At 35.9% G+C, this 143061-nt stretch overlaps 11 protein-coding genes and 1 long non-coding RNA gene across 19 annotated transcripts; 2 read left to right on the top strand and 10 right to left on the bottom strand.

Annotated features, from left to right (window-relative positions):
* Positions 1–631: 631 nt before the first annotated feature.
* Positions 632–5805, bottom strand: LOC146148150 (methylcrotonoyl-CoA carboxylase subunit alpha, mitochondrial-like). The gene is made up of 7 exons (XM_083386535.1): positions 5584–5805; positions 4760–4895; positions 4398–4590; positions 3891–4129; positions 3402–3647; positions 3209–3301; positions 632–2542 (listed from the first exon to the last, which is right to left on the bottom strand). Exons 1-7 carry the CDS (start codon positions 5769–5771, stop codon positions 1469–1471), a joined length of 2169 nt encoding a protein of 722 aa, XP_083242661.1. The 5' UTR covers positions 5772–5805; the 3' UTR covers positions 632–1468.
* A 6240-nt stretch (positions 5806–12045) lies between these two features.
* LOC146148149 (putative monocarboxylate transporter 5) lies at positions 12046–22598 on the bottom strand. Its single transcript, XM_083387629.1, has 10 exons — positions 21461–22598; positions 21022–21164; positions 18181–18355; positions 17583–17704; positions 16722–16967; positions 15700–15899; positions 15080–15305; positions 14202–14318; positions 13778–14023; positions 12046–13244 (listed from the first exon to the last, which is right to left on the bottom strand). Exons 1-10 carry the CDS (start codon positions 21877–21879, stop codon positions 13039–13041), a joined length of 2100 nt encoding a protein of 699 aa, XP_083243755.1. The 5' UTR covers positions 21880–22598; the 3' UTR covers positions 12046–13038.
* A 5599-nt stretch (positions 22599–28197) lies between these two features.
* Positions 28198–39889, bottom strand: LOC146148148 (G-protein coupled receptor 84-like). Of its 3 annotated transcripts, none has more exons than XM_083387654.1 (10): positions 39379–39889; positions 35478–35581; positions 33509–33722; positions 32869–33001; positions 32378–32546; positions 31830–31942; positions 31326–31461; positions 30751–30799; positions 28819–29030; positions 28198–28595 (listed from the first exon to the last, which is right to left on the bottom strand). In XM_083387654.1, exons 1-10 carry the CDS (start codon positions 39709–39711, stop codon positions 28457–28459), a joined length of 1602 nt encoding a protein of 533 aa, XP_083243780.1. In that variant the 5' UTR covers positions 39712–39889; the 3' UTR covers positions 28198–28456. The 3 variants fall into 3 exon arrangements, with proteins under 3 accessions (XP_083243780.1, XP_083243782.1, XP_083243781.1); XM_083387656.1 differs by having other exon boundaries at positions 31326–31383; XM_083387655.1 differs by having other exon boundaries at positions 33512–33722.
* A 3633-nt stretch (positions 39890–43522) lies between these two features.
* LOC146148147 (lysine-specific demethylase 8-like) lies at positions 43523–46456 on the bottom strand. Its single transcript, XM_083387429.1, has 8 exons — positions 46158–46456; positions 45382–45513; positions 45069–45147; positions 44809–44948; positions 44568–44653; positions 44336–44501; positions 43981–44147; positions 43523–43748 (listed from the first exon to the last, which is right to left on the bottom strand). The coding sequence occupies exons 1-8, from the start codon at positions 46383–46385 to the stop codon at positions 43697–43699; spliced, it is 1050 nt and encodes a 349-aa protein (XP_083243555.1). The 5' UTR covers positions 46386–46456; the 3' UTR covers positions 43523–43696.
* A 5906-nt stretch (positions 46457–52362) lies between these two features.
* LOC146148146 (uncharacterized) lies at positions 52363–65794 on the bottom strand. 5 transcript variants are annotated; one of them, XM_083386942.1, is made up of 12 exons: positions 65392–65794; positions 63272–63403; positions 62092–62265; positions 61823–61954; positions 61084–61299; positions 58786–58923; positions 57976–58276; positions 57641–57921; positions 56017–56184; positions 55430–55531; positions 53454–53562; positions 52363–52685 (listed from the first exon to the last, which is right to left on the bottom strand). In XM_083386942.1, coding segments are annotated over exons 1-12 (2133 nt in total). In that variant the 5' UTR covers positions 65771–65794; the 3' UTR covers positions 52363–52684. The 5 variants fall into 5 exon arrangements, with proteins under 5 accessions (XP_083243068.1, XP_083243070.1, XP_083243066.1 ...); XM_083386944.1 differs by having other exon boundaries at positions 58171–58276; XM_083386940.1 differs by having other exon boundaries at positions 57641–58276.
* A 2015-nt stretch (positions 65795–67809) lies between these two features.
* On the bottom strand, positions 67810–71566 carry LOC146148145 (uncharacterized). Its single transcript, XM_083388544.1, has 7 exons — positions 71440–71566; positions 70876–71010; positions 70005–70139; positions 69538–69672; positions 68684–68800; positions 68182–68310; positions 67810–67933 (listed from the first exon to the last, which is right to left on the bottom strand). Exons 2-6 carry the CDS (start codon positions 70897–70899, stop codon positions 68194–68196), a joined length of 528 nt encoding a protein of 175 aa, XP_083244670.1. The 5' UTR covers positions 70900–71010; positions 71440–71566; the 3' UTR covers positions 67810–67933; positions 68182–68193.
* Positions 71567–71929: 363 nt separating this feature from the next.
* Positions 71930–74939, bottom strand: LOC146148144 (uncharacterized). Its single transcript, XM_083388014.1, has 6 exons — positions 74936–74939; positions 73356–73478; positions 73070–73210; positions 72643–72774; positions 72384–72536; positions 71930–72079 (listed from the first exon to the last, which is right to left on the bottom strand). The coding sequence occupies exons 2-6, from the start codon at positions 73413–73415 to the stop codon at positions 71930–71932; spliced, it is 636 nt and encodes a 211-aa protein (XP_083244140.1). The 5' UTR covers positions 73416–73478; positions 74936–74939.
* Positions 74940–85390: 10451 nt separating this feature from the next.
* LOC146148143 (poly(A) RNA polymerase GLD2-A-like) lies at positions 85391–91695 on the top strand. Its single transcript, XM_083386730.1, has 12 exons — positions 85391–85502; positions 85603–86095; positions 86166–86208; positions 87351–87439; positions 87507–87587; positions 87679–87819; positions 87890–87979; positions 88047–88165; positions 88236–88353; positions 90503–90721; positions 90827–90966; positions 91033–91695. Exons 1-12 carry the CDS (start codon positions 85396–85398, stop codon positions 91094–91096), a joined length of 1704 nt encoding a protein of 567 aa, XP_083242856.1. The 5' UTR covers positions 85391–85395; the 3' UTR covers positions 91097–91695.
* An 8535-nt stretch (positions 91696–100230) lies between these two features.
* Positions 100231–101073, bottom strand: LOC146148142 (NADH dehydrogenase [ubiquinone] 1 beta subcomplex subunit 8, mitochondrial-like). Its single transcript, XM_083387716.1, has one exon. The coding sequence runs from the start codon at positions 101028–101030 to the stop codon at positions 100341–100343; it is 690 nt and encodes a 229-aa protein (XP_083243842.1). The 5' UTR covers positions 101031–101073; the 3' UTR covers positions 100231–100340.
* Positions 101074–107650: 6577 nt separating this feature from the next.
* On the top strand, positions 107651–110115 carry LOC146148141 (uncharacterized). The gene is made up of 4 exons (XR_014494797.1): positions 107651–108665; positions 108899–109019; positions 109153–109312; positions 109699–110115. It is a non-coding gene; the product is annotated as an uncharacterized LOC146148141 (long non-coding RNA).
* A 1825-nt stretch (positions 110116–111940) lies between these two features.
* Positions 111941–127065, bottom strand: LOC146148140 (collagen alpha-1(XII) chain-like). The gene is made up of 27 exons (XM_083386904.1): positions 126920–127065; positions 126390–126541; positions 125875–125977; positions 125124–125293; positions 124784–124946; positions 124362–124484; positions 124069–124188; positions 123756–123878; positions 123489–123608; positions 122973–123137; positions 122757–122870; positions 122458–122615; positions 122096–122234; positions 121432–121565; positions 121111–121255; positions 120646–120782; positions 120294–120438; positions 119965–120122; positions 119524–119603; positions 119376–119451; positions 117898–118028; positions 116662–116788; positions 116437–116591; positions 115006–115272; positions 112914–113004; positions 112581–112702; positions 111941–112178 (listed from the first exon to the last, which is right to left on the bottom strand). The coding sequence occupies exons 1-27, from the start codon at positions 127002–127004 to the stop codon at positions 112067–112069; spliced, it is 3615 nt and encodes a 1204-aa protein (XP_083243030.1). The 5' UTR covers positions 127005–127065; the 3' UTR covers positions 111941–112066.
* A 2361-nt stretch (positions 127066–129426) lies between these two features.
* On the bottom strand, positions 129427–135103 carry LOC146148139 (uncharacterized). 2 transcript variants are annotated; one of them, XM_083386908.1, is made up of 14 exons: positions 135029–135101; positions 134749–134951; positions 134475–134568; positions 134272–134393; positions 133734–133856; positions 133512–133661; positions 133192–133289; positions 132388–132515; positions 131847–131942; positions 131708–131742; positions 131363–131430; positions 131088–131200; positions 130855–130923; positions 129430–130002 (listed from the first exon to the last, which is right to left on the bottom strand). In XM_083386908.1, exons 2-14 carry the CDS (start codon positions 134763–134765, stop codon positions 129892–129894), a joined length of 1224 nt encoding a protein of 407 aa, XP_083243034.1. In that variant the 5' UTR covers positions 134766–134951; positions 135029–135101; the 3' UTR covers positions 129430–129891. The 2 variants fall into 2 exon arrangements, with proteins under 2 accessions (XP_083243035.1, XP_083243034.1); XM_083386909.1 differs by lacking the exon at positions 130855–130923 and having other exon boundaries at positions 129427–130002; positions 135029–135103.
* Positions 135104–143061: the final 7958 nt, after the last annotated feature.

The raw sequence follows: 143061 nt of genomic DNA, 5'->3' as shown, positions 1-143061 counted from the left end.
CATAAGAGCAATAGTGGACAGTTTCAGGGCTGGATTAGGGGAAGACCTAAGGCTGTTCACTATAGGCCTAAGTCTGTTTACTAGAGAAGGGCCTAATTTTGCAAACGAAGCTACATCATTAACTACTCCAATAATTTTAACCCCTACCCTTTTTCTAACCCCACCAATAACTCCAACCAGGGCCAAAAAGCCAATGAAAAAACAGCGGCGCCCTAACGGCGCCGGTCAAACTAGGGCTTCCAAACGGCGACACCAAAACGGCTGATGCCAAACCTAAAGCCCCCGATCGACTCAGACCCTCTCCTTAAAGTATCAGGCGTTTTTTGGCCATTTAGGACGCATTTCGACAGATTTAGGTCTCATTCAGATTACGATCTTATTATGTACTTGACAGTAATCTGCATACCGGTACCGTATTTGACTTCACTATCTCGTTGGTCTTAATTCTATGGGTTTATAGATTTTTCTGCTTTAGGTATTGTTGAAGATTTTATTGTGTGTTCCCCTTAAAAGTGATAGCACAGAACGTAGATAGTTCTTAACGAGTTTGCAACATAAATAAAACGATTTATTTATCTACTCACCCACAAGGCACATATTGACTCGACCCAGTTATTCGTTTTTAGCGGAATTCAAAAACTTTTCTGTACTGGATCTGTATCACCATCAGCCTTAACCCTGAGGGCCGAATTTTTCCAGTGCATGTATGGCAACTTGTGAAAATATCTCTAAAAAAAGTTATGCGCCCGCCCCTTAAACAAAATCCTTGATCCGGCATTTCCACGCAACAAGGCAATTAATGATCTTTTATAAGTGGGGTTCGTTTGGTCCCGCTTTCCCCTAATGATGGGTAAATGGGTTACTCACTTTGGTAGCAGTAGAGCAAGAAAGACAAATGAATCGTACCATAAATTAAGTAGCCTACTAGTTCTAGTAGTACTAAAATTAACGCTACACATTTTCTAATTAGAACCTTTTATCTTCAGTAATCCATTTTCGGGTTTTTATCCAAACGATTTTTAGTATTATTTGCGTTATACTTCTGGAGACGTAACTTGTACCACGTGGCTGTATTAGAGACTATATGGTATTACAATTGCTCGCTCCTTGTGGTATATCACGAATTACAATTTAGTCAGCTGATTTTACGTTAAACAGTTTTACTGAATTTGCTAGTTTTGGTACACATTAAGGATAGATGGCAATGTCTAAAGCTAAAATATCTCGTGTCACATGAAGTCCGCTAAAAACTTATTTCCGTGTTTATAGTTCATCTTGCCTTCACCAGCTGTTTGAAGATTCGTAAGCATATAGAGGATCGGCTACAGTACTTTATGAAAGCGACTTAATGTCACCACGATTCGAGGAGCGCGCGAAAATATAAATATAAAAACTTTATCAACAAAGATGAACCGCAAGGGACAGTAAATGCGCGAAAAGGTAAACCAAAAACTGGAACTTTGCCTCATCAATTTGCCTCTGCGGGTCTGAGCTTAACCAACAGTGCCTTCATGTTCACGGTCGAGCCTTCCTCGCACATCACCGACTCAACGACGCCACCGCGCGGCGAGCGAATTGTGTGCTCCATTTTCATGGCGATCATCACCACTAAGGGCTGGCCTTCGCTTACCGAGTCGCCAGGCGCGACTAGGACCTTTTGAATGGTGCCGGTGAGAGGCGCAATGGGCTGGCCAATGGCCGCGCCGGAATCGGCGTCAGTTAAGTAAGAAGGAAGTGGGATTTCCACTTTGATCGCATCGCGTCCGTCAGTGGGAAAAATGTGTAACAAGTCCGAGTCGTCGACAGAGTCACTTGGGACGTAAACGACCTTCAGGCGGCTCGTTGTCCCCCCAACGGTGGCGCTGACGTAGGTTAGGCCGTCCGAAGAGGTTTCAATCGTACCGGTGACGTCACAAATATCTCCGCCATTCAGCGACATCTTGAATGATTTACGGTCGCCGGTGTCGGAAACGTTTTCGACAGAGACGCTAACGTCCTTGCCTGAAATTTTCATACTAACAGTGTTAGCGCGGGGCAAGTTCATTTGAAAACCACTTGTGAAGGGGTCGCCTTTTGATACGCCCCTTGACGAGTCACACTGAATGAGTAGCAGCGCTAATGTAGCTTGATAGGCGTCAATAGGACTACAATCGTCGACGTTAGCCGGAAAAAGGTCGTTGTAGTGCTGGGGAATGAAACCGGTGTGAACGTCGCCGTCGACAAAGGAAGGGTTTGCCGCTAAACGACGCAGAAACGAGATATTGGAATCGGGTCCAACCACCGCGTACTCCCCAAGGCTGTTGTGGAGCTTTCGAAGAGCCCGAGCGCGGTCCGGGCCCCATACCACAAGTTTAGCGATCATGGGATCGTAGTAGGGTGATACCTCGTCGCCCTGGCGAACCCCCGTCTCCACGCGTACGTTTGGGTCTGGGGAGGGGGCGGACAAGTGACGCAGATGTCCAGCGCCAGGCATGAACTCGTTGTCGGGATCTTCAGCGTAGATTCTAGCCTCAAACGCATGGCCGTTTAGTTGGATTTCTTCCTGAACAATATAAGAAGTATTCGTCGCAGCGGCGTTTTTAAAACATGAGGCTGTATATTATCAAAGCATAACATTTTTTAGATCAATCGTCAGTTTATAATAAACAGCTAAAAACTATTGTTTAACTATCTATCTTCAAAACACATGATGTCCAATACGTATTTTAATCCAACACCGATACGTTTGAGCAACTAAATAATATAAGACTTAAATCCGTGATGTTAGAGTTAGTAGTTATTTTACCAGTGGTTCTTCCATAGCCGTGGACCCTTGGGGCTCTTATGGAAGGACCAAGAAGTCTGCGCAACTTTTTTATAATTTCATTGGCTGGTAAATTGCTAAGCAATTTTTTAATGATTATTTTGACATCTTTATGTAGTTTGAATGAGTACTACTTTTATTGTTAAAGAACTTGTGTTGACGTATATTTCTAATTTTAAAAACAAATTGTGCCGTCTAAGTGAAAAAGTTTAAAAAACACGGACTTGTGCATAAACTTTTCAGCAATTTATTAAGTTTGCAATTGTAATGGTAGTCTTGCTTGTATCTTTATAATATTGAAGGAATGGCCGTCGTATACCAGCATTACAGTTTTTTTTTAAATGGCCGAATGAAAATATAATGGAAGACAACAAATAGCCCTGGCTAATTAAAAAAAACACCAACCTGCTTGCTTGGTAGTTCTTCGCCCTGGGCAACCAACAACTGCCATTCCACGAGATCAGTGTTTGTAACCATCTCTGTAACAGGATGCTCAACCTATTAAATATAAATTAATTTTGTCCAAAACCAATCAACGTTATCAGTCAAATAAATAGGAGGGGAAAACCCAAGCGCCGAAAAGGATATATTCCGTTACCTGAAGTCTGGTGTTCATTTCCATGAAGAAGAAATTCTGTTGTGGGTCCATCACAAATTCAACTGTGCCGGCTCCAACGTATTTGACAGCCTTGGCTGCCCGAACTGCTGCCTCACCCAAACGCGACCTGGTTTCGCTGGTTATGTCAGGTGCAGGCGACTCCTCAATGATTTTCTGGTGACGTCTTTGTACGCTGCAATCGCGCTCGAATAGATGTACCGCATTTCCGTGTTGGTCACCAAATACCTGTGGCGTAAAAATATATAGAACATATATTTTGGGGGGCTATATATAATCCGGGTCCCATACATGCTACATTTTGCTGACAAATTAAATTGTAGCACTTGGCTGGCATATCTATATGGTTATGCATCTATATGGTAAAAAAAATTATATCAGTTATATACCTGTTATTCCAATTTGGACGAGAATCTAAGGACCCGATATTCTACTTTGAACATCACAAGAAACAATACAGAAGAGTTCTACCTGTACTTCTACATGTCGAGGCCTGTCTACATATTTTTCGATCAGCATGACATCATCATTGAATGATGCAGTTGCCTCTCTTCTTGCAGCATTCAGTTGGTCAATAAAATCTTTCTCTTTGTGAGCAATTCTCATCCCCTTTCCACCACCACCCCTAACAGCCTTTATCATGATCGGAAAACCAATATTTTTGGCTTCTCTTAACAGGCACTCATCTGACTGGTCTTCACCATGGTATCCTGAAGTGGCAATGCAAAATATAAATTTAAAATAGGAATAAGTCATAACTAATTGGCAATATTATGATTGCTGTAGTATTTTAATATTTTTCAATTTATTTGACTTCATTTTCAACAGTATTAAAGTAATATTTTCTTAAGTTGGTTTAACTTTTTAATAAATTTGTACTTTCAATTTTTGAATTACCAAAAAAAAAATAATATACTCGTAAGTTATCACCTCATGATTAAAGTCTATAAGTATACATGAAAAAATTTAAAATACTACCTTCAATTATTGGCACATTTGCAGCAGCCATTATTTTTTTAGAGGTGCTTTTGATGCCCATATCTCTAATAGCAGAAGATGGAGGACCAACAAAAATAACTTCTTTTTTAAAACATAGCTCTGCAAACTCAGTGTTTTCAGAAAGAAAGCCATAACCTGGATGAATAGCTTGTGAACCAGATTTGATGGCTACCTAACAAAATAAATAATGCAATAAAATAGCTAAAAGTATGTGCAGTGAAAATTAATAAAAATACTAAATAAACAATGTTTGTTAGTAACGACAATATCTATGCTAATAGCAATACAGCAAACTTCATGCATATGTCATTTAATGGAATGCATTTTGGTGGAACACTCACATCCATAATTTTGTCCATCTTAAGGTAGCTTAGTTGTGAGGCAGCTGGGCCAATGCAATATGCTTCATCTGCCATGTTGACATGTAATTGATCCTTGTCAACTTCACTGTAAACCGCCACAGTTTGTATTCCCATTCTGCCAAAACAAAGTAAAATGTATAATATCATGGATGCATATTGGTAAATATGGATTAAGCTTAAAATAATAGATTTATGATATATAACATTGCAAGTTAGCATATTACAAAATTAATTGGAATACAAACTAAATTTGAATAACCACCATTAAATCAGGTATATATTAACTGGTCGCCTAGACAAGTTTGGACTGGCCAACAATTCTTTGCTGAATTAATCACACTCCACCACTTATCGAAAACTACTCTTTTGACTGCTTAAAACAGAAAAGCAAAAATGACAAAATAAAATTTTCATATTAGTAACGCGCTTAAAGTTTTATAAAGATATTTTTACCTGTTTGTTATAAAGTTTTTAAAAGCATACATGCATACACAGAAACTTGTAAAAGCTGAACGTTGCAGATTTTCTTTTCAATAATATTAAAGCACAATGCGTGACCATTTAGGCGCTGGTCTAGAATCTTACCACAATTATAAAATCATCGCACAAAAATTGAGCTAGGGTGCGAGTTAGCGTTTGGGTGTGTCAAGTATTATTATATTCTTTATTTAATAATAATACTTGACCCACCCTAACCCAAAGGCTAACCCGCACCTTAAACCAAATAATGTTTCGTTGTGGTAGGATTCTAGACCAGCGCCGTCATTTATTATACAACTGTATAAGTATGATTTTATGCTTACTTTCTGGCAGTTTTCATTATACGGCAAGCGATTTCACCTCGATTGGCAATAAGAAGTTTATTGATTTGGCGATAGCCAATGTGTTTTTTCTGGGCAGAAGCATTGCTGTAGCATCTTGAAAAACAAACTGAGCGTAGCCCATTACACGCTTTGGAGAGTGGCATGGTCTTTTGCATCAAGTAAAACATTGCTATAGTTTTTAAGTTCTAACATTAAATACAAGGTTCTCTGTTTTTACAAAAAAAAACTAGTTAAACATTAAATACATCACGAATTATTAAGCCAGTAAGGCGCCTTCTGAACTATGTCAGCCACAACGCTAAATACATAGTTGCCATTTTTTTCTCACAGTAATCATCTAGATTTACCAAAAAAATAATCTAAAAACATCTAGATTTTTATGGAGAAATCTAAAAATGATTTTTGAAAATATTCAATACTTTTGGACCAAAAAATCAACATTAAAAGCTTGATGTCCTATAAAGTTGCATAAAGGGACTTGCTTGATGCTTTAGATTTAAGATTTTCTGCTTTATAAAACATTTTACTGAACATGACGAGTTACTGAAATTTCGATTTTATATCTCATCATTTTTTTTTTCAATTTGCCAAAAAAAAATTTGCCTTGAAATTACTGAAAATATTTATCGTTAATAGCGAATCTGTCACTAATTTAGATTATACAATATTTTTTTATAATAATCTAAAGAAAGATCTAACATCTAGATTGTATAATCCTACATCTAGATTCAAACCAAAACATCTAAATCTATATTAAAATAATCTAGAATGGCAACTATGGCTAAATAAGCGGCGCTCTTTCACTATCGTACGTAAAAATTAATAAAAAAGAAATTTTCTTCAAATGCCGCTTACCACAACACATATTGTTTGGGTTAGGGTGCGGGTTAGCGTTTTGTTGAGGGTGGGTCAAGTTTTTATTAATAATAAACATAATATTACTTGACCCACCCTCACCCAAACGCTAACCCGCACCCTAACCCAAACAATATGCGTTGTGGTAAGCGGCATTATTTTTTTTTTCGCATAACTTTTCACGTACAATAGTGAAAGAGCGCCAAATAAGCTAATTCTGATTTGCAGAATGTTGACAGGTTGCAATTTGGTTAAGATGCAGATCAGTCATTCGTAACAATTGTTTATTCATCTGTAAATCAGATTTCTATTTTTATTTAAGTAAACGAACTACGCAAGAGGGAATATCGAACAAATGATACTAAAGTACAGTGGTCGCGGCCAAAATGTGAGTTTTTAGCCAATTTTCGTATGCCGCGAGCTATTTTTTAATAATATAGTTTTATAACGGTAAGGCTTATGTAGTTGTTGGCCGCCTGATATCCATACAAAAGGCTTCCTCGAAACCGTATTGTACAAATAAAAATAGCCGTTTTGTGGCGTAATATCGTCCTATTTTGGCGTAAAATTTCGGCCAAAAAATGAGTGATCTTTAGCGGTCACAAATTATGGAATGCAGTGAGGCCTCTGCAGTTCAATTTCTACACTATCGGCGATTTGCCTGAATTTTAGCTGCAAATTTGTCCGCGAGTTCGCTCGAGAACAACGGATGTTTTTAAAATTCGTTTTGTATTTTTGGTAACGTCATTTAAAAATTGTAAATGCTCCAAACCAAACCCATACAAAAAACCTGGATCTTCCCCTGTTTTCGTAGTTGCTTATATAGCCTACGTGGTTAGATCTGAAAAGAATATTTTGTGCCGTGCCAAAAAAAGCTTGCCAACCACTGCTATACCGTAGTAGGCTGTCATTGATCGAACCGCTAACTTGCGGCAAAGGTTATAAAGTTGCTGTTCACTTTCGGTTCGATTCCCTGATTTAAAGCGAGTGAATGTGCAAGTAAAAAAGCACTTTTTTGATTGTTTGCGACGAATAAATAAGTTTAATTGTTTGCGGGTGAAAATTCGCTTTTTTGACACATTGTTTATACGAAAATGGTTCGCAGACAGCTCAATTATTTCAGCTAAACTTTCACTGCAAAATCGAATAATACTTCCTATAGTGGAAAGATTTACAATTACTAATTTCTAACTATTTTAAATTCATATGGAGGTGAGCACCGTAGTAATTGTCCCCCCAAAAAATAATATTTATTTTATTTTATAGGAATCAAAGCACGTGCTGTAGGCTACTTGTAAGTTTACATATTCAACCCATTATACTTTTTGGTAGATAACATGCTATAGCCTACTTTTTTCTTCATTCATTTTTATTTCCCCAAAACATTACAGCAGGAAATCCTTATACAGTACTATTACCGAATTAGCTAATCTAATGCGCTAACTATCAACGAACCACCGGACCATTTGTACGCTGCGACGTACTAACAGTTACTACATTCACATTTAACGCAAGGAAATGAAAACGCACATCAAAACAAAGGCAAAACCAATCGCAAAAATTAATCCATGTAGCCTTGTGTTAAAGGAAAAAGTAGTGGCTGACTAAGAAATACACGGGACAAAGCTTTTAAATAGTACTTGTCCCGGCTAAAATGGGATTTATGGCAAGTCTTGGTATAACTTTCAAACGAGTGGAAAAAACATTCTAAAGTAATGATACCTACTTCTGTATGGGCTTTGATATTCTTATTACATTCAAGTGAAACATTTTATATAGGTTCGAGGATGGTTAAGGTTAAGGTTTGTAAAAAATAGTAGGCTACGTTCTGCCTCAACTCCTCATAAAGACAAAAACTATTCGGGGAAAAATGAGCTAAGAAGCCTCACTTTTTTCCAATGATTTTAGTTTTGAATTAAACCCTGTTTTATCATTTAGCTTTCTTTTCTCAACCAAACAAGCAATGTTTTTAGAGTTATTAACAATGTTTTATCAAAAATGTACCGCTATCTTGAAATATCAACCTTTGAAAAAAGTTCCTGTATATAATGCCATTTTAATTTGCGAAGAGACGTGAGTGACGTCACGTGACGCAATGATCACAGAAAAAAATAATCCATTCTCCGCATTATAAAGGCTTTTATCAAACAGAATTGGCAAACAAGTTGTTAGCTATTTGACCAACCAGCAGTATAGCTTTACAGAAGTCAAAAGTTTATGTGAAGCTCATTAAAGCATTAAGCGTTTATTTGTAAAACTTTAAATCATCCATTTCGCAAACAGAATTTTTATCAAAATATTCTGCAGAAGTTGTAAAAAATACTGACATAATTTGTATAATACTGACATAATTTGTATACCTTTTTTAATTGTATACCATAGCTTTCAACCGGTATACACTTTAGTTTGACCTACCAGGCGGATCAAGGGAGCACGTGCCCAGCACCCACCCCCCATAAACTGAATATTTTTCCCATTTTAACTAAGTAAATAAAAAAAATAGGTTTCTAGTGTTGTTAGGCAATTTTTAACTTTGCGCGAATCTATAACATCTTTGTAATGTACGGTAGCCTAGCTTTTGTATTGAAAGTATGCGTCTCCAACCTAAAACCTAAAAAAACAAACGAATGTATTCTTAAGGTTCCTTTTTTAGGACGCCACCCTTTAATTTAGCTTTGTGATGTCATTTTCTGACGTAACTTTGGGACGTCGTATCTGAATTTGTTCATAGCTTCCAAACAAAAATCCTGGACTCGCGGCTACTTGGGTACGGTAGGCAGACCGAGTATTTTGTTTGGGGTCTGTAAAACTTGAAACTGATCTCATAAAATCACGGAAATTTTAGCGTTTATCTTTGGGAACAAATAGTTTGAATATTGCTGTTGTACTTTACATGTTATATCTTCTACTTAAAAAACTTTTACACTTTCTGGTTTTTTTACCCCCATAATGGAAATGAATTAACAATTCTGTTGATTGAGCTCTATGTTTTGTTGTCAATGGACTAAGCCAGTGATTCTTAACATTTAATAGCTTACGGCAACCCTCAAAAATAATAAAAACTTTTCGGCACCCTAACTTGAATTTTCGTTGAGTGTTTTACTCAAATGTCACTATAAATGGAACTGGAACAAAACAATCAAATTAAAACATGTAGGAAAATGTCATCTGATATAATTGTCTCTAATCGTACACAAATATTGTATCAAGAAGCTTACCAATTGAGTCATAATCACATTCTTAAAATTCTTAAATCGGCACCCTTGAGCATTATAATGGGACACCAGGGCGCCGCGGCATCCCGGTTAAGAACCACTGGACTAAGCCATTCCCTTAAACTTGACAGTATTTTGTTCGTAAAGCCACAGTATTGGCAGCGATGCCAATCTACGAAAGTTTCTTCAGAAATCTCGGATCGTTGGCAATAGCCTACCACCTTAGTGTAGATATGTATTTTTCCAAAAACACACACGTTCTTCTAAAAACAAAGACAAACAGAAACGTTGTAACATCCAACTAAATCATAAAATAAAACTATACAGGGCGGAACTCAACCTGCTAAGTGCATACAAACAAAGTGGTTGTGTATCCAATGGAAGGCGTACTTTAAGATATTTTGGAAATACCGCATAATTCGGCAACAAAAATTATTCAATCTGTTATAACCCAAAGCAAGAAAACTAATAAGCTTAAACTTTCTAATATTTTTCTAATAGGATGAAGTGACGTAACGCAACTTTGTAAAAGCTTTCACCTAACAGAAACAGCTGAGGGCAGGGCACAGAGACAGTACGTAAAGTTGCGGATACAAGAAAAGCATACACAGCAGCTGATAGTTGATAGCGTAATACAATAAAAGGTTGATCGCGAAACCGAATTTAACTTACTTTTAATTTAGTAAAACAGAGACACGGTTAAACAAAGTCGGCAAGACAAACTGAACCATGTGGATGTATTTAGATCAATTCAACAGTTTTATTTTAACAAGAACAACGTCACAATGCTGTTACTGTAGAATATTTTGGTGCATAAATAAATGGTTTATCGTTTTAAAAAGAAAAGAAGCTTCATCAGAAAACCGGTACTCCAGCTTTTCGGTGTAAGTGAAAAGTATAAAGTAAGCTGCGAAAATATTTGTGGTTTATAAAGCGTTTGGATGCATCAGAAAAGCGAAACTACTGATGGATATCGTGTCCCTACCTTTGAGTCACATACAATTAGACGTGAGTGACGTCACGTGACGCAATGATCACAGAAAAAAATAATCCATTCTCCGCATTATAAAGGCTTTTATCAAACAGTATTGGCAAACAAGTTGTTAGCTATTTGACCAACCAGCAGTATAGCTTTACAGAAGTCAAAAGTTTATGTGAAGCTCATTAAAGCATTAAGCGTTTATTTGTAAAACTTTAAATCATCCATTTCGCAAACAGAATTTTTATCAAAATATTCTGCAGAAGTTGTAAAAAATACTGACATAATTTGTATAATACTGACATAATTTGTATACCTTTTTTAATTGTATACCATAGCTTTCAACCGGTATACACTTTAGTTTGACCTACCAGGCGGATCAAGGGAGCACGTGCCCAGCACCCACCCCCCATAAACTGAATATTTTTCCCATTTTAACTAAGTAAATAAAAAAAATAGGTTTCTAGTGTTGTTAGGCAATTTTTAACTTTGCGCGAATCTATAACATCTTTGTAATGTACGGTAGCCTAGCTTTTGTATTGAAAGTATGCGTCTCCAACCTAAAACCTAAAAAAACAAACGAATGTATTCTTAAGGTTCCTTTTTTAGGACGCCACCCTTTAATTTAGCTTTGTGATGTCATTTTCTGACGTAACTTTGGGACGTCGTATCTGAATTTGTTCATAGCTTCCAAACAAAAATCCTGGACTCGCGGCTACTTGGGTACGGTAGGCAGACCGAGTATTTTGTTTGGGGTCTGTAAAACTTGAAACTGATCTCATAAAATCACGGAAATTTTAGCGTTTATCTTTGGGAACAAATAGTTTGAATATTGCTGTTGTACTTTACATGTTATATCTTCTACTTAAAAAACTTTTACACTTTCTGGTTTTATTACCCCCATAATGGAAATGAATTAACAATTCTGTTGATTGAGCTCTATGTTTTGTTGTCAATGGACTAAGCCAGTGATTCTTAACATTTAATAGCTTACGGCAACCCTCAAAAATAATAAAAACTTTTCGGCACCCTAACTTGAATTTTCGTTGAGTGTTTTACTCAAATGTCACTATAAATGGAACTGGAACAAAACAATCAAATTAAAACATGTAGGAAAATGTCATCTGATATAATTGTCTCTAATCGTACACAAATATTGTATCAAGAAGCTTACCAATTGAGTCATAATCACATTCTTAAAATTCTTAAATCGGCACCCTTGAGCATTATAATGGGACACCAGGGCGCCGCGGCATCCCGGTTAAGAACCACTGGACTAAGCCATTCCCTTAAACTTGACAGTATTTTGTTCGTAAAGCCACAGTATTGGCAGCGATGCCAATCTACGAAAGTTTCTTCAGAAATCTCGGATCGTTGGCAATAGCCTACCACCTTAGTGTAGATATGTATTTTTCCAAAAACACACACGTTCTTCTAAAAACAAAGACAAACAGAAACGTTGTAACATCCAACTAAATCATAAAATAAAACTATACAGGGCGGAACTCAACCTGCTAAGTGCATACAAACAAAGTGGTTGTGTATCCAATGGAAGGCGTACTTTAAGATATTTTGGAAATACCGCATAATTCGGCAACAAAAATTATTCAATCTGTTATAACCCAAAGCAAGAAAACTAATAAGCTTAAACTTTCTAATATTTTTCTAATAGGATGAAGTGACGTAACGCAACTTTGTAAAAGCTTTCACCTAACAGAAACAGCTGAGGGCAGGGCACAGAGACAGTACGTAAAGTTGCGGATACAAGAAAAGCATACACAGCAGCTGATAGTTGATAGCGCAATACGATAAAAGGTTGATCGCGAAACCGAATTTAACTTACTTTTAATTTAGTAAAACAGAGACACGGTTAAAAAAGTCGGCAAGACAAACTGAACCATGTGGATGTATTTAGATCAATTCAACAGTTTTATTTTAACAAGAACAACGTCACAATGCTGTTACTGTAGAATATTTTGGTGCATAAATAAATGGTTTATCGTTTTAAAAAGAAAAGAAGCTTCATCAGAAAACCGGTACTCCAGCTTTTCGGTGTAAGTGAAAAGTATAAAGTAAGCTGCGAAAATATTTGTGGTTTATAAAGCGTTTGGATGCATCAGAAAAGCGAAACTACTGATGGATATCGTGTCCCTACCTTTGAGTCACATACAATTTTAAATAAACCTATGCTGTTTCAGTGTTTATTCCGCGAGACGCACCATTTAATAAAGTTGATTGAAATAAGAGAGTAATATTTTTCGATGAATATATGGCATGCGCCATTGTGTTTGGCGCACCTGGAGTCCGTCGTGCTACCGCACCAACAATTTGAGAATAATTTTCCCAAAACGTTTTTTATCAGTAATGAAAACGTGCGTCAGATGCTTATAGCTTTTCGGTACTAGGAGTACGGCCGTTGGCGGCAGGCTCGCAGTGCTCTGCGTTGTTCGCGAGATTTTCGTTGGAAACTTGATTATCGATTTCCTGAAGCGCTTGCAGGTGAACTTCGACGTCGCCGCCCCATTTAGATGTCTTCATTGCATTCTGGTGCTGGGCTAGGCGACGCAATGAACCGGGCTTCACGATGGAGCCTATAAAACAGCGAAATACGGTGAACTATCAGACGTAAGCAAAACGCGAAAGTTAAGGTCTTACGAACCTGGACAAAAGGATAACGGTAACCAATAAACGATTAAAAAAGAAACCGTTTTTATGATAGTCCCGAGCAGGGGTTAAAATCTCATATCTTACCGGGGGTATCATAAAAATATTTTGAGTACGTGAGCAGGAAACTCGTGATTAAAGAAATACAAACTGCTTTATAATAAGTTATATTTATTGTATCTGCTTTATTTACGGTGTAGATATGCGTACAGACATTTTAGCAGCATTTATAAATAAAAACCTATAAAATGGCATCGGCGCCAGCATATAAATTTTAATGTTTTTAAGGGGCGAAAGTGACAAGATTAAAGAAAAGTCGCAAATTGAACGACTTTCATTTCTCCGAAGGCGCCTAACTTACTTGTTCACAACACTAAATAATATCACATGCAGCAAGACTAAGTGGATGTTGTTAGCCAGGGGGAAAAGATAAAGTGCATAATGCACAAAGCTGTCTTACCGCTTTTTTTCGGTCCCATCGACCTGTTTTGGGTGGAAGAAGACCCGCTGGGGGTTACCGCCTTCTTGCTCACACGGACTGCTCCTGTATCATGATCAGGCTGTGGAAAGTGATTCTTCGCGACGGGGATAAGTAGCATCATGATGGCACACACGATAAACAGTGAACCTCCCATGTAAAATGCGCTCACGTAGGATTGCGTGGCGTCATAGATGCCGCCGGCCGCAACCGGGCCGATCACCATACCTGTCAAAACATGCCGCCTTTAGTTATACGCTCTTAGTGCAAACCGCCCCGACACGAAAACAAGTGTTGGACGTCGCGCAAGAACAACGTCTAAACCACGTTCTGGACGTTCAAACCATTCACATTAATCGTAACTATACTAAAACTAATGCTGACCACGGTCACATTATATTCTTACCCAGGGCCAGCATGACGTTTATGTATCCCCACACATGTTTTCCGCTTTCATTGCCAAACAATTGCATTGTTGTGACAAACATTAACGAGTTGAGAATTCCCGCGTTGATTCCAGCCACTGTAAGTAAAATTGTAGGTTGTCATGATGATATACATACAGAACTATAGTGTGCACCCTAAATGCTTAGTTTACCTCAATTACCTATAGCGTGGATTGTCTACATAAAAATTGTGCAAGTTTAACCACCAAGAAATCAACCGACCGAGTAGACATTTCTTACATGGGCGCTTGTCATACCTAAACCAATATGAGATAGAGGCACAATCAAGACAATATGATAAACGTTCCCTCAAGATATATCAACAATTAACAAAGGTAATGTAGATAACATTGTATTGTGTCTCACTACATTTTTCGAACGATCCGTTTTTACGCCGTCTAATCAAGACATACAAAGGTTTCAGACTATACACATTTCTGTTACATTTTTGATATATTTAGTACTGTGCGTCCACGACCTTAAAGCAAGTCGACAGCAGAACAGAACATGCCACAGTTAAAGGAGTTTTACAGCATGAGTAAAGAGGCGTATGAAACGCCTGTTAGTCGTTGCGTTTGTATTAAACTTTTTTGTCCGGGCTGTACTACAAGCTTGTTGCTATCACGATAAAATGTTAGGCACATTACTATTGTGGCACCGAAAACTGTTTGAACCAAGGTAGATGATCTAACACTCACAGTCGAGCCTTGCCAACGCTTTTTTAGCCGAACTACGTAACACAAAGAATTATTTTGCCCATTACAGGTAAAATTGTTTTGAAAGCAAAACCAAAAGTATGTACCTTAAATAAATATTATAACTAAATAGCGTGGCTTACCGATAGCATAGGCGAACATGATTCCGAGTGACTTGAATTGCGGAGCGACGATGGTCGCCAGGCCGACTAACGCGGCACTACCGGCATACTCGTACGCCAAGCTAAAGCGTATCTTGCCGGTAACCACTGCGCACAACAGGCGTCCCGCAAACTCAGCGATTCCGTAGGCGGTCATCACCCAACTGGTGGAACTGCGCTCTATTCCGATGTCTTGCATGTAGTCAATCTGCACACATCGAATTTGGCTCGTAAAGCTTTCATAACACGATTTTGATAATTAAGCATTCACGATCGACACGAGAATAAAAGTTAAGGAAACACATATAAATCTATTATAACGATTACCGATTAATTCGTAGTATGTTTTATCCGAGCAGTATACAATGCCATTACAAATCGGATAGGTATGAATTAAATATTATTGATGAAAGTAATGCGTTAAAATGTTTCACCGTGGCGGCGATAAGGAAGGGATCACATTGAATAGAACTAGTTTTTTCATCTGACACGCGTATTCAAATAATCGCAACGTCGAAGTCAATAAGAAACATTTTAAAAATAAGGTCGCATTTCGCACAGTCGGGCACTGTTACCTACGACTCAACAGAAAAATAACTCACCAGAAAAATGAAGGGAAAGAGAAACGAAACGCTCCAGAAGAGTGTTCCCAGCATCCATAGAATAAAGACTGGGTTTGCGCATACGGAGCAGTCCCACACTCCCTTATTGAGGACGTTTTTCTTGATCTCCTGTGCAGCGAGGCTTATCCTACTTTCGGTGTGCATGTGTTGCAAGGATTCTGTGACTGCTTCCAGGTCCGCTATGCACGAAATAAAAAATTATTTATGGACGAAAAATACGTTTATTGTAAAAAGAAAAAGAAAGACAATATACAATTAAATTTTAAGCGTTGATTACGGACCACAAAACACTTATTCTATTTTAATGAAATCATGTCTGGTGTTTTTAATAGCCCTTATCAAAAAGCATGTGCTATCTGTCCTTGTTAGAACAGATTATTGATTCTATTGTAATCTCACAAATATTGTAATTATGTCTCCGCAATTAAAATTGATTTTTTTTAAACAAAAAGAAACAAAGTATTCTTTTGGGCAAGGTGGGGTGCTCTGCTCCGCCACTAATCACTAATCTATGATCAACCTTTGTCATGCTGCATGTGATCGCATCATTTCCTATTGAATTTCCTGTTTTAATCCCACAAAGAGTCCAACAGGGCATTTTGCAATAAATTTAAAGAGTCAAACGCTACCTGACTTATAATGAGTTTAACACAACATCATGACATCAAAAACACCAACAGGTTTTACATTAAAAAAAATAACTTGGACAGAACTAGATTTAACAGGGTGCTAATCAAATACTGTTGAGTATATAAAGAGGGCCAGAGTAGATCAGGTATACAGTTTCCAAATGCTCCAAACGGTTTGTACACATACAACAACAACCACCCACGTGATTTTATGTCGCTAATACCATTTAACCCGAAAACTCTAAGTGACAAACAAAACGCCGAAATAGTTTTTCGACTTAATTATTTAACGTAGTGTAACGCACTTTTTATGCATCTTTTGAAACTACAGTTAATAATGATACGTAACACCACAAGTTGGTAAAATGATACCTTTTGGCATGGATGTGGTGGTTTTGTCGATGAGCGACTCAGATGGCTCGACTCCGTCAGTGTTGGTATTTTCCATTTTCTTGCGCAGTTTGCTCTTTACCATTTGCTCCTCCGTCTTAACAGGCTTGAACGCAGCAACGCACGCGAGTCCTATAACCAGCACCAAAGCCGACATCACTCTTAGAGTGTTGCGCCAACCGATCACTCCAACCATATAATTGGACAAGGGGTTCACCAGCAAAGTACCTTCAATTAAGAAATAAATATATATTAATACCGCTATAAACACACTATGTAATGAGAAACCCTTCAAAAAAAATTCCGTTATATTACTTAGATGGCTGATATATTTCCCATTAATTAAACTGGCGAAATAAATCTGGCATTTCAAAAGGTGTCCACCATTCGAAAAAAATTACATATATTTTTTATCGAACTAACTATGTTATTAGCTTTTTTGGATATTACTTTACTGTTTTTGGTGCACATACGTTCAGCGAAACATAGAAATACAAATTGCTAAGCAATAAGGTATGAATAATTTATCAGGCGAAGTCTAAACCTTGGTTAACCGACTAACATTTATTTGTTGAAGATATGTTCTGCTACGCTCGGCTATCTTAGCGAGTTGGTGTTAAATTTGTAAATATCACTATTCTGAAGTGTAGAAAGTTGCCAAAGTAACTCAAACTGCTAACATTCATACCGTATATGATTTTAATTTCACTTCATAGAGAAAAACCATTAATGACCCCCATATACCGATAGTAAGTCTGGCATGGTAAACAGATCTAATGTGGGTAAAATGGTCTACAAGGAAGCACTAATTTTCAAACTACTCCCGAGGGTTCAAAAGCTCACCGAACGATATGCCAGCCGATGCAAGACAGGTGGCTACAGCCTGGTGCTTGTTGGGAAAATATTGTCCCGTGAGATTCATAGCGGTGTTGTAGACGAAGTTGGCGAACACTCCCAGCATAGCACTGAAATCGAAAACAACGTTCGTGGGATCTTGCTGTTATTGCAACTTGCAAGGCTTCGTGCAAAACGTGGGAGCGAAATATGTTAGAAGTACTTATTTGATTTGGACTTCGCGTAATATAATATAGAAACAACGTTAGTTCACAAGGTATTTGAACAAAAAAAAAATTTCAATACATTTTGATATACTTGTATTCTTTGGGTAACGAATAAAATAATTTTATGTCAAACAAACGTATTTTTGGGCAAAGAACCGATGATCTGGTTTAAAAAATATGGTCAACAAGCGCGAACTTTATGACAAGGAAATCGTGGTTACGGTAAGTGAAAAACATGCAGTAATTCTAGGTCAACACAAGACTTAAAAAAAACGCCAACCATACGCAAATAGTTTATGTTTTGTCTGGCTGAAATTATTAGCATTATTCACACACACTAGATGTCCGATTGTCCGCAATGTTTTTAACTGAACTCTAACCTGTAAGTCAGAAACATTAGGTAAAGCCAAGGGGTGAATGAGGTCACAACGAGACTAATTGTTGCTCCAAGAACGCCGACCAAGCTGACTTTTCGGGCGCCATAAACGGTAAACAGTGGTGTGCTGAATGGGCATGTGCCCACTGTAAAGCCGAACGCCAGAGATCCGATCCAACCTGAAACAAACAATACGCCATACGTCAGCACTTTCAAAAGCCTTTCTCAATACTTAACCCGTGACGTTTGCCACTTCACAGACGAAGGGCTAAGTTGTTAGGGGAAAACGCTATGACTTGCTTTGATTACGTTGCGCAATGTCACTGGCATTGTTAATCAACTAAAAGGTTTACGATTAGCCTGAACATTGTGCGGCGCAGCAGATTACTAACACATAAAACTTACGTGTTTGTTTTGAAGTTGTAAAAAAAATTGTAAAAAATGTTGTAAAAAATTCAATTACGCACAGCAAAAATTGTGTTAAGAAATATATAACTGGCTAAAACTTGAAAATGTAAAAAGCTTTCTTCCGAAGCTGTATAATCATGGACAACTGGAGCAAACTTTGCTTACGTTAAATTTTTGCAGGCATATATTTTGACTTTGAACGATAGTAAAACCATTCAACAGGAATTATATAAAAATGTTGTTGTGACACTTGACAAATTTTCGAAGAAATCAGCGGGAAGAAGATAATGTCCAAAAACGCTTCGGGGCATTTGTTGCGTAAGGTCTCTCGCGAGACCTACCGTTTCAAGAAGGCTGTCCTCTAATTTGTTTTCAGCTTAACTTTAATCCAAGCCTGCAAAAGACGTTTGCCGAAGGATATATCGATTGCCGCACTAGAAATGTTGCTTGCCGCTAAAGTTGTTGTTGGCCGTTTGCGTGGGTTCAGATCACGTGATACACCACGCAGTCAAGTGGTGCGTGAAGCGTGAGGAAAATGAGGAACACGCGTGAAGCCGACAACAACATAGGACGCTCGCTTAACGACCCGGGAAGTCGGGATGCTGAGAGAAGCACTTTCATGTCAACACCAGAACTCAGAGGCCGTTAAAACGAAAACACCTCATTTTATGATGGCAGTTAAACCAAATCTATTGCTACTTAACCACGATTTGTACAGGCAATATAGGTCCAGCAGATAATGACACAAAACTGACAGCTTTTAAACAGAGTTGCTTTTTGTCCAACTAATGCGAAATCGAAAACCATCAAACTGCGTTGAACGAGTCAAACCGCAGATACAACCTTCAGTGGATAAGTTTTACGATATTTAAAAATAAAAAATGGGTTAACATATTATTTTAATAAATAAGGCTTCTGTATACAAAACATCTATTAAGCATTAAATAAAAGAAACTGTGGCTTGGAACAAAAATAATAGATTAATATTGTCATATTTCATGGCTTTTTTAAAGAACTTATTGTGAATTTTATTTAAAAAAAAATAAGTTCTGTGGTAATGCTTAACCACAACTCGAATACCTTTGGTAACGTGTTCGAAATAATAAGTGCTTCTACGTATATTTCGACAGACATAAGAGGTAAACGTAAACTCTTAAAGGACTGAGAGCATTGGCCCTTTTACATTTTGTGATCTAGAAGTAAATCGGTGTATGATTGACGACCTTTGACCTAGCGCACCTTACTTGTAATCAAAGCATTTCTATTATCCGCCCCTTCGAAGATGCTCAAAACGCCTGAGGATGACATTGTCCACTTAGAAATCGTTGTAACAATATAATCGGCAGGCGATAAGTTGAGGTCGCACAAATAAATTCCTAATTGTTAGAGATGTGTGCTATTTGCTGTTAATACAGGGTTGTTAATTGTCATTTACGCCAACACACTGGTTACCGCCTATTATATACTGCGAATGCAAAGCATACAGCTCATAAAATATTCAAACAGATTTAAGACGATTTGCATTTTTGTCATCATCGTTTAACTGATGTTGATTTATATTTTATTAAACGCTTTTGTTCTGTGTTTTAACGAAATCTTGAAAATATAAAATTACTTAAAACCTTGTACATTTGGCATAGATCTACTTGGCTGAGGTTAGCAGGCGTTAAAGGTAAAATAAACCTGCCGTGCTTTTGGAGATCCACAAGAGTAGGTAACCGGTGAATTGAAATAAAAACACTCCTACATATGTAGCATGGAAATCGTGTGACCAATCCATGTTTACCGATAACTAAATTGGACGTAACAACCACCAACCACACACGTCTGAAAGTTATACAATATTTACATACGTCTAAGGGTAAGTGGAATCTACTGAATGACAAGTTTTTTTGACTTAATTTATACTAAAAAGGTTTATCTAAATTCTAAAACATAAAAAATGTACGATTAGTTTGAATATAGCATTTAACCAATGTGTTCAAATTTTGACGTTGTAACAGACGGTCAGAGTGCATTGGGCGTTGTTGTTGGGGATGAAAGATTTCCGGCAACTTCGAGTTTTGCGACTCGCACGGGATAATGGTATTATTCAACGTTGCATCACGCAAAGGCACAGTCATCAACAAGTGCACAGAGACAAAGCGCATCCCAGCCCGCCATACCACCGCAAACAGCGAGGTGACAGGCTGCTGCAGAGGAAGCACGTGGTGCGCCGAAGCGCAGCTACGCAGTTACGGAAAACAAGCGTTTCTGCACTGGGTTTGCTGCAAAGCTGTTTGTTGCGGTTGTGTGCGATGCATACACCACGATAAAGTGCCGCTACATGACATTGGAACAAAAGCTTTTTAGGTTAAGCGAGAAAAAAACTAGCAAGTTCACAGTGCTGGTAAAACCAGTGCCGTATTATTTAAACACAACAAGAGAACCCACGTACCCGCTTCCAGTTTGGTGGCGTTGAATTCTTCAGTTAGGGAGGACACCAGAGTTCCAAAGCTCGACAAGACCCCCGCAACAGGAATCATAACAATCCACGAGGCAACAACCACCACCCAACCCCACTTGGGCGGATTTGGATCTCTAATGAAGTTTTATACGTTTTATTTTTCTGTGTTAGACATTAAAAACCCACAAATAAACGCCGCAGATGTCTTTAAATAACGTGTAGACAATAACAGCCTATTTTACACCGTTTGTTTAAATAAATACCACAATACCTAGTTCAGTTGTCAATAGTTATTATACACGCTGTCATTCTAATGTGAGTCAAACTATGCTTTCATCATGATTTGTATGCTTTCATCATGATTTTTTCGAGCATTATTTGAGGTAAATGCATTAAGCTGGGTCGCACTCTCGTAATGACACGCACTTACACGCCATCAGTCTCGCAAATCGACACCCTTGACTTGTCGGTGTCCATTATGATGTCCAACGAGCCGAAGACCAGTGCCGGTCTGGAGGAGGTCGGGGAAGCCAGAAGGTCATGGTGACTCATGGTTGCTGGTTCGTATTCGTGCTGCACGTCGTGCTCTTGGAATCGTACGTAGCTGGCGGCAAGGTCAGTCCCGTTACTTCCCTTTTCCAGGTCAACGACAAAGTCACAAGGCGGTGGTGATATGGATGTGGGCTTCAGACCATTGGGCGAGTCGATGTGTGCTGGGTTTGTTGATTTCAAATTGGTTTCCGCTTCCATAGGCGAAGGATTGGTTTCCCCATTAGACCCTTCCTGTTTGTCCGCCCTAATTGGACTTTCACAGTTGTCGTCCACCAGGGGATCCTTTTCGTTAGTCATACCCGTGTATATGTTTCACGTCTCTCGGTTAAGGCAATAAACAGTTATCCAATTTTGCTTATAATTCACTGTTACGTGACAAACGTTTAAAATACGGCATTAGATTATTTTTTGCTTTAAATTAGATTTATACAGCTCAGCATTCATCGGGCAATAAAAAACACGGTACCAAATGTCAACCTGAACGCGTGTCGCTGTCCAATACATTGGTATATCGATTAACACTGCAAAACGACATGCGGCGTGGGCCACTGGGATTACGGACGCTGTAGAAATCTCTAATCACAACACCAGTAATTGAACATATGCCGGCGAAACGAAATAAACAGCAAGTGCCTACAATTTAACTCAGTATTGCCGTATTGAAGAGTAGATGTTCGGTGATGCTACTCTTTCATAACAAACGCTGTTAGTGTTTATACTGTTGTAAGCGACGGTGTCTAACATAAACAAAACGCACAGTTAGCTCAAAGGTAAGTTTTGCCTGTATCTCTTCTCGACTACTTGAGTCGATCGATCAGTTAGTACACATATGAAGAAATTTCAATCTGTAATTAATCTCCTGAAAAGCGTTGCGACCGTGCTACACGTTAGTGGTGATATTGACAACCTAAAAACGTCCATCAACAAACCAAAACGGTAAGGCTGAAACGTAGTTCTAAAAACCTGATACCAACTGCTGTATAAATTCTGAGTTAAACGACAGTCTGCCTGTCCCTTCTTTGTGGTACAAATCGAGATGTTTACGACTTTTCCATAACATATGCCTTTGTTATAACCACGCTTTTCCAGCACGAGAAGCCCTCAATGACCAACAACATTGCGTCACCTCTTCTTCGCTTCGCTTTGCGGCGCTCGATCAGCTGACGGAAAAGAAAAAATAACTGCTAGAGCGTGAAATAAAGAAACAAAGAGTCGCTCCTTCGCCACGCCGACAGTTTCGCAATTTCGTCTACTCAATTATTCAACAGACCCGCGTCTGTTTCGAAATCGCAAATTTAGGAGAAACCAATACTCAGATTTCGCAATAGCTAGTTGTTGTGGATTGGTTTTGTTGAACGCTATATTGCGTAAAACTTGTGCTCAACGTTTACTAAATTTTGTTTATAACAATATTACATATCTCACAGGTTCGTTTTCTTTGGCTTCGATAGGAGAGCCATGTTTGATTCGCCACACGCTGTAGTAGTAGGTATAAGCCACGCTTATAGTTTGACATACTAATTTCGTCTTTCATAGTCGATCTGATTTGTCTGCAGAACATTACAAGTATGTTTATGTTAGTAACGATAACTTCTTTTGCATATTAATGTTTTTCGTATATAGTAACCTAAATTACGGAGAATGAAAGAAGCCCAAATCGTGTATCAACAAACACTAAACCCTAATGAAAGGAATTTATTTGTTGTCTTAAATGCTACAACTCTGAAAAGTTTGACTAGATATTTTATAGTTGAAATGTCATTTTAAAAAAAAATAACTTACCATCCTGTAAATCCTTATTTTATTGGTTTGCACGTATGTCGCATATAGATAATCTGACTTTGTCATTTGTAGATTAAATAATTCTCCTGCAGTGTTTACAAATTATACAGTATTAGTTTATTTCTATGTAAACAATCCCCTAAACATATTTTAAAAGGAACAAGAATCGATAAAATGAATACTGTTGTCTATAACAAGTAATCCAAATCTCTGAGTTCATAGTTAAACGCCACAATTAGCTAAAAAGTAAACAAATTCAAAACTGCTTTTTATGTTATAACCTACTAAAACTAAATCAGTTTTCAGTGCCTTCTCGGATCCCCTGGAACCTTCTAACGGACCCCATGAAGGCAATGATTCCCAACTGGGGTGCAACGCTCAAGTGTGCCAACAGATATTTTAAATTATTTTCGATTGCATTTTTCCTACTGGAACCAGTCAAAAAGCTTTTTTCTACCTTGTGTTACAGGCCTAGCGTACAGTTGATGTGTAGCCTACTGCTTCAAGTTAGTTTATTGTGACACCACAATAAACGACTTACCGAAAACTATTGTAAGGGTGCCGCGAACCATTTCTATTTTCCGTTGATGCCGTAACTCTGAAAATATTGGAAACAACTGCCTTAAGGTTTGGCTGTGTTGCTATTTTATTACCTGTCACCGCATACCATCTGTTCCCAAAAGTCCTACGGAGACGAGGATGCAAGATTTTTGCCCAATGTGCACGCGGAAATGTTTTCCCCATTTTAAAGTGCCTTCAGAAATCCTTTAGAGAATGTGCGCGTAGTTTGAGATAGGTAACGTGGGCATAATTTAAGAATCTTCTTAACTCTCTTCTAACTCTTTCTCAACTCTCTTCTACCTCTATCTCTTCTTAACTTTAGCTATTCTAACGCGAACTCTTCTAACTCTTATATTATTGCTATGTTCACGTCAGTGAAAATGTGCAGATTTTACCATGTGCGCCTTGTTGGCCCTATACACTGATTTGAGAAAATAGTAGTTCATTATTTTGGAAAGAAAAAGTATAACATACAAGAGCCGCAATAATATTACACTCATTTGTGGTACACTTACCTCGTTTTAGGTACACTTACCACATATTGAGAATACATACTGAGAGGTAGTTTCAACAAGATCCCGTACTTGTGTTATTCTAGCAACAATCCTATCAATATCTGGTAAAAAAAGTACATTCCCGGGGGTATGAACCTTTGCAAGCCTTTATCATTACAACAAGCCCAAGACGTTTTTTATTTCGCATAGTTCAAGCAATTAAAAGCCTCGAATTAAGCAATGCAATAGTAAATGTTGGACAAAAAATGATTAAACCAGAATCGGCAACCTACGACCCACAAGCTCTTTTATAAGTTGAAGTAAGCTAATTGTTTTCTTCTCGGTCATACTTCTAGTATGTTTTTGTTTTGAGGAAATCTTTTTAGCCTAAACGTTCCTTCAATACCCTGGCCTAGAACTATTTATAGCTCGCGGTTCGTATTAACAATAGGTTTTCACCTTCTTAGTATAACCTGAATGCATGTTATTGTGCTTCGCAGGAATTCATTGAGTCATATAAATATAAACATAACATCGGAAGTTTACGGCCTTATTCAGATTGCACCATAAACTAAATTAGCGATTCATTATTGCATCACGTTAAAAGTATATTTATTACACCTCTAAATGTGATTATAGATGACGCTATGCGGACCCGAATTTTAAACTAAGCAAACGTAATGTTTTTGAGTTTCGCACCAACACTGAACCGCCTTCTTCTTAAATGTATCAAATGTAATTAGATCCCATTGTCCTTTGAAAAAGCAAGGTCAACCTCCTCGTTAACAGTTGTGTTAATATTATGCTTCAAAATATACGCTTTCGCAACATGGATACCAGTTGAAATTGTTTTACTCTGCACAGTTAGTTTGTTCGTAAGAAGGTAGTCAAACAAACACGTGCGTCACCAACTCTTGTAATACAACAGAGAATAGACCGAGGGCGAGCAGAAAGTTTTCTGTGTATTGTTCCTTTTGTGGCAGTTTGAGCCCAGAGGCAATGTCGTCGCAGGCACCCTGTTCTTTGCCGTAAGCTACGTTCCAAAGGTCAAACTACGTTCCAAAGGTAAGTCGTTATTTCGCTCGTGTGTGGCGCCATACATTTTTTAAAACTATTATCTCGCAATTAGTAAAAATGTAAAGCTGCTCGACGTTATAAAGAAAAAGAAAGTGAAGAATGCGATGGATAGTTTTTTTTATCTGCTGGTTGAAACTTTAGTTCTAAAAAGTTGCGTTCCTAAAACTAGATTTACAAATGACAGTCCTAATGTTGACAAAGCATTTTTGCACCCAAAATACACTGTGGGATTAGTTAAAAAAAACCTGCCTTTGTTTCTTATTCTTGTGTTAACTGCTGCATAATAACCTTGACTTAAATCTAAAAGAGACAAATCTAAATTGTAAAAAAGGTTTTGTTGGAAAAGTTGCTATCAACATGTTCTTAAAAACATAACCAGTGAGTGTCTATAGAGTGCAGCTTCCAATTGTATTTTGCCTGCGAAAATATGCAAGCCATTTAAAAAAATTTTGTAAACAACAAATTTCATCAGGTTGCTGATGTCACGTAAATTGACAAAATCAACAAAACGAAATTATATTTCTTTCTAAGCAAAACTTGCGCGACGCGTCGGAGGGTCAACGACTTTTATAAAAAATATGAAAAGATTTAATGCGCCAACTAACAACGTTTGAAGATATTATTTACTACTGCCAAATATGCTGGTTTTGGCTTAACAATGTTTAGAGAGATTTTGTAAGTTTAAATCTCCTGTGAAAACACCGATATCTGAGATACTCTTTGTTTTGCTTCAATGTTTTTTCAAGGAAAGTAAGAATAGTTTATTATTCAAATAGTAAGGCTTGTCATTATAAGTAATGTCAAGATCCGCATTGATATTAAAATTATAAACAAAGTTCGAATTTTAATGTTTTATTTAATAGACTAATAACGCTATGTTTCTAAATATGCGAAAATTTGCCAACCATTGAACGACTGAGCCGCAGTTTTACTTTTTTACCCGCATATAGCCCACGTTTTACATATTATGCAGAAATGAGCATCGCTCCGTTTCCTAAATTTAAATTATTGTAAATGTTGCAAAAATACTATTGAGTAGGTTTTTAAAACGCGAACTAATATTCAGACTTGAGGATTTGTTAAAGGAACCCGCGATAGCGAATATATTTATAGCGTTGGTCACAAACAAGACATTAAACAAGTGGGTTCCACATCAAATGCCATGCCAATAATAATGCCAAACTTGCATGCCGCATCTTCGCTACTAATAATATTATCCTTGATTGGTAATCCATAAGTTTTGCACTAATTTTAGGAATAAACAAATTCACAGAGCTATGAAAAATATTTTCATATTGTCAAAACGAACAGCAGTGGTGTTTAACAAATATTTGATATTTTTACATAATATTTTGTTGTTTTCGAAAATATTCTATATAATATTTTGTTATTTAAACTTTAATATTTTTGTATTAAAATTTTAGAATAACAAATGAGTCGCAGAATATCTGTAATGGTCCCCTTTGTGACTTGTGGGTTAATGGTTGATCGCCACCTCTGCTATGGGCTATAAATACAAAGATTACAGAAATAAGATCGTATATATTTAGACAAATATTCATGGGCCTTATCTATAATTCAGGTATTCGATCAGCCTCGGCCTTTTTTGCCTTAAAAACATAAGTTAGTATAGCCTACTTTTAATGGCTGTGAATTGACCCATTTTTACGAGTATTTTCAAACAATTATAATATAAACGCGGGTCACCTTAGAATTAAATAAAATAGGCAGGTCTAGCAAGAATGAATTTTGTATCATTCTATTATCCATTTAGGGCAGAGGTTCTTAATCTTTTTTTACCTCGGACCCCTAAAATTTTCTTTCATCTCGCGTGGACCACTGAAGGCCCAAAAAAAGACGTCACAGTACAAATAAACTTCACCAACTTGCTGATTTTGGTCCAAAAATGTGAAAGTGAAATGGAGTCTAAATACATTTAGTTCAAAACCTTTTTATTTTTAAATAAATTATTTTCTTTAATGAATTGATTACTGCTTAAATATACACTAATGTTTCAATTAGACCTTCATGGACCCCTAGAACTAGTTCACGGACCCCCAAGGTAATAAGTTCTATAATATAAATATCGGAATAAAATGGCACTGTAGGTAAAAGGTATGGGACCATCAGGTGCCGTTGGTCTGGCATCAGCCGATTTGGTGTCGACGTTTGCCCCTGTTTGGGGTAAGTAGGGGAATGTTCGGGGTTACAAATCAGGTTAGGATTAAGTAGAAATAAGCAAGGTAACACGTCACAATAGATGTTTATGGTTGTAGCCTATAATAGTCTTTCTGTTACGTGATTTAGTATTTTTACAATGGTTACCGCCTAATAAATTTCTTGCGTTGTTTGTCTGTAAATACAGTATGAAATGTGCACTTCTATTTTTCAATAGTTTTCTCTTGTTTGTTTTTAATATTAAAAATAACTGAAATGTGTAAAGTTGGGCGCGTCGCAAGGAAAAAAGTTGAGAACCACCGATCTATGTAGTTCAATACAAAAGTATAATGTTTGGTAATTAGAAATTATGTGCTAGGTATCCACATATTTACCCCAAGTTATTTTTTTTAATTAAGTGTGTACTACGTCAAAACAACAAATGCGAAGTCGGAGTTAAAATATGTCTAAAAGCTTTAAGATAAAATAAAAAATCTCTCGAGTCAAATCAATACAAAAATCATTCTTATTTATTTGTCACGAAGAAATGTAACACAACATTTAGCATTTTAAAGTAGGGACAAAGCTTATAGTTATTCTCCTTCTGTAAACATTGAATTCACATTAAATTGTTATCTAACCACGTCCATTAACTCATGCTGCAAACCGCAACACCTTGCGTGTATTTACTCGGTTATTTTTAAGCAGTACAGTGCGAATAAACGTTAAAAACACGGAAAAATAAATATATTACACTAAACCAACTAGGAGGTTATGGTATAGTTACGGCACAGAAACGCCATCTAGCGGCTAAGTTTTCGTGCAACTCGAAAAGACGAATGACTCGACCTTATTGAACTTGCGCGTAAATGCCTCGAGTGGTGACCGACTTCAATTGTCAAGCATTTAAAGATCGAGTTCCACGCTTTGATCACTAGAACCCTGATAAAAATAAATTTTTCAAATATTTCATGAAATGTAAAATTTTAGACGACTACTTTTGCAAGTCCATAAACTTTTAAGATTTGATTTTATAGGAATGCTTCAAGAACAACTACTAAAGTGACAGAAAAATAAAGTTAATAAAATTTACCACAAGGTGGAAAATCTTGTCCGATTTACGTAATTGACTATACAGAATGTTGTCATAGCTTCATAGACTTACTTGTATTGCAGCCTCATCCTCGCGTTCATAAAGCAATAAATCACCGGGTTCACGCATGAGTTGAACCACGTGATAACGCTGGCGAACATGTGAGCGCGCGGGTCGATGTTTGCACTCTTAGGGAAAAGGTTCACGATCACGCTTGGGAGAAAGAGGGTCATGAAGGCGACGCAAATCGTGACGCTGATTCGAAGGAGCTTACGATCCATTATCTGGGTATGGTCGAAACAAAAACAGGATTTATAGAGCGAAAAAAACAAAATCACCAGTAAACGCAGCAAAGCAGCTCTTTAACTAGTAATGAAAATTTCGCGTTATATTAAGTTGGAAAACAAGTGTTTTATTAAACAAAAACTGAAGTGATATTAATTTTGTCTATTTATTATAAGATAGAAGAAATACAAAAAAAAAATATTTGACGTAGTTTGGGGCAACTTTAACGGCGCTTTATTCACATTTCGTTTGCAGCTTAAATACACTCAAAACAATCACAGTTTATTCGCGAAGGTTGATGTAGGCCTATGTCTTTATATTAATTATACAATCATCCAGGGAGTAATTGTGATTGCCTCGTTACCTTAAAAACAATTATTCAAGATGAACTTCAACATACACCAATACCAGCCTATATCTGTTTTTTTGTGATTTGGCCCAGACATATATCAGTAGCATTGTTCATGCATGGCCAGTCGACTAAAAGTCTGCATTCCTAGCGCACGTTTAGGTTCGTATTTTGCTATAATTTTGACCGCTAGTTCCGCTCAATAGGCACAGTTTACATAATATATCTTAGGTATCAGAGTTCCTGAACTATTCTGTTGTTTGGAGCCACATTGTTCCCACTTTATAAAAGTCGCAGTTAGGTTAGCTCAAAGGTGACTTCCGGGATTGCCACATTTGTTGATAGTGACAAAACTATTGTTTTAATTAATAATTTCTTGCGATTGTAGTTTTTGGTCAGTGTCTCTGAAAGGCTCGTAAATCTCATCGCATTTCGTATGGCCTTGTACAATCAGCAGTGACGCAGATTAGGCCGACATACCCTTTGGTAGCCTCGAATACTAGTCTATTATTTCCGTCTTCAATTACCTTAAAAACAACGAGAGAAAATTTTGTTTAAAAACACCGGTTTGTCTTAGAAAAATAAGCCCCTTTCTAAAGCAAATCCCAACCGTAAATAGTTGCACTCTTGTCTGTTTCTTTCGGTGTGTCGCCATTTATAAATAATAGCCGACAAGAATTTACAATAGGTCGAAGGTCAGTTGTTTAGGTACATTGGGTAAAACCTAACGGGGTCCGAAACATCGCATGACATTCACTTCCTGTCTGCTAATTGGGCCTATCAACTATGATTTATGTTTATTTATTTAGGCTAAAATTTGAGTTTGAAGCATAACACTATACACATAGAGTGACGTTGATGTTTGCGCCAATTTCGACACTTGACAATGTGCGTATATTGATTTGAGTGTTTGTGTACCGATCATCATCTGATTTGGTCTCACATCCCTTTTCCTCTACCTTAGAAAGCACGACTATAGCAGACAATCAAGAAGGGTCGCAGCTGTCGGCTTTGTTTCCAATCGGGACATTTCTCTTTAATTTTGTTGACGTGATTGTCGAAGAAAATCGATGACCATGTCAAAGGAATTCTGCGTCTGATTTTTAGTTTAGCGTGATTGCTGTCTTCAAAGGCGCGTTTTTTAGTATGCAGTAAAGGACATCTGTCAATTTGTGTCACTGCTTTCTTTTTCGGCCGGCAAATCACTGCCGCCAGGGTCAGAAGCGGCATTTTAATGTCCAAAGGCCAGGCCTAATGCATCTGATCCAGTATACAATTAAGTTTTGTTGGCGGGTATCGTTTGAACTTAAATGTGATATCGAAGGACCTGTCGGAAACGAAACAAATCACTTTTAGTAAAGAGCCTGTACCTTTCGTTTTCGAGCTTCTCTCTCCATAATCGTACGTTCCTTCCTGCATCTATGAAAAAATAAAAAAAATTATCGAAATAATAAAAATAAAATGACAAAACCACTGGGACTCATTAATATAATTGTACCGGCTAAAGCTTTTACCGTTGATTTGTAAGAGAGTAAATCAATTCCAATTGCCTTATGGTCGCGAATAAAACGAAAGTGGTCCGGCATGAGATAAAACTAAGCTACAAAATTCATGTGACGAGAGGCGGCGCAGTTTTTATGTTACTATATGTTCCATATAAAATGCCGGCACACTTTAATGGCATTTCAGGAAAAAAATATTTATCTGTTTTCCCGTACGACATCATTGACATATGTACATATGAAACGTTGGTAATAGAATTAACTGTAGTGAGGCTTCGTATCCAAATACGTTTTGCGCACTAAACGTTCCACAGATTAACCAAATAGTTTACATTGTGGCGTTTGTTATGACCAGATATCTTTCATTTCGCGCTGACATTATGTGTAATTTTCTACTGACGTGGTTGAGCTAAATATACAAATAATAAATTATTGAAACTTACCTTGGGTGTAGTTTCAGGGAATTCGATATCTTCAACAAAGACTTGCCTTTATCAGCGGCTGTACAAAACAAACATGGAAGTCTGTTTTCGAAATTTGCTCGAACAATCAATATAATTAAACTTGGTATGCGAGAAGCTATAAACAAAATAATTTCGTAGTTGGCATAATTTTATAATTAAGGAATAGAAATACGGATCTAATATTGAGTGTTATTCTTTTCGGTGGTGATATTAAACAAAGTTCACAAAACTTAAAAAGTGTAAAGCTCGGGTGTTTATCACCAGTGTGTCATTATATTTATGTAAGTTGACTGCTATACCTTTTAGTAATATAAGTTGACTACTACCTTAGGGAAATCTAAACACATGGCATTCCGCTAAATTAATACCGCAGACTACAAAAAAATCTAAATCGTTCGTCCAAAATTTAAAGGCTACTGCTAACTAGCTTTCCAAATTTGATTCTAACAAATATAAAGTTGTTTACTTTATTTTTATTCTTACCTTGGTCTCCCATTCTTTGCATTGATGGAGTCGACCCGTCTTCTGATACTGAATGTCGACCTTGTCGAGGTGAGGGCGGAGGTGTCAATTTATTTTCGTCGACATGCGCCGAGCTTGATTTAAATTAGACATTTACATAAGTTAATTTACAGATGTGCAACTGTAATTACTGCTTCAACTGAAACCCAAACACAAATTATTACGCGACACCTAAGCGATTGCCGTAAGACATATCCTAATCCACAAAATATGACCCGGTTATTTAAACTTTCTTACTTTACAAACGTTTTATATGCTACCGGGTAGCCTACTCATATTCAGCATATATATTTGGCATCTTAAACAGCCTAAAGTTTCACATTTAAGCCGCCTCACGTGGATTGGCAGCAAAATTAGGATGCCCCCAAGAATGCTATGTTTGCCGCGTAAACTGACAAGCGTAAATACTTAACAAATCAATTCGACGAACTGAACTGCGCCACGAACTTGTTGAAGCGTGTCTAAATGCGCTCGCGATGCCACAGATTTGGCGTGGAACCCATACCTACTTGTAATGTGTATCCCAGTTGACCGAGCTTTTCTGCGCCTTGGTGCACTGTTTTTCGTGCAAGAATTTGACGTGGCAACTAATATGCACGTGCTCGTGCTGTGTATCCTCGTGGCTGTTCCGGTGGTCTCGCAGCATTCTGTTGTTTTTCATCATTCGCGCTATGTGAACTGCGGGATACGTATGGTATTTCAAAAAGTCGACGGTTTAAGAGCTTTATTTGTTATTGCACGATCGTTCTGAAAGCAGTAGTTTCTATGTTCTGATGAATTTTATTTAAATAGATGTCATTACTTAACTATCTGTGGTTGGCACAAGTGCATGCAGTGACTCAAATTAACGCATTTTCCCTTATGATTTGAGATTTCTTTTTATAATGCAATTTATAGAATGTTATCACAGTATTAAGGTGTTTAGTCAAACTTCCGGTTGTTCGCGGCGCACACCTAACTTGGCTTTGGTATATTAAGTGCAATATTTTAAGGCCATTACCAGGTTCACGGTTCGCGCTTCTTTGGGAGAGCTTTAATACATTTCTTCCGGCTCTACTGGATGTGATGAATATCTTCAAGTATAGCACAACCATGACGACAAGGGGAATAAGTTGAAAGAGTATTCGTGTGAACTGAAAACGCATACGGTTTATGTTACTTGAGTTCGATTGATAGCATATTGCAGATGTTTTATATATTTTCTAACCGACACCAAATACCGATCACCGATTTTTTTTATATACCTAGGTTATTTAAATAATTTAATTTATTAAATATAGAATGTAAATTAATATATTACGTATTTAATTATAAACTGTAAAGTTGTAAATTAACTTCAGATGAGGCTAAACACCATTATCCTAAGTCTATGTTAAAGCAAGGTACTATACTACTTTTTATGCTTACTTTACCCTGTGTAACTTCGGGCGACTCAACACAAGTACAAAAATTAAAATAAAATGCAAATATAAATTCGGAAAAGTTTATTTATTTCGGAATAAACGATATGTTATAGCTTCTAAATTAAATTATCGGTAAACGATTGGGAAAAAATAAAGCCCAATATTAAACAATTAATTGTAGTGTCTGTGGACAGGACGAAAAAATTGTTAACCTATTTTGGCTAAACGTTAACTTACCACCATATAGTTTTGTTGCGCTTGTGTATAACCTGCAGTACGAAACACACACAAAGTTAAACTTTGAACCCATCCGAAGCCCTTTCCATCAGAAAAGAAAAAAAAGGGCGACAAAAATATTGGAGCAAACAGCCATGAGATGATGATAACGAGAGATATCCGAAAAGGTGTGAAAAGAACATCGTACCGTTCCGGATATACAATGCCGACAAACCTAGAAAAAAAAACATTAACCTATTGACAAAAAAATAACTTAGATATTAACATGTATAACTTTGATTATTCACAAAATATTATATGTCTTAGCTACTATTTTATCCCACGTTCAATATGCTTATATGCTCATGAACTTCGTTAATGAAAGCACAGGTAGTGCTAAATTTACCAATTACGTCTACGTGAAAATAGGCGTATAATGATAAACTTCATGTAGCTGTTTTCAGTTCAATGGTTTCAAACAGTACATGAGTCAACCATTGTAATTGTGTAGGACGAAGGCGTTTCGCTTCACAACTACCACAAAATCAATAGCAACCCGGTTTATTATTTACTGACAGATTTTCGGTGTGACAAATTACTTATACAAGTTTGCGATAGAAGCCACCAAATATTGCGCGAATTTACTAAAAACAACTTACTAAAATAGTTCCCAAACGTTTTAGCGTGATTAATCCTTATGATGGTTTGGTAAAAGCTGTAGAACCCTTAACGAAACCAGTTAAACTGCAGGACCGGATTTATACAGCGTTTTGTTTAAGGGGCCAATGTAAATCGTCAAAAATGACGTCACATATTTACTTTATAACTTGTTATTAAGCAAGAACCTTGATGAGACCTCACATTGTAGTCCAAACTCAGGCTAAATATATTTAACTTTAAATATTTAAAAAATCCAAGTCAAGTCACTTGCATAGAAAAAAACAAATTCTAACCTATGGAATTTGCTTTTCATGCAAAAATATTAATCAAGACATCTTGGCAAAATACTCTGTTAAGTAAAGGGACGTTATAATTTATTTTATGAGTAGGTATCTTGTAAAATTAGCCTACAGTAACTATACTAGGGTTGTTTGCGGACCTTGCAATGTCATAAGATTACACTACGTAAAGTTAACTATTGGTTTGATACTTAGAATGGCAGTTTTAAGTGATTTTTTACAAAGCTACTTAACTTAATGTCAAGAAAGTAGCATATTAAGTCCTATATGTGAGCCCGAGGCCAATTCATAAAACACAGCAAGGTTAAATACTTTTGCCTAAAAAAATCACCGCTTCAAAATGCAAAATCTCGCAAATACTAAAAAAAAATATGCAAGGAAGGGTCTCGTCAAAAATACCATAATAACTTTTTATCGCCGTCCGGCATACTAGGCGAAGATATTTGCATTTAAGCTTGTTTGCTTGATCCCCTCTTTGTATACAGTACTTAGTGTCCAATTGTTATCGTGTACGTATTTCTATTTTATTTTGTATTTTATTTTATTTGGGAATTATGTTTTGCGTCCGGAAACTTTTTGAATTCTTAAGCTAGGTGTATTCCTAAAATTCTGATCAAATGAAAGACAAATGTTACATATCTAAGCGGTTTTTAAAAAGAATGGTCTTAAAACAGCGGTTTCGCTATGTGAGCCTGGGAGCCGTTAGCAGACTAAAGTGAAGCAAGAATTTAATTTGCGTAGCCCCTTCGGGACCTTTTACGTTTGAATTTGCGCACTTTGCACACTGATTGTCGGCACCTGCGTAACATTTTGGGCAGACGTTTATGTTAGGAGACGTTATGTTAATTTTGACAAAACAAGTAAAAACATGTAACATTTGCTTTAATGAGATGTTTTAAACAAATTAAGTATTACCGTATCTATGAAAAACGGTTTGTGGACAATTTTATGTGAATAACATATACTTTACATGTTATTCTACCCTAACCTTAGCCAAAGTCAAGTATTTACAACGAATGTAAGCAAGTTACCTGTTGACTGTAATTGCAACCAAGCACACGATAGACGAGTAGCCACAGCTGTAATAGGAAAACGCCATGAATGAACACGTGAATTCATTGCTGAAGGGCCATTCCTGCAATTATAAAAAAAATATAGGTGTCGACGATTACACACGACGGCTTGGATGTGAGTCAACCACACTGGTATCTTTTTACCGACTGCACATCGCCAACGATCTCCTTTGGGAAATTATATATTAATGCGATCCCAATAGCGGCAATATAATAACAATCTTAAAGCAATTATCGCCTGGCCGCCGTGCGGGAACTGAGGGCAGCTAAGTGTTGTAGTGCGGCTTAACTGAAGTATAAATTCGCCGTAATGTCAAAAATGCTTGCGTTTTACTTTGAAGCTACTTTACTCGATTAACATTGCAAAAAAGTGTTTTTACAAGACTCGTGGTATTGAAATGCTACAGTTGAAGTTATATAAATTTAACGTTCGACTTTTAGAAAATAACTGGGCATAGTTGTTCTGAAGATGTTGGTTTGTCTAACCCAATACAGTTGTTGTTATCAAGCATGTACAGTATGAAACAACGTTCTACTACGAGTTAGTCGCCAATGCTTAATCGCGAACAAGGGGAAGAAAATGCTAATCGCATAAATATGTAGCCTAAGGTACGATGAGGGCCCACTGTATCTCCAGGGGCGTTTCTTTGCAGCCCTTTAAACAATAATAACCTTTAACCAGGGGTTCCCGCAACTTATAGCTCAAAAACAAAGCCACATTGGTTCTTACTAACGTCACAATGGTTTGTTGACCTTATTCAATATTTATGTATGCAGTTATCAAAGTGTTTCAAGTCCCCATTATATTCTATGTGTTTTCTAAACCTACAGTTGCGTCAATAAAATAAAATTTTACTTCCATTTAAAACCAATAACCATTAAAATTGTGAACCAATAACCATTAAATTACGAAAACCCTGTTTAAACCTCCAACGGCACCCGCTAGTCTAGAATATTTCTGCGGGTTATGGCGTAAACTGCAAATAAAGTTAGGTCGCCGAAATACCTTCAGTTTAGTACGCAATACATGCAATTTAAGAAATATATTTAAATAGTCACAATCTAAGAAAAAGTAAAATGGTTGATTTCAGAATTTTTTTAAATAATACCATCCATGGTATTGACATAACACATACGTTGAATTTATAAAAGAAAGGCATGAGGTTACCCGCTTTTACCAATTCTTTCAAAACATTTGTAGTAATAAAATATACTTTAACAAGCAAGCCATTTATAACCTTGACGTTATTCTAGATTTAGGTATAACTTTATTGTCAAACGATCTGCTGGACAAGTTTCTATGTTCTGCGTTTCGTGATGTAATCATTTCGTCCCATTAAAGTATTACATAAATGGATAATATTTGCGTTGGCCCTCGCCTTGACTTTCTTAAAGTCTTTATTGAAATTACTGTTTTTGTGTTTTACTCATGAACTTTGTATTCGAATTTCAATATTTTTGTTGATCGTACAACATAGGCAATTGAAAACTTCTGAAAAAACACTGGCGTTAAAAATGTCGCCTGTAAACTGCAATTTTAAACGCCATTTGGCAACACGAATACATTTAGTTAATATTAATTGTATTTTGTCGCAACCTTGAAGCTCATTTGTGATGCAGCTTTCGCAGCAATGCAGGAAGGCCAATAGGCAAACAGCTGCAAGCCAAATATTTCCGACATCAGCGCAGACGATTTGCTCCTCAGGTTGCGCATGGTTCAACAGTTTTGACAGATTGGCGCGGTTAGTATTGATAGGTGGCCAACAAAATCTCCAAGTTTCGCCTTGCGTGTGACAGTCTGACCGCCTTGAAATACCGTGAATGGCATTCTTGTTATTAGTTTCAAGTTTTTTAAAAGATGGAAAACTCTTCATTTATGGGAAGGGGGGTCTAAACTTATCTGACTTATAATATTTACTTAATTTATAGTCAAACAAAATCATTTGGATATTTAAGGAGCGTTGTGCGCTATTAATCGTAAATTTACGATCTGACATTACTATTCTGGTGAATTTTATACTGGAATAGTTTAATCACCTTTTCCCACGTGATAGCGGTTTTAATGTAAATGCTTCGATAAAAGTTTGTTTTCGAAGCAATCTCTGCAATAAAACACGAGAGACCAGTAGTTTAATATTTAGAGTAAATACTCCACCCGAAATACGAAGTACTGCCCGAAGAAAATTAACCAAAATTGAGGGTTACTCTAAAACGGAAGTTGTGGCGAAGCAGCAGCACTGTGGTACCTATATGCAGGCCTGCAGTCTTAGTCAAGTGAAGCGCTGTCAAGTAGCGCTTGGTCAATAGAAGCTTACAATATACGCCGTGCTATGTCGGTGGCCGCCAACCACGTTGAATGTGTGCTTACCTGGCGCAACGCCGGCCGAAACGCATCTTAACGCGCAATATAGGTTACACGACTTCGAACCGCCTTCTTAAAATTGGCAAAGAACGTGTTTTATCGTACGCCAATTAGAACTGTAGGGACACATAGCAGCGGTAACCTGTTATGAAGCGACATCATGCTTTTAAGTCATCAAAGTCTATGCCACAATCCACATTAATCTTCTGCCCTGATCAACATTTTCCTGCGACTCGACACCACATACGAGCTGCGGCCTTCGTGGGAGACTGTCATTACACAATTGGATCTTGTTACACTAAATATAGGAAATCGAAGCGTTGTTGCGCTTCACATATCCTTATTCTCTGTGCAACGAAATACTAAAGTGTACAGTGTGTTAAACGTTTGCACAAAAGTTTACTGTGTCGTATATGGAACAACATTCTAAGTTCACATGACAGAGTTGTTTGGTAGAACACATTCGTGTTGTGCTTTTTTCGGATTCGTTTTTGTTGGCGCGTATTTTCTACATCAAAGTCCTTCCATGTCGGAAAAGAATGCTATTAGACATCATTTGACATAACCGTAGGGCGTAGGCGTTATCACAGGGTAATGACCAGATGGGAAGCAACTTTAATTGCTTAATTATTGGAAATGACCAGAGGTTGAACACCCAATCTGTAGATGTTAGATAGCAACTGCCAAACGTTAGCAGTAGGAATTAAAAGGCATAACTAAAATACTACGATAACGCGAAGTGTATCATTAATAACACTAAATCCTGAAACATAAATAATTTGATATAGGCGAACCTGTTACTTGATAAAAACATTTCTTAAGTAACTTGTGGCGGTGAAATTTTTTCATGGTATCAGGGATCATTAATTTCAACGACACTCTAAGGCAGCGTTTCTCAACCGGTGCGTCGCGGCGCACTAGTGCGCCATGGAAGGCTGCTAGGTGCACCGCGAGTAAACGGAAAGAACAAGTCGATATTAGTCCAAAATTAATCGGATTAAGACTTTAATGGACAAAATAACGTTTTTAGTCTCAAAGGCTGGAAGTCCCTTTAGAGATATGCCACTTTAAAACCCATATAACAACTATAAAACTCATATAAAAAATAACAAATGCAGGCAATTTAAGAGAAATATCGGTACACCTGAAAAATTTCGCGCTTGCTTCGCTCGTAAGGTACGCCGCCACGTTTTCATACGTCTCTAGGTGCGCCCCCAAGTAAAAAAGGTTAAGAAACACTGCACTAAAGAAAAGACTAAGCGAAACTCACTACAGAAGCAAAGCCTGTTTGCCCTTCGATATAGTTAATAATGGTGTTATGCAAACTATATCATTGAACCAAGCTATAGTTTAAAAATGTTTAACTGTACAAAGTAATCCAGGTATTGTTTCCTTCAGACTAATTTTAAATTGATCTTTCTGGCATTTTCCTGCTGGGTCACAGAACGGATCACGTGGCGTAAAGAAATGTCGGTAAAGAGTTTCAGCTCGACTTACCTTCAGCCAATAGGCAGTAACGTTGAACGGCAACATTGTGGACGCCGTTAGAAAGTCGATGATGCACAGGTTGCCGATAAATATATGAAAAGTGGTGCGCAGTTTCGGATTGTGCAGTATAGCGATTATCGTTAGCAGGTTGCCGATCGATCCCAGGCATATCGTAAATAGTCCGATCGCGATACCAAGGAGTCGTAAAGCCGACTTGTCGATGGCGTCGACTGGAGCCTGAGTGCTGTTGGTAACATCGAAGAGTGACGTCGAGTTAAGTAGCGGATAAGTCAACAAATTGAAGCTGCTCGTGCTGATCGCCTGCTCTGAATGTTGAACCATTTGAACTGTGGTGCTGCCCGGCTGCTTGTGGAGCTGTGTGAAAACTGCCGCTTGGGAACCGATACTGCCGCCTGTATTGAACAAGGTCCCTCTTTCCCTTGCTAGAACAATATTTCTATAAACAAATCGAAAAGGCCCTAATAGCGAGCACCGACGTCGTTTTCTTCTAACGTGTCCCTTGAAGTGTGATCACTGGTAGTTAGTTCAGCCTAAACGGTCCCTGCGTTTAAAACGCTCAGGCGGTGTCACGTGCTCTGCAAGCGCCTTTTTCGCCAGACATCTCTGACGAAACAATCGATGACAAAAATAGCGCGCAGCATCAAATCGACGAAGCTGGCGTGATTTTGAATCATGTAGGCTGCAATTAAAGAAAGTTGCAGTAGTTCTAGTTCTAGCTTGTTTTTGCAAGCTGTTTTCACCTTTATTTGTATATTATTTTTTTAGTGTTAACTACATTTATTAAAGTATGTGACTTTATTTCAAATATTGATTTTGTCATTGCAACTTTTAGCGTGAGTTCAACAATTAGTCTTTGTATAAATCTATAGACAACTTATGATTTAATAAAGAAGATGGTAGAATTGAACAACAAAGTTTTTGTATGTTGCAAAAAAATTATCAAGCATTTCCAAAGCAGACCAGGTTTGCTTAAATAAACCTAATTTAACATGTCGGTAACTGTAGGTTTCTATATTTATCTTCGCGAACAGAAAAATCTTATTCAATGAATTAAATAATATTTGGTGTTAATTGTTATTGACTATTTAATTCAACTAAACCGAGCAGTGATTGCTGGCTAAAGATTTGAATGTTTTCTTTTGCAAAAACACTTTCGCCTAAAAAGAACACCCCAGTGATAACACCGAATTTGGAATAACTTTATAAGGTAACTGACAAAATTTGCTAAACCCACCTATCAACCTAACCCTAACCCTAACCAAGCATGGTCGCCAACTTCCAAAACTTCATGTTGCCAACTTTTAATTATAGGGAAATGCAAAAAATCGCGCTTCGTGTGAACACTATTTAATTTTCTCGCATGTTGTAGCTCATTTTAAAGACTTTTTTTGTCCAAATGACGCTTTTACGTCTTTAAAATAAGACAAATCTATCGATTTGTTTGCTTGAATATATAACATTTTTGCAATAACCTACTGCCATCCTATCATAGGTAATCACTATAACTTAAGGCAGTGGTTCTCAACCTTTTTGTTTTCGCGACCCCTTTTTCAGTTTTCGAAAACCTATGCGAAACCTCAATTTTATGTATTAAACATAAACCGTATTACATCATACACAACTCGAAAAAATGTTTACATTTCTTGACTGATAGTTTCAAAATTTGGCAAGATTGTCCGGGTTTAACAAAGTAGAAAATTAATTTTACGCTCGTTACGCAATAATGGAAAATTGACATTCCAAATGGTAAGCGGGACTCCTTTAGGGGTCGCGATCCCCAGGTTTGGAACCACTGACTTAAGGTGTACTAAAGACCGTTTACTTTTTTGTCGCCCGGTAAATTTGTTTGTCAAAAGTAACTTGATAAATGCCATTGTATTGAGCATTGTGATATTATTGTATGTAATCGTTTGTTACCTCCCCCTGTGATTTAAAACGTTTAATCTAAATAAACCGATAAACGCCATTTTAATTTCTCACAGTTTTGTTTGAATTCAACACCACGTTTATATACTATAGTTCGCTTGGAAACAACTTTGATGTATTACTTATTGTACGTCAATATGTTTGGGCCGCGGTGTTCTCCAAAAACGCGTATTAGACAAGTCGTTTTAAATGGTTACGCCTTTTCAACAGTTTTTCTGCTGCTAATGGTACGCAGCACCCTTCGAAAATTTTAAGTCTTTAGTTAAAATTTGGAAGTCGCTTGTAGCTTAATGTTTTTTGGGAAACAAAATATTTTATAAAAAGCATACGTTTCGACAAATTTGTCATGTACCCTTTGGTACTGCTGTGCACCCCACGCATATTTTACCGTGTATCCCGGTTGAAGTACACTGATCTATAGACGACACAAAACTGTAACTTCTGCATTTATTTGCAAGTGCAACCGAGAAAATCAAGTTTCCTGAGGTTCGTTGTTCTATGACGCCACCTTTTGGCGTAAATTTATGACATGATCTCTACCATAACTTTCAACTTCTTCGCCCGATCTTAAAAATCATGTGCGACACTGCACTACTTTTCTTTTGTTAAAATTAAAAATCACCATATACTTTGCAATGACACCAATTTGCTTTTAACCGACAATCTTTGGTTAAGTGCAACTTCGCGAAGAGACAAAATCGATTAAAAAACACTTAAAAGCCCATCGATCTCGAGAGATTTCTTGACTATTAAACTTCAAGGTGATCCAAATGTGACAACCTGGAAAAAGTAAGTTGTTCCGGTTGATTTCATTCAAGGCGTTTCCATTATGACATGAGATTTTTTGTGTTTTTTTTTAGTTCTATCGAAAACGATACAATGAAAAAAGTTTAAATCCAATTTCTTCTATAGGATAATTGTTATGACCCAAGTTGACCGCATTACAGGCAAAACTCCAGTAAGCAACGAAAAATGTTCTTCAGGCTAAAGAAGGACAACTATCCTAACCTGAGGTTCGAACTCAGGACCTCCATAACTTGACCAACGCTTTATCAACTGAGCTAAACAGGCTCACAAGTCTAAACAACTAGAACACCAACCTGCTGTTTGAATAGCCGATGTTGTGTTGCGAACCTATAAGAGCAGGCATAGAATAGTTGTTTTCGACCCTCGACTTGCTTGCACGAAAATCCCTAATTAGGAAACTGATTTTAGTTGACCACTTTAAAGGCTCCCAGCCTTTAAGTTGTGCTTGGACGCCACTTGTTTTGGCAAACGCAACATCCTCTTTACGTCAAATATTGCCTACTTATTTACATTTTCCCTGATTTGCACATAACATATGATTTTCTATAGAAGCTCCTTGCGATAATGATTGTCATATTCAGAGAATTGGGTCAAAAGTATAAAAACAAGGTATGGACATGTTTTTAAAAGACAGGGAAGATCTCGTTAAAGTAATTTTAGGAGCAAAATATGTAATTGTAATATGTCAAAAATTAGAGCCAATTCGTAAAACCCAGGTCAATTTGGGATTCAGTGGCATCCAAATACCCCCAAATCGTTAAAACTATCTTGGCACAACATGTGTTCACCAGTGTTGTCCACATCAGAAGCTCTTTAACGAATTGTAACCCATACCGCTAAAATTAAGCATAATTCTTCTGGGATAAGAAAATACTCTTTTACTGCTTGGTTGCAATAGAGTACAAATATCACTTTATTAGATTAAAAATCTACTAAACAATCGATGTACTTGAAAAAAAAAATTGCCTTCGCCATTTGCTATGTGATACACTACTTGCCAACTGAAAATAAAGATACTTGCTTTACAGCTACAGAATCGTGCGGTCTAAAATGTGTCTTAAGTTTAAAATTTTAGCAAAATCAAGCATTAACTACACGCCTGGGGCAACACAAGAAAGATATAAAAAAAACTTTTTCTATAACAAACAAATATATTTATAAAAAAATGTTTCAGGAGACAATTCGTTAAAAGAAATATCTTCTTAAAAACGATTTATTGTTTTACATTGTTCAAAACATAGAACGGAGTTGAGGAGAAACACATTTACTGAAATAAATATTCAAGACAGTATCGCATTTTCACCATATAACAGTCGCGCATTTCTATTTAGCAGCCCGAACAATGAATTGCTTTTCGTTTTTCGAATACAGTTGACTATTCATTTATTTAGTTCGCCGACATTTACACTAAAAGTTTATTCCAACATGCGTCAGAATTTTCACCTTGCGCGTACATTAAACACTTTCAGTCGAATTCTTTGACGAACTTTCCCAAAAGTGTACGCGGTCTGAGTAGCAAACCAGGTGATGTTTGCAAGGCACCGATATTAAAAACACAAGATATTATGTGAGATCATCTCCACCTCAATCCGCGTATCTTTAGAGGAGGTGGGTGCTTTCCTCCACTGTTAGAAAACCATAGTATATTGAGTAAACTTATTTAGTATAGTTGAATAATGCAAGGCTAGTAAAATACAACAGAAAATAAGCAACAACCCACTTTGAGGTAAAACGGAATGATTATGTAACCAAAATAGTTTTGGTTTAAAAAAAAAAACATGGCAGATTTTGCCAAATATGAAATCTAAACAATTAAATTAGATTACAAAAGCAGAAAAAATCAACAGCTACACATACCCCTTAAATTTAGGTAGCGAATCGATTTGCAAATAGTCAAGAATTTCTGACAACAAAAGTTCGATCACGTCGTTTTCCGCCACGTCATGGAAGTGCTTGAGAACTAAATTTGCAACGCACATCGGCAATCGTTCAAGAGTACGTTGAAATGACACGAAAGGCCGGTTCTATGGGTGCGAATAATAAAGTACATATTACTGATAGGAGTTTTGTTCTGGTAAAGCCGTAGGACGACATTTCAGTTATGTGTTAAGAAAAAATAAAACCTATACTTAACCTAAAAATCGAGTTAGCTCCACCAAGCAACATATCAATAGATAGAAATCGCTATGGTTATAAATCGGCTATACTTAACCTGTTCAATAACATTTAGTAACCAGTACTTAAATGCAGGCAATACAGGCGTTTTTGTTATGCGTGTAATATACTGATCCTTTCCGCTGTCACCGAAAAATGCGTTAACCGAAACCGAGTCCGTAAGTGACGTAACCTGGTGCCACCAAAATGCGGGAATAAATAGCCTAGAAAACAAGGGTGTCTAGTTAACAATTGTAAATTGTTGGTTAAAGTGTTAACTGGAAAATTACGAGTCGCCTGGCTTCAGCACTTGATGATAGCACACACTTTGAGCAAACTTAGGAAATCGATTCAAATCTGGATTATCGCAATCAACCTGGTATAAAAAGACAATCATATTTTATAGCATGTTTCTACTAATAAAAATAGAGATGTATAATGGCGAGTTTAAACAAATATAAGTATATGATAGTGAAATACATAAACTTTAAAATGTACCCTAATGCACAATCACATTTACTATTTACTTACTTGTGACTGTATGGTTTTTCCTTTTGATCCTAAAGGGTTGGGATAAAGATTTTCAAGGTCATTGCATGAAAAAAGGCGCACTTGCTTGCAACCTTCAACCATCATCAACATGCTTGCATCAGGGTCGTAATGGCAGTATTCTTATAAATATTTAAATGCAAGTATTAGATGCTATCATTTACCTTAAAATAAATACTTTTTAAATTTCATTTTTTATAAGGATGTACGTAAAATGTGCTAGTTCCAATATAGTAAAATACCATAATGGCCTTTGTGTCCAACCCATAAAAATGGTCCATTGTGAAGTTTGCCAATACAGTTTGGAAGACAACATTCCTCCTAAAAAAGAAAATTTATTTTGAAATCGTATAACTTGAAACCGAAAATATTAAGATGTACAACTATGTCTATTCATTCAAACGTATAATACTTAAGAATTTCAGTAGTATGTATAATTGCATATATATGAATTAAGATTAGCTGAGAAATAAAAAACAATAAATCAGAAATAGTAATAAAAAGGTGTTGAAAATCAAATTTAACTTGATAATAAAAACATATATATATATTTACTTGCAGCTCAGGAAATACTTTTTTTATATTTTGAACTGCCATGTATGATGACAAACCACGTTGAGTTTTCCTTTTTATGTCTTCCACATATTGCATGAATGTTGTTTGACGAACATTGTATGCCACACCAGTCTATAAAAAAGCAACAATAAAAAGCTACTATTTTTCATTTTACAAATTACACTTGACAATACTAAGTATATGTGACAATCACTTAAAATCAGACAATTCTAGAAGCTAAAACTTTATACATTATTACTTCACTTTCATGTAACTGATGCTAGTAAACCATAAAAAAACATTAAAGCAATTTGTTTGAAAGAGACTTTGAAAAACAAAGGGGAAAATAGGCGCTGGTCTAGAATCCTACCACAGTTCTAAAATCAACGCACAGAATTTGAGTTAGGGTGCGGGTTAGCGTTTGGGTGTGGGTGGGTCAAGTATTATTATATTCTTTATTTAATAATAATACTTGACCCACCTTTACCCAAACGCTAACCCGCACCCTAACCCAAAAGGTGTTTCGTTGTGGTAGGATTCTAGACCAGCGCCGGAAAATAGACAAAGACTGTACTAATTTAAATTAATTGAATAACTCAAAGAAATACCAAATCATGTCGGGAAAAGGACACAGAGAGAAAATAACTAGGGATTTTACATTCATATAAAGTTTTAAATTTAAGGTATAGATTTCATGTGAGCTTAACTGGGAAATAATGTATTTTAGGGGATTAATATCTCTTTTTGTGATATTAAATTAAAAGTGAATGCTTTGCCTTGTATTGCTGTAAATGGGTTTTTCCACGGACTGTAATTGCATTGTTTCCAACAAGTTTTAGTAGGTATTCAATTGTCCATCTTGACAATGGCAAAGATGCAATAAGTTTCTCTAGAATTACTGGTATCCCTGGTTTTAAAAATCTCTCTTCAAAATCTTGGAGATTTAAATCAGATGCATCATACTTTTCGATTTCAAAATTTCGTTGACAGTGACTTAGAGCCATCAGTTATTATAGAGCCATCAGTTATTATTTGTGAGAAGCTAATTTCTAAATAGGCGCTGTTGCAATTGCAATGATCCTAAACTATAAATATAGTATTACGGGGAATCCCCTTTTTATTTAAGAAAGTCTTTTGATAAATTAAAATTTGTCGACACTTTCGATGAAATTCTGATTCCGGGTTGGTATTTATTGTTGTTTTGTTTTAAAATTTAAGTGTTTTCTGTTACGTAATTGCCTATAATGCAACAATCAAAGGGTGTCACACAATCGGTGACAGGTGTCAGTGATTTAGTGACACTGACAGAATGTCAATAAAAGGTCACAACCCCTTTTGTCAATTTACCTACACTGCATAATATAAACCAAGAGCTATTTATCATACAAAATCTCATCCTATAATTTTAACGGCAAAATAAATATTTTTTTACGAAGCAATTTTCCGGGTCATGGATGGTGACGAATGTTTCGTTTATGCTGGGATGTACCATTGAATAAGATTGTAACTTTAAACAACAACTAATTAATAAAACATAAAATTTTGTGGGAACTTTTAATCGCTATTTAGAAATAAATTTCATCTTAAATTTTCGAAAAGCACCTGCAATATATCAAATGAAAAAGTCTCGGAATGGGATCTTGAAACGACTTGGGGACGTCCTGATACGACCATCAGCTAGGATGATCAAACATCAATTCAATGCTTTCTTATGTGGTGGCAGTGGCCATTTTTAGATGTTTAATTAATCGTTTTAAGTAATTAACGAATAACAAAAACATGCGCCCCTTTATTATTTCTTGTCTAATTATCAAAATTGTCATAACGCATCCTTACCAAAAACATCCTGTTGTATATTTATCAAATATTTTATGATTTGTCACTTTTTTACGCCTTTTACCAAACACTCGCTGTCATTCTGAGAACAAAGCATTCGGCTGTTTCACACATGATAAATGTTATATCGTGACGCATATCCTTCCTTATATTGTACTAAAATGTGTGACCTTAAAAATCGCTGTTTTGAGAATTGGCACATTAGCCGCATCTCAAAACAATGATTGAAATTGTGTTTACAGTTAGAAGCCGCTTTTCGTGTACTAATATGGACAGATTCTAACTTCCTTGTAGGAGATAAGTTGAGAGAGAAAGGCGATAAGCCAACACCCGTGTGACGAAATTACTATTAGATAATGTAACAATTGCCGTGTCATTGCTGCGTCATAATCTTTTTCTCGCACAGAAAATTTCTCTTCTAAGTTTTGTGTATAAAAAGGATTGCTTACAAAAATAAAATGTCCAGTTCTCAGGATCAGCTTGCCGGGATTAGCCGGTTTGCCCATAATAGCCAACACAAACTGTGTGGAATTGTAATCAGACAACAGCAATACTTATTGAAGCAATAGCGAGGTTGATTGCCGAGGCAAATTAGTTTAATGAGACTTGCAATTAAACGCGCATGCCTCAAATTGATGCCCGCGAGTGAGGAACGAACCACCTGCAAACTACTTTCCCAAGAAGACTGAAGAAACGAAGCTCAAAGAAAAAATGTGTGCCTAAATCTGTATGGACCACCTACAAACGGCCGCCTAAAAACTGTTATGTTTGGAACTTGCAAGAAGCCAGCTTTAGAAGAAATTAATCTCATCGAAAGATACGTGAAAAGACGCTCCATATCGTCAGCAAAGCATTTGCTTGGATTACGGAACACTAAATATAAACAAGCGTTGCCGATAAAGACATCACCACCGTTTGGAATCATGGAAAACGAAACGGAATTATGGATTTCACTATAACTGCGATTCTGCCTAGTTTATCAGGTGAAAATCTATTGTACTTTTAATATATATATATATATAATAAGTAAAAATATCGACTGAAAGGTCTGTAAATTGTTTTTATGCGACTGTTTATCAAACCATTATGTATCGCATTTCGCAAATTATGTATAGTCTATATCTATGAAGTCTAAGCTTAAACGTCGATCGCACGATCTTTTGATAAATTTTAAAAGAGCTTAATTTTTGTGCTTGGAGCTCAATAGTTTGAAATCAAAGCGTTAAACTTGTGAATCACGACTTAATTTTGTTGCGCACGAAATAATTTTGTGTTAAATTTCCGAATTCTTTTAAACAATTGGTACGTTTTGGGTTTTTGTCTGTTTTTCTCTCATCACCCAGCCGCGTTTACACACGAGTTTAAATACCTCGTATCAAAAAGCATAATGATTTATCCACACGTGAAGCATTAGCTTTCAAATCACAACTTTAGGAACACCCCATTTCCTGCCTTTTGTTGAAAGCAATAGTGAATAAGCAGCAACTTCAAAGCGTATTTTCTTGTGATACATCGTTATTTTAAAACTTACATTGAACGAATTGTGCAAATTAAAAAAAATGCAAATTTATAAGGAGATATTGCTCAATGTTAAAAATCAATAGAATTTAATTCCGAACAAATAACTGCCCCTCCTTTCTTTTGTTTTCACAGTTTCATGTTTTTTTTCATCATTTATGACGAAAGGACTGAACGAGACAAGAAGACAACAACAAAACGCCTGTCGTTCGTTGACTTATCGACAGAAGAAAACATCTTGTTGTTGAACGTGTTGCTAAAGGCTACAACTCGTGACTCATTGCCTTGTTCATGTTCATTTCGCTCAAATCGTATGAAGCACTTTCTAACAAAGTCAATTGTGTTAAAAAATAGCAACCTTTCGGGTATATTGCGAAAAGCAGCCGCCGTGTTACATTCACGACGGCAATTCCATTTGTGCTGGAGTGTCTGTAGCGTTATAAGTAGGGCCATTTTTATTTTAACCTAAAAAAAAATAAATTAACTTTATTTTTATCAAATTTTAACTTTATTTTAACCTAACGAAATTGCTTGTTTGTAGAGGCCACAGTTCTTCCTTGAATTGATGCCAGTTACCCAAACATAATATTTTGTCGATTTCGAACCCAAACGTGATATTTTGTCGCAAAGTCAAGGTGTTTTATGGTTTATAAAAGTGCATCTTTTTTTGGCGATAGATTTAGCTTGCTTAGGCATTTTTGTATTATAGAATGTCAGTAGGTAGCTATTCCTAAAATTCAAACTGTTGATCTTCGAAAAGACAACGTTTATGAAGAAGATGAAGTGTTTTATACGAATTATTTAAATACGTAACAACCAATAAAAAAATGATTTGCGATTAAAGTTACTGCTGATCCAAGTGGGCATTGTGCCATTTTGCCTGCTTTTATGGGTTAATGTGGTTTAATTGTGTCGCAGTTCCTGATTTGCAATGCTTCCACGACGATGTTTACAAAAACTACTCTCAAGATACACAAAAACGTTGTCAAAAGCCATAACTTGACAAAAAATTTTATTAATAAATTTTAACTTTATTGTAAATTTTAACTTTATTTTGACCTATAAACTTCTTAGTAACAGCCCCTCGGTGCTGAAAACAACTTTATTCTTTGATTCGTGGTAAGACGAGGTCCTTAAAAAATTTTAACTTTATTGACTTTTGCGGGCCCTAGTTATAAGTAATAATTAGTGGATAATTTGGAATTTATTGTATTGTGTATTTATCAAATATGTTACGATTTATGATTTGTCACTTTTTCACGCCTTTTACCAAACACTCCCTGTCATTCTGAGAACAGAGCATTCGGCTGTTTCACACATGATAAATGTTATATCGTGACACATATTTCTGTAACAGATAAAAGTATTTCACCTGTATGAACGCGTTATTGTTAAAGTTCCCGGCTGCCAAAAAGGCTCCGGGTTATAAATCATTTCCCCTTTTGGGTGTTGCCTTTCCTCTTTTATGCAAACTTTCAACTTATATATGCGAAAGCTTATATCAATATAACCAGTTGGTCGCCAGTTAAATACTGAAAGGTTGTGTTGCTCGCCGGCTTCTGGCTGGCTTGCTAAACACCAGCCTACAAACACTGTATGGATTTGTAATCAGACTACAACAATACCTTGAAGTAATAGCGAGGTTGATTGGTCGAGGCAAATTAGTTTAATGAGACTTGCAATTAAACTACGCTGCTTCAAATACTAAATTAAATGTTTTCATTAAATATTTTAAAATTAACTTGGGATATTATCTCAATTTATGCACATAAAAAAAATTGCTTTCTGTTCGCTACGTTTTTTATGTTAAGTTGAATAATTGCTCGTATTCGGATGAGTTTATCGATTTTAATAGATTAATGCTTAATATTTTATTTTAATGACATTACTTGGAGTTGGCTTAATTATTATCATGCACATGACTAGGGATGTAAAATCCTTATACAAAAAATATATTCTTAGTTTTTAAGCAGTTGGATAAGGGAAATTAAGTTCATTTCATAAAGTCTATAGAAAAAGTTGAACCCAAATGCTTTAGTTTAGAATATAAAGATTTGTTGTTAATCGCGAACAGTTTGACGTGCGACAGATTTTAAGAAACTATAGCCTCAATGTTAACAGTTTACAACGCTGTGTGCTGTCGAAATTAAACATGTTGCCGGGAAGTTACAAATCGAATTAGCTTAGCTCAGCTTTAATGATACCACTTTGAAACAAAAATATGCAGATGTAAAAATCCTGCCAAATTCATTCTCGATCGCACAACTCGCCAGCAATAACTCAGCTCGAACGTTTCATACCGTTTGTCTGTTGCGCTGAAATCCATTTGTAAAAACTCCAAAGTTTCGTCGATGTTCGACTGCCCTTTGCGGATATCATTGAGTTCCACTGGTTATTAATGCTTTTGGAATAATTCTTGGTTTCCTTTTAAGCATGGTTTATTATGTGCTTATTTCTAAGATTTGTGCTTATTGTAGAGTTGTGTGCTTAGTTTGTCTAATAGTTGAATTCCAGGGAATATTTTTCTCCTGTTTGGTCTTTTTGAACAAGGTTTGAAAACATAACATTTAGCCAATTAAAAGCGAATGCAGTGTACAAAATCGTGACAGTTGTGGAGACGAACTTATGTAGCCCTACCCTTTTTATTTTAAAGGTAAACCGATGAAAAGCCATATAAAATCATTACTATGAGGCTGCACTTTGAAAATTACAAATCCTATATCTTCATGACTTGTGTTGTTGCGTGACATTTTTTCAAGTTTTTTCTTAATTTTACAGTTCTTCAATGGATTAGTATGTATGAATTTCATATTACTGCTTTGCAATATGGCGATTATATTTTATGTATTTGTAGTATGCTATATGATTGTATAACAAGCCTTCCCAACTTTAAAGTTAAAAAATATCCGTTTTCTTTATTCTCGATTCGACTTCGGATTAGTCAAATACTTTTGCATCTTGTCAAAGACATCGTAATAAATGCCATCAGATTTGTGTGTATTTATGTGTCGCCTCGTATTCCTGCCCTCTTAATTTGAATTTTTTTGCCGCTTTGCAATACTACTTGAATCTTAAATTCAATAGCATGTATTGCATGTGCACAAGTTTGCTCAAAAACTGCAGTTTTTGGATTACTTGTTTTATGGTGCTATATTGTTTCGCCAGCGATATAATCCGGATAGCCGTATTAGATCCGTTTGCTTAAATTTGAAACGATTGCGCATCCCTGAGCTACACAAATAACATTTAGTACCCAACTGTCTACAGCCTGTATTTCGCCAATTTACGTAACTAAATACGGTGAATATTTAGCAATCTACTTATATGAGGTGCCATTTAATTCATCCACTCACAGTACAAGGTTAGAAAATCTTAACAAAATTCCATTTCGCCTTAACAATTTTCAGTTCGCGGCCATATTAGATTCAAAATATTTTACTGCGCATGCGCACGTCGGACTCGGGTTTCAAGTTGTTTTACGTGGTCTTACTCGAGTCCCGAGTACCCAAACAAACCGACACCTCGAGTCCCGAGTCCGTGTCCGACAGAATTGTATCCATTCTTAATATAAATTGTGTCTAAGGCGTAGGCCTACGCCTACTGTGACAAAAACAAAACAATTTCATATCACCAGCAATACTACAACACTTTTTATTTGATGGTTAGCTGGTAAATGTAAAGCATGATGTATATATATTAAATTACCTGAAAATAAACACATAATATAAAAATTACATTTATTTAATTGTCCTAATTAAAAGTCCGGTCAGTTAAAAAACAAATAAACCTAAAAAATGATATATTTATCTACAAGAGGGCACGAAAAAGGGACGCTCTTCGCATATAGGTATTGGTTTGTAACCGTCACCAGTCAAGAGTGATAAGCTAACACATCGGAATTTCATAGACTGCTCCAAACAAGCTGCGTTTTGATGGCAGGTACAATCTTTCTGTAAAAATAAATAACTTTGTGGTGGTGTTTTTTTAATTTCAATATATGCAGCCAAATGCTCAACAGGGGACGTGGCGTTGTATTGTAAATGTGCGCAAGAATGTGCAAAAAAATCCTAGTAAAGTCGTAGAAGGAGGTAGAGTCAAAATAAAATTGAAAAAAATGGTTCAGGCAAAGAGGATAAAGGAAAAGTCGAGAGAAAGCATTCAGACTTAGAGAAGAAGATTTAGCGACGAAAAGTAAAAGAAGAAGACTTAGTGGAGAGTAGTAAGTGTAGAAGGTTAGCTAATTAAGTAGAGAAGATAAGAGGAAGACGAGAAGATTAAGAGTAGAAGATTAGAAAACAAAGATTTAAAGAACAAGAAGTAAAGAAGTAGAGTTAGTGAAAAAAATGTACCCCTTAAAAAAAGTACCCTTATTACCTATTTCAAAATGCGTTTTCATTTAAAAATGTGCGCACATTCTGAAAAATTGGTGCACTTTTATTTGCACATTTTCGAGTGCAAATTTTTATTCACACTGTGCAAAAAACGCTTGCATCCCCGTCTCCAAATGCTAGTAAAGTGCAGGTATAGACAATGCGAGTACTGACTTTTAACAAATGTTGGATTGCTGGACTAAATGCCGATTCATCTGGAATGTATAGCCTACTGGCATACACATAAGACACAAAGGTAAAGGTATGTACATAACTGAATTTGAAAATTAAATAATATACCTGAATTCAACGAAGAATACCCTAAACAAAAAAAAAACACAAGCTTACCATCCCAAAATATGAATACAGTTCGTTCCAACCAAAATTCCATTTGTGCAAGTGCACACACCATTTTGGCATGTTTGACCTTCGTGACATGATGGGTTGCAAATGTTTGCTAAAAACACAATATTATACATCAAATTATTTTATCTTGGTACTAAGCCTGTTATAAAGGTTACCATTCCGTGCTTGTTTGTAATATTTGTACTAATTTCACTACAGTGTCTTACAAAATACTATAGTGCGCCTATTTATAAGAAACGTGCCTATTTTTCAGCTACATAACCAATTTGCCTTAGTTTAAGCGCAATTCCCCCAGTTAAGACTTTATAGGACAGTTTTTAAATCGGATCCAACATATTTCTTTAAAAAAAAGTTCTCATTACTGGTGCTTCCCTAGTGGATCTGTCAGCAGCATACCATAAAGTATCGACTGCTCCAGCAAAAACGTTTCAGAATAACTAAAGATCAGTGCCTTAATTACTGAGATGACACAAAATATTTTAAGCAACCAAGGCTTTTAAGTCGAATTCTGTGGCAAGCAGTGGCGAAGACCAAATAATGGTCATCAACAAGGTAGAGTCTTAGCCCACAGGCGACCGTGCAGTCGCATTTCCCTTTAATAAAAATATTTATCTGTAAATGCGATTTGTGTGTTACCACACAATACGAAGATTTTGGTAGCATCGAGAAAGGATTTTGGTAGCATCGAGGAAGTTCTCAGCAGCTACACGTCTGACGAGCTCTCGAGACATACAGTCGAGACAACAACCTCTGAACAAACTGGGCAAAAACCCAAGTATGTGCCTTTCACCTACGGAGCGTAGTGCTAAGCATGCTTAACATCTTATGAGACGGAACCAAGCTGGTATACTTTTGGGTTTCAAACTTTATTGATTTTGAACTTATAGAAATCACATCGAAGAGCTAAAAGCAAAGTGAATTTAAAATATAACAATCTAGTTAAACAGTGAAACTCCAACTTGTGCCCCAAATCCTGGCTACTTAATCGGCAGACATGAGCCTGTACTATTCTGCTACAAAATATGCATGCCCAGTGTGGGAAAGGTCGGCATTTTCCAAAAAATTGAACTGTATCACTGGATGTCTTTTACCATTTTTCATGAACGGCTTGTTCCCATACTTGCTAGAAGATTGAAACTGGTAAATATCTCTTGAACCTAGGCAACGCCGGGTTTTTTAATTGTCTGGTAACATCTAACATCGAAGAGAAATGGTACGTGGCGATTTGTAGTCGCCGTTTTTGCATCGGCTATTGTGGGATTGATGCTTGGGCGTCGCTGTTTTGGCAACGGAATGTCAGCGCTTGTTTGGGGTTAACGGTGAAAAATGGGTGGGTTTAGAATTGTGTTTCGGGTTTAAGTTATCAGTTTGGTTAGTGATGATGTTTGGGCTAGGACTTTTTGTTGGGTAATAGGCTGTTTAGATCTTACTCTGGCCCTTAAAGTTTTATTTCGACGGGTTTACGTCTTATTCGGATTTAGACCTAATTTCGACTACTATTATTATTATTGGTTCTAATTTGGTATTATTAAAAATTGTGTATTATTCCGATACTTGTGTTATTCAAATTTTGGTCTTCAAGTTTGAGTCCAAGAGCTGTTACTATTAGTGCGATTAATATTTGCCTTATGATACTAAATTTACACATAAAGAGTAAAACGTTTAAAAAAAAGTAAATCGCCGAGTCCCTGAATCATATGTTGCTAAATACATAAACCGTTTGCTTTTGCCCAACAAGTACTTCTACTTCAAATCCATAAATAGATATTTCTGCGGATTTGGCGATTTAACTTATCTAAGGAAAAGACTGAAATACTTCTTATTGCATATTTAATGTTTTAAAAAAAGAAGAATAGTCTACTAGGACACTCAACATCTGTTTTTGTTTTAATGTGTTGAGTTTTACCAAAAGTTGTAAACACTTTATCTCTTTAAATAAAAAAAACCATAAGACTTACAGGTTGGATTTGAAATCGCAGGTTTCGGAACTATGGAATTTGTGACACAAATATTATTTTTGCACACTTGAGGTGGGTTACAGCTCGGATAGCAATGGTTAGCTGAAAAATAAGCGATGTTGTAAGCATTTTTTCTTATCGCCACAAATTAACAGTTTTAATTTTCTTATATTTTAATAAGTTAATGGTAAATTACACCCTTAAGCAATTCGACTGTCTCCTAATCCTAAAAAAAACAATTACACTTTATATTATAATGTTTGATTCGGATTTACCATGACCTTCTCTGTGACAAACAATGTTTTTCAAAATGTAACGATCTTTGATTAGTTTTAGGAACGTCCAGAATAACAACTCGAATATTTGTACAGCTATGTGCGTATTTTGTTGCCATGCTTTAAACTTAACCCATAATTGTTTTTTTTAATTCAGGCGAAGTAGTGTTTGCTTGCCGAGCTGCAATTGCCGCGAATCGAATAATGAAGGTCATACCTTTGGATTTGCAAGCGTTGGATTGGTTTTATAAATACCGTTAGTGGAAATGATATCTTGCCCAGATACTGTTTTCTTTTATTGTTTTGGCTTACCATTGTGGTTTACACAGGCGTGTTTTTGTTCATGCCAATATCCATTTTGACATTTACAACCACTTGCCGTACATACACGACCATGGGTACACACATGATTGCATTGGAGGTTATTGCTATTGTGGTTGTTACTGATTTGTTGTTGTGGTTGTTGCTGTTGTTGATTTGCTAAAAAATATAATACAAAACCAACAAATTAATTTAAACATGTGCAATGATCGTCTATTTGTGTCTTACATGCCTGATTCGGATATATTTGGAATAGAGCAAAATGAAAAAAAATGTGACATTAGCGTATTGATAGTCACATCTGAATTTTTTGTAGGATTTTGCTATCAATTCAAATATTATTTATATTAGAGCTCTGTTGCCAAAGGCCTTGTGTTTATTATGTTCTGGCATACATTTGGTTTCAATTATTTTTTCAGCATCCCATATTACTAAAGCTCGCTTGGCAATTTGGTGTCCGAATAAAACGGAGCTGTAAAGTGCTGTTCCCCGTTAATAAGTATATGCATTTTGTATACAAGTTTTCAGTTAATTGATTCCGCATTGAACTAATACTGACGAGATATTAGTATTGTTAAGGTAATATGCACCTAAGCATTGAGATACACGTTAAGTTTAACAAACGTGTGCCAAAGCACATGGTCTTGCGACGCACCAGATCAGGGTTCTTAAACTGGGGGGCGCGCCACCCCTAGGGGGCGTAAAAAGTTTAGAAGAAGGAGACGCACAGTTTGAGAACCTCTGGTTTACAACAAAAGTTTATATATTTATATAACAAAATGCTAATATTGCCTAATGCAGAGGTCTACAATACCCATCCAGTTGTCGGCTAAAACGAAAATACGTAGTGTCTCGACGGGCCGTAATGGTCTTCCACTAACAATTTTTTTGTTAAGCGTGTGCTTTTAAACAGTTATCCAAGAAGTAGATGACAAAATGCGTGAAGCGTGAAAAAATTGACAAATGTTTAATTTAGGAAAGGTAACAAATAAATTTTAAAAAATGAGCAAATAGCCTACAAAAAAATGTTTACAGAAGTAGACTTAAAGGTTTCCACAAAATGCAAACATAACAGAAACTCGAATCTGATTCACGCAAAGCGCCCACAAAAAATTATGAGGTTAATCAATATTGATATAGTACTGTAGATTCACTTTGATCTAAAGTTGATTGTACTCTTTGGTTTGGGTGACCGCTAAGTAATTTTAAGAGACCGCAAGTGTTTCATTTAAATACCAAAAAATAGCCATATTTGCTTAAACGAATTATTTATTATTTTTTAGGAAACCGCTGGAGAAATTTAAAACACCTTAAAAAAAACATTGCTTTGTACTAGCAGAATTTATTAAACCTGTGTAGCTCAGTTGGTAGAGCGAAGGTCCTTGTATGAAGGGTCTTAAGTTTGAACCTTACTGCAGGCTAGTTATTTTCTAGCCAAGACCTGCTTACATCATTGATCGACAGATTCGATGAGTCTGCGATGGCTTTCGGTGTACTAGGTTCATCTTACTACGCTTATGCCCAGAAAATTGACGACGGGTCGAATAATTTACATTGGCGTACCGACCATTCACACGGGCCGCATGTTGTCGATCCTAGGCCTATAAAGTCTTACCGTTATGACCGTTATGACCGCAATTAAAGCCATTCCAGTTTCCTTGCCGGCAAGTACATAGGTTGTTAATGCATTCACGCTCTCCTGTGCAATGGATCGGGTTACAAAGGTTGTTATTGTTGGGGTTGCTGTTGTAGTTGTTGTTGCTGTTGGGGTTGTTGTAATTGTTTTGGGTATTAGGGTTGAGGTAGTTGTTGTTATTGGGGTTATTGTGATTGTTAGGGTTGTTAGGGTTGTTAGGGTAGTTAGGGTTATTGGGGTTGTTGGGGTTGTTGGGGTTGTTGGGGTTGTTGGGGTTGTTGGGGTTGTTGGGGTTGTTGGGGTTGTTGGGGTTGCTGTTGTAGTTGTTAGGGTTGTTGTAGTTGTTGGGGTTGCTGTTGTAGCTGTTAGGGTTGTTGTAGTTGTTGGGATTGCTGTTGTGGTTGTTTGGGTTGTTGTAGTTGTTGGGGTTGCTGTTGTAGTTGTTTGGGTTGTTGTAGTTGTTGGGGTTGCTGTTGTAGTTGTTTGGGTTGTTGTAGTTGTTGGGGTTGCTGTTGTAGTTGTTAGGGTTGTTGTAGTTATTAGGGTTGTTGTAGTTGTTGTTAGGGTAGTTAGGGTTGTTGTTGGGGTTGTTGTAGGGGTTGAAGTTATTGTTACCTGAAAATAAAACATAAACAAACAACATTTTAGCCAAAGATTTTTGTAAATATATCTTGGTATTTTTGTATAAATAACAAAATTCGTTAAAGAACCGATGTTATTTACGGTAAGCCTAATAGATAAATAACTCAATAACACAAACTCAAATTAGTTTTACTCTTTGGACATAAAATTTGTTTACGGACGAAAAGTGTGAACACAAAAGGTTACCAATCCGTTAATAGTAATCGAAGTAATTGACTATATTGTTGTTTTAAATCATTTTTACAAGATTCGTTTTAGGTTTTTTGTAATGTGTTGCGAAATACTGGTCAAAATTGGATGACAGTAGTAATTTAAACAGTTTACAATTTGTTTGAAGAAAATTGCGATAATGCATTGACTATAATTTAAGTTGTTTATAGATAATGTGACCTAGCTAATTTGACTCGTAATTTAAAAAAAGGTATTTCTTTGCCTGCAACATTGCCTTCCATACAACGATATAAACAGGGCTTAAAGTTTACCGTATTGAATGCATGCACGACCATTCCAGTATAATTTGGGGCAAACACATTTGTTGTGATCGCATACACGTTCCCCTGTACATGGAAATATCGCACTACAAAAAATGTTGTTGTGGTGGTTGCTGTTGTAGTTGTTGCCTGGAAATAAAACATGAGATAATAACATTCCAGATAAAGCATGTCGACAACGCTCCTTGGTTATCTCTGCAATTTATTTACTAAAATGAAAATCTTTAAACTAATGTATTTTTTGTTACTAGTTTTACATATTCAACAAATTTCCTAGGCAGCCAAGAAAAAAAGGATTTGTAATGAAACGCGCCAAAGCTCAAAACAGTTTACGTATTACAATACTTTATTTTCTGATTTTGCGGTTTTAAAGACTTTCTAAAATTTCTGAAGCAGGTCGAAGTCCTGAGAATTGCACTCCTTTGCAATAGATGATTAGAGAACAGAGGGCCTTTGATAGGATTCGAAAAATGATTTCTGACATTTGCTTTGTATTTTTTGCTTAATTTATTTTTTGAAACAACTGCCAAGACTAATTGTTTTACCATCGCAAAATGGCAATAACATATTTACAATGGAACACTGAACACGGATCTGTTCATAATCTTCAGTAGAAAAAGATTGTCCCAAATAAAAATAAAAGAATGAATCTTTTATCATATATTTGGGCCACTCTTTTTCTACTGAATATTTACTTTCAAGCGTATGGTAAATCTTCCTTTTCACTTTGGTGAAGACTTTGAAAACAATTGTCGTATGTTTATATTCCTGGTAGTTGAGTTAGTTGAAATAAACTATTTTTATTTTATTGTGATAGGAAATAACATAGGTTATATTGATTTCTGGTTTTAGAAGATAAAAAAAGTTATATATTTTTTCGCGGTAGTACGGCTGATTTTATTAAAAAGTACCACCTCCGGCACGTCGCAACACACCCAAAAAGCATGGTCTCGCAGCACACCGGTTGCGGAGATTTAGAGTTTTAGACCACTGATTAGACCAGGTTTTCTCAACCGTGACCCTCAGCCCCCCAGGGGCACGGGCATAACTCTCTAGCTAGGTAACCTAATTCTACCGTTTATGTTGGGTAATTGGAACCGATATAATTTGTTCGTTTTGTCGCGAAAAGTTTGTATTAACGCGGCCTATCGCTGTGGCGGAACAATTACTGTGCTGCTTCAAATGCCAAAATGCCAGGTACCGTACATAAATTTTCTTAAAGGGCTTTAAGTTACAAACAAACATTCCATCGTAAAATGCGCAAAGTTAGCTACAGGGTTACTCAAGGTCAACTTTGGTAGTAATTACTTTGTATTCTTTGCAGCATGTTATTTAACTGCCTAATTAACATATTACATTTGTAATGAAGTATAACCAAAACCCAACATTGTTTTCATAGCACTCCCTATGGGCAAAAAATAAGTTTTGGCAACAACCTGGTGTTTCTATTATGTTTTATGTTCTTGTTTATTTTTTCGTGTAGTTATGCACACTAATTAATTGGCAGTTATTTATAAAGTTATTAATTTGTTGGACTTCGTTTAATGGCTGATTTTGTTACTAACGCCGAGAAGTAAAACAATAAATACAATACTATGTATTTTTTATAAGCAGGGGGCCACGAGGGCTGAGAGCCTACCAAAGGGGGCCACATAGAATAAAAGGTTGAGAACCAATGGATTAGACTGTTTTCTAAAAGGTTTTTTTACGTTGAACTTAAAAACCCTTTTCCGCATTGCGTTTACTTTTTCGTAATAGATTTGAAAAATTGTCCAGATTTGAATAAGTTTACTAAAGTCTAACAAAGCTTCATCGATCGAAACAAAAACTTTAAACTTTAGTTTTTTGCATGTTCTTTGTCGAAACGCTCGATTTGTCCGAGCATATATTTGTATTTTTATTTTACAACGAAACGGAACAAGTAATATAAAATATTCTCAGTGGTTTTATATTACGAAAAATAAAATACAACCCTGAATATCCCACTTGCCAATCAAAGACAACTGATTTTTATTTTTGTTGGTATAGAATTAAATATTCAGTGGCTAACTTTCAATTGTTTTTTTTGCAACATTTAACAATTAGTCTATTAGATGTAAATTGTAAATGATTTGACTTCGACATGAGAACCACAATAGTAATGACGTATGGAACTTAACTTACTATTTGCCGAAAACGACTAGATTTAAACTTAAATTGTTTTGCAAATAGCTTAAGTCCGACTTAAGTATGTTTTAGACATAATAAAGGTAATTTATACAACTATATAACACAAAGCTTAACGTTTACCGTAAATGCATTTTGCACCATTCCAATCTGGTTGAGGGCAAGTACATTTGTTTAGAATGCATATACGCCCCCCTGTACATTGAAGGTAGTTATTGTTGTTGTAATTGTTGTGGTTATTGAGATTGTTGTAGTTGTTGCAACCGTTGGGGTTATTGTAGTTGTTAGGGTTGTAGTTTGGGTTGTTGTAGTTGTTAGGATTGTTGTAGTGGTTGGTGCCTGAAAATAAAATGTAAATTAACAACCTTTCAGACAGAGCATGTAGACAACGCATCTTTTATAGATCTTCGGATTTTTTAGCGGGGTAGTTAAGATTTTAGAGATGATGTCACAAATTTACGTCATGAAACATGTAACCCTAATAAAGTTGCGGTTCTTGGCGACCTTTGCGCAATTGTGCAACTGAAATGAGTCGAAACACATTCAAGAAAGCAAATTGTTCACCCAACGCGAGACAAATACAGTAGGCTAATGATATACCAAGAATATTATGGAAACAAATTTTGAGCTCTTTACCCAAACAGTTAAATAGCAGCCACAAAACATCGTAGAAGTTTAGCGCCTTAGTAGATTCTCGCAAATTGCCCGAAACATTGCATTTGTTGATTTAGAAAAATGTTATGACTCATTTTTTGGTGACAATTTGAAAATTGTTTCTTAAACCCAGAGAGTAGCATGCCTACTCATATTTAGTTTTATATATGTTTTATCGTCCTTAGAAGTCCATCGCATAACAGTGCACCTGTAGAATAACACGTGTTGCCATCTCCTTGGTATCCAGGATTACATTGGCAAGTTCTGTAATGTCTGTAAGTTGAAGAGAATTGACAAGAAGCATGTCGACTACATGGTCCGCATTGATTATGTCCGGCACCTGACAAATTAATAGAAAATCTTAGTTGTGATTACATTTATATTAGGTTTCTACGTTCTCGTTTAACCGTTACAAGAAGCAAACAGTAAAATTTAAATTATTTTAAATACATTCGGTAACAGCAAACGTTCACTAACCTTTAGGATAACACAATGAATAGGGGTTACCACCGAAACCAGAATGGCACTGACATCTACCATGAATGCATATCGCGTCATAGCCACATTTGCCACAGCCATTATATCCACCGAATGGTCCACCAATTAACCCACCACCTAGTCCACCACCTAGCCCTCCACCTAGTCCACCACCTGCGCAAAAATATAAGGTTTTAACCTTATATGACGTCACCACCCAGAAGAATTTTAGTCAAAGTGGCTTGGTGTAATGTATTTTACCGAATCTGAAACAATAAAATCAACTTTACACATGTAGGGAAAAGTCATTTGATTTATTGTCATTCAATCGCATTCATAAAGTTGTAACAAAAGGCTTAGGCCTACCAAAAGAGCAAAACTTCGAATTTTAAAGACTTCGAAATATCTCTCGGCATCCTTAAGCTTTAATAACGGCCCCCGGTTGGGAACCACTGATTTTTTAGACTTTGAATGGATACAAGGATTAGATAGCAACGGCAAAATTACGTAACCTCACAAAAACTTCTAAAGAGAGTAGTGATTAAAATTCTCGGTCAGAAACCAAATGGGTGGAAGGGAAAACTCAAGAAATTACACGCGAAAATAATATCTATAGGCTAACTATTGACTTGTACACATTTTTTTAATTCGGCTAAACCAATGATTCCCAATTTTTTATGTGTGATGTACCCATTAAAAACACCCGTTTCTTTGTTTTTTGGTTAACAAACCTTTTGATTTGGAACTAGGCGTTAAGCATAAAGCAATTTGCAAAATTACATGAGTTGTTAGGGCCGTTTGGTATTTAAAAAAAATGCTGTATGATGGCTACATAAAGTCGTATTTTGAAAGACTGTACGATCTTTTATGCAGAGTCTCGTAAAGCTTATTCGATAGATAGTTAAACATTGTCCTAGTTACCTCGTACATTTCGTAAGTGGCATTATGAGTTTTTGTATTTGACAAAAGGCCTGCGGCAGAGGATAGTGGCCTACTATTTGATAAAAAAATATTTGATATTAAACAACTTCTATAGACCTACCACTGATGTTTAAAAAACGTGATATAATATATATCTTAGAAAATATTAACAGTATGAGTAAAAATAGTTTAAGGGCCTAAAATAATTTAGTTTATTAATTGTTCATGTAGGTTGACTAAAATTAGTTTCTATACTTACCACCTAAGGGAAAACATATATTGCCAATTTCGAAATGACCATGGCAGCAACCGCATACATTGCCACCAGTTCCATTGGTATTTGGCCGACACTTCTTTGGAAAGACACACTCCGGGTCACACGTATGCGTTTCTGAAATAGTATATAGTAAAGATCGAAACAAATTCGACGTGGCAGTCCTAGTGTTGTAGCAGGTATATAACGCAATCTTGGACAATCTATTTACAAAAAAGCATTTATATTTCAGCCAATATATTTACTTAGAATTTTTAGTTTTGAGTTTACTTTGACGAACGAAACACAAACCTTTAAAATCATTTTAGCCGAATGGGCCGCATTGCCACTTTTAAAATTTCGATAGGCGGCAAAACCTATTAAGTCATATGGGTGACGTCATAAGTTACGTCCTATATTGACGTCATAAAACAACTTAACTTATAAACACCCGCTCTTCGAGAGTGAACTCGTGCGTAAATATGCAAGTAAATATCGCCATGCCTTAGCAATAGTGCTGCATAAAAGTGTTCGACGGATGTTGAAATGCGACATTAGTATTGTTTACAGTCTTCAAATATATAAGATTGGGCTTACATCAAACACTGCGAGTTCTACACGTTTTGATTATGGTGAAACCAATTGTTACTAAAAGTGAGAATAAGTGGTGGGCCGCACGTAAACATCAAGCGGGCCGCGGGTTGGACATCCCTCATTTAAACCTTTTTGCTACCGACAGGTAAACTTTTTGCCATTTGGTAAATCTTCATTATTTATTGGAAAATGGCGTGAAAAAGGTTTGGAACCAGTGTTTGAGCAAGCTGCAAAGATCAATCACACCATTATAACATCCGTGTAGTTTAGCAAAACGTTTTCTTACTCAAACAAAGTTGCATTTTGGTCGTATGGAAAGCCAAATTGTCCCAGGAACGAATCCAGAATTTCTGTCACAACGTGACATTGTAAAACCATGATATAATTTTTGGTCATAGCCTCGTGAACAGAAAACAACATAACATAACGCCACGGCGTACCGACAATTATTCTTCCGGAGACGCCGTTGCGAGCCGCTGGCGCCTACTTTCACCATTGCCAGTAAGCTAACGGCTTGACTCTCTATAAAGTTCAAATTTTCATTAAATTAATTCAATTAATACATTTTGTCGCGGTTTGCGCTATTTGATGACGTTTTTGCAATGTGGTTGAACAAGCAACAACTCTCCAACTCAAAACCGTAATGACTGAAAATCCCGATCGGAACATTGTTATTTTGGAACTAAAAATGGGCTTACCGAAAATTATGGAGAATGCACTAAGCGTTTGCGCTAAGCTTAAAAAAGTATGCGTGTATTTTGATTTTAAAGGGACCTAGTCGATAATCACAAACAACGTACCATAAATATACCTTTAAGAAAGTGCAATAAATGTCATCGGTAATATATGTTTTATGATGTCATTTAAGTTGGACCGTTAAACTCTTTATTGGTGTTATGTTCGTATTGAAAAGATACAATACTTATATTTAAGCGCAATACAATGTATTCAAAGTACTAAGTAGGCGAAATGTCCATTAGCCTACTGATAGTTCCAATTTAGGGTAGGCATGACATTATTTTTACAAAATGCTAACATACTAAATGACTTTTTTGTGGATTTTTCTTACCTGGGTAAGACATTTTGCCCAGTAGAAAGTTTTTAAAAATAAAGAAAATATAGTATTTAACCCTAAAACAAATTTATTTTCTATGGTTAACTTATCTTTTCCTGCTTTGTTATAGTTACATATTGACCTACTTACAATTGCAGTGTACTTTTACCGAAATTCATTTTGCGATTTGTGTTTATTTATATCGCAATTTATTTTTTGATTTAATTTTTTGCAAGCTCAAGCAAAAAAAACTCATAATATATTTCCTCAACAAGACCACTTGACTCATTTGAAAATTATGGGGCGAATCGTCATGATATCTTCTATTTTGGTATATATTTCTGATTGAAGCAACTAAATCTAAATCTTTGCCCAACGCGCATTTTTTTAAAGTCGTATTAGTTTCTTTGTTTATATTCCTTATAGTCCTGTAGGATTTTTCCTAATATTTTTTTCGTTGCATCGTGCAATAATTTACCTGTTTGAAGAAGGGATCCTCCGAGAAAACAGTTGCCTTGCAAATAAGGAAACAATCCAGGAGAATTTGGCAATCCTCCTAAATATGAATTTCCCCCGGGAAACCCCAAAGAAAACAAATCTGATAAGTTAAATCCACTGTTAAACAACAGCGGAAAAAGTATTTCCATATTTATGTTTCCGGATAACTGACTGAAGATGTTGCCTCCGAGGGGTGATGGGATGTTCGCATTTGGGAATGCATTATTAAAAATGCCAAGAAAACGTTGGGTCAAATTTCCGTCAGGGGTAGTCGTAACTGTAACAGCATTTGGCTGACTGTCAACATAAGTAAATGTCAACCCGAACGAACAAATTATCACAATAAAATTAAAATACATTTTCTAAAATTTAAATAATATAAATATGGCATACTTAAACAAAAATGAAAATCAACTGTTTTGTTTCTACCCTGTGCACTATTCTATTGCTTATATTATTTGTTTGCCTGTTCTGCTGTTAAGATAAAGCTGTGTTGATTCTTTAAACCTTTCGCACATCCTAACAACCAGCACAAAAGCATCAACCGAAATAAGTACATGAGAGATTTCCACAAAGATTCCATCTACGGTGATTCCATTTCGTGCGTCACTTATATTCATATAATCGAGATCGCACGAGGAGGTACCAAGACACTGCAAATCGGTGCCTGGAACCGAAAATTTGCGGATATACCATCTAAGAAGCGGAACTGATTAGCCCCGAGCGCTTACGATTAATGCTTCAAGGCACACATTCCGCATTGCAGAAAAGATAGGCTACATCACTCCTGTGATTCCTATAGTCTCACTATATCACTTGTGTATTGCCTGGGAATTTATTTTAATATAAATGGTTTAACCAAGTCCCGTTTCTGTTTTGCAGTAAAGCATGATTTATTGATAATAGCAATCTTGTTCGCGTTCTCTAGTAAAAAACACAAAATTATTCCGGAATTTTTTCTCATAATTATTACGAGCGAATATCTTAAACTGTATTTTACACAGTATAAATTGCCCAAATGGTTGGCGCAGCTTTTAATAAGGACATCAATTGTGCATAAATAACCCTATTTTCCTAAATCATGTTTCCCTTGCTTTGTATTTAATTCGCCAAATTTAAATAAAATTCGCATATAGCAGGATTAAGTTAACTTATTCGGTAATGGATTTTGCTCAGTATCAAAACATCGTTATTGTTTAAATCAGTGGTTGTCAAACTTTTTTAAAAAATTACGCAACGGCCCCTAGCAATTTATTAATTTGCTCACGGTCCCCTTAAAAAAAAATATACACAAAATAAGGGGGTCCGTCATTTAGTTTTAAGGGTTCAATGAAGGCCTAATTGAAATATTAGTGTATATTTAAGAAGTAATCAATTTATCAAAAACAACAGTTTATTTAAAAATAAAGCGGTATTGCACAGAAGGCATTAAACTCCGCTACCCTTTCGCATTTTTGGACCGAAATCAGAGACTTATGAAGTCTATTTGTATTGTGTCGTAAATTCATGACGTCAATTTGAAAAATTTTTGCCTATTGTGGTTCACGCGAGACCAAAAACAATTTTAGGGGTCCGCGGTAAAAAAAGTTTAAGAACCCCTGCGTTAGCGTAAGGTCACTATCCGCGTTAAGGTCGAGACTGAGTTTGGCGATCCTTCGTTTTTACCCGCAATTAGGCCTATTTACTACATCGATGTATAGCCTCGTTGTTATTATCGTGTTTGTTAAGCTTGGTTTGGAAAAGTATGTTGCCTGAAAATTTTATTGCACAAAAAATATTCTTCTTTAGGAGCGTCGTGATAAATTTTTATTAGGTGCTTCGCGGTCCCAAAAAATTATCTCGTGGACCCCTGAAGGACCGCGGACCCCAGTTAAAAAAACACTGGTTTAAATGCTAATTCTGCAGTATTACTTGAGTAAGATTACATGGCAAAACTTCAACTTGCCACGTAAAAATCCTGCCTTTCTATGTTATGCTGTTTAAAGAGTCCTTCTACCGAAAACCTCAACGAAAAAGTGACTTACAGATAAATTAAACATAGCTTATATTTTTACATTTTATTAGGCAATTTAGTCATAAAATATGGAGTTAGATAAAACGTTTAATGGTTAAATTCTCAAAACGCGTATGTTACAAACACTAGTTGGCCAAGTTGCACGTGATACCATCACCCGCATAAGGAAGGACACATACGCAAGAATAATCATTGTCGAGAAATATGCAAATTGCATTATCGTTGCACGTCGTGTTGCATTTCGACAAACCTACAAAGAAAATAAATTTAGAAAATCAAAGAAGTTGAAATGAGATATGTCTTTTTGCATTTTTTAATTGTTGATTAGAAATAGCATAAATTATATTTAAATTTGCATATGTGCAGTGAAACGTACTTGGAGTTACAGGGTTGCAGACTGTTCCATCTCCACTAAAGCCGTCGTTGCATTTACAAGAATAGGCTTGAGATAAGTCACTCCTTATACAGGTTGCGTCGGCAGAACACTCAGGTTGGCATAGCTTTGTTACTAATAAAAAATATACATATAGAAAGTGCATCTTACACGATAAAAATACTTAAACATGAAATTTATACTCGGTTGAGCAAAATTTTGAATAAGAATGGATTTGTATGTATTGTTAATATTATAATATAAAAATTCAGCGTTTAGTTACATTTCCATTGTAAATAAAGCAGCCACTAGTGTTTTAGATCAGTACTACAATGTACACAGGTATAAACGTTTTAATTGTCCTGGTTGTTGTGTATACTTACTTGCAATGCAGGTTATTCCGTTACCAGAAAACCCCGCTTTACAAACGCAGCTGTATGTACCGGTATTCGATACGAACACACATTCTGCGTTTGGCGAGCATGGTTGTGCACAGGATTGCTGCTCATCACCTATAATTAGATGAAACATTCCATTATATACGAGGTAATTATTCTTGGCTTACACACGCTGTATTGACGAAATGGTTGCGGGAAATCCGGTATTTTTGTAGGTTCATTTTTTGTCGTTCTTTACAAATCTAATTGGCAAAAGATAGTAACGCTAATTTGGGCACGTGTTATCTTTTTATTGTCAACATTCACTTAATGCAGGATAACCTAGCCTACCTTTGGTGGTGGTGGTGGTGGTAACTGCTAATTTAGCTTTAATGCGCTCATGTGGGTAAAATTGAGATGTATTGTGTTTTTCTTTGTCCAAAGCCATTTTGTCAAACCTTTACTTATTTGTTTGCTATACAGCCAATTTTACCCAAAACTGACGTACAAGTGATTCCATTGCCAAAGTATCCCGCGTTGCAGTAACAAAAGTTTGTCCCAGTGATGGCATCCCTTTGGCAAGTTGCGCGTGGCGAGCACTCCTGCTGACATTGCTGTTGGTTGCCTTAAAAACATTTACTGCTATTTTTTTCTGTTAAAATCATAAGCGGTCGACGTTGAACTTGGTATATAAATACATACTTATAGCAACTTAGAATGAAGATAAGTTTAGTGGCGTATTGTGTAATGCGTCTGCGTTATTCCAAAACTATATAATTAGTAATACCCCACTATACATCCAACACCACATAGGACGAAGTTTTTTATTTTTATTTTTCCATGCTTGTTTTTTGCAGTACCAGAAATGCCAATGTCTTGCATTTTCGATTCACTTTTTTTTGTGCGTAGCAACGCTGAACAAGTTACAGTACCAAATGTAACAAGCGGACAGTTGGAGTAAGTTCAAGTAAGTATAAGTGAGTAATTAATTGAATTACAAATGATAGCTTTAAAAGTTTTACACTAATTTGTTACTGAATCGGCACTAATAACACCCTCGTATCTACTTGACAAAGGTATTCGGCCAATTTTTTGTGCGACTTTTTTCTTTTGAAGTGAATTTGTTAGCCTAAACTCATTGTGCACGAAAACAGAAAAGTGCTAGAATGAACAAAGCATGAAATTATAACGGTCTAAATAGTGTAAAAGTTCGTCAGTATGTTTTTTCTACAAAAATATAAATAATAAACTGAGCAAAAAGTTAAGAACAATAAAGTTCTGTATGTTTAGCGTTAACATGAACTCCAAAATATACTTTAAAAGCATTTTATACGAAATTTATTTGTTACTATGTTAGTACACCTTGCGCCAAACAGGTATAGCCATCTCCAATGTAACCCGGCTTGCATTCACAGGAAAAGCCGCCACCAAATGTATGAGGCCGACATACGCCGTTGATGGAACATGGCGATTGCTGGCAAGGGCCAAGCTGAGGAACTAAAGGCATAACGTCCATTTAAAAGGTGAGATTTTCTTCATTTTTAATCCAACAAATGTTTATAGGTATATCGATGAACAACTACTTTTACAACATACCACAAAATGAGATAATAATTGAAGCAATTTTAAAAAATGCAAAAATATATATTTAAACACGATATGTCCCGAAAATAAATATTCGGCCGACATAATTCGTTAGTATTATAATTAAACCCAGACGCTTGTCTACTATCTATTACAAAAAAATACTTAAATACAACACGACTAAAAAACATAATTGCGTAAACTGCATTTACGTTAATAAAATCTACTAAACTTTCGTCATTAACCTTGCGAGGTACAGGTGTAACCATCTCCAGTGTAACCTGGCATGCATGCACACGAATAGCCGCCACCAAATGTGTGAGGTCGACATATACCGTTGATGGAACATGGCGATTGCTGGCATGGGCCAAGCTGAGGAACTAAATACATAACGTCAATATAAGTGTTAGGAAATTTTCTGTATTTTAATCCAACTTTAACAGCTAAAAATGCTGATACATATATTAATAAATAAATGCTACTATAAATTTGCAACGTTCTACAAAATTAGATATATATTACTAACTAAAGCAATTTAAAAAAATGTTAAAAAGATTTCAATATGTTAATCACAAAAAAAATACAAAATCAATTTAAGCAAATCGAAAAAAATAAGATGGCGAAAAAAGTGTGATCTCCAGCATGATTGAGTAAAATGCATTCATGTTGTCGCATCCACATTTATATATAATTTAAATATACAATTCAGATTGAGAAATGAGATTATTGAATCATAACTAATCATTTCCTAAATCACGGGTGGGTGGTATTGAGACACGTTGACATGTCCCCCGAAAAAGAATTTTATATATGAATATATAATATATATATATGAGTGTTATTTATATTGAGGACACTTATTTAGAGTAGATTAAAAAATATTTCATTTACGACCATTCAGTATGGATTTACGATTCAGAAAAAAAGTAGTTTATCCTTTATATAAACTTAACAGACCACGACACTTTTAAATCGCAAATAATCCACAGAATAAAGATAGCAAACTAATGATTTTCGAAAAGTGTAGAAGCGTGTTTCGTGGAAAATTATAGGCACTGGTTTAGCTAAGAAACGCCATTGCCATTATTCTATTCTATCGAAAAACTTTTAATCAACCTTGTGCAGAACAGGTGTAGCCATCTCCAGTGTAACCCGGCTTGCATTCACACGAATAGCCACCACCAAATGCGTGAGGTCGACATATACCGTTGAAGGAACACCGCGATTGCTGGCATGGGCCAAGCTGAGAACCTGGATAAATTTTTACTCATGTTAATATTTTTTTTTTTATAGCATCTCAGGGGTGATAAGATTGTATTATATATGCCAATGATTAGAGAAGCATTTCCTAAACTTTATTCAAAATAAAGAGATGCATATATTCTTTGGCCAAAGCATTTTATTGTGTTTTAAGTGGAACATTTGTTTATATAGTTGAAAACGGGCGTTTTAGATATTTTAACCTTTTTGTTAGCTTTATTGTTGTTTTTTGTAGGCTATTAACCTGTTTTAAATGATATATTTCCCCACAATATATTGCCCGTGGTAATATTGGTATTGTGTTTTCGTCAGGGGTTCGAACCGAACCCGAACTTTATGAGCCAGTTTTGGGCCACTTTTTCCCGAACCGTAACCGAACGTGAACCATTTTTGCATTTGTTAAATATTGCAAACACAAACCTGACGAAGTGCAACTTATTCCGTTTCCTGTGTAGCCAGCATTACATTTGCAGGAGAATCCGCCGTAGGGATTAAGTCTACATGTGGCGTAATTTGAACATTTCTGCCCGCACTTGTTAGTAGCTCCTATCGAAAGTAAAATGAGGCAGTGTTAACGGTTAAGACACCCTCGTTTCTCGTATATTATTTAAAAATTGAAATAAAGACCTGTTCGTGTATTCGATACGGGTTGTATATACAAATATAAAAAAATAAACGCAGTACGCTTTTTTTAATCCGTTCTAACACCATAATATTTACAAGAGCTATTATTTGACTCGCAAACACTTACTTGAACAACGATAGCAAAGACTACATCAGCCCAACTGCATTTTAAAGAAACCCACTGATATTATACAAGGCAAGCTAAAGAAATTAATAATAAGCAATTTAGACAGACACAGCAACTTGACACAGTTTAATACTATTTATTTTATTTTTGCTATTTATATTAACAACTGACCGACGGGATAACATTGCTCTCCATTTCCCGTAAAACCAGTTTGACACTGACAGTGGTAACCTCCAATAAAACCGAAAATGGGGGGACGACAGGTTGCATGGATTGAACACCTCGAGCGACATTCATCTCCGCTCGGTCCTGAACGTAAATCGAATAAAAACTGTAAATCCTTGCATAATCTAAACTGGCAAGTGTAAAGATTTATATTTACAAAATTTATTTTTCAGGTTTCGGAAAATGTATAAAGTGGAAGGCAAAAAACTTTGATTTTGTAAATATTTTTCTATTACCGTACGGAAGAAGTAGCTGCACGTGTTGCAATAGAAAAAGGGGCGCGCGAGAATAAAATTGCCATGCCTAAAATGCCGATTACATTATAAAAAGTATTTGAGAAAAAAGGTAATTTATGAAAAATATATTAACCTAATGTTATGCAACTGACCAATTGGAAAGCATGTTTGTCCATTTCCGCTATATCCAGGCTTGCATTCGCAAGATATAGTGGAACCAGAAATATAAAAGTTGTACGCTGAAGGCCTACAAGTGGCGTAGATTGAACATCCTGGACATTGGTAATTTTGGCCAGCTCCGGGTCCTTTATAAAAAAAAGATAAAAGTAAATACACGTTTTTAGATTGGAATAGGGAGGAAACTACTCTTATTTAATGTATTATGTAATATAAAGTTATTTAGTGTTTTACTTGATAGATAGCAGTCCCCTCCGAGGCCTGCTGTGTAACCAGACTTGCATTGACATGTATAGCCGTATCCGTAGGGGGAACGTGAACACACAGCGTTGATAGAACATCTTGGTTGGCATCGGATGCTCTGTCCTAAATGCAAACCATATTATTCAAATAATAATTAATTATCTTTCCTTTTGGGACTAGCTAACGTGTTGCTTGTGTTTTAAACGTATTGACATAGCTACAACCTTCCCTGGGAGTGGGATAACCCCGTAGGACATTTGAAACAATTTTATATTAGCTAATTTGTTAATTTGCAATTTTTTTTGTTGTGTAAGCGTTTTGCTTTTACGAGTGCAATTATCGTTTTATTAGGACCAAGTGCAACTTAAAAACAAGTACTGTCTATAGTTATAGTTTATATTGGAGATTGATTGTACACCTGATGGATAGCAATTCCTTCCGTTCCCAGTAAAGCCTGATCTACATCTGCAGGAATAACCGTAACCGTATGAAGAACGGACGCATTTGGAATAGATAGAGCACCTTGGCCGACACTGATTGTTGTATGTGCCAGATCCTCCTAGTTTAACGATAAAACAAGAATAACATTAATTGTACTTTAACAAACTAATTTCAATAAATCTGTCAATATAAATTAAAAGTGTAACTTTATGAACTCACTCCTCTATAGTTTAGAGTTGAATTACCTATATAGTGTTTCTTACCAGCTTGTATACATGTGGAAGAGCCAACAGAGATGAAGCCAGATCTACAATAACATCCATGGTTTCCACTGCTATCCCTAAGACATATTTGAAGTAGGGAACATCGCGGTTGACATCGAAGGCCTTCAATGGAACAACAAAATACAATAATCAATACAAAAACTATACTATTCTTTAGATGTAGAAGGCGTTTCCTTAATAGGTCGAAAATAACCTTTCCTGATCTATTACAAAGTTCATACATACGTCCGCCATCAGTGGAGCAATGGGGGACCCCATTGCAACGCCATCAATTTGTTTATAGTACGATCCATTGAATTGAAGAGTGGTGCACCTGGTTGTCCATTCCAAAACGTATGTATGAACTTTGTAATAGATCAGGCCTTAAAGAAAACCACCAATAAAGACCAACCGGAAGTTCTATGTAGGTATGTGGACGACTTTTTTCTTGTGTTTTCAAATTCAAATTCTTTAGAACGTTTTTTCACCATCATATGCGCTATTCACCTTAACATTGCGTTCACCAAGGATTTGGAAACAGTCAACGGACTAACCTATTTAGATGCACTTTTACAACGCGGTAATCAAGGTTTACTTACCAAAGTTTTCCGCAAACCGACTCACTCGGGCACTTATGCCAACTGGTCCAGTTTTGTTCCCTTTACGTACAAACGGAATTTAGCTAACGCTCTTCTAACCAGGGCGTACAACATCGCCAGTTCATATAAAATCATGCATGCTGAGTTTGCCACAATAAATGTTGTTGGGCAGTGGATATCCCAGTACATTTGTAGACCGTGCTATTTCGCAACTCCTAAGTAATCGCCACCACAAAAAGTATTCGGAAATTACGCCGGTTGAAGATGTGCGCTTTGGCGTAATGAAACTTCCGTTTGTCGGACTTGTTTCACGGCACATAAGACGGGAACTGCAACGTTTTATTCAACGAAGCACAAACGGCAAGGCCAAGTTAAGGTTTGTTCACGAAACGTCAAAGCTGGCCTCCTGGTTTGCCCTAAAAGATTCACCATCGCTACTCCAAAAAACCAACGTGGTATACCGACTGCGATGCAGCTGCAACCAGACATACATCGGCCAAACGCAACGTAACCTAAAGACCCGTATGAAAGAACACCAGTCGTCACCTAAGTCGGAAGTTTGTGCCCATTTACTCACGAATCCTACACATAAGGTTAATTTCAACAAACCGGAAATATTGGGTTCGCGGCATGACAAAATCTTTTTAACACCTAGCAGTATGAACTGACCCATACATCGCCTTTTTTTCGCTGCTATTTTTTGTCCTTTTTTCCTTTCTTTTTACGTTTTATCGCTTTTATCTTCACTTCATTTTTACACTGATGATGGCATGAGTTAAATGTCGCTTTTATCAAATATTATGGCTTTTATATTTTTATTGAAATTACTAAAGAAACCCGTGTATTGTGTTCCAAAACCTTTAACAAGTTCGATACAAAATACCATTTATAAATATAATGTCGGGTATTACGAGTTACGACTGCAATATTACCAATAATTGTCTGTTATAACAAATCACATAGCCAAGTTGTGAATCCCACCTGTAAGAGCATTATAGGGTGAATAGTAAGGCGAGAAGGAATTTCCACCGGCGCCCAACAAGCCAAGAGCGTACAGTTCCGTTGCTGAAAATCCGTTTGACTGAAGAATAGGCAAAACATCAGGTAGAAAGTTGTTTGGAAGGACGAAGTTTCCACCTATCAGAGGGCTATTGCCATTTGTAAAGAAATCTGTTCCAATCAGCGACGGTGGAAGGTTTAAGCCCGGAAAGGCACCAGAGACGACGTTAAGAAAACGACTCGTCAAGTTACTGCTTGGTGCTGCGGCGGTCGCAACTTGGCCGTTGACTTGAATAATCAATGCCAAACAAACTACAAGTAATGCTGGATAAACGTTAACCATTTTGTCCTAAATGAAATTTAGATAAAAAATTTCCAGTTCCAAATGGCAAAAAATATTTACCTAACGTTTTGGTAAAGCTAAGTTAAAGTTGTGTTGTTGGCTTAAGTTTTCGCTATACCTGCAGTGTTTCAATGACTTAAGTCAATAACTTGACTTCAGTGCACTTAAGTCACTGTATTTAAATTACTTGACTTGACTTGTCTTGACTTCAGTATAGTGGAAAATGACTTGATTTGGACTTAATGGATTTGGTTTTAAATTAATTGTTTACTTTTAACATTTGATTATTAAATTCGGCTATTTTCTCAGGTTTTGCACATAAAACTATTAAAATTCTACATGTTTTTTATTTTGTTTTTATTAGTTGAATTATTGCTCATAAACGGACGCGCCAATTTTAAACGTTTACCTTAATTTATATCATTAAATCATAATGGTATAGGAGGTTGGAGTAAGAGTGAGTAAGAATATTAAAACCCCATACAGAAGTAGGTATCATTTCGAACGTATTAAATATATCTTCATTTACATCAACATAATTTTATAGCACCAGTTTGACATGGAGATGACTTAACCTGTTAATTTTTGAAAAGACTTGACTTTAACTCAAGTTATTTCGCAAATGACTTAACTTGGACCTAAGTCATTATAAAATTGTTTTTTACAAGACTGCGTGTAAATCATCTGTAAATTAAGTGTCTGACTTATATCTACTATATCAAAAAGAATTATGCCGGTCATCTAACTGAAAACTTACAAATACTCGTTATATTTTTCTTGAAAAAATGTTTTCCCGTATGACCCAAAACCTAAAACACATTTACTTTATTTCGCTAAACTTTGCGGTTTAATGTTATATCTGCTCTATAAGTTTTCGTTTTGATGTTATAACTGCTCTATAACCTTGCGGTTTGATGCACCTACGCATTTTCCAGGACCTGTGATAGGTCATTTTTTACTTTCTCATTTGCGGAGTGACAAAATCTACAGTTCATATCACCTCAACATAATTTTCACCTTTTTCTTTCCTCTCTTCCACTTAGTCGGGCACATTAAAGTAGTACCTGACGTCACACAATAAAAAAGAAAAGGTCCACCAAATTTGTTATAAATATACAGTTTAAAGATCTGTATTCCCATTAGGTGCACAATATCGCTATAGAACCATAGGTAAAATATCTAGTTTTAGTTTCACATTTATAAAAACTGTTTCAAAACGAAAAATCGAAATCCAACATAAATCGACAAACTAGACACCGTACGAAACCTTAGGATACCTTAAGTTGAAGAACTGCTGTCGTAGATCTACTTGCAACATTGATGAGGGGATTTATCCTGGGGCGCAATTTGTGTTTGTTGCAATGCTTTGTTTACGAGTGGGAGTAAATAAACTCTAAATTATGTACGTCATTCTTCAACATAGTAACATTTAGAATGACGTAATGTTTAACAAGTTAAAATACGTTCCAGGAAGCAGAACGTGTGCAAAATCATTATCATGATATGGGCTATTTATAAAAAATCGGCGCGCCTAGGGCGACCACACTCGTAAAAAATTGGCCGTTATTACTGTTACTAGACACTATGATATGTAGCTTGTCAAAATTCTGAAATGGTTTAATGTTGTTTTACGCTTTCAAGTCTGGTCATCAAATAAAACTAGAGATAACACGTATCTTTACTTATATAAACTAAAAGTATTACATAAAAAAATAAAATTATAAAAATGACAAGCATGTTTTTATCGCATTAAATTAAGTGAATGAAAAGCAAACAATCTGCGTCACAATGACCACGGCCCGGTGTAAATTATATTTATGGCCTTGGCAATGATAAACAACACTTTCCATGTTTACTTTCGTTCTTTGGTCCTCTTTAAATTGGTTGTCGCGATTTCTAATTGACTTTAATTTTCCACCATTATATAGTTGCAAAGAGATAAGTGCCGGGGATACGCGTTTCCACGACGTCTGTGAAAGTTAACGAATTTGCTCTCTTTTGTAATCTTTTGTATTCTGAATTTAGGCGATACGCAGTGGAAGTCACAAAACGTAAAAACGATGACTTTTTAGAGGATGATCATAGACGTCCTGTTAAAATAATGTTTTGACAATAGGCGGAACCAAATTTACGGTAAAATTTGTTTCTCTCACAAGCCTTTACATCTTTTTGTTGTGTTTATTAGTTAAGGCCGTAAAGACTTTTTAGTTTTTTTTCAATTTCGCGTGTAACTTTTTGGATTTACTGGCGTCGTTAAGGGTTTCCACCTATAAGCAAATTGGTCCAAAATTAGTTTCCTTCGAGATAAGTAGGCTAATTAATGTTGTATCTACGTCACGTATAAAGTTCTAATCAGGTTCCATTGCGGTTTGTCCCATAGTTAAAAACAAACGTTATTTAAACGTTAGAGTTGACCTACAAAATAGTTTACAACAAGTTGACTTTGATGCCAGTTATTAACATTGTTTGTTCGTCACGTTAAACGTTTTAATCAGATAGCTTTGTAGTTGCTAAAACGGTAGAAAATAACGTTACAAAAGGATCGAAATGGCGTCCAACGTAAACGAAACGGCTTTAGTTTTGGCGTACAGCGTTGTTTGTACGTGACTTATGAGGTTGCGAAATTGGTTTCCATTGTGGTTTTTCGCAATGTCAAGAAATAACGTTATTGAAACTTTTGAAAATAACGTCTAAAATGGTTTCAAAGAATTTTTCTTCAACGCCAGTAATTAAGGTTGCGTGTACGACACGTGAGATGCTTTGAATTGGTTACATTGAGGATTGTAATAACGTTGAGAAATAACCTTATAAAAACGTTCAAAATGACGTACAAAATAACCTTAAACAAGTTAGCTTTGAAATCAGTAATTATCCTTGTTCGTACGTCACATTTGGCGTTCTAATAAGGTTACATTGTAGTCCGTCGTTAGGGAATAGCATTATGAAACGTTGTAATGACATCCAAAATGCATGGTTGGAAAGGCGTTAGTTTGGACGTCGGAAAACAACGTTTTTGGAAACGTCATTTATGAAACGACCATAGCACCGCTGCCTGCTGCTTCATGTTCGTACATACAACCTATTTTAGCAAAGAGTATTTAGGTTTAACACGCAAAGTAAAACGAAATAAAAAAGAGTAAAAATTCGCTAAACAACGTTAGAAATAAAAGCGATAAGAACGAAGACGCACAACTCAGTTGTTATCTTTTAACACCTGTCTATACAGAGCTGGAAATAAACGTCCGTTTCGATTTATGGTATCCGGCCGCTCGTGGATATGTCAGAATCCACGAAACAGACGTTTAGGATAGTGAGCTTATTTTGCAATAACAGAACCACCAGAAAAAACTAATATCGTGATAAAATTTGCACTCGTGCTGCTCCTAAGCTGACTTCTTCGCGTCGTTGTTCTTCACGTCGTAAATAAGTCTTGCGCCGTGAGTCAAATGACCTTCATGTTTCACCAGTGTAAACCATATAGAACAATCGCCGCCTGGAATGGTATAAACTACGCCCTTTGCTTTGATAACGTCGAGTGGATATTTAGGATGCGACAACAAGTGGCGTAACGTGGCAATAGGTTTTATACCAACTGTAATGCCGAAGTCCCCTAACATTTCCATTTCGTAGGGGATTTTAACTTTGAGACCGCACGCTCTTGTCTTAGTAAGGACGGTGGATATCCACTGAAACGTAGGCATTGGCGAACCCGTCGAAAACTCCCCCTCAAACACGCCCAGGTCCGAGATCAACCGTCTGGCCTGGTCGAACAACGCCGTCACCACCTCCCGCTTCTGGTTAAAGTACTCCGTGTGGTTTGTGGTACACACGACAATGTAGGTGGCCATCACTCGTTCGAATCACCATAACATCTAGGCTTCCATCTACTTGCTTCTTCATAGTGAAGCCTGTGCTTTGCTCCGAGTTGTTCAAATGTACAAGGAACGAAAAACTTTCTTCTATATCTATTCGTCATGGTCGAAGCACATCTGTTTTGCACTTGATTTAGAAAACAGGTTCCGATATGAAATCAAAATTGTCTTCAGTTACTCATAATGCATTCGGATTAAGAATTAATTGCTATATGTTCCGAACAGCGGCAACTATGTTTTATTACATTACTATTTACATACCGGTACATCATACACACGAAGTATATTCCCAAATAGTATTGTGCTCGTCAAAATTCGTTTTTTTAGGAGAGTTATCTTTACAGAATTTAACATATAAAATTAAGTTTAATGGCGTCTCCTAAAATGCGTAAAATAGATGTCAGATCACAGCAGGGCTGCGGAGTCGAATTAGGGACTGGAGTAAGACTAGGTCAAACTCCCCGAGTCCAACGTGTGCAAAACCAAATAAAAAAAAATTTCGGCACGCGATTTGTTGATATTTTGAAATTATTCATAAACTGGCACGCTGTACACGGAAGGTTGCCATAAGCAGTACTTCATAAGACGATGTTTAAATAAATGTATTTCTAATAGGTAGAAATTTGGTCAAAAAATAATTTTTTAGGTAAAAATATGTCAGTTTAATATTATAGGTCTAAATTTTTCATTTTTAGGTTAAAAAATAATCGCTTTACCAATGACGCATTTTACTTAAATTTCCAACTATTTCGATTTCAATTGCAGTGTTAAAGGGTCAACAGCTCACTTGATGCACGAAGTCAGATTCAGATTTAAAATTATTTCAAAACTGAGGGGACTTTTGTTTTACACCGCCCAAATTTGGATTTGGATTGTTTGTTTACCTACTGTTTGTTAGCGTTTACCCACTGTTTGCTAGTGTTTTACACATAGTCAATAAAACGCAATAATACTTTTCATATTTGTCTTTCGGACAGTGTTTAGTGCAATAGAGCAACTTAAGTAACACTCTGAAACAAATCTGGGAGTCATACATGTTAAGTTGTTTCAATACTATATTATTTTCTATATTTTCCCCCGTCGTCTGAAATCGACACTTTTACGTTAAAATATCGTTCACGTCAACATATAAACAACTTACTTGCACAACGTAGTTTTTAACAGTTTATTTTCTAGCATCAATATAACGTTCAAGGTAACGTATAAAATGTGCCGCAATTAGTTTTTTTTAATAACCTTGCATAATTTAGTTTTCAATGTCGCATGGAGTCGACGCGTTTACGTTATAATAACGCTGGGTTGCTACGTCTTATCAACCAAACTTAACCAAAAGTATACGTGGTTGAGAGTTGAGCCATCAAATGGTTAGCTGGAATCATGTGTATGTGTGTCGCTATATGGCTGGCCAGTACGACTCCGATCCGAATTCGTTAAGCCTTTCCGAGGGCATATCATGTGTTTATTTCTAACTTCAGCTTACTTTTTAATTCGCATACCACATAAAGTATTGATAGGCATTTTTTTATAGATTTTTTCGAGAAAATAAAAATTAATAATTTTATGTATACCACCCATTAATAAACCTTTTATAGCTTTATGTGCAATTTTTATTTCGTAATATAGTTTAGCCAATCTATAACGATTTGTCTCTTTTCTTCAGCTTATATCTGATAATATTTATAATATATTTTTTGAAAATTTATTGAATAATTTACCAGCATGATAAAATATTTATGACGCCTAAGTCTTTTTGGGATTTTTTTGTTGCAAACGGTGCAAACTTTGGACATTAAAACTTAACTTTAAAAATGTATTTTGTGACATCTTGACTTGAAATACCGGTAATCTAAATATTGTTAAGGTTCAGCTTCTTTTAAAATTTGTGATTGAGTTCCGGTTCGGCCCCATGAAATGTGACAAAAAACGGTTCAGGGTCGGTGACATGATCAAAAAACGGATAAACTGATTAGTCATTTAAATTAACTCCACCAGGCTATCCAAACCGTCCACAACCAAAGGAGCTCGGAGACATCTGGCTGTTATTCTTTACATTACAGGTCTTGAAGAAAAAGTAATACCGTACTGAAAAGGTTTTAGCATCGACTCTGTCAGAGCATGCGGTTAAACTTCGGCACGGAATAACTGGGATATTTATAAACTCTAGAAACTAGAACCGAATTTTTACACAAAAAAAAGTTATTTTTTTCGTTTAGACCAATAGAGATTTTGATTTATTGATAGCCTATGTTGCCTGATGCAACTTTTTACGTTTGTTTATTTTTTGTTTGGTTTTCAAATTTTACACATTTGAACATATGTAAAATCAGAGCGATTTCTAACAACTTTCAGGAAAATAATTGTTTATCAATCATTCCGTATTACAAGAAAAACTTGTCGAACAATGATGTATAACATTGTTTGGTGACCTCATAGCTAAAACGCCCAGCTGAACGATGTAAGCGTGGCCTATTTTATAAATTGGCGAAACTTAGTTTTTTATTGTTGAAGGGATGCAACAAGGCTCTTTGCTAGTCATTTTTTATGCGCATAGCCTATATCCGGCTGGGCAACACGCCGCCGCGACGCTTTGTCATCAGGGTATAACCACCCCTCGCATTACGCGACTTGTATTATTCAACACCAGCGACGTATCGTGGCGTGGAGGAATTTTAGATTAGCATAGTTTAGAGGTTCCCAACGTGGGCGGTACCGCCCCCTTGTTGGCGTTGGCGAGTTACAAGGGGCGTTTTGAGTCTTTTTCTCAATTGGGGGGCGCTGAACGCACATGGGGGCGTTCATGAAAGTATTTATGGTAAAATTTTATAAAAAGTTTCACATAAAAATATAGTACCAAGCAGCACTGTAGGTAACTTTTAACCTTAAATGGCAACTTCCGTACTGCGAACTTGTAGTAGTTTCCCGACCATTGTTACGGCTTTCTTATGTGAAGTTGTTGGTTGTTGTTGCGTTTCAATGTTTTATACGCGCCAAATGTTTGTATGTTTAAAGCAGGGGTCGCCAACCTACGGCCCACGGGCCGGTTTCGGGCCGCCGCCTCTTTGAACACTAGACACGAGTCCATACTTGTGACTATTTTAACTTAGTATAGGCGAAAAATTTTCGCGCTTCGCGCGAATGATCTTTCTATGTCCGGTTGGTTGATGTTTTAATGCTGTCTTTGGTCTAGATTAGCTCTGCTTTACCGTTGCGCCGTGGAGGGCTGCCAAGTGAATCGCGGACAAACGGAAAACGTATTCAAAATATTAGGCATGTATTTTTTAACCTTTTTTGATGTTTTTTAGAAATGCCGGCATACCCGAAAAACTCGCGTTCGCTTCGCTCGCCAGGTCGGCCCGGACTTAAAAATATTAACAAACACTGAACTACACTATCTATTAATTAAGGTTACCGCGTTTCGTCAATGGAGCTTTATTACACTTTTCATTAATGGTATGGATGAAAAAAAAAAATCCGAGGCCCGCCAGATTTACAGTTGTTCTAACATTTTAATAACACAATTATTAGTTGACATTTTTTAACATTTTCGGCTCGCAGAGACCTTTATGAGTTTAGTTATATGTTCGGTTACCTATACAGGCCTTATTATACTTTACTGTAAATTATAATTTTACGATTAATATTATACTTTACTGTAAAGCAAGATGAGGGGGCGATATGAAATTATATTGAGCCCAAGGGGGCACTAGTGTAAAAAAGGTTGGGAAACACTGGCATAGTTCATTTAAAGTAAATTTTTTTGTTTGCTCAAATGCAGCATGAACAGAAGTTTATGTTCCGCTGTAGTAAAGGTTATGTTGACAGGGAAAGACGAGGAATGATTTTTTGTGATTTAAAATAATATTTTGATGGCAGATCAGGGTTGTGCAGCGTAAGAGTGAAGACAAATAAAATAACTTTCCAGACAATAGATTTTGATCAATCATTCAGTATTGCTAGCATACATCTTAGTCGACAATGCTGTAAAGTCATTTTGATGACTATAGGTATGTGGTCACATTTTTCACTTTGGCGTTTAAACAAACATTTCTTTAAGAACTGTCGAAAGTTTGGAATAAACAAATTTATAGCAAGCGAAGCATCTTAGGAAAGGTTTACTCCTGCGCTACTCAAAAAATATAGTTTTAACCTGGGATAAAATGTTTAATTTGATTTTTATGGCGAATTATTATTGAATAATAATTTTTTTCCAATATAGATTAATTTTTTTTTCAAAATTTAAAAAAACATAGACTGGTCTTAAGGTAAAAAAAATTTTGGAAAAAATTATACGTAAATAAGTTTATTTCGGCGTTCAAATTATCTGCCAGAAATTATTTGCTGAATAGCTTTTGCTCTATAAATCGTTATGTTGGTCCCGAACAAACGTTGAGAATGCATATAGCCTACTTGCGATGCCGAAACTTTGAAATACTGCATAGTTTAAAAATAATAATATCAGGGAGTCGAACCGTTTGGCTTTTCCGGTTCGGTTCCGGTTCAAAGTTTTTTTCGGAACCCGTTTCAGTTCCGGTTTCGGTTTCGAGCAATTGAAAAGTTCCGGTTCAGCTCGGTTCGACTGTCGTTATTTCAAAACCGGTTCGTAAAGTGGTTCGGATACAATCTAAGTTGCGTTAAATCGAGAATAATCTTTGAATTGTAAGTCATTTAATCTAAGTTGTGTGACGTATTAAAAAATCAGCAATTCATTATTAAAATATCCGAAAAATAAAAAAATCTACGTTTTATTCAATTAAAATTCATATTTTTTCATAAAATTTTGAGCATGGCGTAATTTGATTCTGTAAAATACAAGTTGTGACGACATGCTGGAGTGAACCGCTTTTGTTGACAGGTTCGGTTCAGGTTCTATCAAATTAATAGGTTCAGTTCCGGTTCAGCTCCTTACAATCTTACAAAAAACGGTTCAGGTTCGGTTACGGTTCGAAAAAATCGACGTAAAACCGGTTCATAAAGTTCCGGTTCGGTTACGGTTCGACTCCCTGAGAAATATTCCATATTATAAGTTTATGTATTGCATCATTAAGTTGCATTTGTTTTTTTTAATATATTTGGAAATATTTAAAAAAAAAAAAAAATAAAGACAAAAAATGAAAAAAATCCTGCCATGATGAATATTGACTATTGAGATTATCACAATAAACCAAACCAACGCCTGTATATAATATAGGCGTTGATCAAACCGATCATAAAACAGTAAAAGTAACTTGCGTGTTACTGTTGTTTGTATGTGTTTGTTTATAATCGTATATTAGCATAGGGAACTTTTGCATTCCTGTTTGATTTACCCCTCTGAATGACAGCTATTGTACACAATACACATTACTGAACAGGTCTACAGCAATGCCTGCCTGTATGTATGTGAATGAGGGGGTTTGTAAGCAGAAGCCCCAATCAAGTTGTTGCGAGGCGCTGGTCAAATACGGACAAAGTTATTCATTATCAGTTACGATAGACAGTAAACTTACCAATTCATTGACATAGCAAGTCCCTTCAAATTATTTGCAATAAATTATCAATTTAAAACTATCAAAACAAAATGGAAATGGAAGTAGACTAACATAGAAGTAGGGTGGATAGTGCCATGGCGGGTTTAAGGCAAGCAGTTCACGCCAAAAACCTTTAGAGGGTTACCCACTGTGGAAAGTGCACCGGCAAGTTTTTTTTTAACCTTTTAAAAGTGCACCTGGAGAAAAATCTGAACTGCACCCCAAATAGTGAACACAGTTCATTTTTTGCAATAAAGAGTGCATAGCAAAATGATAAAGTGCGCCCTGAAATTTGAAAGTGCACCAGTGGTGCACTTTTTTACTGTTGTTGCACCCGGTGACCCGCATATTTTGGGCCGTGCACCCGCAAGATCTCGTCAAGATCTGCTATACTTTCCAGACTGGGGTATTACAAAATTTAGCTTACTAAAGTTTTGATTATTTCTATGATTTACCCTGTAATCCATTTAAATTAGGTAGTCCGGTAACTATATAGCTTCGTGAACTTTTGACTATTTGCTAGGTTGCTTGAGTATTACGCATGCATGCACTCATTAGTTATTTTATATCAATTTAAACTTTGTTTCCTGGTCAGTTTCTTCCTAACTTAATTCCTTATTATTTTTTTTTAAATAAAAATAACAAAGAGATCTAGTTTACAGTCAGATAAGGATACTAGGAAACATAACAAGTAATCCATTTTTAATGCTCTTCAGGAATATGAATTTTAGTAATCCATATAATTCTAATTCTGTTCAACATTCTCTGACAAATGCATCATCAACAAGGGGGTCGAACGATCTTCGGTTTAAACTTAACAAATTTAGGTAGTTCCAATTTTTATCATTTAACAACAATCCATTTATAATAATTATTATGCCGCCTACATTTTTTGTATTTTAACAATAAACCGACCCCTTTTTACAGACAAAGAATATTGGAATTTCCCTCCGATGTCCCATCACTTGTGAAGGCTAAGGGAAAAAAGAGAAAACGAAATATAAAAAAATTAACAAAAATTTCCATTCAACAAATACATAAAAACTTAGATTTGCCCCAACAAACTGGTGAAAATTCCAACTTTAGGTTAAGGAAGACCAAGAAAAGCAGGCAATTGATGAATATGCACTCCAATCCAAATTTGATACCCCTACCTTCGAGAATGGTGCGGAAACATTCTGCTTCAAATGCTAAACTTTTGCCTTCAAAGAAAACACCTGCTATGAATTACAATGATTGCATTGTTATCAGTAGTGATTCTGAAGATGGCCAGGCAAGAGATAAAAACAATCTTATTGTTTCTAAAATGCAATATCCCTCTTGTTCCTCTCAAGGGAAGTCTTTGTCTGACAAACCCTTGCCTGTGTTGGGTGCCTTACCTGAAAGAAAACTATCCTCTGGGGTTTCAAAACTTCAAATGGTACACAACTAAAATAACTGAGTAAAAGTAAATTGGGTTTAATAGATGTAACATTACATATATTATTTAGACACAAAAGAGGAAAGCGCCCAATGATGAAGCTGCAAACACAGGTATTTTTATGCTTCTATGGGTTTAACTGCCTTAAAATATTTTATTGTATCCTTGTTTGTATCGCTCATCAATTTAGTTTGACTAAATTTAATATTACTTTAATATTAAGTTATTAACTTTTAAGTTGCGAATCACTTAGTTGTCAGTGGAAAAGACAAAAATATTTTTTTCAGTGTCTATTGTTATGTCTTTCTGGCTGAAAGCCTGTTCTACATATCATATAAAAATATTAGTGGTTTTATTAAAAAAATGTTCTAACCATGTGTTAAAACAAACCATTTGCTGTATTGTGTCCGCATGATTAAAATGTTAATATTAGGAAATAGTTCTACTTAAGGATGTTCAATACTTTATGTTTTATTCCGATACCCAATATTTTGGGCTAAAACCATCATGATCCGATATTAAATGACGCTATAACTTAGCTCAAACAAGAAAAATTAATAAAATAGTTTTCAGGTTAATAGGCCCAAATCTGCTGAAGTGTTAAAACTTTAGTTAGCTCTTGTTGTTAGCCAAATATTTTTTACTAAAAATGTAACTTTTAAGTAAAAATCTATTCATGTTTCCTTCTTTCTGATGTCTGCCTTAGCACTATATATACACTTACCATCAGTGACTTCTCTCTATGTTGAAAATGAATAAAGAGTTATTCGAAACGTCCAAAATGATACCTACTTCTGTATGGGCGTTGATATTCTTATTACGTCTTACTACAACCTCCAACCATTATGCTCCTAAGTAAAAATCGTTTCGTTGAAGCACAAATCATGCCCAAAATTCGCAAATAAATTTGGTAATGGACCTGGACTGAAACCACCCTAGTATTGGTTGATCAATACTTTTACCTTACATCGGGTACCAACTCCGATTCAATATTCTAAAGTCAAATAATTCATAAAAATGTTTAATTGCAAAGGAAAAGTAATCGCAATTGCCTATGGATTGAGAGACCAATATCACTATATTACTCGCTAACTAACATTTAAAAATGTTCTGCTGCATGGGCAAACCCGTACACACACCCTTTTTAGTGGCGTTCTACTGCCTAATTGTTTTACTAGTATTTAAATATGCCAAATTGATAGATTTAAAAATTTATTATTTGTGTGATTAAAGAAAATAATTGTGTATTTAATAGATAGCAAAAGACTGTGTCTACAAGTTGGCAACCAACCTGTTGCACATCCAACACACTTTGATGTGCACCGGTTATTAAATTATGATACGGTGAGACTATTGAAAACCTCTTTTGTGTAATTCATTAAGAATTATTTTATATTTGAATATATTCCAGTTGTCGCAGAAGATAAATTGGTTTTTAGAAAAGAATCAACAGCAACCTGAGTTTTTGAAGAAGAAATTTGAACTTGTTCAGGTTTTCAATATTTTTCTAGAAAAATTATCAAAAAATTTATTAGTATTTTGAATGTGATAAAAAAAATTAAAGTCAATTTATTGTTGTTCAGGCACTGGAAAATGCAATGAAATTTGCAATATATCCAGATTTGAAAATTTTTTTGGTTGGTTCCTCTATAAATGGCTTTGGTCAACGGACCAGTGATGCAGATATGTGTTTGGTATTAGATTCAAACAAGAAAGTGTTACCTGTAAGTTTACTATTTTATTTTAGTAATATGTTTTGTACACCTTTTCAACAACACACATTAACATTTGCAGCATGGTGGGTCAACTAAAATACTTCGGCAAGTACAAAACATGATTCACAAAGCCCCATTTGTTAAGAAATTGGAGTTCATTCCCGCCAAAGTAGGTATAGGTAGCAGCTAAAAACCATGTTAAACCTCTTATAGTAATATAATAATCTTACATAAAGGTGCCAATACTGAAATTTGTGGATGACTTCAGTGGAATGAGTTGTGACATCAATGTGAATAATCTAACTGGAATTAGAAATACATTTTTGTTATTTGCATATGCAAGATATGATCCGCGGTAAATACATTTAGTTTACAAGTAGCTGTCCATCTGACAGTACAATTTTGTTATGCCTTTTGCTTGCTAGGGTACGTCCTTTGATAGTTTGCATCAAAGCTTGGGCAGCTGGAAGAGATATAAATGATGCCAGCCGATCAACATTAAGCAGCTATGCCCTTGCATTAATGACTATCCACTTTTTACAGGTATTTCTGTTATATTTTAAATTGATTATTTTTATTGCTTGGTTCTTGAACTTGTAAAATTGACACATAGCCAACCAATATATAAACAATCCTTTATTTAAGAACAGTTTTTTTATATTACAATAATTATTTAGTGGCACAAGCAATATTATATTAAGAGATCTATCAAAAAAAATATGTGGATCTTTTTTATGGCTGGGATGGTGGCAGATTAATACATAGAAATGTATCTGACTTTTTTCTAAATATGATGTAAAAAGTGTCAACTGAAATCGGGTTTTATACTCTGAATAAAATATATTTAATTTTTTCTATTCAACATGTGCATATCTTGGTAAATGTGCAAATATTTGCTACTCTTTCGAACTTTAAGGCATGCTCGCTAAAGGTCTATTCAATTTTAATTTAACAGGTATTTGGTATCACTATAAACTTTCGTAATATACAAAACGGCTTTGAGTAGTGGGTTATCCCTCAAAACAACCTAAAAAATGTAACCACTATACCTTGTATTTCTTTTATATTTGCTTTTTCAACCTGATCATGAAAAACTTTATTTTGTCAAAATTGGTGGGTTAAAAAGTTATGTCGTTTTGAAATTTAAGGTTATTTGTGTTAGCTCATGTAAACTTCAGCCTGTCATAGCTTTGTAATGGTTTAACGTTTATTTAAAAGATAATAAAATGAGGTTTTATTGGTTAGATTTTTATGACATGTGAGGCTTAAGGTCAGGTCTTTTGGAAGTTAAAAAACATTTGTGTTTTTTTGAAATCAGTAAAGCAAAATCTAATTTTGATGCAAAATATCTCAAAAACATTGACTTATTTTTTTGTGTAAGGTGTCTATGGAAAGCTTATTCCAAGTACTTTAATTTAAACGAGGTTTTTCCAAGGGATACCACTGTGAAATGAGCTGTGTAGCTTTTTGCCAGTCACCCTTTTAAACCTGATTTTACTACCTGTTATAATGATATAAACCAGGTTTCTAAATAGAGCGTATTCAAACAATATTCATATAAATATAACGAAAAACAGTCCATAAACTTGGAAATATTACGTGAAGGAACATTCTTTTCTTGTTTTTTTTTGCAACCTAAACTCTGATTAAAATTACCGCTTACGATTTTTAATAAGTGGAATTATAAATTTAGTTACAGCCAGGACTGCGGAGTCGGTTAAAAATAACCTGAGTCTGACTCCGGCCAAAAAAATAAACCCGAGTCCGACTCCCGAGTCCCAAATCCGACTCCGGTCAAATGTGCGATTTTGTCGAGTCCCGAGTCCGGCCCGGACTCTACAGCCTGTATTTCACCAATTTACCTAACTAAAATAACGTGGATATTCAGCAATCCCCTTATAGGGTTGTTGTATAATTCATTCACTCACAATATAATATTCCACCTTTACAATTTCCATTTGGCGGCCATGTCAGTTTTAAAATTAGATACTGCGCATGCGCATGTCGGACTCGGGACTCGAGTAGTTTTACAAGGTCTTACTCGAGTCCCGAGTCCGACTCCGCAACCCTGGTTACAGCACAAGAATCTCAAAAAGTAGCATTGTGACGTTTGTTTTTGTGACTTTATTGCCGAACTGGTCGTAAGTTTTTTTTTAATTATTGCACTCAATCGCAATCAAACATAAGCTGGCCACACCCAATAAACAAAAATATGAAGAAAAATTAGGAAAACATGTATAAGTCTAATTTCTAAAATGATTGGAAAAAGGGGTAAAACAGTAAAAATACAACCTTTCAATTACATAAACGATTGAATAAACGATAAGCGAACTCCTAATGATACAAAATTAGTTTGCCAACCATATTTTTTTCTTTGCCGATAGAATTGGTAAAGCAAATCACTACACCTGATATTGCTTACATTTTGTTATACTATTCTGAAGTTCACATATTTGAACAATTGAGTTTTCATGACATTGGTTATACCGGAGATAAGGTAATTTTAAACCGCTCCAAAAACTTAATATTGTTATCAGATATTCGAATACTTAGCCATTTCTTTTATCCATGATATTTATTTGAAATATAGAAAATGAAGCCCTTATCGTCCGTTTTTGTGCCTGCTTTGTGCTATCAGAAAGTATTTTTACTTTGAATTTTTGTTATGCTTAGAAAGAAATGTATTTTTTAGTGTGGAACCAGTCCTCCCGTTCTACCAAGTTTGCAGCAGATTTATCCCGAATTGTTTTCCGCCGACATTCCAATAAATCAAGTGGAAGCGCACGCTAGAAGAGTTGTACTGCGTCGACCAGAAAACAATCAACCACTCGCTTACCTCCTTCGCAAATTCTTTCACTACTTTACCTACTTTGATTTCGACTCTAAAGTCATGTCTGTGCGCACTGGCACGGTGAATAATTTTTTGTTTTGCATTCGCAATAAATAATGGTCTGGTTTGGATGGTGTTTCATCTTGAGCATTTTTTGATATGAAAGGCTGTTTTTGTTGTTTTTAGGCGTACCCTGTGAGTCAGTGCGCAGATTACAAAACGTGGGTGAAGAAGAAAATTAAAATAGAAGAGCCATTCGATCTCACAAACGTCGCGCGAGCTATCTGCCAAGTGGTAAAAAAAGATCAGATTCTTCACGAGTTTATGTAAGTACATATTGAGTTCAGTGAGAGAAAAACTTATTCATTTTGACTCTTTTTGTTGCATTATAGGAGAGCGCACATGTTGTTGCAAAGAACAGATGACATCACAAGCCTAATTCCCCGGGCACGGTGATCTTACTAAATGCGGAAGTTTGGCGTCGCATATCTTCATTTTTTTCGCTTTCTTGTTTCTCTTCGTGTTTTTTTATTTATTTCTCTCCCTATTACATTGTTGTCGCAGGAGCAACGCTGCATTGAGTGAAATTCAATTTGTTTTTTATGCAAACAACTTGAAAAGACATACCAATATCTGTAAATCTTTAGTTAGTAGGATTGGCATTAAGTATATATTTTGTTTTTTCAATTTGTAATGCGATCAATCGATCTTAATTTTGTGAAATCCTGTTTTACATTTTTAACAGTATAAGAGTAAACGTTTCAGACAAAGTGGGTATATTGTACAACATGTTTGGTTGACAGGTTTTCATACCTACGGTATAAAACCATTGAAACACTGGCGGGGTAATAGCTACATATAATATTTTATTGTTTTCCCAAAAATTTTTTTAAATTGGATCATGATTTTACCCTCCTCAAAGCCCCCAAAGTTTACCAGTAAAAATCATCAAAATATGGGAATTCCCCTATTGCGAAATGTGCTAAATAGGCTGTATTGTAACCAAACGATGGCAAATATTCTTGTAAAATGGTATTTATAATATATTGACAACGCTGAACATAGAAAACATCACAGTTTCTTCATTGAGGTACCAATGATGCTTCGGCAAACTGTTCAGGCAACCTTTCGACTTGTGTTGTCATATTTTGAATTCTCTTTCATGGTTTGCAAAAACATCAGGTCATTTATTGGAGCCACGAAACCAATACCTGTTTTCACCAAAGCAGTAACATTAAACAAGGCTATATAAACTGGTTGATGCGCTGCATCTGGTTAAAAAAAATCTTGTTCGTAGCCTATCTGTTTTATTCACATGAACATATCTCAGCAGCATATGACCTGACTCCTCTATTGAGCGCTGTCTGTACGCTCAAGGTCCCAATTTAAAGCCAAACCATGGGAAAAACTTCGATTAGCTAAACTTTTCAAAAAAATTCAAAATCTGAACAACCCTAACATTCGCGTTTTAGGGAGACGGACAGAGCAACGTCGCTCATTCTAGAAAAGAGAAAGAAAGTCGCAGACAGAAAAAAATTGTTTCTTTATCTGAGAGGGTCGCGCATCTCAAGCGAGCGCCCGTCCAAGGCGTTTGTTAGTGATTCTGAATCGATCAATGTCGCTAAATATTATGTTGCCGTGTATAACAAAACCGTGTGAAAAGAGTAATTTAATTGTAATCCGTTTAAGTAGGGCGATTATTTTTTGTCCCAAAAATATATTTTTTTGACAAAATTTTGACGCTTGAGAAATGCATTGATTTAAAAACCACATTGTTGTTCGAAGTATTGTATTCGTGTATTGGCTTCGTCAACCACACGTTTTTGATGTTTTACTGACTGCCGGTCGAACACAAATCAGCTATTTTTTAGGGATTTGTGCAAAACCAATGACAATGCTTATAGTTGATATTTTTGTCATTTCCAAAAGACAAACCACGATAAAAATTCCAAAAGAAAAACAAGGCGCTGGTTATTTTAGAAAAAATGTTATGTAAACAGTTAAAATACAAGGTAAAAAATAATTGTGAGCTAGTACAGTGGTCGGCAACCACCGGATCGCAAGCAATAAAAGACAGCAAACATCAATACATTTGTACAAACACTGAACTTATTTCTATAAACTATGCCTGGGTGGTTTATTGTGCTGGTTCACGTATACGGTATGCCGTATATTGCTCCAATAAAGATAAATACAGTTAAAACGCCGTTGAATATAACACAAAACTAAATTTGTTGAATATAAGTTTAACTGAACGACAATTTTAAAAAGTTGACTATAGATTTACAATTTTATAAACGATGCATTTTTAATGGATTTCGACTTGAAATAATTTTGACAACTTTTGACCTAACGTGTAAATTTTGACAACATTTTGACTTTTTTGACAAGACAAAAAATAATCGCCCGACTTATAAGTCAAGGGACGGCCAGCGCTTTGGTGTTTTACAATAGGCTACACGTAAAGACAAAAAAACATAACATGTTATGAAATTTATTGTTACCGAAAGTGTGCAACGTTTTAAGTAAAGACTCAAGTTTAAAACTTCCAGCATTATGTTTAACCACGCAAAATTTAGGCAGAGTTCGAAAAATAACGCGTTTGTTGTCGCAGTTTAAACAGTAAGAATATTAACTTTTCAAACGAGGTTTTCTTTCGTTGGACATCGAACAAATACTGCTGCCACACGGGTCTTATACTAAACATACTTTGATTAAACATCAGGAAACCTGCACGAGTGCACGTATATCGTACAAGCCTTCCCAGCAATATTGTGATAGTGATTGAGCCAAAGCCTATTGTCTTCTTACAATGTGTTTAGCCACGCAATACTTGGCAGAGTTATTGCGTTTATTCAGCAGTTTAACAGTAAGCATTTGTTTTTTCAATGAGGATTTTCTCACGTTTGGCGCAGTTCAGCACCGGGATTACGTGTTTGCTTAAATATTACGCTATCCAGCAAGTCTAAACAAATGGGGCTAGAATCTAAAGTTTTACGTTTGAGAGTTATTCTCAATTGATAAATGTCACGGGATTTCGTTACCTAAAATATGCAAGCCTATCACATGCTTAGGCAAGTGTTGTGTGCTATAGTCGATTATTTAGTCGTACCATTTCAAAAACATTACACAGCATTGCACTTTATAGTTGAATGTTAAATCCAAGGGTCGCGCGTACAGTGCAACTTCTTGCAAAACCTCTTGACGAAAGTCAAGTACATTGCATTGGTAAAAATAAAATTTCATGTGGCAAAGTTTATACTTTTATGTTTAATAGCTTGTTGCATTTTGTTTAACCACGTATAAGATAGTCTAAGTTCGCAAAATTGCATTTATTGTAGCTTAACATTCTTTCATGAGGTATTAATTCACTTAAACAGACACAGTGGCGTAGCCAGCCGAAAATTTGGGGGGGCAAAAAAGTTTGAACTTTTTTGTTCAGCTTTGGTCATTGTAGGCTATTAACTGCTGTAAGGAACACAAATAACAATGTAAGCAAACCGTTTCGAGCAGCAACTGAGTGTTAACGAATTACTAGACTTTGAGTTAGGATATTGAGTCACACGACTTGAGTTGAAATAACGAGTTTACATTTACGATAACATAGGGGAATGCGGGGCAAAACGGACCCCTTAAGGCAGTGGTCTCCAACCTGTGGGTCGCGACCCCAAGTGGGGTTGCCTAAACTTTTTCTGGGGTCGCCATTACTCATCCTGTTTCTGCTGTTTTGATACGATTTTTTTTATTTTATTTTTTTTTATAATGACGTTACACTAATAAACGTGATTGTGTGGATAGCAAAGATGAGCTTTTGTTTCTTCTAAACATAACATAAATGTTTTTAGCTCTTTTTCAGCAAATAAATATTTCGTTTTGAATTCGATGCAATTAAAACCCGAATCTTTCCAATTTTTTGAGTAAACTAGCCTACTCGTTTCCGTTTTTAACTACATGGTTCTGTTTAACGAAATTCAGCGCAATGAGCATATTAAAAACGAAAAATCGTAAATCGCTTAGAAGTAGCACGTGTGATTCTTATGCAAATTGCAGTCGCGTTTTGAAAAACTGGTGGATCATGCTGGTGCAACCATCGCACTGAATGCAATTTAGTGTTAAATTAAATTAAAATTTTGGGGTTCATTCGTGTGCTTAATTCAAATTCATAATTTACTTCCTAAAATAAATCATTTTGGTGCACATATCTAGCGACGGTTCTTTGGAAATGGGTAGGCCTATAATTTACGCGTATTTGCTCGTGTTACTTAATTCCAAATATTTTTGTTCCTGTCTGAAAACAAAATGGGGTCGCAATGTAAACTCTGATTTCATTTTATTTAAATTGGGGTCGCCTCTTAAAAAGGTTGGATATCACTGCTTTAAGGGATAATGCTATATTTCGAGTTTCACAAAATATTTCTTGATGAGTACAGGGTATCCACTGAAAGGTCTTACCGCACTGAAAGTTACTCCTGTGCTACAAAAAAACTGAAAGAAGCATACGTCTGAATAAATTAACCTCTGTTGTCAATTTTTATACGGGGCAAAACGGACCTCACTAATAAAATAAAATAATTTAATTTTGCTGTGTGGAAATGCCGGATCAAGAATTTGTGTTCACTGCATTTAAAAAAATACAAGCATTTTTATTATGAAATACATTTAAAATGAGTGATTGTACAACGTTAAGTCAGGCCATAATTGCGTAAATTTAAAAAAACTTCAACACAAAAGTTTATTTTTTAAAACCAGAAAATTGAAGGAGTTACGGCACGCATATAGCACAAAAGCAATTAAAGGAACAAAAATATACTCACTTCAGGGCGAAATACCAATCGTAAAATAAAACGTTGGAAATGGTTGAATAGAAAAATTTTAAACGGAAAACTGCAGCAGCAATATTTGCGAAATACTTTAAGCAAGATTATAAACGAAATACTATCGATAGGTAGGTAATATGAAAATGCGACAGAAACAAATTAAATATAACCTCAAATGACAAAGGAAAATGAAATTATAGTAAAAATAAATGAAAAATGAATAAAAAAGGAAAGGCTATCGAAATAAAAAAATTAAAAATCAATACACTAAAGGCAAGTTAAAGACGAACGTAGAAAAATGCTACAGAAACATAAAAAATATATAATGTTAGATTACAGAGAAAAAAATAATTACTGAAAATAAAAAGCAAAGGCATAGGCCTACATTTATGCAACATCCAAAAAGGTAAAGAATGCCGAACTGTTACCGAATCTGAACCGTTTTTTGTAAAATTTTGAGGACCAGAACCGGAACTTAACCGAATAATTTGAAAGAACATAAACCCTAACCAAACCCCAACCTGTAAACAAAAGCGGTTCACTCCAGCATGACGTCACAACTTGTATTTTACAGAGTTAAGTTAACGCCATGTTCGAAATTTTATGACAAAAATATGAATATTGTTTAAATAAAACGTTGATTTTTCATTTTTTTATATATTATCAATGAGTTGCTGTTTTTTAAATACGTCACCTAACTTAGCTTAAATGACTTTACAATTCAAAACTTATTCTTGCCTCTAACCAACGAGATTGCAAACCGTGCTCAAAAAATGCGTCCAATTCTCTCGGTATCCACCCAACGAAACACAACGCCATCCAAAACGCAACGCACACAAAGTTGTCACGCAGCGTTAGAAAAACTGAGACTTCGAAATTCACACAAAGTCCTAACCCTGAGGGAAAAACGAGTTGGTGGGTAGCTGACCCGAACAGCGATTCCGGCGGACAAACGCATTAGTCCGGTACAAAGGGTCTACAATAATTAAATTTGTGACAATCTGTATATCTTCTGGTAAGTAAGAAAAGTAAAAATCCTACATCTGCCTGTCTGTCTGTTTTTAAGTTCGATAATAATAATCGGCTGCCGGACAAATAGCGGTTTACCATCACACGTGGTGGAAAAAGTAATCACGGAAAGCAGAGTGTGCAACTTTTTAGCCACCTTTTCCGCACCGGCACATTAATAGCACATCAAATTCAAGTGAGGTGCACATTAGATGCAGATTTAGTGTACATTTGGTGAAAATATCGCAAGTGCACAATGTGCACTGAACCGTGCACATATAACAAGTGCACATTGTGCACATTTTGGTTCGTGCACATATGACAAGTGCACATTGTGCGCACAATGTGCACCTTCGAATGCGGTGCGCATATAGCAAGTGCACACTGTGCGCACAATGTGCACATTCGAATGCGGTGCACATACAGCAAGTGCACATTGTGCGCACAATGTGCACATTTTGGTTTTGAGCCCGTCTCATCCAGGGAGCGCGAGTTCTTACCCTCTTTTTGTAAGTGATATTATCGTTTTTTGTTCGTTTTTGTCATGGTTTAACAAACTGTTCGAAGCGGCGTGCGTTTAAAGTAATTGGGTCACGCGTCTTAAACTAATGCGAAACCAAAATTGAATGCAACACGCCGTTTTTCGTCTTTTGTTTGGCCGACCGTAAACGCTAGATAGTTTTTCTCTTTAGTTATTTGTTTAGGTTGACTGATTAGCAAGTGTGTATTCTACAATTGACAAGTCAAACCTTCTTTCTTTTTATACGCAGTATGTTCCTCGCTGTTCGGTCTCTGCGCTAATATCCGATGTTAGTGTAACAACGTTTCATTTGTTTAACTGAAGCAGATTCTTAAAAGCAGGTATAATGGTGACTGTCGTGCGCGTTTCAAAGTCTTCATTTTTAAGTAATGATGGTTAACGCAAAATTATGCTCTTTAAGCATACTCTTAGACCACGTGAAACTTATTTTCCCTCAACCGCGGCTTGTAATTTAGCTGACTTGGCACCCAGCTCGGCGCAATTGTTGCGCTAATCGTGGCATAATACCACCAGGAAAAAACGTTCTTCGTTTAGTATTGCAGGTGGTGAAGACAATTTTTTAGCGCTCGTTCCGTTCATGGAAAAAAAAGCGCTGCTGATAGTCGAATTATGTGTGATTCTACCACAATTAATCACAGATATTTCACGGTCTTGGTTTGTTTTTTTTTGCCTGAAGTTACCGTGTTTCGCAGCTGGCGCCTGACAGGATTGTTGACGACGCACGTGGTCGCTTTTGCTGGACGTATTTGGCTGTTTCTGATTAGTATTTTTTTTTATCACGTCTTGCAATCACCATTCTATGACGTCATACTGTCACTGTTTTATGACGTCATTATTCATTAAGTCAGACGAATAATAGGGAAATTCCCTAAGTTGAAAATTCAGGACCCCCCTTTTTGATTTTTCCCCTGATTGCCTCCCCCTGGAAATTTTTTTGCGGGCGCCCCTGTATACATGGCGCCTTATAGGTTGAAAATATTTTACAAAAGTAGACCAAAACATACAAGAAAACCAAAAAAGCACTTTACTAAGTTGCATTGCAACTATATATAAGTTACATGCTATAAATAGGATTTACGTTAACTGCCTTATATTTCTCTTAATGCTCATAAGTATTTAAATATCAACCAAGCTTTTTTACAACAATCTTGGTAAAATTTATAAATGTTTGGCCTTCCTGCAAAACTGATTTAAACATAACCTATAGAATAATGATACAAGCGAAATTCTGAACAATTATGGCGGACGAAACACCGGATGGTGCCAAAAAAGAACAGCTTGTTATTGTCATCCGCTATGTTAAAACAAGTGCTGCAACAACAATCATTTAAAAAATACTTTCATTGCTGTATGCATGCCCATAATCTCAGTCTTTGCAAAGCCACCAAGGTAACTGCGATCCGAAACTGCATGGATGATATAAAATACCTTTAATTATTTTTAAAAAGAGAAACAGTCACCTAAAACGAGTAGCCTTATTGAAAAAGAATCCCATAACAGTATGCAAACGCAAGCAATTAGTCGGGCTTTGTGAAATTCGGTTCGTAGAAAGGCACAAAATGTGACAAATCTCTACTTGTTACAAGAGAGCTGTTACTACATTGTTAAAAAAATTGCAGGACCTACAATTTATAATTTTTCATATTACAGTCGAAAGGGTGTCTGCTATCCTACAACCAGTCTCTCGTTCTTTGCAGCATGTCGGGAACGATCTTGTCAATGCGATGTCAACTATTGAAACAACACAGTCAACCATTGAAATGTGGCGCAATGACGATGGCCAGTGACCACGCATTTAAATCAATATTTAAAGAAGCGGAAGTTCTTGCAGAAAAAACTTGGCGTAGTTGGGGATGAAATAAATATACGTCCAGTCGTCCACGCGCTGCTGGCAGATCAACGTTCCGACCAAATGCTGGAGAATCAAGTCAGAGTGCTGCAGATTATTATCGCATAAAATACTTTCTATTTTTGGATGAAATACTGCAGGATATGCGAGCAAGGTTTGGCTCACACCAAAAAAGCTATAAGCACTCTTTTACGGTTAATTCCGTGTTTTTATCAGGGTCCACTTGGGGTATTTTCAAATATTAAATACCACTTTGACAGCAATTCGTTCCACAAAGTCAGAGGAAAGGCTGGAATCCTTGTTGTTGCTACAAACACACCGCGATAGAGACCGAAACCAGAAGAAATTATTAATGCATTTGCGGATAAGAAGTCAAGAAGAATGAATCTTCTATTGTGACGGCGACTTCTCTTTTTGGGCATTGCTTCTCATGGTATACACCTAAATATGTTTATTTTCTATTATTTCACACGTTTCGTTCAATTTAATTAAAATAATTTATTATCCAATGTTTCGGTGTTAACCTAGTTCTGATGCAGATTTGCATTAACAACAAAAAAACTTTTAATCGAACTTGGATTTAAGTTTGTTTATTATATAGTCGAGGTCAGCGTATACGGCCATTTAAGCCGTCGCTGCAATATCTGAAAACCTACCGCTTTGCGCGAAACAACTTTTACAATTTTTTTTTGAAATATATTCTATATGGCGCCATAAGCTCTTGCCGTTACAAAAATGTGTGTTATTTTGGCGAAAAAAGGGCCATACTACCTAGGGAAGCGCGAAAATAAGCTGCTTTTAAGTAAAAAAATGTTTATTTTTTTAGTTTGGGGAGGGGGACCATGGCCATATCGACCCCCCCCCCCTCTAGATCCGCCAAAGTATTTAAGTCAATCCTGCCCACTTTGTCAAATATGATTGTTCCAACTAAATTTGCAATTATTACATTGCAAACGTTGCGACTTTCCCATGAAAATTTTCCGGTTTATAAAATTCCTATCAGGTTTGGTCGCTTCCCTGCTTTAAATCGCTTCTAGCGCAGTGTTTGAGACAATTTGGTGGCTGCTATTCAAACCACTCGACAAAGTTAAACGGTATTTCCAATCATTGATGGCACTAAGAAAACTTAACAATGATTGTTATTATAAATAAATCAAACAGCCCGCTAATGGCGCTTCTTTGACAATTTCAATTAGCTTTTTTAATCGACCCTTTTCAGAAAAACGAGCTGATATTAGGCAAATGTTGAATAATAAAAAAATGTTTTGTCAAAGAGTTAAAAACCTATATAAAACAGAATGAGTCCAGCATTCCACTGACCAATTTTAAAATACTGTAGTTGGATATATATAGAGGAAATTTTACAAACAGTAAGTAGATGGTAAATATATATCTTTGTTTTATTTAGCACATTTTTAAGGCAAAACAAGTTTAAATGTTGTCATATTGTAATTTAACCAATGTTATTCTTGGCTTAAAGAAATATTAGTGAGCTTCTGGATCCCATGGATGTGATGTAAAGGTGTAGTTGATAATTTGCTTCCTTTCCCTTAACTTCGGGTTTAGTCCTCTTTCCAGAAACCAGTCAAAATCTTCATAATAGTTGGTCTTAAGTTCATCTCCAGGGTAATATTCTGGATACTGTTTCGGTGCTCGTGGCAGAAATGATTTAAACCTGTGACCCAGGGCCCATAATACAAAGAATCCAGCAAGATAGCCTAGCCATAATTTCCACATTTGACCGCGATCAAATGTTGTTGGAGTTGTGTCTAAACCAACTGGTCCATACATCTCCTGCTCCCATAGGATTGGTTCGCCATAGTTTCTACGATATATCATACAATCCCAATCATAAAAAGGATCACGCTCTAATGCACTTTCAAGTGGGAGCATGGGGTAATCTCCAACATTAAAATCTGGTGTATTCATTGGCACATAGTCTTCTGGACGAAGATTATACTTAGCTGCCAATTCTGCTCTTTTCTCTGGTGTCAGTGGTTCAGTGTTATCTAGAGGTTGAACATGGTCCTCTTCTTTCAAGTGATATTGTTCATAACCAGGTGGTATCAGTCCAGAAGCACATCTTGTAGGTTGAGTATTTATAAATGGTAATTGTTTCTGGTTTCTTAAGTGTTGAAATAACTTTGAACCAGAACGTAAACGTAAAAAAGACATTCTTAGCTTTAAACAACTAATTAAACTGTTCCTATACAGCGCATCATCTACATATTTAAAATAACACAAAAACAGTTTTATTATTAGCTTATGAGTAAGGAGATTTTTTTTTGACTTTTTTTTGAAAAAAGTCAAAATTTACACATTAGGTCAAAATTATTGCTAGTCAAAATTTGTCAAAATTAATAAAAATGTGCATAAATTGTTTACAAAATTAAAAAAACTATAGTCAGATTTTTAAAATCGTCGTTCAGTTCAAATTTTATTTAACAAATTTAGTTTTGAATTATACTCAACAACATTTTAACTGTATTAGATCTTCATATACACGAAACGGATAATATGATCAGTATTTGTTAATTTTCTGCAATTTTTTTTAGCTGAATTTTAACTGTTTTACACAACATTTTTTTAAAATAACCAGCGTCTTATTTTGTATAAACCTGAAAAAAAAAAACGATTTGTGTTCGATAGGTAGTCAGTAAAACATCAAAAACATGTGGTTGACAACGCCAAGACACTAATGCAGTACTTCAAACAACAATATGGTGTTTAAATCAATGTATTTTTAATAAGTCAAAATTTGTTTAAAAAATATATTTTTAGGTCAAAATTTCAATTTTTCTGGTCAAAATTTTACATAATCGCTAATAATACTTTTTTGACACAATTTTTACCTATAAGAAATACATTGATTTAAACAACATATTGTTGTATAAAGTACTGCATTATTTGACAGGTCCAAAAATAATCCTACTTATCAGGAATCATTGTTTTACTAAAATAAAATATTCTGTAAAAATAAAATATAAAAAATTTCTTTGGATAAATAAAAATATGTTCCAATTCAACAAAATGGAAAATTCTTAACCCTAAACAACTGTAGTCCACTGTAAATCATTTTTAAAAAATATTCTAAAGCATTCATGAGTAGATATAAGTAAAACATATCCTTTAAGCCTTTTAAGGGAAACCAAAAAAATTATGTTTAGAAAGAGGTTATTTACCCAAAATATTTGAATTATATGAATGTATATATCCCACTATCCGGCCTGAAAAGTATGACGCATCCCAATGAGATCTTGTGTATGCATAGCAGAAAAATGGGGTGATTGGGTGCATCAAAGGTCGTGCACCCCACGCTAGTATAACATACAGGAAAATCGGATGACATATTTGATTATTTGAGGTGCAGTTTGGGAACTACCTTACGGTTGCAGCACTTGCTATACATTCCACAGTGGCTCACTATGGAAGTATGGCAAGTGAATCCCTCATATTTTTTATAATAGACTTTCTGCATCACCTCAGAAATGAAAATGCACCTGATTTTCTCATATGTTGTAGTAGCGGAGTGTACTTTTTAATGCACCCCGTTAACATGATTTTTTCAGCCGTGCACCCGAGACCTAGTTTGGAAAGTATGGAAGATTTCAACGAGATCTTGAGGGTGCACGGCCGAAAAAATCAGGGTGACCGAGTACAACAAAGGTCAAAAAAGTGCGTCTCGGGTGCACTTTATGATTTCCAATGTATACTGTATTGTATACATTGCACTGTTAACATATGCTGCACAAGCATTTTACATATTTGGGGTGCAGTTCAGATTTTTTTCGGGTGCACTTTTAAAAGGTTAAAAAAATCGCGGGTGCACTTGCCATACTTTCCAGTGACCCGAGACATCTGCTAAAGTTTCCACTTCCAGACATATAACAATTAAGTCGATTATTTTTTTATCTGTCACCTGTGACCAAGTCAAAATTCATTAAAAATGCACAAAAAATTCTTTACAAAATTAAAGAAAAACTGTAGTCAGATTTTTTAATAAATTGTTGTTGAGTTGAAATTGTTTTAAAATTTAGTTTTGTATTACACTCAACCACATTTTAACTGTATTGCTTTTTTCATTAGACACAATTAACCACACAGCCTGGTTTATCACATTAGGTTCAGCAAGAACGCTTTTGCTTTAGATAGTTGTGTACCTATGATTGGGACAAATCTATTAAACAGTATTTTCGCTTGTCTTTTTTTCACAATTATTACATTTCCTATTTCAATAATATGCTAGGTCTTTCTTAATTTTCTGCAATTTTTTTACCTTTTACTTAACTATTTACACAACATTTTTCTCAATTAAGTTTTGCATAAACCCCAAAAAATATTTGATTTGTGTTCGTTCCTATAGCTATTTACTTAAACCCAAACTCTAACCCCAACCCTAATCAATGTATTAGGATTAATAAATGTATGTTGGCTTTATATAAGGGAGTCAAACCGTTTTGATCATTTCGGTTCTTGTTCTGGTTTATTTTTTTCAAAATCTGGTTCAGAGCAATTTAAAAGTTTTGTTTCTGCTCCAGCTTGATTAAATTTATTTTAAAACCAGTTTATAAAGCTTCGGTTCAGATGCAATCTTAGTTGCGGTAAAGCTAAATATGCAAGTCAATAAATTTAGAGCACAATTATTGAAAAGGAACTCGTGTTTAATCTAAGTTTCGTGGCGTTTTAAAATACAAGCAGTTCATTCAGAAATTTTTTTCTTTCTGTTTATTTAATGAACACTATTTTTAAATTCAAAAGTGGCATAACTTGACTCTGTAAAATACAACAACTTGACTCTGTAAAAAAATTGATGTCATGCGGGAGTGAACCGCTTCAGGTTCAGTTAAGGGTCAGCTACTTTCGAAATATTCGGTTCATTTCCGGTTCGACTCCTTAAGATCTTACCAAACACGGTTCAGGAAAAAATGCACACTTGATGTTTAACCGTTTTTAATTTCGGTGTGCACACAAATTGCTAAGAAATCTCGGGTGTGACCTGCCACAGAATGCGGACCTACCTTAACAATCCTTGGTCACGACTCTCACATCTACAAAAATAACCATATACAAGGACAAAAAGCATAATAAAAAATTAGGCACTGCTTTTAGTAACGAAAAAAGCTTTTTTATTTTTCCCCAGCGTTCATAGAGTTCTTAAAACATCGCACAATTTTTAGCTATGTGTGTATAAATATGCAAGTTAAATTTTAGTTTAAGACAAGGAGATAGCGGGATAACTTGCCGAAAACGAAACATATCCAGTTAAAGAATAACATATCTGCAACAATTGTTTTGCCGTTAAGCCAAGCAGCATTTTATAGGCCGTCCCAGGACGGTCTTGTTAACTTTCACTAAAGAGATTTAAACCAATGAGTGGAAAGTTGAGGAAAATGGCGAGTTTGTTTGGTCGTCTTTCACGATCTGATGCATATGAAGAAACAACGAAGTTCAAGCAAGAAGCAACGCCTATCTATATTATAGATAGGCGTTGGTTCAAGGTCGTAGTTCCACTTCAATTTGTACTTTAAACAGCCTCTAATTGATCAATGGTTAACCACATGGATTGCCTGCGCTCGCCAAAAATAGTGTTGAACAGATTGGCTATTCGTACGACCCCTACACGAGTTTATCACTGGGGCTTAACTTGTTATTTATTTAAAAATACTTGACTTGTCTTAATGTATTTTACAAATTACTTAGTTGGGACTTAATTCATTTTAAATGACTTGTTTGCAACACTACTATCACCACTGGTCCTAGTTTAATCAAAGGGCAACCAATTCCGGACACCAAACCACAAGTTGTGCCTCATCGTCCCTATTGACTTTGGTGCACCGCATAAGTCAATGACGCCTTCCGCAGGCAAACGACGTGTATTAAACAATTTGAGTTGACGGTATAAATTTAACGCTTGTGTTGCGCTTGCCCATGGCCGTAACCTTTGTAGGCTCTTTCAGCTAAATTCGTTAACTTGATCGTTGTTGACTGCTGGTGTTCGAAGTAAACCGTTAAACGTAGTAGGAATATCAAGGTCCATATTGAGGTACGTAACATTTTGAACAGTTGGAATATATCTGTATACCGGTAGCCTATTTTATTTTTATCATATTCGTACTGCGTCTTACTAAAGCTGACAACCATTATGCTCTAACTAAAACTATTAAGATAGTGTAATATAATAACCCTTACAACTGCAGGTACATGTGATTTGTGGCAAGATAATTACATTAAACTGTTGACGTTTGAAACTGTAGCTGACTCGGTAAGATTTTAAACTGAAGGAAAATTACTAAAGCTCACTACATTTTTGTTGGTTTGTTATTTGTATTTCTTTAGTTTAACAACATTTAAGCTACGGTAATGATGTTCGACACAAAATTGTGTCCGCGATCGTCAATACTTACAGTCATCCGGACCTTTATGAAAATAGTTTTGTGACCCCTGTGTTTTTGTTTACATTTTAAAGCTGTAATGTGAAAACAAGCAAAAAAGATCTCAAAAACTATTTTTGTGGGTGAAACAGCTGTAAGCGCTGTCATAGGCCTCTCAGCACACGCTTCAGAAACAACACGAGAAAGGTATTGGACCGCGGATACCAGTTCAGAAACGCAGTAAGACTACCCGAGTCGATCCCGAGTCCGGCTCGCGCATGCGCAGTATCAAATTCGGAAACTGAAGGACCCAAAATGTAAATTGTAGGCCAAAATGTGGAGTAGCATTGGTAGAATATTTTTTTTTGAACAAGTGGATGAATTATACATGACCCCGCTATAGATGGATCACTCAGTATCCAGCATATTTAGTAACGTAATTTGGCGAAATATGGAGTCTGAGCCGGACTAAGAACTCGACAAAATCGCACATTTAGCCGGAGTTCAACCCGGGTTTTTGTTTTTCGCCGGAGTCGAACTTTAGAGTCGCACTCGGGGTATTTTAATTTTTACCCGCCTGACCAGCAGCCCTGCTTTTTTGTGCTGATGCGGATGGGATATGTCTATATTTGTATCATAATATTTGTTTTGGTTACATATTCTGTAAGTGGTATTGTAGAGAGCATAATTTATAACCGACTAAGAGCTTTGTTTCTGCTTATGTGACAGGATTATTGCTTATGCCAAGCAACGCTACCTCACACCAAAGTGTTAAATGCTAAATGGCCTGTTCCGCCATTATCACAGCCGTCAGCATTTGATTGTCTGTAGCCACTTAAGAACGCTATCCGCTCGAAAACTAACTTCTTCTTCTTAGCTATCGACTTGTGGTGTTGAAAGCGTTCGTTGTTGGCCGCCCTATAGGCTAGTTTGAAACTGGTTGTTCGTTTATCAACTAATACAATTCTAATCATCAGAACATCTTGTGGCGGCTCGCGAGTTAGATACGCATGTTAAAGTTGGAGTCAGAACGAAAGTGTTAATTAGAACACTCTTCGGCTGAATAAACTATTATAAGTTCAACAACTAAACTCGTGCCCCACACTATCCCCACGCCTACACCATCTATGATTTGTGCTGATCAGCGTCCTACAAAGTTTGACCATGCATAGAGTTTTTCATTCTGCATTCGTTGAATAATTGAATTGTGCACATATTGAGCCAAGCAGCCAAATACCAGTGTTTATTAATTGGCACTCGAGCCAAATGCAAGATGGACCTTTATAATGAGTAGACTTACATGCGTTGACTCCCTAATTCTCTGGTTCACTCGTCAGTATAGAAGACTGAATAGAGGTGGGTCACACAAAAACGAACACTGAACAGTAAGAGTGACCGAAAATGTTACCTTGAACCTTAAAACTACATTACATAATCCGCCAAATTACGTCACAAAACAGGTGATTATATAATAAACAAATCACAATTTGACCTGTTGATTTACTCATGCGTGAAAACTTTTATTTATTGAGCCATGACCATGACATCTCAAAGTAACGCTAGGTTTTTCCAAAGTCTGTATTCTGTAAAGATTTCTATAGCCTTTTGGTTTGTCCGACTATATCTAGTTTTTTTGGAGTACATCTCAGTTTTTGTTTCTTTATAACAAATAAAATCTAGGTGTTTTGATAAACAAACGTTTTACAAGAGCTTGTATCTAGAAATAATTAAAATTTAGATATTAAAAGACGTGTAAAACATAAGTGACAACATTGTAAATATTTTTAATTGTCTTAAAAAGACCCTGGCGCTCGTCTAGAATCCTACCACAACGAACATTATTTGGGTTAGGGTGCCGGTTAGCGTTTGGGTTTGGGTGAGTCCAGTAATAGTGTTAAACAATATTACTTGACCTACCCACACCCAAACACTAACCGACACCCTAACCCACATATTATGCATTGCTTAATAATCATTTCAACGTTGTGGTAGGATTCTAGACCAGCGCCAAGACCCTTGCTAAAATTAGCTAAATATCTTTGTAGCCCCGCACTCGGTTATATTTTTGAAGGTATTTACACTCTGCCCTCCAATTCAGGAATAAAATCAAGTTTTTTCTTCACTTAAGGCTAGCAGTATTTTAGACATGTTTTAACTGAGGTTTGCCTTATTTTATATCTGTCATATTTCTAAACTAAAGATACTTCTCTTTAAACTTCTATGAAAAATTTTTTTTGCTAGCCAAAATTAGTTTCACTAGATGACTGAAACGTGTAATTTAAAAAAATAGTCTATTAAATCGTTTAAAGAAGGGTCGTTAGTGAATAACATTTTTAAACCATAGCTAAAAAGAGGCTCTGTTAATAAAACATTAGAAGGCAGACTTGTTGTCATATAAATCCAGTCTGTATTTAACGCTGCTTTATGTCAAGGTCTCTGTGTGCAGAACCAATATTTGAGGTGTGCAATTATGTTTTTTTGCACACATTCGGTTGGAAATCCACAATTTTTTTTTTTCAATTTTAAGTCCAATATACCAATTAAGTGTGAACACTAATTTATTTATACCGGGTGTACATTTGAACTACTTCACAGTTTAATTATGAAGATGACAGTTGCAAAAATAATTCAAAACAACATCATTACATGTATTATAGTTTTTTTATGCAAAATATGTTTCCTTGGAATTGTAATCTAGTTTTTTTAAGGTTTTGTTGGCAACCCTTTTTGGTAATAAGTATTAATAAGTTTTCTCTACCAACCAAGAATTTAAACATATTTGAACCTTTATCTATCTATACTTTTTCAAAAACTAAACATGATGTGACTACTCAACGATTGTAGATGGCTATTATTCCTAAAAATATGGAAATTTTTTATGTAAATAACTTTATTCATTATATTCTATATTTATTGTGAACATGCATAATTGTTTAATATATAAATCTGTTATAAGTTTACTTCTTTAGGGTTGTGCGAATGGCATTACATATTCCAGATTTAGTTATAGGCAGATTGGTGCTTTTGAGTATTGCTAATGTCATTAATGGTTTTGAAAACTGTTGTCCACACACACTAAATGGTCTGGAAGGATATTGTCCAACCTCTTCTGAATGTCAGGAATGTGTTATTTCAACAGCTACCAATCAAACTGAGTACAATAAAAACAATAACCTGACTGTTGAAAATTTTAGTCTGAACCGATGGATTGAGTTTTGCTATTTTCCTGCTACAAAAGAATTGGTTCAAAACCATTCATTGTATATTTGTAACACTTCACTGCCAGCTGGACCTGTTAGTTGTTACCCCAAATCAACTGCTGTTATTCAGCTTAAGAACTTTACCAGTTCATGCTCATTGGTAATAACACTTGTGAACTACACTGGAGAAAATCGTTTTTTTGTCCCTGAGTTAGATGTAGAACCACATCTTAAAAAAGGTATATTGTACACTATTTTATTTATTTCAACATAAAATTATGTTTTTTTGGATGTATTTAAGGTTTGAGCTAGAAATTCAAAAAGTGTTTTTAAAACATTTTGACTTCCTTTGTATGTCATAATTTTATAGCAAATACACATTGTTTTTAAGTATTTTTCCTTCTTGGCTTTATTTTGCCCAAACTTCATCTGTGCAAAGAATATTTCAGGAGTTAACAAGGTTATTTTATAGATGGTCCTTGTAAAAAGCAGTTCAATAAAATTTGTGTTCATCATCCCAATTCCCATTTGTCATATGTTGAAACTAGACTGGAGAGTGGAGAAACATTTGGTAACATACAATTGTGGAAAAGGTTTATTTTTCAGTTAAACATACACATGGATATAAAATAACAAAACCAATGTACTTTGGATATAATTCATCAAATTTAATATTTAAATCATATAAATAAATCATAACATTAAAACCTAATTTATAACATACAGAACCTGTCCACCACAAACGGATTCTTCAGCCATCATTATCATTACTATTCTTTCTGTCACAATAACATTGATATTATCTGTTTTGTGTTTACGACACATTGTTAAAAAAGTTCAAACTGCTATTCCTTCAATAGAAAATGATGAACTGTTTTGTAGTCTGGTAAGAAGCAAGTTAATGTATGTTTTTTTAACTAACTACACAGCTGAAATATTTTTTATGTATGGAATTTTCTAAGAAACCATATATTTTGCTTTAAAGTTAGTCACTTTGCACTTTAATATTAAGATATTAACATAGACAACAACCATAAAAGTTAATTCATTTTGTTTCGGGTTTATGATAAAATGTTAAATAAATTAAATTATTTTGAAAGAAAAATACTGCCTTTTTCATGCAGAAAAATACTAAATGACCAAATTTGCAATGTGTCGCATAGCCTAGTGTGGTGCTCCTGCTTTTAATGAAATGGCATTAAAAATAAATGGTGTAATACACAAAGAAATTCCTTCATTTATTACAACCAGTTATATTTTTACTTTTTGTAGAATGAAATGCTAGAGGAACCACCCTCACAGATGCCTGAAAAATGTGAATAATTCAAATCTATCATATGTTTATTAAAACTGAATTGACATATTAGTGAATACTTTAGATAAATTTAAAATAAATAAGTCAAATAAATATTTTTGACCAACTAAAGAATTTGTGAATTGTTACTATTTAACTTATTCATTAATAGGTATAGATTATTTATGTTGGTTTTCTTTTTAACCCATATACGATTTACCAATTTCAAATTTTGTTGTTTTATTTATCTTTTGTAAATTTTACGTCCTTTCTTTATATGCCACTCTTTTATTATGTTTTAAGGTTGCCAGTCATGCTTTTGTTTTTCTACTTTTTTACTGCAAGTTCAAGGGTTTCCTATGATAATACCCATAACATGTAAATTTATTTTTTACTAACTTTGTTTGCAGATTATACTGTAAAATGAATAGGACGGTATACACTTTTAAATTAAGTTTTAATAAAAAATATGTCACCTGTAAATATAAAGGATTATTGGTTTGTACTACTCTTTTGGATTTCTACAAAGACAATACTTGTATCATCAAACAGCACAACATGTCTAGGAAACTTGTTAACTGAAAAGCAAAATCAATGCAAAATTAAACACGATGAGGCTGCTTGCTATGTTGAAAGTGCTCTACTGTATCGCACAACCCAATCCAATTATCTACCCCTCTGGATAGAGTTGTGTTTCTTTCAGGTGCCTCAATATTTTCTTGAAAACAGGCACAAATTTTCCTGCACCATAGATTTGGACTTTGGTCCGGTTTCTTGTTTACCCAAAAAAAGTTTTACATCAGATACCTCACTATCTGCATTTAAACGGAAATGCCACATTTCATTGTTATGGCAGGATTCGCTGAGCTTTCCTACGTCGATCATACTCGACCTTGTTTTAAGTATGTGTATTTTAACAACATAAAGTTCTATCTAGTTTGAACATATAAAATTTAAAATTATATATATCAAATTAAATCTTCAGGCTATCGCAAAGTTTACTTTTGACTTTTACTAAAGTCTTTCGTAATTAGAACACTATATACGGATCTGTTCATAAGTTTAATGGTGAAAATAACGTAAGCGAGGTGTAAGCCACCATGAGCATTTGCCGAAACGTTTGAACAATAAAGCATGTCGCTTTTTATGTCTAGTTGTTATTTTCACTATTAAACTTTCCTAATAATTTTTTTAGATTTCAAATATGTTTTTTGTTTCCCCATAGAGAAATGTGTAAAAGAATTTACGGAGGTTTGGAATAATACAGACTATATATATGCTGCGGATAGATATCTTTTCTCTCAGGATATTGCCTTTAGTAATAGCACATCATGGATGCTAATTGAAAAAGCACAGTAAGTATTGAGATAAGGATTTAGATAATTTGTAGAGTGAGTTATTTCTAAGTAGATTCTACTTAAAGATCCACAGTCTGGAATGTTTGGTCCATTTTTCTCGTAACAGCTGGGTCATTTGGAATCTTGTTAGGACTAGCTTTCTGTGTGTTTCATGTCAAAACAAGAGTTTGTTCTGTTGTTAAAAGAAATCTTTCTCTTGAAAACGATTTGGCAATAAAACAGCTGGTGGGTTTTAATTCTTTTTTCATAATATGTTTTATTTTCTTGAAATAAACTAATGGGTAATGCAAAATTTATTCCAGGACACTATCCTTTCAGATTTGGAAAATTTTTCTAATGATACTGCAAAGTCCCTAGATTCAGATGCTCCTCCGTCAGTTTTAACACAGTAATAAACTGTCTAAATAAACTTTCGTTGATGATACCTTTTTATGTTAAGGTTATGTTTATTATCCTTTAAGTATTTTTTTATCAATTTTTGTCATGACATAACAAGTTTGTGCAACTAGCTAATGCTGAATAACTTTTTGTTATGTATTTCCTAATTTTACACCTGGTCTTATGCTATCAGTACTACACTATTTGGTTAATGCTGAGAAATATTTGCAATCTGATTTATCCACTTTACCTTGTGCCTTTAATCCGTTTTTATTTTCTGCTGCTATTTAGCATTTTGGTACTATTTTACGATGCCTTTTTAAAGTTATATTCTGGTCAGCTTTTAAAATTATTTTTACATTGATGCACTTATTATGCAATATTGCACTGGTCTGCTACCATGGTTACCATCGTTTTTTCCTTTTGGTACACTGCCTACAATGAAGTGTTCGTATTTTGACCTCATATAATAATAATTTAGTGTTTAGCGTATTTTACCTTCGTTTTTTTTATTAAAGATGCTATTCGATTTGTCTTACAACCATGTGACGACGTTACTCTGTAGGCATACGCAATATTCGAACAGTATGTGTCAATGACCAGTTGGACGTTAAACGTATGTATAGATAGTCCTTTTCGTGTGTCGAAAGTCTCTTGTTCGCCTCTGTCTGTTGTTAATCGTCTGGCCCGAATGGCCGTTGTTTGTTGTCAGTTGGTTAATTCTAAAAACAAATTTATATATTTGTTACTCGCATACATCGAAGGGAGATCCCATTTGACGAATGTATATGCAGGTATTATTGCGGTGAAATTATATGTGTCTTGAAAGCATTTCCGACAACAAAATAGACAAACTGTTGTCAGCTTTGATACAACATAGTTTGTCAACATATGTGACTGAAAAATATTTGCTATTCCGCCTATAATATTTACAGTTGGCGGCAATTTCATTTTTTAAATATGGTACTGCGCACGTCGGACTTAGGTTTACGTGGTCTTACCCGAGTCTGACTCCAGCAAAACAAACGAATTCTGTCGAGTCCCGACTCCCCAGCCCTGGTAGAGTTAGCAGTATTTTTCTCCAGTGTCTACCTAAGGGTGTTTCGCATTTTATTCTCGTTTACCTGGTGCTCAGAATATCTATTTGTTGAACGAGTTGCTCCAACGTATTTTGCATCTGTGCTTGTTCCCTCAGATACGTTGTGCAAGAACAAGTTTGTTCGTCCTCGTAACCAAATGTTGTCACCTGCGTTGAAACACTTTATTTAAGGATTGTTGGTTGTGGTGTCCTACCCTTTGGCGCTTTTCACGTTAGCAAATAAAGGTCGTATTTTTTAATTGTGGTTCGATAATATTTAAGTATGGCAACCTTTGAACTATTCGGCCTTTAGTTGCGTGCTGAGTAGGTTTGCTGAATTTCGGTTACTCTTTAGCTTTAAAATAAAAGTTTTACGTACATTTCCCGTGACTGAAGCACTCCTCAGCTTGCCAGTGTATGCAGCAAATACTGTGACGTTGTATGTTGTAGCAGGGTTCAAATCCTCTAATCTAAAATATACATTGAATTTTGTTTTTATCTTATTGTAATGGTATGTTGGTCGAGCTTCTAAAACGTTTGGCAAACCTACAATTCGAGTTCATTGTTGTAGTGTTGAAAACTGACTTTCAATAAAAACCAACAGACTAAGTTAATAAAATAGCGAATAACAAAACTTGACTCGAAATTTGTTCTCACAAGTCTTGTACTTCTTTCTTCCATCATTGTTTAAAATAAATATATTTTAGGCTAGATTGAAAACATCAAAAGACGGCCTTCTTGAACGTGCTTTCATTCTAAATGCCCAGTGTTAGAAACAAGTCGTTTAGAAATGACTTAAGTCCCAGTCTAGTCATTCGTGATATAACTTAAGTTCAAGTCAAGTCTGTTCAAACTAATACTTAGTCCATGCGTCGGTTGCCCAAATCAAATTCCAGTCAAGCCAAATTGAGAGCATGGCAACTTTACGTCAAGCTAATTGTCATAAAACGCTAAACTATTGGAAATGGTGAAATCGTCCGATTATGGGCAATAACTCCAGTAAAGGCATCATAAACAGCAAGCAAATTGGGATAGATTAACTAATTTCATAAAAAAAATGTTTAATGAACAAACTTAATTTTAAGCCAAGTCATTTTGCCCAAGACTCAAGTAAAGCAAGTACGGACAGGGAAATCCAGTACCTTCACTATTCGGCAGACCTGTGGGAACAATCAGCTTAGGGCAAAGAACAAACAACCAAATATAACATGGGTTCATACCAAGTATGCGAGACTTGTGAAAAATAGTGGCTATCAAGGGTGAAAGTCGACTAATTTTCTCGCAGGAACGCATATAAATTTTAACAGGTGACGTCGTAAAATTACGTCATAACGGGACGTCTGAAGCAAAGTAATCTTATATGCAGCTAAAAACCTAGTTGGTATGACGTGTTTTCAAAAAAGTTTGCCGCTGTTTAAAGGTGGGACGGGCAAGGTTTACCGCTATTTAGAGGATCCAAATCAAAAAGCATTAATTATCCTGGTAGCCTATCTTGGTGGCGGAAAGTAACACATTGTAACACTCTAAATTGCGCCACCCACGGACCAACTGGAATCACGTGATTAACATAGCGCATGCGCCTTTCGGTTCATTTTCGCCATTTAAAGTTTGAGCAGGCTACCTGAAGTAGGCTACAAACCAAGTTGTAGACAAAAACATATATTTCAGGTAAGAAAGTAACTTTTTTTAGTTTTTGTAAGTATTGTTTAACCATTTAACTTAGAAATTTGAAAAGCATACAATCTTATTTAGCATTAATTATAGTTTATTGGTGCATACTTTATGAACTAGTCAGTGGTCTGGGCAAGTGGTGAACGAAGGTAATTATTGACTGACATGGGCCTGGGTCGGTTGTAACAAAATTTACGGGGTTGGTTGTAACATTTTAAAGGTGCTACACCAGCAAGAGCTGCCAACGATGTAAAACCAGGAAAATCTATTCGCCATTGTCTAGATTTCGCAAAGCAAAACAGAAGCTAGAAGAAATACAAGTACAGTCATCCCGCAAGATTTGGGAAGAAAATGGTAACGCCGGAGCGGATTGGTTTACTGCATGGGTAAATCAAATGAAATTCAACGCTATCAATTGCAAAATGCACAAGGAGTCTGTCAAGGGCTAGGCCCTACGAGTTTTCACAAACACCACGTCGGTGTGTTTATCTCCACACTAGATGCCGTTATATCTACTTTTTTGAAAGGCCATAACTTTTGCTGTGGACAAGATATTTTTATAGAACCTACTGCAACTTATTGCTAAAAGATTGTATTTTCATATGGCGAAGGTTTTTTTTCATTCATTCGAAAGATAAACCAGCCATTAGATAATATGTCAAAATTGTATCAACACGCCCCGGTCTCCCCTATGTATATTTTAAATTTTTAACCATATCATTCTACTGTTGTTACGGCATTTGTGATGCTGTGGCCCACAGACGAATACACTAATTTAATGAGCTTTGGATTGAGCTTACATTAGAAAGGTTCTAGTCACTCCTTGAACAGTAATTGGAATGCTTCCCTCGGTGAAGTATGTGACGACATATCCCAGAGGCGTAACACGACCGGTAGGTCTTCCCCAGCTGACACGCATCCTCTCGCTAGAGACGTCACTGAACTCAAGCGGGCCTATCGGCGGTAAAGCGAGGGTTGTTGCGGTGCGCGTGGAGAAGTCTGATAGAACGTTGTCGCCGTAAACAGCTGCCATTTGAACCTTGTAGGTAGTGGCTGATCGCAGTTTCCTGTAATATTAGGATTTATGTTAACTATCAAATACAGTGCACATTGGTGATTGACTAAAATATACGAATCGGAACGAATTGACAAATCGTCATTAAAATCGACCTTCTAATTCCGTTAACCCTTTTGCAGTTGCAAACCCTTTTTCGTTATAAGAAACTCACGCAGCCCGACATGGTAACAACTAGTAAGAAATATTTTTTTAAACCCAAATTTTATTATAATGTATAACTCTGCATTGTCGCGCGTTCAGACAAAACCGTTTAAATAAATCTAGTCATGATAGAAAGCCGAATGGTAACTGCACAAACCTATACCACAGGTCCATGAACCTCTTAGGGGTCCCGAGCTAGTTTTAAGGAGTCCATGAAGGTCTAATTAAAACGTTACGGTATATTTAACAAGTAATCAATTTTTCGAATAGAAGAGTTTAAATAAAAACTAAACGGTTTTGACTGAATGCATTTCGACTTAATTTCACTTTCACATTATTTGAACCAAAATCAGCAGATTTCTGAGTTTATTTGTATTTTGACGTCAATGTATGACGTCATCTCTAGAAAATGTCATGCCTACTGTGGTACACGCAAAGCAAAAACACAATATAGGGGTCCGCGATGAAATAAGTTAAAGAACCCCTGCAATACCGTGTCTGACAGTCATGTTTCAACAGCAGTAGCCTACTTTGCCAATGCGTGCTTCGTTACTTATACTAGTAAGTTTTAAACTTTTCTTGTTTTGGGATGTTAAGTTTTTTGTTACACGCGGTTTACCCCCAGGTAAGTTTTTTCCAAACTCCTTGGTTTCACCTCACGATTCTATTTTGGTACAATCGAAGACTATGCTCTTGAGGTCATATTTCTAGAACAAGGGGTTCCCAAAAACTTTTTGTTTTAACCCCAAAAAATATTTTTACCAAGTTCGAGACAAAATATTGCAAGACAATTGTAGAGCTGAAAGTAAAATTGGAAGCAGCTATGTCCTAAATTTTATTTTGTGTAATACCCAAAAATATTTAGATTTCGCAACTTAAAATTAACGGTACAGCGAGTCAGCGACCCACATCTGGGTTGCGACCCATTATTTGCGCGACCCATGATCTAGATCTAAAAGACGAATACAGTTAAATTCAAGTCTACTTTAAACTATAGGTTTCGTTTTTATACCTTATTGAGTAGTTATGCTGATTGCGGGGCACCGTAAATTCCACAATCAAATTAGGTCTTGAGGAAGTAACGGCATTCACCAAATAATGTAATACATGCGGCACTTTTGATGGCGTCCACGAAATGTTGATTGTTTTGGCGCCTATTTCGTCAACCTGTCAGTGAATAAAATCTCCCTGTGAGCAATGGCCATATTTTTTGGTAAAGTTTTTTAAACAAATGTACCCGCATTAAAATGTTGTCAGCTAGTGTAGTTTCCCGTTTAAAGATGGCTGCTGATTCTTTGCCGTTCATGACAACTTTGAGATTGACTTCGTATTCGGTCGACGGCAGAAGATATTCCAGTAAAAATCTGTATACGTCATAATTGACAGTTTACTTTGTTCTATGATACATTCGTACAAGAACAAAGTTGAGCTGCCAGTAATCTTTTAAGGTGAAATTTATGTTTTTTGTGCTAATTGGTAGACCTGCAATCGTCAGGCATTCAATACAGCAATTCTAATCACAAAGCCGTTCGTTATCAAAGCTTTCGTTTAACATTTCTATACGCACCTAACGTTGTCCAGTGTTCTTCAAGGACCTCAGTGATAGTTAATAGCAACAACAAATTTATATTTTAACTTGACATACCCGAGAATATTATTTATATTATAGTTATATGTCCAACAACAGAATGGTGTATATCCACAAAAATATAAAAACATAAAACCTATAACCAATACCATGCCGTGTTTATTTCTAAGTTTTTTCGCTTATTGCATTGCCTTAGAAAATGCAAATGTGATTATTGCGAAGAAACTGATTTAGTTTTAAATGTATGCTTGGTTTGTCTTAGCTTTAATTGTTTGTCATAGTTTAGACCCGTGCTTATAGCCATGGATCATTGCCAGGTGTGCCGCGGGCTACAGGATAAAATATCTTTAAATACAAAACATCTGTGAATGACTAGGCCTATAAAACAGAGAAGAGAAGTGCCGGTAAAACCACCCAAAACTGGGGGCTTTTTTTGGTTTTGGAGGTATACAGATTAGAAAAATTATTGGCTTAGACTAGACACTTAGACTGAGTATAGTGAAAACATTTTTTCAGAGAAACTCTATACTTATATTGATGCTAAGCATAAATAGTCCTATTAGAGCTGTTTTTTAAAAACTTTGGCAGTTCTAAAACACTCGACTAATACGATATATAGGGGTAAGAACAACTTAGTAAAACCGCCGATTTTATATAAACATTGTGGATGTTTTAGCTCTCTTTAAGAAACCACTTTTGGGGGGGTATATTGAATAAAGTCACTGGACTGTTAGATATTCCACCAAAACTGAGGGTTGCCCAACAACATATAAGAGCTAAAAATGAAGGAGATTGTTTTTAACTAAAAACTTTTAGTTGCAATTTGTTAAAAAAATCGTATCTGTTTACATTTATTGTCTCGCTATTATTCAAGAAAGCACTCACGATGTTTTGTTTGCCGCCACTTGGATTTTCTTATTGTGACCTAAACTTGAATCATATGACAAAATGTAGTAATCAATGTCGTCATAAAGTGTGGGAGCAATCCATCTCACAAGCAAAGTGTGCGCAGACCGCTATGAATAACACAAGTGTTAAACAGGTTAGCATATAAGACAGGGGTGTCCAACGAGCGGCACGCGTGCCAAATGTGGCACGCGACCTAAGCTCAATTTGTTATTCAGCCAATCGTCAGAAAATACTAAGTTTGTTATACAGCCAATTGCCATTGTTTATTCACAATATAAAACGATCGCGGCAATCACGACAACCTACAATTACTCTTGATATAGTAACATTATACTGTGTGGAGGGGAACACACAATAAGACCTAAAAAGCAAAAATATCTAAAGCAGAAAAATCTATAAAACCATAGTATTAAGACCAACGACATAATATAGCCAATTACGCAGTAATATCCCGTACAGCATAAGATCAAAATCGTCGGAATAAGACCTAAATCTGTCGGAATAAGGTCTAAATTCATCAGAATAAGGCCTAAATTCATCAGCATAAAGCCTAAATTCGTCGGAATTAGTCCTAAATTCATCGGAATAAAGACTAAGTTCATCGGAATAAGGCCTAAATTCATTGGAATAAAGCCTAAATTTATTGGAATAAAGCCTAAATTCATCGGAATAAGGCCTAAATTCATCGGAATAAGGCCCGAATTCATCGGAAGAAAACCTAAATGGCCATAATAACGCCAGAACCTGTGGGTAGAGGGTATGGGACGAACGGGGGCCATCGGTCTGGCATCGGCCGTTTTGGTGCCAAGGTTTGGACGTCATAGTTTGACCGGCGCCGTCAGGGCGTCGCTGTTTTGGCAACGGATTTTCGGTCCTGTTTGGGGTTATTGGTGGGTAATGGGTGGGGTTAGAAAATGGATTAGTGTTGAAATTATTTGGGGAGTTAGTGATGTACTTAGGGGTGGGGTTTGGGGTTAGTTAAAGTGTTGTTTAGGCCTGATTCTGACCTTTTAGGTCTTATTCCGACGGATTTATGACTTATTCCGATTTAGACGGTAGCAATACCATTAGGTAGTAGTCCTATTTTGGCCTTATTCCGAATTGTGTTTTATTCTGACGTTGGTGTTGTTCTTATCTCGGTCTTATGGCTGGAGTCCGTGTGGAGGCTTGCATTTAAATAATATTATATAGCTTGGTGTATAGAAACAAAAGTCAGCTCACCGAGAGACACTTTGATGTAGTGATGCGCATTTCTACTAGACAGTTTCTTTTAAGTTTAAATAAACGTTCTTATTTTTGGTAAAAAGCGCCTTTATGGTTAAAAAGAATTGGTTCGGTTACGAAACTTTGGCACGGGAAGAAGTTATAAGATAAAAATTTGCACGCCGGCATGTTTGAGTTGGACACCCCTGATATAAGATATAGTTGCGCATCACTTAGAAATCTACACTTACGTTGAACAGTTCCAAACCAATGGGTGGCGGTGTTAGCGTGGCATCTATCGTTTTGATTGAAGCACTTGCTAATGTCCTGTCAAAACAGTAACCAACACAGGTTTTCAATAAGCTTGTCAAACAAATGGGAATTAATTACTTCACTTACTTGTAGATTGTCCGCACGCTGATAATGTATTGAGTGGCTGGAGTTAAGTTCTCGCAACGGAACGTAAAGTGCGATGCCAACTGCAAAAGCATTTATGCAAATATACTGCAAAATATATTTACTTTTAGATTGACCACCTGTTGTGGATGTGATCAAGTATACCATCTTAATAAACAACACGTGTTTTCTTTACAACTAAACAAGTATTAAAGACTTTTTAAGCTAGCATTTTCAGTCTTTGAAATTGTGTTTATAGGCCTATCATATATATTTGTCTGCAGCAATATTACTGTAAAGCTATTTTATTGTTACTCTTAGAATGTAGAAAATTATATGTTAAAAATTTGCAACGGTAGCCTACTTGATAGGCACTAAATGCCAAACAAGCCGGATTTGCGGAAAAGGAAGCCAATAAAAAAATTGTTGTGAGCCTAAGGTCACCTCAGAAATGGTGGCGTTTACTAAAATTCGCCTTCTCCCCTCTTCAGTTACGCATTCTGCTTCGTATCCGTCGGCAGCTCCAGGGGAAGGCTGGAAGCTGCCAAAAATGTATGTGAAACCTCTTTCAAGAACGTTGAGTTGAGTCGGCGGGGCTGGCTCTGTTGGGTTCGACGCGGTCAGACGTTTTGTTACAAACACGACAAAAAATGCTGGGTTAAGCAACACTACAGGCGTGGGTTTAAAAATTGTTTACGAAAGTTTATACGACATTTGATGGCGTTATTTATAGGAAATATAGAGATAAAACATATACTCTAAACATAACTTACTTGTAATTCCAAACGACAATCCCTTCAGGCTTGAAATATGCTTTCCAAATTCATATGCATGACCTAGAACCTCGACCAGGTACAAAGTGGAAGGGCGAAGTCGCTCGATTATATGCGACCTCTTATCGCCGCCTGTTTCAGCAGTCTAAAGGTGATTTGGCACTTCAGTTTATTATGGACCAAACTATTTGATATATAACTACTATAATAAATAAGCTGTTGCTACCAGGCATTGTATTCTAAAAATAAGTTCTTCTGGTATATATACCAGAAAAAGAAACTTATTTTAAGGTACTATAATGTATCCAACCACAATATAAGAGAACTAATGATTTTATAATAAAGATAATACTTTTTCCAGGTGTCGTTGGCCATTAGGAAACACCAAAATAGTCCAGGAGTCAACAGGGAGATTAACAGCCTGCCACTCAACGGTTAGCGTTGACAACGAAGTGTTCGTAACTTCCACCTGTGGAGCCGTTAACGATTCTGGAAAAGAAAAATTTACAGAAATTCTGGACCCAGTATGTATTTATAGTTTTATGTGATACACCGTTTCGCATTCTGTAACAATAAGAAATGTTGTTTTGCAAATATGACTTTACCAAAATTGAAATAACATGGTGGAAGGAACTGGCAAATGTCGTGTAAGCCGTGTTGTTCGCCATAATTTGCCTTAACGACAATAAACTATATTATTTGCAGTTGTAAACATACTTTTTTACAAATCATGTTTACTGAGATAAAACAGTAGTTAGGATGCTTTCATTGGTTTGGCCAATATTTCAGCTTATATTTGAAACTTTGACCGACTTACTGGTTGCACCGAAAGCACTTCCTTGTGGGCTGTGAATTAAATCACCAGTGGACATCACGTTACCAATAACGCGGACATGATATCCCGTGGAAGGTCGGAGGTCACCAAATATAACACCTTTCTCGTCCCCAGGCACTTCAATGGTCTTTAGCAGAAACAAAAAAATATATTCACAATGCTTTTTGCTTCGGGCGCGTTGCTTGCAGCAAACGATGTTACAACCAAAAACACTTTACTATTCTTAGATCAGTCGTTTTATCGTTAAATCAATGAAAAATTCCCACAATATTACTTTATTTCAAGTTCGATCATGTAACCCACCTGTTCCGTTCCATATTCTTCTGATTCTACAACGGCAGTCCAGGTATCCACAGGATAGTTTAAGTCCTCCCATTTAGCATGAACGGTAGTAAATGTTGTGTTGACAATGCTAACATTCGGTGTCATTAATGAGTCTGACAAGTAAAATCTATCCATAAATCCGAGGAAGATTTTATGAAAATATTTTAAATTTTTAACTAATATGTCATATATATTACAATGAAACATTTAGTGTGACAAAGCAGAGACCAACGCGGAATAAATTGCGTGCTACAAAAACTATATTTTGGCTGATCATTATTGAGATGATAGTATAGGCCTACCCAAGTAACGTAAATAATATAGCTTTGCTTGCTTATGTAGGAATGAATATTGTAATAATTCAAACAACTAGATATTTTAGTTTGTTCTTGATTTCACTTTCAGAAAACTTCTTTGGTTTAAAGTTTAAACTTTTTTGTAACAAAAATTGTCTCAGCGATTTCATGTTAAGCCTTTGGTAAGTTCACGTTAATACAAATTGACTATTGGATCGTTTTCAAAAGATTGTATTATTATCTTTACGCACATGTTTTGCGATTCTGACAAGGCTAACTGTTTTTCTATTTAAATAAAGATAGAGGTATTATGCGGTTAGACAAGTTTATGGTCAAACCATTCTTACCGGTTATATCTTCATCCATTCCATTTTTTCCTCTAAGTTCACCATAAAGGGGAGTCACTCTAACGACGTAGGGTGTTCCGGGGTCCAGGTTGTAAAAGACCAACTTATTGGTTTCGTTATTTACTTCCCTTACTGTAACCTAAATGTATTACGTGCCGTTCAGATGGATATTATTATGGGTGTTTTTATGAAGCCTATACGTTGGTCAAACTAACCCTGTGTATTTGTACCTTTATCGACCAATAGACCTATATTTACCCCTCTTTAATTACCTGAAAATTAAACGACAGAAAAACGTCTTTAGTACTTGCTGCCTGGTAGAGCTGGCAGCAGTAATAAGTACAGGTACTTTCAGAACTTACTTCTGGCGTTGTCCCGATTTCGCCTGAATTAGGGTCCTGCTTTTGTTGGCAGCTGATCTCGTACCCGGTAAGTCCGTCTCCGCCCGCCGGTTCCCAGTTCGCTGTCAATGATGTCAAGGTTGCGTTGCTCAACGTCACAACCGTATCGCCCATTTGCACTGAGCGCAACGGGTTAGTTTAAGAAAAAAGTAAATATTTGTATGTTACATTTTATCGCGCTGCTTCGTACCGTAACATACCACAATATTGTTATTTTTTTCACATACACAGATTGTTTTTTGCCCGATTAACAAACTTACAAGTTGTGAAGTTTCCGTGGGCGGCAGGTGAAAAATCAGTCCGAGTCACCGCCGATACTGAGACGTTATATTTCACGAAAGGATCCAAATCAACGAGATCGGCTGTTCGATTTTCTGCGAAATAAAGCAACACCATTATTGAAATTGCTTTACCGTAATCAATTGAAACAATTCTAATACGAAGAGGCCAAAATATGCACAAACAAAGTGACTTACCAACTCTTATTAGAGTGTTTTCTCCAACACCGTCCGCTCTGGTGAACACCAGGACATATCGGTCGACGTAGCGTTCATCGAAATCTCCGATATCCCATTTTGCTCGTGCGCTTGTGTGAGTGATACAAGAGAAGCGGAGATTGCTGGGAGTCGGCAAAGGAAGTGCTGGTAAAATTGAAAATTTAGATAAGGCAAAATGTTGTTCAATAATTAGTAGTTGACCGTTTGACCCAGCTTCTTTTTATGCTCACTAAAACAAACATTTTGCATAGAACGCAAAGAAGGAGTAATGTGTATGCGAATTGTTTTAAGAGTAACTGTTTTTTGGTCACTTCCTATATTTATTTTTTCGGCAGTAAGACCAAGCAAACTGCTAAAATTTGCCATAACTTTGGTTTGTAATTACAACGCATGCCCGAATTCTGACAAATGTTAGCTTATTTGTAATATTTAGGGCTCGTCAAAAAGCTGGATATTCGAACAAACTGTTTTGTTTCCAATATTTCGCCGACTTACCCACGCAGTTAAGATCGCTGTCGTCTAGTTCCATGTTGTTGGGGCATCCGCAAACAAATCTTTCGGGTGCAACAATACTGCATTTGTGAGAGCAGGGATCGGAAAGACACGGGTTAGTTTCTGTTGAATACAGCGCACTTAAAGAAATTGTGATAGCAATACTATGAAAACGCGTCATTTACAAGCAATAGAAACGGTTAAATGCGGATCCTATGTATAACTGTCAATGTTCTATTTTAAAGTGCAAAATAAATTGAAGTAAGCTACCTGTGCAAGTGAAGCCATCATCCTCCAATTGGAAACCTGGGTGGCAGTCGCATCTGTACGACTCAACGGTGTTGATGCAAACTTGGTCGCAATTGTCGACGCCACTAAGGCATTCATCAAAATCTGGAGCAGAATTGTTAACCAACTATACGAACGTAGAATTGTAGATGATTTTCATAAAACTAGTAAACAGCGGTTTAAATTCATAATAGCATTTTTCTTTGATCAAATAGATTGATAACTTTGTTTATTTAAAACTAATGTTTTTTTTTCTTACATATGTTAAAATTAACTGGACAAAAGTGTACCCTACCAACGCAGGTTATGTTATCTGATTCAAGCTTCATTGATTCTGGGCATGAGCATTGGAAGCGTCCCGGTGCAGTAGAGTTGCAAAAGTGAGAGCAAGGTTGAGATCGACATGGGTTTTCCTCTGAAACGAAACGATGATTTGTGTGTTGTGTCCTTGGCGTGTAGTAAACAAGACAATATGTTACAAAAAATCGTTTTATTGTACCTTTTTATATTTGCAATGAATTAAAAAGTAACTGCTTTATGCTAGCGAGTTTTGCTATCAAATGTTAATAAAGCGGTTGAAAAATAAACCTAAGCAAGTCCTTGCGTCTGACAGCAGCGTGAAGCCTGTGTTGCATCTGCACAAATACGATCCGATGGTGTTTTGGCAGATTTGGCTGCAGGAGTGGTTTCCGTTGGCGCATTCATCGACGTCTGAAAACACGACAAGCAAAATGCTATAAGAAAAATCAAGAAAGTAAAAAAATATATATATATTTATATTGTTGCCAGATGTGTATATGGTTGTCTAAGCTAAATATGCCTAAGTTGATATGACACTTGTCATACGTGGCGTACCATGATTAGGCTGCAACACAAGTGGTGCAATAATATAACCCGTTAATATGGAAATTATATTAATGAATAAACATCGTATTTGCCTTAACATAACATGGTGGTTTAGTGCAAAGTTCTGCTGAGTAACGTTATCAATAAAAAAATGATGCGCTCACCGCAAATGATCTTGTCATGCAGCTTTAAGTCTACCGTGTGAATCGCATCGAAGTTGCCAACGTGGAACTTGTGCGAGGCTTTTGGCATGGACGCCATTTCCGTCAATTCCTGGTCGTTGGCCCTCCGGCCGACCCCGATGGAGTAGATTTCAACGCCAGCAGCCTAAATAAGAATTACCATAAGCCGTCCATAACTGATCGCTGTAAATATATCATAAGTAGCGCCAAAGATTGCCTCTGTCTAAGACATGTCTATAAATGTTGCAACGTTTCATGTTCGATTAAAAACAGTTGACATTGCAATAAACAGTGAAAGGCAACCCCATGGTTATTTCCTTACTTTCGCTTTTCGCTGCCACTCGGTCACGGTTCCGCGACCGTAATCCTGTGATCGGCCATCCGTGATAATCATGACTATTGTATCAACCAGCGGGTTGTTCAGCCTTGCTCCGTGCTCCAAGGTCATTGCTTTTGTGACAAGGTACTTCAAGGCATCGCCCGTCATTGTCCCTTTCATATTAAACGTATTAACAGGATTTGCACCTGGGGTTCTAAATGTTTTACATAGGCACAAAAAAATTGCTCAGGTTGTTGTTGGATACTAGTTTCCTGTTTCGTGTTTAGCATTATTGACTTAATTTTCAATGGAATTGACATGTTTGTTATAGAATTATCGCAATCATAGGCGGATCCAGGATTTTTGTTTGGAAATATAGCATGAAAATATTGTTTCTAAATAACATCACAAAATTCGTTAAAAATTGACACCACAAGTTAGGTACGTCACATTAAAACATGAGGTATTATTTATATTATTAAAAAGACGGAAAACACTCGGGTGTATCTGAACATGGCTTTACTTTCGTATTAGTGGGGTTCGATGAAAAGAACGGCGCCCTCGCCATAAACACATTTTACCAAAATAAGGTAAGATATACTATTAGAATAAGTTAGATTCTCCCGAAGCGCGAAAATGTTTTCCATTTACGTACTTAAAATAGGCAAAAATACAGTTTGGGGGCGTTTTTCCTCGATCCGCATAGGATCTGTTTTTTGTAATTAAGGGATATGCGTCAATTAAAGCCGTATACCCTTTTCCATGTAATTGATTTTATCAATGGCTTCCATAAGGCTGTCTTTGTCTTGATAATCCTTCAGCTTTATTTCCTCGCGCACTATGCTTCCATATTGAATCTTTAGAAAAACAAATATATTACTGTAAAGTTAAAGCTATATTCACTTTTATGTCCTTGCTTAACAAAGGCCTTTATTTTATATAAGCATTATCAAAGCCACCACGTCATGAGTCATGACTAAGGCGATTATTTTTTGACCTAAAAACTAAAAAAATTTAGACCTAAAAAATTGAAATTTTGACAAATTCTGACCTAAAAATATATTTTTTGGACAAAGTTTTGACCTATTAGAAATACATTGAATTAGACAACATACTGTTAGTAGAAACGTATTATGACCCCCTAAAACTTGATAAGTTTGATTAAGGCTTGCTTCAATCAAGAGGTGTTGCCAATCACGGGCGTATAATATAATTTTAAATGAATTTAAAAACGTATTTTACACCAAAAAATTACACCTAAATACACACCAAGCCAATTTGTACGTGATCCGGTCCGATCTGTTCAAATATGGTTGTAAAGTTCTTCACATAAGCTTTTATTTTTCTAAAATTTTTCGGGCGCACGCTTCTAGAACCGTCCAATATAAATATGACGTCAAGTGGCTGGTTTCGGCAAGTTACTGAAAAGTTGAAAAAGCAATTTACAATAAAGTAGCTTGAATTACAGATTTTTTTTAAATAGTTTAGGTTTGCTAAATCAATTAAAATCACTCTTCGTTGAGTATCTCATTTTCCTTTGTTTGTCTTAAATCAGTCTCCTTATATTCAGTATTTGAAAAACTATTACACAATAACCAGCTTAACATATCATATAATATTTAAAAAATGGAATATCATCCTGCATTATTTGGCAGCTAAAAGTCTGTGAAAATAACTTCTATGTTTACGAAGTTCAAACAAAAAGTGTTTCAAGACTATCGAACGATTTTTTTCATAGTCATAGATTTACGACGTAGGCAAGTTAGCTGTTTTCTTCGACTATTTGAGGCAAACCCTACCTTGACTGTCCGCAAGAGTTGCTATAGCTATGAGCACACAACAGAAAGACAAGATGGCCGAACACCTCAACGGCAACTTCAACATGTCGAGTGATTTCTCAAAAGACTTTGACAACAGAAAACTTTTGGAGTTTTTTGTACCTATGCAGTCTAAAAAAAAATACATAAAGATTGGCGTATAGGATGTCCCTTGACCAACAATACGTTCTCCTAAAAGTCTCTCACTGCGACCTGGTACAACTTTTCAGTTTAACGTCTGTGTAGACTTTAAACCGAGACAAACAGTAAATAGGTCGAGATAAACAATAATGAAAGCTTTCTAATTCACAGGTGTTTAAAAGGCCTAAAGTTCCCTCTACTCGTTCACCCAGAATTTTCGCAAACAAATTTAGGCAGAAAGTTGTAGGTCCGAAATCGCGTGATCCTAGTTTGTACGACTTTAAAAGTTTCGCCTGAAATATTTAGTATGGCCACCGCCCCCCCGCCCTTACGAAGGCTTTCGGCTGTCGTCACATAAGCCTAAAGCGTTCTGCTAATTCTCAAACTCTGGCAAGTATTCCGAAGTCTGGCTGCCCCTCCGTCTTTGTTTTATAGATGGGCAAAAATTTAGCAATATTGGGTACTCCTATATGTGCGTGCTATTAAAGGCTTTTTAAACACACTCAAATACAGTCAACAAGTGTGGTAAAAAAGTTAACGCATTACACCTTCTACAGACATCTGAGTAGTTTTGCGGCTATCAGACTGTGCTAGTTTAGTTTTGTATCCTAAATCTCAGGGTTTTGCTTCAAGCCCTTGAACACACACGGCCCGTCGCAATGACGTGTGTGGAGGCATTATAATAGATGCTCGCGTCATCGCAAAAAACAGCGCCTTGTCGTGTTTGGAGGATTTGGTATCACTTCACTCTACGAAAAAATATACTCACTGTATAGCAACGTACATGGGAAACTTTAATGTACTGTTCAAATTGTGTAAGCATGATCCACAATTGTAGTATAGTGGTTTCTATGGGAAACAAAATGAAAGTGAGTTTCGAAACAGAGACCATCAGCATACGCTGCCAGAAGTTGTCGAATCACACTACTACAGACATGATACGCCAACAGTCTGAGTTTGGGGTATGTTTAAATACGAAGTAAGCCCAACATTACCAGTTTGTGATCTTGAATGGTTTTAATAATGGGATTTACTGGGGCCAATTTATCCATTACTACTTAACAGAACAAGCTAAATCCTTCTCTGTCGTCAATAACTTGATGCGGTTAAAACTTATCTGCTACAACTACTCAATGCATACCCTCCAAGAAAGCCGTCAGCTCAGATGTCTTATCTAAACGCTTATCAGCCTCTAATTTACAGTTCAGACACGTTTTCTACTGCTTTCTTTTTTGGACATTCTGCCAATTTTGCCTTTTGAAGTAGCTTACTATTTTGACGTGATCTAATTCTAGATAAATCAGACATATCGATGACGCAATAAGCGAGACGGTGTACCATTCGCGCGCGACCACGTTCAGCACAGGAAGGCGGGCGAGTAATTTGCCGAGACATGGCCTACAAATGTGTGCTCCGCCGGGAAATCGAAATGCGCATGAATATATTTATACACCGCGTGCGTGCATGGCCACTGCAAACATTTGTATACTGATGAAGTCTTGTAGGGACTCTCCCTTGGCTTGTACACGTGAAAAGTAGCGTCACCTGTATGGTCGGAAGTCGGATAGGGTGATGACGCGACTGGCTTACCAGTTCCCACGCAATCGAAATATGTACAAGAGCTTCTTTGATAAGTCGAAGTGGAATGGTGTGCTTTTTATCTTGTAAAATGTCGCGTCGTTATAGCACCTCGAGGAAGTAATAGGAGGCAATTGATGTGAGCGTAACACACAAATTCCAAACGTGGATTGACCGAGAAACAAGAATGAAGTCCTATTGATGACATTTCGGTCGCTATGCACGCTTTACAACAAAATGGGAGAAAGTCTTCCAAATTCAAGTAGGTGGCTTATGTTGTGTAACACATTCCACACAGTGCGATTGATTCTTTATGATACAGTGACCTCCAAAATGAAAATTTGTTTACTGTTTCGTCTGTAAGTAATTTGTCTGAAAGTATATGGATCAGTTCTCGTTGGAAAAAAATGGTAGATTTTGCAAACAATGGGCATACAAGTTGTTTAACAACTTAAGCAGCCTGGTTTTTACGCACTTTATAATTAATCAAGATATTAACAAAGCAAGTAAAATCAACTTGACAATGGTGTGTAATGAGAATATATATGTTTTGACTATACATATTTGCCCCTAAGATTGTTTTTATGTATCTTATTGCAATATGAATATTTTGTAATCACTAAACATTTCTTATATAAACTCGACATCTGTTTTCGGGATCCGTATGAGTCCCAAGCTGTAGTTTGGCCATTGTTAAAGGTAACGTTTACTAGCTTTGCAATATTCACTACAACCGTCACTATACTTTAACATCATTTTTTTAATAAGGACTTAAAATGCACACAAAGCGACGTCACAATATAACATCAACACTAAAGTATCTCATATTATACAGCATACAACAGTCTCTTTGGTTATTGTGTTTCTCCGTTGTTCCTTTGTTAAAAATAAATGTTTGTGCATATCCATTAAAAACAAAGAACGAAAACAGAATTTGGATGCACATTTTATGAACCGAAAACGTTTGAGTTGTCCAAAAAGAGCTCTAAATTTACTCCATCACACTTCGGACCTAAGCGTGTTAAAAAAACAGTGTATTGTTTATCGTAAAACAGTGTATCGAAAATAACAGTGCAAAACCAAAGAAGAAATAAATTGTCAAATATGCTTTTTATTTTTATACAACAACATAATAGCAAACACTGAAAAAATCGAGTGCAAACTAATTGGTATGCTCCTTAGAAAATTGAAAAGCTTCTTTAACATTGTTTTATTTAGATCACTGTCGACATTTCTCAACTCTTGATTACTGTGTGGTGCTTGGCGATAGTTGGGTCGGTCTTTTTTACTTTACTTTGTGCTTTGTTCCGTCCACTGCTCACCGAACTGGCCACCTCGTGGTAACACTAAAGAATTCAACATCGTATATTAGTAACAAATGAAGGTTAACCATTAAAGTTTTATTCTTTTATAACATACTTTTTCTATATTAGGTAGATTCTAACTAACTCTTTTTTATAGATGCAGCCCTCTATCGCCCTTATTTAAGCAATATTTGATATTAATTCTCCTGACTAGGTTTGCCTCTTTAGCGCCCCCAGTTGAGGGAATTTAAAGCAATCTTGTTATACTGAAATGGAAAAATTATTTAATATGACGAGTATTTCCCATTAAATACCCTTTTGGTTCAGTCACAAAGGATAACCGTGTCAATATAACACTTTTATGTTAAAACGAAGCATTTGTGCAATAAAATGCTGCCAGACTTTAAGAATGTCGTCTCTTGTTTTGAAGTCAATGAATATTGTTCCAATGAGTATAAGGGGGAATACCGTAATACTCAAATCCTTAAAAACATATTGGAGGATGTTGACAAAAGGTAAATTGCGATTGTGTAAACACGTCGTTTGATGATAGTAAATAATAACAGTACCATTGTTTTCTATAAAAAGCTTCTTAACACTGTGCCATGTCGAAAGACTATATTCACTTTTTTACCAAGTTATTATTTTGGGTTGATGAAAACAAAATTGTTCAGCTGTTCGACTATACAAAATGATTAATGTGGTTAGATATAACTATTTTTTGCCAATTCCTGAATTCCAGAAGGAGATCCACAGGTTTTGAAAATAAAACTGAAGAACATGTGTTCTTTTTGTTAATTATTTTGCCGCCACACTTTTCAAGTTGCCCCTTACAAATTCCCTAATAAAAGCACCGCAATGCTAGTAATAATGAAGTAGTTCCCATATGTTTACCTTTAAGCAAAACGGTAAGGCGTTGAGCTCGTAAATGTTCTCATTGCCATCAGGTGCTCTGTGACATTTCTGTACATATAATAAACAGCCCTCAGTAATTAAACAAGCAAATCATAAACAGCACACATTACCGCTAACCATCTACAGTCTACACAACCCATTACAATTTTCATGTATTCATTCGCAATCAAGCATAAACAGAAAAGTTCGATCCACATAGTACAATTGCTTACCTGACATACAAAACAGTCAGGATGCCAATAGTTAGACATGGCTTCAATATAAGATCCGGTAATGATTGTGTCGCAGCCGTGACATGTTCGAGCATGTAGCGTGAAAAAATCGTCTGAAATGTAAACTCGATTTATCAAAAATCTAAGTGGGCTACTTCATGCATATCGGCATATTTATGGTTTTATGTGTAACAGGAAAGAAACGCGTTTTGCATCGTTTCGTTGTTTAGGTTTAGAACGCAATATTGACACATATGGTAAATACGCACACTTACCAAGACAATACGGCATGCCGTCTTTTACAATGTATGAGTCCATTAGAGGCGTATTACAATGACAGCATCTAACAAAAGAGATATAAGACATTTTTTACTTTATAAAAAACTTAAGAAATTTAGTAAAACCATAAAGCTTAAACAGTAAGATGTTGATCGGCGATTGCTAAATAAATATTTCCATCGTTTTTACGCAAATTTTGTATCAACAAAGAAAATGTAAAACTAACCCACATCCAATAAATTATAAGCAAATTATTCAATATCCATAATTTAGTTTACAGATTACTTCATATATAATTAAACATTTCACAATGGTTTGAAATAAAACCAAACCTTACTTACCTAAAGTGCTTAAGATGCCAATGTCTTCCTAGAGCCTTCACATAAAAAAAACATAAATATTGAACTAGCTATAAAAACAGATCATTATTCTGTAACATATTCACTATTTCAAAAATATTGCTGCAGCTCCCCAATCTACCTTTATATATCCTTGATCAGGACGAATTCGTTCACCACAATTGCTGCAGGAAGTTCCAAACCACTTGGATCGTTCAGACAATGAGATTGGGAGCAACTGCGACACAAACAAATATTTGTATAGCATGATTAATTTCACTTCGAAAAAACAACAGAAGGAATAATCTATCGCAACGTTCTACAATATCATTGGCTAACTTACCGGCAAAGTTAAATAAATCTATTCCTACATTGTTGGCGCTTTAGGAGCACATAATTTAAAAATAACAGAAATAAGTAACGATTAACGAACACGTAATGTCCAGAAAACGTCGTGTCATTTTATTTAATGTTTTACGTTTTTTTTCATCAAACTTACATTGATGTGTTATATATAACAAAAATAGTTTATTAGCCTAATTCACACTGTGGAAATAAAGCCTTGGTATTTGCCCGTAAGGTTATATATGTATAATGTACGCCATTGAACTGCGCGTCATACCGGATTTGTACAAATAGTTCGCCAACGCATTACTGATTAACAGCAGAAGAATTAGGATTACCTCGAACAACCTGACTTTCTTCTCACAACCATCGACTTTATGCCGCCCGGTGTCGCTGTGCATACATGGGGTCAACTGTGACCTTTGCAAGTCGGTCCACGCACTCGTGTTGGCAAGGATTTGTCCTCCTAAAAACAAAACAGCCACACTACGTTAAGCGAGCGATATAAGATATGTTGTCATAAGCGGGGTCTAACAGGCTCTATATATGGACCCATATGTGCCCATGTTTGCTACGTTTTGTTGAAAATCATGAGATCGCAGGCTTTTTAGGGAATGTTAATTGTTGGTATCGGCTATCTTAATCAGGATTTATTTAACGCAATGGTCAACTTTTTTCATATCTGACCGGAACACATAAAGGAGCAAAACGTTTATCAAAAATCGTACGGTTTAATAAGGCGTACAAAAGTTCAGTTTACACAAATAATATACACACTATTTTGCTGGTTAGTAGTTTTATCGCTCACTTGATCACATTCTATAGAGTCGTAAAGTTGCATAACATGCTTTATATTTTTGCAATATTTGCCTTTGTAAATTATAAGATTGTCAAGGGAAATGCGGGAAAAACAGGTGGGCCATCAGTATTAATGGGGAACTCTTTTGTCCATGAACTACAATTCAAGACAAGTTGAAATTCCCTAACAGACCAACATGGCTGAATTTCTGCTGTATTTACAGGTGATTTATAGTATAGGCTATAGTTTTTGCAGACAACCATTTTTCAATTCCTTGTAAACTATTTTGTTCTATAGGATTTACTAGTGTAAAATAGTTACAATTTTCATGCAATCCTACTACCTTTTGCCGTTCGCGCGATGCCAACTGCAACATCTAATTCGGATCCTCCGTATTTCGTATTTCCGGTTGCATACTCGTACTCGGAATAAACTTTTCCCCTGTTAAGAAAAATATTTTGACATTATAGAAAGAACTTTCAAGTTTTCTGGACAATGTGTCATATATTTAGGTAAAATTTAACGTTTACTGATTAATAAACTAAAAATATATTATACACCTTTGCTCTGTATGCACTATTTTTATTGATATATGGTAAATGCAACAATAAAAATACACATAAACTAAATAATAATAGTAACAAACGAGATCAAAATTCCTACTTGGTAACTCCTATTTGAACTCGTGGCCCATTAAAGAGTAATGTTTTTCCAGCTAGTCCACGGGATTCTTCTAATTTAGCGCAGGACTGGCAATTCATTACGTCGCTTGACCAGGTTGACTGTACCATCGCTGTTTGAATGGTTAGACAACTGGAATTAGATAGAATAGCGTTACACATACGGAGCAAAGCGAAGTTAACAAAATGTAATATAATTTCATACCAGTTTAGCGCATCCCATGGCTTTTGAAAAACTATTAGGAACTGATCTTCGTGCGAGGAAATCTCGAAACCGCGAAAGTCTTTGACACAGCGTAATACAATTTCACAGTATTGAACGAGAAATCTGCCAAAACAAAGTTACTGCTCTATGTCTGCTTTCCAAAGCAGCGCGAACTGTGCGCACATACTTAATCGTTGACTTGAATAAGCACGAAAATATAGCCCGCTTACCAATGGACAACAAAATACCGAAAAACTGTACGGACGCTATCGGGGCCTTTTGTTTAATATAATAACTTTGTCACTGAGAATTGCATTTAGATGTTTGTTAGACACTTTTTAAAACATATATTAACATTTTTTAATTTTAATTAGAACACAGCTGACCTAACAAAAAAACATTATTTTTGCTCAACTAAAGCTAAACAACCAGCAAACATATGTACATTCAGGCATTGAATGTGTGAAAAAATTACCTTACTTAAATAATTGTATTACAACTCAATATACTTAAAATGACTAAAACCAGGACGCCTTACTTTCCAACAATATCAGGCGAGCCTTTGTTAAATAATTCTTCCATTCCGCTCATTCTTAAAGATACAACTGTCACAACGCCGCTAGGTCCTCTCCCCTTAGATACCAATGGAGAAGACACAATCTACAGCAAACAGGGGCCGTTACTGAATACTTTGTTGTATAAAAATCGTATTGCAAAACAATTTCTTTCTTTGAAGCATACCCTGGTTTCAGGTGGAAGATTACTTATTGGCGACATACTGGAATTCATTATTTGTTGAGGAGTTCCATTCATTTCGCCATCGTCGTTTGGAGAACTAAACAAGTACAGTTCAGGTATATATTGTGAGATGAAAAACGCTCGACATGTAAAGTGTCGGCAAATATTGGCTAACGCACTGATCTCATTCACTTTGGAACAATGGAACGACCAGAGTAAATAACATGGAAAACAACTCAGCTACCACTAAGAAATGCGAAAAGATACGTCAACCTACCTCGATTTTCCAGGCATTCTACAGTCAGCCAGGCTCAGTATTGCAGATCGACGGTCAAACAATTGCCTGATTAAACGAAACAATATCCCTGACTACGACAACTGTATATTCCGATCATTATAGTTCCAATAGTATTGTCCTTGAAAATCGTGTGACTGTTGGGACGCAACAGGCCTTCCTTTAGCACTATCAAGTATCTTCTGCTACAAATGACAAGGAATGAACATCGCAAATTAAGTAACAAATGGCACACATTTGACAAAAGCTTCATTCAATTAACCTGGCCACGGGCGGCTGGCAATGTGAGGCAATCTTCCAGCCGCCTCTCTTTGTTTTGGTCCGCGGCAAAGCTTTCCTATGCACTCAATGAAATGGAAGCTCGACACCGGTACCGTGAAAACAACCGTAACAAAATTGTCAGCAGCACAAAATCGTTCGATTGCCTAAATTATTGGTCTTTAAAATAAAGATAGGTATGACCGAACTAACGTCAATATATTTCTACAACTTTTGGCGTTTTAATCCTTACACCAACAACTACACAGATTTTGGGTAAACTTGCTGTACTTCTTACATATCAAATCTCTAAATTCATTCATTTAGGCCAGCCTGTGAAGCATCCCATCAATGAATTTTCTAACAAAGGCCTCGCGTATCTGAATTGTTTATTATGGAACTCCAATAAAAGGTCTCCACGCACGCCGACCGCGCCATCCTTCTCATGTAACCACAATTTCTGGCCGTGTTTCTTTTGTGCCCAAGCTTTTAAACGTGATTAGCAAACAAGTCTAATAAACAGTCGCAATAAATCGAAATCAGATTTGGCTTCGAGTAGAATAACCGTGCTTTCTATGTGGCTATGTGCGTGCCATAATAAATACTTCGCAATGTTCACATTCACATACTAAATTTTTATTGAATGACACGAAAAGTAACCGGGTGTTAAATGTTTCATACCATTGCATAAAACAGAAATGTCGCTATTTTACACAAAAATCCAAAAAAAAAAAGGTTTCGTTGGCCTAAACTGGCTAAAAGTTTTTAATTTTGTACTCTGCATATAATTGCAAAATAAATATTTTGCTTATTGTTAAACTGGTCAACTCCTTTACTTCAATACCAAACTATGCACATGACACAGATTCACAACATGGTTTGTGACCAAGATTTTCATGGAATATTAAATATTTGCTCTTGTAAGATATAATTAAATGTTAAAACGTTTTAATAGTGATATGCATACACATTATTTAATGTTTTATGATAATCTGAATCACTTTGTTATAAACGACAAGTTGAGGAGACTTTTCTTTGTCATAGAGATGGTTTTAAATATCAAACAAGCAGTAGTTCTTTGGCAGTCATTTTGCTTCTTCCATGCATTTCTGAAAATTATATGTGGTTTTAGACTTATTATTTCACAACGATATAGATTGGTACTATTAGCAGTATTAATTATAAGAAAGTACCAGGATTTAATTTAAATTTAAAAAAATTCTTCGTCTGTTATGTTGTTTGGGACCAAAATGTTTAAAAGGTTTAGAACTGCTGTCCTATCACTTTGCACTAAACCAGTGGTTCCCAACCTTTTTTGCTACATTCCTCCCTTTGCTTATTTTTGAACTATTCATTCCTCCCCATAAGACGAAAAACAAATATAACGCAAAAAATTGTGGCAATTTGAAATATCAATTTATTTCACATTACAACTCAATGGGAAATTTGCTCTTGTTTGCGCCCTAAAAGTAGTTGTATACGCGGCAACGCAAGTCATCCTCAACACCAAGTTTATATTTGGTTTGCTCTTAATCTGTTTCAAATGTGATCCGGATCTAAATTATAATGGATGGTGTTCATCTTGGTTATATTGTAGTTTAGTTTTATAAAGTATAACTAACTATTTACCATATAATGTGTTTATTCGGTAAGAATTAGAATTTGTACCAACAGTCTAAATCAGTGGTTCTCAACCTTTTTTAGCTTACGGACCAGTAAAATTTCAAAAAAGTTTTGCGGACCGGTGAACCTTCAAAAATCAAAATCAACTCAAAATGTAATTACGACAAAAGTATATGCAACTTAAAGAAAATAAGGAAAACGTCAAAAAAGCAATTTGCTTCGGTCTTTTTGATATCATAGGCGTTTTACGTACAACACTTGCACCAGTGTGACGAACAATAAAGTCCCAAGTAGACTATAAACGTTATGTTGGGTCACAAAGCAGCAAATTACGGAACTGTCGAAGTTCTACATTTAATGGACAAGCTTTTAACATCTTATATAAAATTGTAATATATTTGGCGGACCGGCGGGGAAGTTGATGCGGACCGGCACCGGTCCGCGGACCGGCGGTTGAGAACCACTGGTCTAAATGCGTCTACAATTGTATGACAATAGGCTTAAATCTACCAGGTTATTTTAAGGGCAACATGTTAATTTTGTAATTTAAAGGTGCTCCATAGATAGCCAACCTACAATGAGGAATTTATAAACTCAAACTGTTGATTGATTTCGACTGCTCATGTGTGTCATCGTGAATAATGTGAGAACCACTGATTAGACCAAAAAATGTAATTTAAATAGGTCAGTTATTGTCCCGTTTTCATTCTTAATAAGGATATGTAAAACAGAAAAAGATAGTTGAAAAAACACTGGCCTAGCCCATGCGGCAAATAAATATTGACATGCCTATATTTTACATGATAGGAAGTTATCTGTGGCCAACATAATGGACATCGCTAACGTATATACACAAATATTTTACACATTTCCAATGTAAATTTTTTTTACTGTATTTATGAAATTCCTCCCCTGAACTCATAAAATTCCTCCCTAGGGATGAATTCCTCCCCGGTTGGGAACCACTGCACTAAACCTTTCTTACTCATTATTTATTAGCAAAGTAAATGAATCGCAACATTTTCGGTTAATATTTCATTTCGGTGTCCTAATTAGGTGTATCTAAAATCTCTATCAAAAATTTAAATAAATATTAATAATGGATTATTTGTCCTATAGTGCAAATTCGAAATAGACAATCAAAATTTGAGTATAAAAACGACAAACATGCTCGTTTTAGCGTAAATATAGATAAATTGCCTAATGGGTTTTGCATCTTACGTCAATCTTGTATAGGTAATAACTCACGTTGCAAAACCGTTGAAATCCCTTATTACACGTCAATGCTGTGCAATAAATTCTCACGTCCTTGGCATTCATTTTTCTATTGACTAATACTGAAAAGGCTAATAGTGTTGAATTGCTATAAAGAAGCCCAGCAGGTGAAGTGGAAATTACATGTTCACAGCTAAAATAAAACAAGAATCTTAAAAATGCATAGTTGGTGATTGCTTTTAAACGTTTAATTGACTAAATAGGAATGCATGATAAAATTAATGCATTAATTTAGTAGGCTACAACTTGAAACACTTTCGGAAGTAAGGAATCTCCAGCAGACATTAAAAATATAAAAGAAAGATTCTTGCTTTCGTATCAGATGATGTTAAAACTGTTTATTAAAACAGGTATAAAACAAAATATTTTCTTAAAATTTATTTTTTGAATTAGAAACTGATGACGCCTATACATAAAGTGAAATGAATATTTCTGTTAATTCTAAGAAATGATTTTATGTTTTATACCTATTTTAATAAACAGTGTTAGCACTAATTTATCATTTTTATAACCTTTAAAAACATTACAGTACTGTGTTTACGCTAACTAACAAACCCTGCGTTTATCAAGTTAAATCGGTCACTTTGGTCCTCGTTGGTGTTGTTCATCCAACAGGTCACATCCTACAAAAAACAAAAGTAAATGTTGGCACAAAGAAAAATAAAATAGCTGTTTTTAACCATCTGATTATTGTTAATCACCTGCCTGGAATTTTATAATAGTAAATAGGTAAACAAAATGTGACAAATAGAAGAAGTATGTAAAATGATTAATTTTCTGATTGCGCCTACCGCTATCAACTTTTCGGCAAATAATGGTAACTTTGCTGTGGTTTCTATTTTACGAAAAATTTGAATGCCATTTACTCCAAAACAAGAAATTTATCGCCACCGTTTTATTTATTGAATGCGTATATACGGCTGCTTTGTTATTTTACTATTGATGAGCTAATTAAATATAGTTGTATTAAAGTATAAGATAAAATATTTTTAATTTCTTCAGTTTACTGAAGGGCCTTTCCATTTGTTTCAAGTTCTATTTACGAATAACTTGTAGGCTACTTGTAGTTGGCATGTAACATAACATTCCGCTAAAACCTTCTTCGAATTCACTTAGAAGTTATATTACGATAACCGCGCAAGTTTATCGATAACTAATCGGCGAACAAAGTCCAATTTCTATTCTGTAACCCTAAACACCCCTTATATTTCAACCCACATGCCATCCTAGCTCTGTTTTATATTTACCGACGGTATACTGTGCTCTATCGCGAACGGACCCATAATTAAACTTTACCAGTGGTGGGCAAACGTATTTCATGAAAGAGCCATTTGCAGAATATACAAGTACTAGAGAGCCCCAAAATTAATTCAATACAAAAACGGTAAATAATGTAAGTTCAGCAATAATAACAGAATTGTAATATAACAATACAGCAATAACAAAATGACACGCACATTATTTATCAATATCAGTCTTTTTGTTTGAATGGCTAATCTCTGAAACCTTGGCGATGAAATTGCGTTGACTTAAAAAAATAAAATAAAATAAAAAGAGAGAAACGTTCATAAACGGTACTAGCCTATTGGTAGCTTTTACAATTTTTTAGGAATTTTACGATTCGACTAGGAGAGCCACAAAAAACAGCCGCAGTTTTCCCACCCCTGAACTATATACGCGTGACATCGTAAAATATTCTACGTGGATATTCTTACAGATATAAGGTATCAACCTGCAATCCAACATCACCAGAGTTAAATGACGGCAGAGTCAGCTGTAGTTCGGCAATGCTTGGTTTGCCAATTAACAGCTTCCGAGTTAATCGCTTTTGGTTGATTGAATCATATTCGTAAAGTCGAACTTGTACTGTATAGCCATGTTGTGAGTTCGGTGTAACCATTGAAGGCCTTTTAAAGCAGGCATTTGTTGTAATAATTTTGCACCGAAAACGTTTTTGATTGGCAACTGCAAATTCAACGTTTTAGCATATCTAGCGGACATAATACCATGACCAACATAACTTACACCTATCAGTGGTGAGTTTAAATTTAGTTTTTTTTAACAACTGGTCAGCTTACAAAGGACGGATCCAGAATTTTGTGTGGGAAGAATAAAACTTTTAGAGATGACGTCACAAAGTAATTTGGTTAAAATTGGCAAAACGTTTAATTTGAAGGTGAAACGAATCGCATATTGCTCGATATGATGGCATTTATAGTCTAATTTAACATTTGTGTTTTAGTTGAATGCAATCCCTTGATGCCCAAAAGCATACTAATAACAGAAAGTAATTCGCATGATAAAAGTACGAAAAAAATTGTTTTACATATAGCAAAGTCGGCAAATAATAATTTGAGAGGGTCCATGGCCTGGTGCTTGGTGCCTCCCGTGGATCCGCCTCTGTCTACCACTTACCTACTTTTTCAAGGTAAATTTATCTTTGTACGATAATAAAAATAAAAATATTTTTATAGTTAAGATTTTTTCTCTACTGACGTTGGCCACGAGCCGGGTAAATCCTATCAATGCACTTACTTCATAACCAACAGATGCTGTGATGATGACAGTGTTTGTCGTAAATCATAAACGCATTTCATGTTATACTCTGTTGTTCGGATTACAGATCTCCCTTTTAGGGCTGTAAAGCCTTTTACAACAAGTTTATAAGAGACCGTCGTTACAAATGGGGTTGTCTGTTAAAATTAAATGAAGATAAAACACCGTTAATTGATTAGGTACACTAACCGAAATAATCAGTCCAAGGAATTTAGCAACTTAAATAATCCTCGTAACGTAACTCAAATTCGAAGGAGTTCAAATAAAACAAAAATTTGCTTTGTAGCGCAATCAGAGAGACATTTCTTTGAAAGGTTTTGAAATGTGGATTTACTTACAGAAAGAAATGTTTACTTAAGTGTAAGGTTTAAGTGATTCAATTAAGAGTGAGAATGACAAACCTAAGATTCAAAATAATGGTGTATGTAACCAGCGTTATGTAGTAAAATCATTACCCTATAACTCAATATTACCAACGTATCTTTGCTGCATTGATTAAAAGACTGATCCAACATGAAGACGATTTCCGAAGTCATTTGTCGAGATACGTGACAGTTACCGTTTTTTGCCTCTAAATAGGTCATTATAATGTTGTCCAAATTACGACTTTCTGTTACGAGCGTCGTATTAAGCCTAAATAAACAAGAGAATAATAATGTGCCACTTTAAACGAATGAGGTTTTTTACCTACCTGACCAGGACATAGTCTACCTCGCATGCAATTTTCGATGTCCACTTTACCTAAGAAAATAAAATAGTTTGATGATTTTTACTTTTCGCAATATTATATTCCTACTTGCCTCAGGTAAGGCCGCTTTTATTGACAGTGCGACTGTGCACACCCAGTATACACCCAATAACACAGCCTTCATAATATGTTGCAGTCGTTCTGCCGTGCCAATGGTCATTGTCAATACCGTACTATTGCAATTTCCTTTTGGTCACCGTTTTAGTTCCGGGGCGGTACTATTTATCATCAACATCAACGTAAGTTCAAACCTTTGTTTGCTGCGTTTGGATAACACAGTGTCGAGTTGTGTGCGTATACAATACATACATACTTTTTTGATATTTTGCAAAATTGAAAAATTCAGGTTTAACGACGTAAATTTTCGTTTGAGGTTCCCCTTACTTACTTTAACGAAAAGCACACGTGACACGTCCTACTGCCCTCGGCCGGGAACGGAATTTTATCTAATTCTTGTAATAATTCTACCAAATGGGGTATAGCCTACAGTAGTTTGAAGACTTTGTCTCAACTGGGACAATAACAGGAAAATAGTTACTAGGCTTAAAAATCAAAGTTTGTTTTTCTTTTTTTGTGTGTCATTCTACGTTGCTCCTAGTTTGCCATGTCAGTGGCGTAGCCAGCCGAAATTTTTTTTTGGGGGGCCAAAAAGTTGGAATGTTTTGTTTAGCTCTTAGCATTGTATCAACTGCTGTAACGAACACAAGTAACAATGCAAGCAAACCGTTTCGAGCAGTAACTGACTGAGTGTTAACGCAATACTCAAAAAAGAGTCAATGAGCAAAAACTGTCTGAAAGTAGTAAAAGTACATTAATGTATAGTAAATGTTATATTAACTATATCGTTTGTGGCTACGCCTATGGGCCATGTGTCCCTGGCTACGCCTATGGGCCATGTGTGTCATTCCCTAATGAAGGCTTTCTGGAGAGTTAGCCAAAACGTTGAACAAATAAATATATACCAGAAGAACTTACTTCAGTAAAGGAAAGTTTGTTGGTTTTGCATTTTTGTACTTGGTTCTACTCAAAATCTTGATAATGTTTCACATGTCGCCAAAACGGAAAGTGAAAAAAAATTAAATATTTAAGTAGCATCGAACATCATTTAGATTGTTCTTTTAACAAAAGTCGGAGTTTTACAGACATGGTTGTGTATAAGTTCTAAATCAGTGGTTCTCAACATTTTTTCTTTCGTGGCCCATTTACGTCGCAAAACAATCTGTGGCCGTAAAATTTTTGTATGAAAGAACAAACTGTCAAATAGGTTTAGAACAAAACACAGCAGGACATATTTCAAAACAGATTATTTATTCAACCGTGCATTAGTGAGATACTTGGGCCTGAACAATATATTTAGATTCCTTTTTAATTCCTCCCCAAGCCATTATTCCTGTAAAATTAAATATAGTGACACAAATGAAACTAAAATGTTCTTATGGCCCACCAGTTAGCGATGGCCAACTGTTTGAGAACCGATGTACTAGAGTGGTGCGGGTAGGGCGGGGGTGGGAAGGCTTTGAAATAAAACTATCAAATTTAAACAAAATAATCACTATTATTTGTGCACTATACGCGCGTAGCCTGGATTATCTTGCATATTGGCACGCGAGTTCTCTTTCATGATTTATGGCAATAGTTATCACGCTGTTCTTCTTTCGTTTACGGCTATAAAAATTTGCTGTTGTTGTTGATGCTTTACGTTTCAATCTCTTTTGGTATGTGTAAGATTATTATTTTTATGTCTAGATTTCCATATCTCACTTCATTTCAGTTATTTATGGCGATAAAAATGCGTTGTTGTCGTGAATGATTTTCGTTTAAATTAATCTCTTTGA

This window comes from Ascidiella aspersa, chromosome 4 (genome assembly GCF_963924565.1).
Source record: "Ascidiella aspersa chromosome 4, kaAscAspe10.2, whole genome shotgun sequence".
NCBI classification, from domain to species: domain Eukaryota; kingdom Metazoa; phylum Chordata; class Ascidiacea; order Phlebobranchia; family Ascidiidae; genus Ascidiella; species Ascidiella aspersa.
This window is presented reverse-complemented; position numbering and strand designations above follow the sequence as displayed.

Coding starts and splice junctions, on each gene's coding strand:
- LOC146148143 (XM_083386730.1), top strand. CDS start 85,396: ATGAATTTTAGTAATCCATATAATTCTAATTCTGTTCAACATTCTCTG. Junction 86,209..87,350: donor TGATGAAGCTGCAAACACAG/GTATTTTTATGC, acceptor TGTATTTAATAG/ATAGCAAAAGACTGTGTCTA. Junction 88,166..88,235: donor TATGCAAGATATGATCCGCG/GTAAATACATTT, acceptor TTTGCTTGCTAG/GGTACGTCCTTTGATAGTTT.
- LOC146148147 (XM_083387429.1), bottom strand. CDS start 46,385: ATGGCTCTAAGTCACTGTCAACGAAATTTTGAAATCGAAAAGTATGAT. Junction 44,654..44,808: donor GAAAAACCATACAGTCACAA/GTAAGTAAATAG, acceptor TTTTTATACCAG/GTTGATTGCGATAATCCAGA. Junction 44,502..44,567: donor GTGCTGAAGCCAGGCGACTC/GTAATTTTCCAG, acceptor CTTGTTTTCTAG/GCTATTTATTCCCGCATTTT.
- LOC146148140 (XM_083386904.1), bottom strand. CDS start 127,004: ATGTTGAAGTTGCCGTTGAGGTGTTCGGCCATCTTGTCTTTCTGTTGT. Junction 125,978..126,389: donor ATCACGTACAAATTGGCTTG/GTGTGTATTTAG, acceptor GTTTTTCTAAAG/ATTCAATATGGAAGCATAGT. Junction 123,879..124,068: donor AGATAACATAACCTGCGTTG/GTAGGGTACACT, acceptor ATTCTGCTCCAG/ATTTTGATGAATGCCTTAGT.
- LOC146148139 (XM_083386908.1), bottom strand. Junction 133,662..133,733: donor CCATGGGATGCGCTAAACTG/GTATGAAATTAT, acceptor ATCTAATTCCAG/TTGTCTAACCATTCAAACAG. Junction 131,431..131,707: donor TGGCATCTTAAGCACTTTAG/GTAAGTAAGGTT, acceptor CTCTTTTGTTAG/ATGCTGTCATTGTAATACGC.
- LOC146148149 (XM_083387629.1), bottom strand. CDS start 21,879: ATGACTAACGAAAAGGATCCCCTGGTGGACGACAACTGTGAAAGTCCA. Junction 17,705..18,180: donor CTAATGTTTCTGACTTACAG/GTTAGAGTTCAG, acceptor TTTCGATTTCAG/TGCTATGCTGGGAGTGTTCG. Junction 13,245..13,777: donor GATGGGACCGAAAAAAAGCG/GTAAGACAGCTT, acceptor GCTGTTTTATAG/GCTCCATCGTGAAGCCCGGT.
- LOC146148145 (XM_083388544.1), bottom strand. CDS start 70,899: ATGGCTACACCTGTTCTGCACAAG. Junction 70,140..70,875: donor CTACACCTGTTCTGCACAAG/GTTGATTAAAAG, acceptor TTATGTATTTAG/TTCCTCAGCTTGGCCCATGC. Junction 68,801..69,537: donor CTATACCTGTTTGGCGCAAG/GTGTACTAACAT, acceptor AATGTTTTTAAG/GCAACCAACAGCAATGTCAG.
- LOC146148146 (XM_083386940.1), bottom strand. CDS start 65,770: ATGTATTTTAATTTTATTGTGATAATTTGTTCGTTCGGGTTGACATTT. Junction 58,277..58,785: donor TCGTGCATGCATTCAATACG/GTAAACTTTAAG, acceptor TTTTATTTTCAG/GTAACAATAACTTCAACCCC. Junction 53,563..55,429: donor TGCGATTTCAAATCCAACCT/GTAAGTCTTATG, acceptor TTGTGTTTTTAG/CAAACATTTGCAACCCATCA.
- LOC146148150 (XM_083386535.1), bottom strand. CDS start 5,771: ATGTTTTACTTGATGCAAAAGACCATGCCACTCTCCAAAGCGTGTAAT. Junction 3,648..3,890: donor CTCGACATGTAGAAGTACAG/GTAGAACTCTTC, acceptor TTTACGCCACAG/GTATTTGGTGACCAACACGG. Junction 2,543..3,208: donor AAGAACTACCAAGCAAGCAG/GTTGGTGTTTTT, acceptor TATATTGTTCAG/GAAGAAATCCAACTAAACGG.
- LOC146148144 (XM_083388014.1), bottom strand. CDS start 73,415: ATGGATGTTATTGTAGATCTGGCTTCATCTCTGTTGGCTCTTCCACAT. Junction 72,775..73,069: donor AAGGAATTGCTATCCATCAG/GTGTACAATCAA, acceptor GTTTGCATTTAG/GACAGAGCATCCGATGCCAA. Junction 72,537..72,642: donor AGGGGACTGCTATCTATCAA/GTAAAACACTAA, acceptor TTTTTTATAAAG/GACCCGGAGCTGGCCAAAAT.
- LOC146148148 (XM_083387654.1), bottom strand. CDS start 39,711: ATGGTTCAACATTCAGAGCAGGCGATCAGCACGAGCAGCTTCAATTTG. Junction 31,462..31,829: donor GCAAAGAATGGGAGACCAAG/GTAAGAATAAAA, acceptor TTTTGTTTATAG/CTTCTCGCATACCAAGTTTA. Junction 30,800..31,325: donor TCCCTGAAACTACACCCAAG/GTAAGTTTCAAT, acceptor ATTTTTTCATAG/ATGCAGGAAGGAACGTACGA.
- LOC146148142 (XM_083387716.1), bottom strand. CDS start 101,030: ATGTCTTTTTTACGTTTACGTTCTGGTTCAAAGTTATTTCAACACTTA.